Source organism: Manis javanica, chromosome 8, assembly GCF_040802235.1.
Source record: "Manis javanica isolate MJ-LG chromosome 8, MJ_LKY, whole genome shotgun sequence".
NCBI classification, from domain to species: domain Eukaryota; kingdom Metazoa; phylum Chordata; class Mammalia; order Pholidota; family Manidae; genus Manis; species Manis javanica.
The window spans coordinates 55,023,815-55,167,993 of NC_133163.1; the positions used below are offsets into that span (position 1 = coordinate 55,023,815).

Sequence of the window (144,179 nt, forward strand, 5' to 3'; positions counted from 1 at the left end):
AACTGAAGAAAAATTAAACTCTCTAGATCTTGAGATGAGCAGTCTTACACCTGTGCCTTTGACTTTGTTTATGGAGATTCAGACTTGGTTGTGGTTGACCACATTTTTCAGTCTCAGTATTCCAGAGATTTTAGTGTGGTCTGTGTTATAAAATTAGAAGAAATTGGATTTTAGACCTTTATGTTGACCCACTCTTTAAGTGCTAATGAAATCATTTTCCTTCATATTTGGATTCCCCTGTAACCTTATCATTTACTATGTGGAGGTGAGATTACTCAATCATGTTCTTCATGACTTCCTGCAGGTTTCCTGGCCTGTCACCTTTAGATCATCTTCTTGGTAAATGGGAATTATATGAGATCATAGGCTCCCAGCATGTAATGAAAGTTAATGAGGAGGAGGATGTCTCTAAACTAATTTGAACTCCTTTGGGGGAATTTTTTTTCTCTATCTTGTCCCTTATAATAGCACTTTTTTTTTATTTAGAGAATTGAAGCTTTATGCTACTTCTGGAAAAAAATTTGTCTTTGAAGTATTATAGTATAATGGTGAAATATTTGTCTCTATTTAAGTGTGAAAAAACAAAAAATACCCCAACAAAACTAAAATGTCAGAAGTATTACAAATGACAAGAGAAGATCTGAAAGTGAGTTAGAAATAAAACAGCACATAATACTTGAAATATCTATGAGGAGGAAGGAGCCAGGCAAAAATAAGTGACACTGTTAAAGGGCAAAAGGACAAGTTAATGAAGAAAAGCTTGATATTGCCAAGGGCATGAATGGTTATTTAACCTCAGTATTCACTGGAGAAACTAAAAGGTCATGCAGTACTTACAGACTGTACAATATATTTGTCTGTAGACAGGCAAATAAAAAAATGCAGTATATTTCAGCAGAGAGAGATTTTTAAGAGCTCATTTAAAAAACACCGGATAAAATATATCTTTGCATATTTCAAAGTAAATTCTTTGTATTTTTCTCCTCAAATTTTTATTGGCTTTCTAATTTTGGACTAAGATATTTTTCCTTACCGTATGTGTGATTAAAAACTGAGAGGGCATTTTTAAAGTAATGCTAGGAAACAGAAGTAGTCCATGACCTTATGTTCCAGAACAGAAATTCAGTATTTCGCACAAAACTCCCTTAGTATGTAAAAAATAAAAGCTGTGTGACATACTTGAGAAAGTAAGAAAGCAAAGACTGTAACTTCTTCTGGTAAGGTGCCCAAGCCTGCCACATATTCAAATTATCCACAAACATTTTACGCCAACTGAGTGAACATTGCTAAGTGAAATAATTTACACTTAAAGCCAGTCTGTAGCATGGTCTACCAAGTTTATTTATGGAATAAACATGTGAAGAAACATATCTAGTGTACATATATATGTTTTAATGGAAAGAGCAATACAAATTCATGAAGACAAACTGCAAAATATCTGTAAGTTATAGACTATAGTTATTTATAGTTTATTTATCCATCTATATATCTAGTTTTATAATCTACAGTTACTTTTAACATTCATTTTGCATAATTGAGGGATTTTTCTCTTCCTCCCTCTCTACTTCTTCCTTCTTTTTTCTTTCATTATATATATATAAGCATAATATAAAGAGAAGTATCTGTGTCTGCATATATGTTCATGTTTATGATGAAGTACATTACGACATTAATATATTTATAAGTAGTGGGAACATAGGGAAAGTAGTTCAATTACAAACACATACACACACACATGAGAAACTGAAGGACCTTCCTAGTGTTCTCTTGCTACTTATGTGTACATTAGCACTTTTATTGTGCTTCACCATAAACAGAGACATAAAAGTTGTTTCAAATGTTTAAATGAATAATGCCTTGTGAACATACTTGTGTAAACAACTTTGAGCAGCTCTTTATTTCATAGCCTATATCCACAGCCTATAATTATGACATTATACAATTTATAATTATTCACTTTAGAACTAATGCTCTATAATTTTATTCATTTATTACATATTAATTAAATACATAAATACATTCCATGTATTGTTCTAGATGCAAAGATATAATAATGAAAAAAAGAAAAAAGAAAAAACTTCACTGCCTTCATGGATCTTATATTCCAGAGAAGGAGATAGACAAAAATATAAATTAAAATATATAGTATATTAGATGTTCAGTTTTCTATGTAGGAAAATAAAGTAGAAAAGACTAGGAGGATGGCAGTTTACCACTGAGAAGCTAGTATTTAAATAGAGACATAAAGAATACAAGAAAATGTGTCATGCAGTTACCTGAGAAAAGGAAATTTCAGCAACAGGGACCAAGTGCAAGGCTATGAACCAGGAATAAATGACAGTAGGAAGAACAGTGTGATAGGAATGGGAATGATGGGGGAGTGTTAGAAGGTAACTTAGTGAGGTAGCCGGGATTGCAGATCATACAGGGTCTTGTAGGCTATTTAAAAATTTGTATTTTATTCTGAGTGATACTAGAATCCTTGGAGGATATCAAGTAGAGTGGTAAAATATGATTTACTTTTTAACTGGCTATCTCTGGCAGCTGAGTTAAAAAAAATCAACTGAAGAGAACCAAGAGTTACATCAGGCAGTAAGAAGAGGAAAGATTCTAGTTTTGTTTTAAATGTTGAGCCAATAAAATATTCTTGAAAGGTTGGAAGTTAAATAGAAAGAAGGAAGATGTTTTAGATGCTTCCCAAATTTGACTTGAGCAATCAGAAAGATGGAGTAATCATGAATTATATGCAGAGATTTTGAAAGACCCAAGCATGGAGCCAGTATTAAAGCTCATTATTAGAAACAGTGAATTTGAGATGGATAGTCTCAAATTGAGTCATCGTTAAATATGAGCCTAACATTCATGGGTGAGGTCAAGAGAGGAGATGTACATTTGGGATTTGCAAATGCATGATAGATGGTATTTAATGCCATGAGACTGGATGAGATAATTAAGAGATTAAATGACATAGAAAAGTAAAGATATGCAATATAGGGGAAATCCAGAGACACCAGTACTAAGTTTTGGGAGATGAGGAAGAACAAACAAAAGTAATTAGACAAATAGGTAGCGAGAGTTATCATCTTCAAATTCTAACTCATAGAGATTAGAAACATAGTTGAGTACAAACATTCAACAATTATTTGCCTAAAATTTACATCAAACATTCATGAAGGCTATGTTTAAAGGAAGAATGCATTTCTCAGTATAGAATTACTTTAAAGATGTAAAATTTATGGACATGGTTTAACATGTAAAAAAGAAAGAAAACGTAGGTTATTTTTTAAATTATAGGTAAAATTCAATATCTTGTTTGCTGTAACGTAAAATACAAAAATATATTTCATCTTGGTTCTTAGTAATAACGTCCAATAAAATAGTATTATTTTAAACAAATGTTAACAGAACAGTTTTAAAACTTGGTATCACAGATGTAATTGAGTTATGTGGATTTACAAATTATTTGCTATGACTCATTCTGTGAAATATGGAAGCTGAATTAACCCAATAAATTAATGTATGAATGAAATTCCCAACCTACTAAAGCAAAACCTGACATTATCCTGTTTAATCAATTCATTTCCAATTTGAAATAAAGTTGACCATTGTTCTGATTATGAAAGGACTGTAGCTACTTTATTTACTTCACACTCTGGCCCTAATCCACGTCTCCAGCTACATCCCACTTCATCTCTTTCCTTCCATCTATATTTTCCATTAAACTTGTCTTCTGAGCATAAAACCTTTTATAAATCCACTTTTTAAAGACTTCATTTTTGTAATATGATCCCAGCCAGCATTAAGAAAAATGCTCCCTATTCATCAACCTCTCCCATTTGCTTAAAAAATTCTAGAACACACTTTTATTTATCTCTGACTCAGATTCCTACTCCTGTATCAAGTCTTTTCACTTCATCACTGTGAACTCAATTCCTTGTTGACATAACCCAGGCTCTTTGCTTTTGTCCTCAATAATGTTAGGTTTCATTGTTTTGTGTGTATGTGTGTGTGTTTTGTCCTTATTCCATTGGTTGAGAATGTGTCCCCTGCCCTCTGCCATGCAGAACCACATTTTCTGTACAGGGCATGGAGGGATTGGGTGCTAGGTTTGAAGTTCATGTTTTCTGTCAGATATGCATGAAATCTTGGTGTACTATACTGGTTTTGTTGAGGGCCTCAAAGACCTCTTGTTGTCTCTTCTTAGATTAGTGCCTACTTTATGGATTTCCCTTACCATGATATATGGTTGGATTGCCCCTTAAAGGGCTTATGAATGAAAGCAAGCATTAAGCAAGATTATCAAATAAAAGATCAAATTAAACACATGTAAAGTAATGTTTCCCCCAGTTCTCTGCTCGTGGGCCAGAACACTCATCCTCAAGTTGCTTTGAGTGCGGTTGTTCATAGCTAATAGCTGCCCTTCTGTGACGGACTGCTCACTGGACTTGGCTGACTGGAGTTGCTTCCCCAGGAAGGTTGCATCCTCCCTCCCCAATGACTGACCGGCACTGAAATACAAAGTTTTCATTTTGGTTCCTTGCTTCAATGAAGGACAGCAATCCTCACTCATTCATGCTCCCAAGCACCCACCCTTTACTTCACAATATGCACATATATGGAATAGTAAATACATAATAGTGAAAAAAAGAAGGCCCAGAATAGTGTGTATTTTATGGGACCACTTTTGAAAAAGATAATATAAACATTATCTTTCTGTAAATATAGAATATCTCTAGAAGTATAGACAGGAAGAAAATGTAAGCTGCCTCTACTATAGTGTTTGAGATGTTGAGGGGGAAAAAAAAATCTAAGAAAGAAACTTTATTCTCATTTAATTGTTGTACCATGTATATGCATTACTTATTCAAAAGTTTCGTTTTGCTCATTTTTTAAAGTGACTTTTTTCAGTAGCTGCTTCCAGTGTATATGGAAGTCTAGCTACTAGACATCAGAGAAATGTCACAAAAAAGCACATCATGATCTCCTTTGGTTTAGGACAAATAAGAGAAAAAATGCTAGCAACAAATAAATCTAATAGGATGGAAGGTATCACAAGTTCAGATGATGGTTTTGGAGAGGTTGGGTGTGTGTCTGCTTATACAACTGCATACTAAATGCCTAGACGCTACCTCTTTTATGAATCTGGGATATTAGAGCTTATCTACACAGTGGAACAAGCTTCAGTATTTAGGCAGGTAGTCAGAGCAGAGCTATTAGTTTGGCAAGTGGTTGATGGAATTATATATATTTTATAAATTATGGTATTCTTATTGAACACTTCACAGTTATGCTTATACAATGTCAAAAACAACTTGCAAATGAAGGAAACATATAGGAAAGCTTTTTTGTGGGTGGTCAGAGAGATACATCAGATGAATAGGAAGATAACACATTTGCAAGAAAATTCATGTATTGGAATATAAGCAAAATTATATTTAACCAAAATATATTGAAAATAAAGATTGTGTATATGATCCAATAAGTATCTATTAAGATTTCCAAGATAGTTACTGAATCCCAAATGTAGTTATTTGGAAAACCAATGAAGTTTGTCATAAATATATATATTATTCATTTTGCTTTGTTTTTGTTTTAAAAGTACTGTCCAAGCCCTGATGTCCACTGTGTCATTGAATAACAGAGGCTATGATTAATAGATGTGAGAAATGTTACTTAAGACAGGGATTTGGAAAATAACTTTTAGGCATGTGAGATTAAACACTATGAAAATACAATTCTTAAACATCCCTGAGAATAATGATTAGGTTTAGGCACTTTATATGATAAACATCATACGTATCCATTCCTATTAATTTCATAGACTGGTGCTTTTAATGTATAAATACCCTCCATCTCAAATATTTTGTTAAAATGGTTTTTAGCTTGAACATTCAACTATGTAGCTTTAATTTACAAGTATGTTTTACAAGTCAAATATGTGCCTAGCTCTCTAAGTCATATAAATGTATAAAATATTTTATAACAAGAGTTCCATAATCTAGAAGGAGAATGAAACATACTAATACAAAAAAGCATTACAAAATCATTTTTTTAATAAAGTATGCAAGAATTTTGTATCATGTTACTTTGAAATTATAGACGACATAACAAGAAACCCTGGTTACCAGTATTTATAAAGAATCTTAAAATTAGTATTTCAAGCAGGTTTTAAGAAATGGTTTCTTGCCTAGTTAGCTAAAAGAACTCACATAATAAAACAAATGTGTTTTGAAACCACTGTTTTTGAATCATGATTTGATAGCACTTTTTGTTCCATATTCCATGCAATTATAAACAGAGAAATGTTATTTTGTACAGGAGATTAAAAACTGCAAGTACCATCTTCAACAAAAATGAAGAAAACTAAAAACCATAAAACACAAATTAGGTAGTGGAGCTGCCAAAACAGAGAAGAAAATGCTAGACAAATGGAGGTGGAAGCAGAGAGAGGATTTCTGGACTAGAATATCAGAAAGAGCTGGAATAATACCATTCTCAAAAGTGAGGGGCATATCCTACGTTTGCAACAGATGTGCACATTGTGTGTAGGAGATTTTCTGAACGCTATTTTGGCCCAACATGCAGCAGAAATGGATCTAAATGAAAAATACTGTAGGCAGGCCATTTAGTGTCTAGGACAAATTTGTTTCCACAGTCAGGAGGAAAAAAGAGACTGAATTTGAATCATTCCACAGCTATATAATTGGGCAGGGTTGAGGGAATGAAGGCTAAATGCTCTCAATGGACTTACACACACAACTCCTGGGCATAGGAAAAATGCTTGTTATCTAACACAAAAAAGAGCCTTCCTCCTTTTCTCAAGCAGCACATACACACATGCAAACACACATCTCCCCTTAAATATAAATACTCTTCTCCCTTACAAACAGCTAGTCCTGGAAAATACTCCTGTGGGCAGATGGGAATAGGAAAAACACTCTCCAGAAAAGAATACTTAGCAGAAAAATATTACCAAGAAGAAAAGCCTGAAAAAAAAGACATTACTAAAATTTTAAACTAAAGAGCAATAGCATATTGGCCTCTACAGGGTCTGAGTACAAAGTAGAAATATTTGACAAGGAAGATATATTGACTTTAACAGAAAAAGATGCATATCAAAGCAGTGGAAAAAATTAAACGCACAAAGCAGTTGTGACACTTATCTAACACTGGAAAGAAAATCTAGCAAACAAGAAAAAAAATAAAATTATATGAGAAAAAGTATGTATTAAAATGATTAATGAGATAATTATAGGGCAAGCAAATAAGGTTTAGTGTACACATAATTGGCCTCTGTAGAGAAAATGAAAGCTCCTACAATCAGGATTCTCACCTGATACTGGTCGGCTAGCTCACTGCACACGAGTGGGCAGTATGTTATTACTGACTCTATATACAGAACTCTGCCCAATACGCTGGGCTGCACAGCTGCAGGAGAGCAGAGGCTTGAGTGGTGGCAGTGCTGACAGAGGCTGAGATGGCTGAGAGGACAGAGAGGCCCAGAGGCAGAGACTGGCTTGCTGCATGCAAACTCACTCTGAGGCAGATGGGATTCTAGAACTAGACCTGCCACCGTGGGAATAAAATTGGGTATAAACCCTTTCACCCCCAAGAACATTCCATTGTCATTTTTTGGTCTCACCGAATCAAGAGTGAACTTGCCCAGGGCTGAAACCCACTGGCAAGACAGCCTCTCAAGCATACTAAGATCAATTATTGAAAAATACAATTTAGTAAAACTTTCTAGATATGAGGTATCTTCAGAAGGAAGTATAAGCTATGTCCCAGGAAAAACTACTGAAGTACATTCAATATCAAAATACATGTTAATAAATTATTGGGCTTCAAAGATTTAAAAAAATGTTTTAGTCATATTCTATGATACAGAACTTAGAGGCTTGAATAACCCCCGAAATCTTTCTAAGGAATATTTTAGACATTTTCATCAGCATTACTAGAGCCTATATCCATACCAATTTGGGGTGCTCATCATTAAGAAAGCAACCTGAAAGCATCTTGTTTTTCATTGTAGGTACCACAGGCAGGCTGCTCCAAGCTATGCCACAATGGTCCATTATTGCTCTGAATCATAGTGAGTGTAGAAGCAGCCTATGTGGGAGGGATACTGTGACCCCACCCACCACGTGAAAGGCACACGCCATGCACCTGAGGGTAGATAGCTGTTCATCACCAGAGACAGGCTCCACAAAAAAATTCTGCTACTTTTTTACTAATTTATTACCCCATCCCACATGCTGTTTAGAATTCTTTACTAATTTTATTTCTCAAACATAAGTTTTTCATTTGTCCTATCAATTCCTCATAAATTTATTGTCTCTGTCTAAAATGTATAAAAACTGCCTGCCTTGGTAATTTCTTTGGGTCTCATTTTCATTACTGAGACTCCATGTGCATGTAATTAAACATTTTTTCTTGTTAATCTGCCTCCTGTCAATTGTATTCTTAGACCTGCTAGAAGAACCTTGAAGGATAGAAGAAAGTTTTTCCTCCCCACACCATTTTACTCAAATACTTTTGATTAGTCATTTGACAAACATTTTCTAAGGTAATGATTCAACTGACAAATAATTTGGTTAATTAATTTCCTATAAAATAAATTGTATTATTTTAGCCCTACTCTTATCTGGCAATTGTCAAAGCATATATAACTGCCCTTGATCTGTAACATAGAATTTCTGCAATTGAATGAATTGTTAGATAATATTCCCTGGAACTCTACCATTCCATCTAATTAAAACACCATTTTAAATAAATACTTTACAGATTTTACTTAAAAAATAAATACGAAATACATTTTAATTTATAATCTTAGATTTAATTTTTAATTTGATAAAGTAATTTGATTGATTGCCTTACACTGATACTGTTTGGCCCCTTGTAGTTCTTATGGGCATTTATTTAGATACTGATGTTACCAGTAATTAGTTAAGAATATTTTAAGAAAGGGTCCTATATTTGATATTAAAATCATAATGTTCATTGCTTAGGAAAGAACAGGGAAAATTTTCTTCAATCTTATAGTAGGAAAAAAAGAGATATTATCCTTTTAATTTGTAGACTAAAGTGCCAAAGAAACTAGAGAAGGTTTAAATATAGTTTGGTACTAACAGTCTTCCAAAGAAAGTAGAATTTGAACTAAGTCTTGAGGAACAAAATATAAATCAGTAAATACACCTATCAGGACAACACATTTTTATGCATAACTTCTAAAAGTGAGGAGTTTCCATCTCTTCTTATATTAGGTTGTTTGTCTAATTTGGAGCAGCAACTGAGATGTCTGGACATTAAAGTCTGTGAGCTTGAGTTCCTACTAAGGTCCCTGGTAACTCTTCTAAAAAAAGCAATCCTGCTTCTCTTATCAGTGCTGTTGACAGTACAACTTTGACCAGGCTGACATTTTCATTGACATGCACAAAAGACAACTCCCACAATGTACCATTTGCATCTTTTGAATTTTAGTTATGCTGAGCATATGTCATAAACAATCTCTTTTAATTTATTTTCTAGTTTTTTCTCATTTTCTGTGTCTCTTTCCCTCCCCCCACCTATATACAACATCCTTCTTCCACTGGAGCTAGTAGATGTAAACATTATATAATTTAATCTTAAATGTTTTTTAAGTTTTGTTGGTTTGAGAATTAACCATCTTTTTACAGTAAAATGCCAATCACAATAGCTTAATGTTGTGTGATTTTGCAGAATGTTGGGATTTCTGCTGAGTAGATCAACTCCCACCAGGCAAACACAACATTGTGTAAGGCTTGCAAGACTTTGAAAATGATGGGGGTTGTTAGAGAATAGCACTCTCAGGGCTGAGAGATAAGGACACCAATTGATAGAGAAGGCAATGATTTACTCATATGTAACCAGGCCTGAAGGAGTCAAAAGCAGGTCTCTAGGTCCTTGCTTGCCACCAGGAGCAAGAGAGGGATAACTATGGATTAAAGATGGCAGCGTGAGAGGAGAGACAGAGGCTTCCTCCTAAAACTGGATACAATTAGAAAATTTAATTGGTGCAACTAATCCTGAGAGAACAACAGGAAAGAGGTAGGCATCAGACTGCACACACCTAGAGAAAAGAGCAGACCTCAACGAACAGGGTAACATACCAGAGCTATGGCTCTGCTGGACCCAAGCCTCACCCCCACCCCAGCTCACCGGCGGGAGGAAGACAAATGGAGCAGGGAGGGAGTGGAAGGCTTGGGACTGCTGAATACCTAGCTCGGGAGATCTGCTCTGGGAGCACAAACCTGCATTTCATGGTGCTTTCATGAGACTCGCATGACTACAGGGTTGGAAAGTTAATACAGGCAGAGTTCCTGGGGAGACTGGGATTCCAGCTGCTTGTGGAAAGCAGGGATCCATATCTGGCTGCTCTGGGACAAAAACTTATATCTGTGTGACCGGCCCACTGGTGCAGGCAGTGGAGACAGGCACAGCAGCCTGAAGGCAGGGAACAGCTCTTTCCTTCCCCCAGGCACCAGTAACACTGCTCTGTGACCCCCGACATTGCTTCAGGGGCTGAGCAGCTCCAGACTAGAGCTTATGGACACTAGAGGGCACCATATACAAACATGAAACACCAAAGGAACCTTGTCCAGAGTAAAATTGTTAATACAACTCCTGAGAAAGATTTAAATGATATGGACCTCGTGACTCTTCCTGAAAGGGAGTTCAAAATAAAAATCATCAACATTCTTATGGAGGTACAGAAAGACATCCAAGAACTCAGGAATGAATTCAGGTTGGAGATCCAATCATTGAAGAGCACAATGGAGGGTATTAAAAGCAGGTTGAATATGGTGGAGGAGACAATCAATGAAACAGAAGCTAGAGAAGAGGAATACAAAGTAGCTGAGGCACAGAGAGAAAAAAGGATCTCTAAAAATGAAAGAATATTGAGAGAACTGTGTGACCAATACAAGCAGAACAATATTCGCATTATAGGGATACCAGAAGAAGAAGAGAGAGAGAAAGGGATAGAAAGTATCTTTGAGGAGGTAGTTGCTGAAAACTTCCCCAGTCTGGGGAAGGACATAGTCTGTCAGGCCATGGAGATCCACAGATCTCCCAACACAAGGGACCCTGGAGGACAACAGCAAGACACATAGTAATTAAAATGGGAAAGATCAAGGATAAGGACAGACTGTTAAAAGCAGCCAGAGGCAGAAATAAGATCACATACAAAGGAAAGCCCATCAGACTAACATCAGACTTCTCAGTAGAAACTTTACAGGCCAGAAGGGAGTGGCATGATATATTAAATGCCATGAAGCAGAAGGGCCTGGAACCAAGATTACTTTATCCAGCAAGATTATCATTTAAATTTGAAGGAGGGATTAAACAATTTCCAGATAAGCAAAAGCTGAAAGAGTTTACCTTCCACAAACCATATCTGCAGTCTATTTTGGAGGGACTGCTATAGATGGAAGCTGTCACCAGAGGTAGTAAAATCACAGTAGGGAGGGTGGAGCAGCTGATTGAGAGGCAAGTGCAAAATTAAATTGACTATCCCCAAAGTAAATCAAGGGATAGACAAAAAGTACAGAAATTGATAACTAATATATAAAGAATGAAGGAGGGAGAAAAAGGAGGAGAAATAGAAAAGAACTTTTACAATGTCTTTGTAACAGCATACTAAGCGAGTTAAGTTAGACACTTAGATAGTAAGGAAAGTAATCTGGAACCTTTGGTAACCACGAATCTAAAGCCTGAAATGGCAATAAGTACATACCTATCAATAATCACCCTAAATGTAAATGGGCTGAATGCACCAATCAAAAGACATAGAGTCACTGAATGGATACAAAAGCAAGACCCATCTATATGCTGCTTACAAGAGACTAACCTCAAAGACATGCACAGACTAAAAGTCAAGGGATGGAAAAAGATATTTCATGCAAACAACAGGGAGAAAAAAGCAGATGTTGCAGTACTAGAATCAGACAAAATAGACTTCAAAACAAAGAAAGTAACAAGAGATAATGAAGGACATTACATAATGATAAAGGGCTCAGTCCAACAAGAGGATATAACCATTATAAATATATATGCACCCAACACAGGAGCACCAGCATATGTGAAACAAATACCAACAGAACTAAAGGAGGAAACAGACTGCAATGCATTCATTTTAGGAGACTTCAACACACCATTCACTCGAAAGGACAGATCCACCAGACAGAAAATAAGTAAAGACACAGAGGCACTGAACAACATACTAGAACAGATGGATGTAATAGACATCTATAGAACTCTACACCCAAAAGCAACAGGACACACATTTTTCTCAGGTGCACATGGAACATTCTCCAGAAGAGACCACATACTAGGCCACAAAAAGAGCCTCAGTAAATTCAAAAAGGTTTAAAACCTACCAACCAAATTTTCAGACCACAAAGGTATAAAACTAGAAATGAATTGTACCAAGAAAGCAAAATGGCTCACAAACACATGGAGGCTTAACAACACACTTCTAAATAGTCAATGGATCAACGACCAAATTAAAATGGAGATCCAGCAATATATGGAAATAAATGACAACAGCAACACAAAACCCCAACTTATGTGGGACGCAGGGAAAGCAGTCTTAAGAGGAAAGTATATAGCGATCCAAGCATATTTAAAGAAGGAAGAACAAACCCAAATGAATAGTCTAATGTGACAATTATCGAAATTGGTAAAAGAAGAACAAATGAGGCCTAAGGTCAGCAGAAGAAGGGACATAATAAAGATCAGAGAAGAAATAAACAAAATTGAGAAGAATAAAACAATAGAAAAAAATCAATGAAACCAAGAGCTGGTTCTTTGAGAAAATAAACAAAATAGATAAGCCTCTAGCCAGACTTATTAAGAGAAAAAGAGAATCAACACACATCAACAGAATCAGAAATGAGAAAGAAAACATCATGACGGACCCAACAGAAATACAAAGAATTATTGGAGACTACTATGAAAACCTATATGCTAAGAAGCTGGAAAACCTAGAAGAAATGGACAACTTCCTAGAAAAATACAACGTTCCAAGACTGACCAAGGAAGAAAGACAAAATCTAAACAAACCAGTTACCAGCAAAGAAATTGAAACAGTAATCAAAAAACTACCCAAGAACAAAACCCCTGGGCCAGATGAATTTATCTTGGAATTTTATCAGACACACAGAGAAGACATAATACCCATTCTCCTTAAAGTTTTCCAAAAAATAGAAGAGGAGGGAATACTCCCAAACTCATTCTATGAAGCCACCATCACCCTAATACCAAAACCAGGCAAAGACACCACCAAAAAAGAAAATTACAGACCAATATCCCTGATGAACGTAGGTGCAAAAATACTCAATAAAATATTAGCAAACCGAGTTCAAAAATATATCAAAAGGATCATACACCACTACCAAGTGGGATTCATCCCAGTGATGCAAGGATGGTACAACATTCGAAAATCCATCAACATCATCCACCACATAAACAAAAAGAAGGACAAAAACCACATGATCATCACCATAGATACTGAAAAAGCATTTGACAAAATTCAACATACATTCATGATAAAAACTCTCAACAAAATGGGAATAGAGGGCAAGTACCTCAACATAATAAAGGCCGTATATGATAAACCCATAGCCAACATCATACTGAACAGCAAGAAGCTGAAAGCTTTTCCTCTGAGATTGGGAACAAGACAGGGATGCCCACTCTCCCCACTGTTATTTAACACAGTACTGGAGGTCCTAGCCACAGCAATTAGACAAAACAAAGAAATACAAGGCATCCAGATTGGTAAAGAAGTAGTTAAACTGTCACTATTTGCAGATGACATCATATTGTACATAAAAAACCCTAAAGACTGCACTCCAAAACTACTAGAACTGATATCGGAATAGAGTAAAGTTGCACGATACAAAATTAACACACAGAAATCTGTGGCTTTCCTATACACTAACAATAAACTAATAGAAAGAGAAATCAGGGAAACAATTCCATTCACAATTGCATCAAAAATAATAAAATACCTAGGAATAAACCTAACCAAAGAAGTGAAAGACCTATACCCTGAAAACTATAAGACACTCTTAAGAGAAATTAAAGAGGATACTAACAAATGGAAACTCATCCCATGCTCGTGGCTAGGAAGAATTAATATCGTCAAAATGGCCATCCTGCCCAAAGCAATATACAGATTTGATGCAATCCCTATCAAATTACCAACAACATTCTTCAATGAACTGGAACAAATAACTCAAAAATTCATATGGAAACACCAAAGACCCGAAATAGCCAAAGCAATCCTGAGAAGGAAGAATAAAGTAGGGTTGATATCACTCCCCAACTTCAAGCTCTACTACAAAGCCACAGTAATAAAGACAGTTTGGTACTGGCACAAGAACAGAGCCACAGACCAGTGGAACAGATTAGAGACTCCAGACATTAACCCAAACATATATGGCCAATTAATATACGATAAAGGAGCCATGGACATACAATGGGGAAATGACAGTCTCTTCAACAGATGGTGCTGCCAAAACTGGACAGCTACATCTAAGAGTATGAAACTGGATCACTGTCTAACCCCATACACAAAAGTAAATTCAAAATGGATCAAAGACCTGAATATAAGTCATGAAACCATAAAACTCTTAGAAAAAAACATAGGCAAAAATCTCTTGGACATAAACATGAGTGACTTCTTCATGAATATATCTCCCCGGGCAAGGAAAACAAAAGCAAAAATGAACAAGTGGGACTATATCAAGCTGAAAAGCTTCTGTACAGCAACAGACACCATCAATAGAACAAAAAGGTAACCTACAGTATGGGAGAAAATATTCGTAAATGACAGATCTTATAAAGGCTTGACATCCAACATATATAAAGAGCTCACACTCCTCAACAAACAAAAGCAAATAATCCAATTAAAAAATGGGCAGATGAGCTGAACAGACAGTTCTCCAAGGAAGAAAGTCAGATGGCCAACAGACACATGAAAAGATGCTCCACATTGCTAGTTATCAGAGGAATGCAAATTAAAACCACAGTGAGATATCACCTCACACAAGTAAGGATGGCTACCATCCAAAAGACAAACAACAACAAATGTTGGAGAGGTTGTGGAGAAAGGGGAACCCTCCTACACTGCTGGTGGGAATGTAAATTAGTTCAACCATTTGGAAAGCAATGTGGAGGTTCCTCAAAATGCTCAAAATAGAAATACCATTTGACTGAGGAATTCCACTTCTAGGAATTTACCCTAAGAATGCAGCACTCCAGTTTGAAAAGGACAGATGCACCCCTATGTTTATCGCTGCACTATTTACAATAGCCAAGATATGGAAGCAACCTAAATGTTCATCAGTAGATGAATGGATAAAGAAGATGTGGTACATATACACAATGGAATATTATTCAGCCATAAGAAGAAAACAAATCCTACCATTTGCAACAACATGGATGGAGCTAGAGGGTATTATGCTCAGTGAAATAAGCCAAGCAGAAAAAGACAAATACCAAATGATTTCACTCATCTGTGGAGTATAAGAACAAAAGGAAAACTGATGGAACAAAACAGCAGCAGAATCACAGAACCCAAGAATGGACTAACAGTTACCAAAGGGAAAGAGACTGGGGAGAATGGGAGGGTAGGGAGGGATAAGGGCAGGGAAGAAGAAAGGGGATATTATGATTATTATGTATAATGTGGGAGGTGGGGAAAAGGGAGGGCTTTGCAACACAGAGAAGACAAGTAGTGATTCTACAAAATCTTACTTTGCTGATTGTCAGTGATTATAATGGGGTTTCTTGGGGGGACTTGTGGTAGGGGAGAGCCTAGTAAACATAATGTTCTTCATGTAATTGTAGATGAATGATAACAAAACGAAAAAAAATTTAAAAAAAAAAGAGAGTGATAACTAGATGGATAGGGTAACATTGTCTATTTTGTTCCTGGAGGTTAGAGGTAGAAATAGTCCAAAGACAAACCAAAGAAAGGAAACGAACTAAAGTTACAAGACCCTTAGTCAACACTCCCTTTTAGATTTGCGAAAACAACTGTAACTCTGCACATAGGCTTGTTAATAATTTTGCTTAGCGCCTGATAGATTAGACAGTAATTTTCCTATCAAGAGTTTGAACATCATGACCAGACTGGTGCTGATGGGAGTCAACCAACCAAGGACAGGAGTTTCTCAACTCTGCTCAGACCTTCTGCTGACATCCCAGTGCCTGCAGTTATCTGTCACCTCCTCCTGCCCCTCTTAGTTTCCCCTTCACTAGCAAAAAGGGAGCTTAAGGTTAACCCTGTGTTAAGCTGGGCCTTTAGGACAATAGTCCTCCTATCTTTCAACGTGCTGGCTTGTTGAATAAGGTGTGTCTCTACACTCTGTCTCTCGGTGTGTTGGCTGAATCAGGCAGCAGCAGAACTGAATGTTCATGATGATGGGTATATATTATAATGATATTGCTTGAACCTTTATGGGTTCCTTTAATAAACAGTACAGTACATCTAGTACAAATATTTCCAAATGTTTAATTATATGATCACCTGACAGCCATTTAGACCTCACAGGGGAAATCATACATATGTATTAATGATTTCTGAATTCTTTCTTTTTAATTAAAAAAATCCCAAAGAGTTAAATAATAAGGCTGTAGAAATGTAGAAACACGAACTGAAAAGGCCTTAAGAGTCAGTGCTGACATTGTGTTTCAATCTTTTGCAAACAGAAAAATAACAAGATCAAAGAGTAAATTATCTTAATAATTCTTTGAATTACAGCCTGATAGAACTTTAAAGCCCTAAACTTGACACTATGTTAATATGTTAGTAAAACAAGAGTGACAATGATTGCATGCCACACTGACAAACAGGAATGAAGGAAGAAATGAGAACAAGAATGGAAGACAAGGAAGAACTCTTTAGTTGGAATTTATATACTCTAAAAAGAAAAAGAAAAGGAAAAGGCTCAGGCATTAAGACAAGCAAAGGAGGACTGGAAATTACGGGTGATTTCAGTATTTTAAGTAGAAAGAGTTAGTTAACTATGAAGGTTGCAGAAGGAAAAATAGGGTTAATAAATATAAGAAGTTAAACTGGAGCAGAGTATGAAGGGCTGCATCAGCTACGGAAAAGTGCTTCATTGTATTTGCTGAATAAAAGTAACACTAAATGAATTTAAACAGAGGCGATATTTACTGTTTATTTTCAAAAACATCAATAGTGTATTCCTATTTACTTAAATGAATATATTAATGACACTTTATATAGAACATAGAGTAAATCATTATAATCATTAAATTTTATTAAATATAGTGATGTACTACCAAATGCCTCCTGTTGTCCTTTCCTTATATAACCACCAGCATCTCTAGTCTCTCAGTTGGGTTCCCTGCTTCCATTCTTGAGCCTTTCAAATTCATCCTCCAGAATTCAGTTACAAACCTCCAGAATTCAGTTACAAAAATCTCCTAAACAAAAATATTTAGTCCTATCTTTACAAAACTTCAGGGGTCTCCCTTTGTTTCCATAAAGAAGTACTACTTTTAAAATGTAGATTACATAAACTCCATCTGCTACTTCACTCCACATTGGTACCCTTGGGGTCTAAACTCCTATTATAACTATTTCTCAGTATTTTTAACTCACTGATTCATTTTCCTGATTCTTCTTTTCTAAGTGTAGAATAAATCACACACTTTTTACTCTGCTATATGCAATCATCATAAAAATATTTTTGACCCCCCTTATACAGAGGAGAAAACTGAGGAAGACAGAATAACTCACCAGAAGCACAAGAGTAAGTGAGGATCAGGATCTGAGCCTGAGGGATTTAGCTCCATGGCCTATACCAGGACCATAAAAGGAGGTTTCCAGAAAATTTTCAGAGGAGGTATCCTAGCTAAATCAATGTAATACGGAAACACTCCGCTTGCAGTCGGAAATAGGAACGCACTTACAAAATTTAACTCTACCCAGTATTTGTATTTGCCACTTATATATTTTTTTTGTATGTGTGTGAAATTTATCTCAGCGGTCTCCTATACACGTTTCATTTTAGGGCGTTCTAACACCTGTGGTTTTATCCCTGTGCTTCACTCTTTCCATACACTGTGTCTTTGGGCTAACAGTTTCGCTATAATAACAGATAGGTCATAATAATTGATAAGACTTGCAAGTGACAGTGTTGGATTTGTTGCAAATAAATAAAAGGTGTCGTGCTTGGTATTAAAGTACCAAGGTTTACAATGGTTTGGAACACCTTCAAGGAAAAGCTCAAGGTAACAATCGTTCCCAGCTAGTAATAAGGTTTGAGGGATGAGCTCTGCTGTCGCTGGAGAGATCATAAACAGGCATTGTAGTGTGGCGGACGGATCAAAAATTACATTAAGATTAGCATGGCCACTAGCTGTGATTTCAGGGGATAAAAAGAAATGAAAAGATTTTTATGTAAAATGTAATCTTTCGTTAATCACAAGAAAAACATTCTTTGAAAGGCTTAAAGTTTTGTTTTTATTTTTTTTCAGTGAGAACCCCTTAATTACTTGAAGTTATTTGTGGCTAACAAAAATGAAGTAACAGAACTTTGAAGCACCTCAAAGCTGAAAGCTGGGACTGCTGATTTCCAGCTAGGAATGTAAGAAACCTGGAAATCATCACTCTGTCCTAACAAGTAAAAAGCTAAACACTTGAAAACCAAAACTCTTCTTAGATCCATAAGACAAATAAGGTTACAGTGCAAAACGCTGCCCTCCCAGTTGAACAGACTGATAAGCCAATAAGGAGAATCACTTACGTAGGCAGATACACACAAGCTGAAACCTCCACGGGAACCAGAGCAGGAGTGGAAGAGCCTCGACTGCAACGGATGCATTTCTGCAGGCTCAGTGTGGGTAACTTGAGAATTAAAAATTCTAGGAGGGCCAAATCATGGAGGGCACCTTTGTGAGTCATGCCTCCCCCGCTTTTTACCAGGTTCTCACAGTGAGCACTGGAGAAAATTCCCTCAGCTTCCAACCTGAGGAGGTGAAAAGGAGCCATTTTGAAATTTGCTAGAGGTTTGCGGTTCTTAACAAGGTATTGCCCCTCAGGGGAAAGTATTTAACTGGAGCCTAACTGCCCTGAGAGAAGAGGAGCAGCCAATTCCGGGTGACTCTAGTCTTCCACATAGAGCAAGGCAATTACTCAAATCCAGCCCACTCTAGCTATCCTGTTCCACGGAGGACGGAGGGTTACTGAGAAGCACACGTGAAGTTCACAGCCCAGAGGCACAGGTTTACCAAAAGACTGAGACCTAATAAAACAACTGTGAAATTCTTCCCTTCCCCTAATACCTCACCACCGCATTACTAAAAGTTTTAGAGCAGTTCATTTCACCCAGTACAAGAAAAACTATTAGAAGACATACTAAATGCAAAAAGTTTGAACAGAGAAAACATTATTTTGTGTGTATATGAGAATGCTTAAGACATACTCTGTTAGCAAATTTCAAGTATACAATACCATATTATTAACTATGGTCACCATGTTGTGCATTATATCCTCAGAATTTCTTTATCCTGTAACTGAAAACTTGTACCCTTTGATCATCTCCCATTCCCCACCCCCACATGCCTGGCAACCACCATTCTCTCTGTTTTTGTGAGCTGGATTTTTTTTAAGATTCCACACATAAGTGATACAATACAGTTCCTGCTTATTTTACTTAGCATAATTCCCTCCAGTTTCAAAGATTTCCTACTTTGATAAGGCTGAATAATAGTCTATTGTGTGTGTGTGTGTGTGTGTGTATTCATTTTTCTTCATCCAATTTATATTCCACTAATAATGGACAAGTGTTCCCCTTTCTCACGCACCTGCTAACACTTGTTATCTCATGCCTTTTTTGACAATCACCATTCTATCAGGTGTGATATAATATCTCATTGTGATTTTGATTTGCATTTCTCTGATAATTAGTGATATTGAGCATATTTTCATGTACCTATTGGCCATTTGTATGTCTTCTCTGGAAAAATGTCTATTCAGGTCTTTTGCCAATTTTTCATTGGGTCGTTTTTGTGTTTGATTTTTGATTTTTGCTATTGAATTGTTTTAATTCTTTATTTTAGATATTGACCCTTTATCAGACGCATGATTTGTCAATATTGTCTCCCATATCATAGGTTGTTTTTCTAATTTGTTGGTTGTTTCCTTTGCTGTGCAGAAACAGTTTCAGCTTAATGTAGTCCCACTTGTTTATTTTTGAATTTTTCAGTTTTCCTCCTGTTATTGATTTCTACTTTCATATCATTGTGGTCAGAAAAGATATTTGGTACGATTTCAATCTTCTTAAATTTGTAAAGGCTTGTTTTGAGTCCTAACATATGATCTATCCTGGAGAGTGTGACGCCTGGGCTTCAGAATACATGTTCTGGTGTTAATGAATGGAATGTGCTTTATACATCTTTTAGGTCCACTTGGTCTACAGTGCTACTCAGATCCACTGTTTCCTTATTAATTTTCTGTCTAGATGATCTATCCAGTGTGAAAGTGGAGTATTGAAGCCCTCTACTAATGTTGTGTTTCTATTTATTCCTTCAGGTCTGTTAATATTTGTTTTAAATATTTTTTTGGTGCTTAGACATTAGGTGCATATATATTTATAATTGTTACATCCCCTTAATAAATTGACTCTTTTATCACAAGGTGACCTTCTTTGTCTCTTGTGATCAATTTTACTAAACTTCCATTTTATCTATATAAGCACAGCCACCCCTATTCTCCTTTGGTCACTTTGCATGGAGTATCTTTTCCCATCTTTTCACTTTCAACCTGTATGTGTCTTTAAAGCTAAATGAGTCTCCTGTAAGCAGTGTTTTGTTAGATCTTGTTTTTTTATATCCATTCATCCATTTTATATCTTTTGATTGGATAACCTACTCCATTTATATCTAAAGTAATTACTGACAGGTACACACTTAAAATTGCCATTTTGTTCATTGTTTTCTGAGCTTAAAAAAATTCCTTTGTTTCTTTCTTCCTCTTGGTCTTCCTTATTTTTTGTAGTAATATGCTTTAATTCCTTTCTCTTAATCCTTTGTTTAGCTATTCTAGATTTGTGTGTGTGTGGTTACCATAAGGCTTACATAAAACATCTTTTGTAAGCTGGTAACAACTTACCTGCCCTTAAATATAAAACTCTATGCTTTTACGTATCTTCCCCCACTTTATGCTATTGATATCATTCTTTACATCTTTTTATATTGTTCATCCATTAACAAATTATTGTAGCTAAATTTATTTTTAATATGATTGACTTAATTTTTATACTATGATAAAAGTGATTTATACACTACCATTACAATATAGGGCATTCTGAATTTGACTACATATATACCTTAAACAATGCGCTTTATTTACACTTTAATAAGTTTTCATGTTGTTTCTTAGTGTCCTCTCATTTCAACTTGAAGAAGTCTTTTTAACATTTCTTGTAAGGCAGTTCTGGTAGTGATGGACCCTCTTAGCTTCTGTTTGGGAATATCTTTATCTCTCCTTCATTTCTGAAGGACAATATTGTTAGATATAGTATTTTTAGTTGGCATTTGTTTTTTCTTTTACCACTTTAAAAAGACCGTCCCACTCATTACTTTTTCACTGTCTCACCAGCACTCAGCACAACATATGGGTCATAGTAGGCATTCAATAAATATTTGTTGAATGCATACTGAACAAGTGACCAATGAGGTTTGGCAGTTTCAGTTATCCATAAGAAAAGCAAGAGCTATCTCTATGAGATTCACATTCAAGTTCCAGGAGTGTCAGAAGAATCTCCTAAGATTCTTTATCCCCCTACTCTCATCTAATTCCCAACCTGAATAAAACTGCAAGAAGAAAAACAAAGGAGACTTAAGACTCAGATTTCAACTTCATTTCAGAAATAGATATGCTTTCACAAAGATCTTTGAGCAACTCTATCCAAACATTTTCATTGGTTTACTCACCAGAAATGGGATAGCACTCACCTGACTTTTAGGATGCTTTCTAGCATAATTTATTGGCTGATGCCTTACCTAATATCTAACTATGATTTTCTTAGGAAAAGAGTAGGCCCATTTAAAGTTATCTTCTCTTAATAAGGAAGCGAAAGAGAAACCTCTTACATAACTGTCAAAAAAGAAAGAGAATATTCAAAGACAAGATAAGAGGTAATGCATATATAGTACTTTCAGTTACTGAGTGCTCCAATCATCTGTCAGGTACTTAGTAAAGTGCTCATTTAATTCTCACAGCAATACCTTAATTAAAAAGCAATACCTTATCACTTATTAATTAAAATAGCACTATTATTATTCCCATTTTTCAGAGATAAGAACTCTGAGTTAAAGAGAAGTAAAGTAACTTTATCAAAGTTACATGGCAGAGATAGGACTGGATCCTTGGCAGGATGACTCCAAAATCCATATTCTGTATTCATTTGCCTATATTGCTTCTGACACAACAAAAGAAAATAAATGATAAGTTAAGAAAATAACTGAAGCATTACAAAAATTATATAATTATATTATATATATATATAAAATATATATTTAAGAACAGCAAGAATTAAACGGAATGTCACTTAACATGTATCCAAGGTCAAAAAGAACAGTTTGATGAAAGTCATACAAAAAGTAAATGTGTTCTACATATGGAAGAGAAACAAAAAAGATCCAGAATACGCATAGAGGTCTTTCTTGAAAAAACCAACTGGAAAATGGACAGAAATCTATTAAAGATACAATAAAAGAAAATTTTACCTAAATAAAGGCATGAATCTGCATAGCGGTACTAAACACCATGTTTCAAGAAAAATTCATGCACAACGGTACACATAGAGATATAACCAGAGACACTGATGGCTTTTTTGCTCTTTTTGTTGTTCTTTTTTAGTTTTTCTTCAGAGAAAATCAACTCTATAACATGAGAAGCTACTAAAAATCAAAGCATAAATATACAAATACAAAGTGTACTCTAAAACAGACATACAGTACTCAGCTATGAAGCAAAAACGACCATATATTCACATACACAGTAGCTTAAGATCTATTGAATCCAGTGGTCTAAAGAAGTTTCTAAAGATGGCAATAATTTGACTTTGGTTATTAATACTGCTATTACCATTGGATACTGAAACATCTAAGCATTGGTATTTGATCATTTAAATGAAAAAAATCATAGGATTTCTATTTCTAAAAATGTTTCAATATATTGAGGAATTTGCAGAAGATTTACTTTCCAGATCATGCCCACTGCAGCCTTAAGATCAAGCTCTAACTAAAACTGTTGATTGGTACAGAAAGTATTCTAAATGTGGCAATTATGATTCATGAGTTTAAAAAGGAGTATAAAAGGTTTGTGTGTGTGTCAGTTTAATGTATTTGACTTCCTAACTTCATTTCTTGATTTACATTATTTTGGGCTCCTTCAAATGCATATCTCTTAATTTCAAGATTTGTCAAATATCCCTTCAAAAGAGATAATTCTTTTAATTGAAAAAAATTTGAGCAGATGCAGAAATAGAAAACATTTGACGATTTAGTTGAGATAAGTGTATGATGTGAAATGTCTATCCTTTGACTTTATAAATGTATAAGCAAGATTTACTCATTATACTTGGATTTAGAATAGATTACAATCCATCAGTGACCTAGCATATGGCAATTATTACAGAGAAAGCTAAATAAAAAGTCAATCCAAAGCCAGAGAAAAGAGATCGGTAAGAACATAACAATGTAAACCATTTTTTAGAGTATACCAGCATTAAATTAGTACTGTTCATATAATACAGATTTACAGTAACACCTGGTGATTCTTTCCAATGTATAAGAGAATCATAGAGGTGTTTTATATTTCAGTTTTTTTTTACATATTTGTTTTATAGCCTTATAGATTTAATGACCACAACAGAAAACTAAATCTCCATCTACACCCTATCCTTTTTTTTTCTTGATCAAGGTGAAGTCTTATTTTCAAGGTAGGGTCCTATGTCTCCATATTTCTAAAGCCACATTCAATAAATTCTTATCTTATTTTTGGATATTTATTGCTTCATTCCTTTACATGAAACTCCAGAAGATAAAGTATGGTATGCACGACTTAGGGAAATCCTTCATATGCTCTTAAAACCAGTCAAGTTTGGAGTTTTCAATGTTTTCTGTGCTCATAGTGTAAGGAATGGAACTGGTAGATTTGATAAAGGTCTATTTTTTTTTTTTACCTTGCTACTGGACTTCTAAATGACTTTTGGATTGGGTTTTAGAAAATGAAGTGGGAAAGTGAGAATATTTTTTGGCTTAAGTCTCTTAACAGTAGGAATGTAGACGCAGAAGAGTAGAGCAAGACCAGGAAGAAACTAGTGGCCTTTGGGATACTGCCACCCCTCTTGGTGGTCTGTGGCTTTGCACCTATGTAGGCAACAGCTGTTGGAGCTGATGTGCAGATTGGATTCCGTGACCCTGTGGGTAGGAGCAGTGCCAGAAGGAGCAGCCACAACCTGAAGGTCATCACACCAGCCACAGAAGCTCTTTGTCTGCTTTCTCCTGCCTCTCTCTGACACCCATCCTACCCTAAACGTCTCCAATGACCCTTACACTGCCTCTGCTGTCATGCAGACCTCCTCCTACCTGCAGACCCTTGGGGACCCAGGACCTTGGCACTGGTAAGGGACAAAAATACTGATTTTAACTGTGGAAAAAGAATTGACCAAGCTTTCAAGCAGAAGAAAACATGTAAACCAACCAATGAAGAGGAAAAAATCAAATTTGGATCTTATGTCTCAATTCCAATTTATAGTAATATAATGACAGCTAAATTCTAAGTGATGCAAAAGGTGAATTAAATGTTAAACACAAGCAAACTGTCATCCATGCAAAATTCAAAAGAAAATCCAAAGAAGAGCTCAGGAAATACAGCACCAATAGACTCCCTGGAAAGGTATGACTTGAAGATGCCCACAGATAGATTCAGTGAAATAAAGAATTCAGGAATATAGAAACCATGTCATGGAATAGCTGCTGTTAAGCAATGAATCCACATGATGTGGAAAAGCACTCTAATTGCAAGAATTATCACACACAAGTGTACAAAAATGTTATAAACCATGACAATACAAGATAATGTTATTATGTAATAACAAAAACATTGAGCTAAAGTGGGAGAGGGAAGGTGGGATGCAGTAGTAATTAAGTAATTGTTATATGGTTTATGTTATAACAATAAACTTAAAAAGAACTAAAAGACATCTGTCTATTTTACAGATGGCAAAACACATCCATATATGTATACAAAACAAAACAAAGAAAACCGATTATATAGCTAAGGAGGAAAAAGAAACATCCAGAAGAGTTTATGCTAACATTTCCTCTACTGTAAAAATTTGTGCATGTATTTTGGATATAAACATAGCATAGGCATGGGCTTGGTATGGTATTGTGAGAAAACATACCAACCCTTCTCCTCTCAAACATTTTCCTGGCTTCCTTTCTGCCAGCATAGATAACTCCCTTTCACCCACATCTTGGCAAAATTCTATAGCTTTCCAGCCACTTTCAGGCATTAAAATATTTTGCACAATCTAAATCAGCCTTTAATTTCACATCTAATTCAATCTTTCTTTACTTTCCCCACGCAGAGGATAGAAGAGCAGGAAGAAGGAGGGGGCTGATTATTTTTAGCTTCTGCTCTCCCTTCTTTCCTTGCTCTGCAGCTCAACTTCAAGGATGAAAATGGGAAGGTAAAAAAGTTCTACAGGGAAAGGTATTTAGTCTATGCTGCTAGTAATTTTATCTCACAATTGAATTCTCTTTTATGCGAGTTATTTATATGCAAGCTTTTCATAGGTTACATTAATGAGTTCTTTGGAAGACTCCATGAACACATAATCTCCAAACTGCATCATTCCCTGAGAGCTGCATCCTCTGTTTGGCCTCTTTGGAATCCCTCTTCATGCTCGCTTTGGTTATTCCCTGCCTGACACCTATTCTTCTTAGCATTTAGAATTTCAAGATGGTATCTACATGAAAATATGCCTTATATACCACTATTGCCCTCTATTCCTTGCATTGGTATTAAAGATTGTTCTCTGTACTTTCCTGCCTTCAGAATTTTCCAGGTGAGAGTCAGCCACCTTATTTCCCAAATCCAAAAGTCAGGAAATCTCTATGCTCCACTCTCATAGCAGTGTGGGGCTGGCCTACTAATTTTTGAGATCAGTATGAATTTGATCTGATATTTTGATGCCTATTTTAAGGGCAAATACAAATTAAAAAGAGGTCTTTCAACTTGTTGAAAAATAACAGGGAGTAAAGAAGTTTCTCTCTTCTCTTTTTTTAGAGCATTTACTTTAGGAAACGCATAATTGTAAGTTCTTCCTCTGTAACTTTAAACTATATGTAAAACTTAACATAAATAAGCTTCTTGCCAGCTTTATGACCTTTGAATATTTTTCTCAAGGGCCTCCCTGGTTCACATCTCTTTGAAATGTAAACATCAAGAAAGATAATGCCCTATTTTCCAGTTTCTGTGGGAATGTAGAAATCTGACTCCCTCAGGGTGTTTATTTCCACATTGCAAAACTATCTCCTATCATAAAAGACTGCCTTTGCAATCTCTTAGTAGATTGCCTGTATTGCCCAACACATTTTGGTTTAATGCATATTCAGTATAGAGTTGTTTTCTTTCTCTTCTGCTAAAGAGGTTTGTTGGATTTGGAAGAGATTTTATTTTTAGATATCCCTAACACTCTCCTCCTCCATGAACCCACTCTTTTAGAACCCTACTACTTACCTTGGGGTATGAAAGCATCGTCCCTTTCCACACAGGAATAAGGAGACATCATGAAAGTGTTCTCAATGAATTTCTTACATAGACTGGATTCTGGTGTTGATGGCAGATATTTGAAGGACTGATTTTAGTTGTCCTCCCTTAGTCATGCAGGCAGATTCACTCTTTGGAATTTAACAATTTCTGTCACTCATTGTCCCTCACATACACACAGATATGCACAGGTGTATTTCAAGAAAATATATCTGTAGTATCATCCAAGAACATGTAACCTCAAAGCAATAGTTACATCAGAGCAATGAAGTTGAACTGGGTTAGAAACAGAGTATTAGGAAGTCTACATATATTTTTACCCCTTTCTTAAATGTAAATATTATTATTTATATTGTGGTAAAATAAACATAACATTTATTAAGTGCATTTACAGTGCTGAGCAATCATCAGCACTGTCCATCTCTAGAACATTTTTTATTATCCCAAACTGAAACTATATACCCGTTAACTGTCCTCTCCCTAAATCCCCTTGTAAAAATCATTCTACTTTCTTTCTCTATGAATTTGCTTCTTATAAATCCCTTTATAAGTGAAATATAATATTTATCCCTTTGCAGTTGGATTATTGCACTGAGCATAATGTTTTAAGATTCATCCATGTTGCAGCATGTCAGAATTTCTTTCATTATTAAGGCTGAATAATATTTCATCATATGCATATACCACATTTTGTTTATCCATTGTTTTAGATAGGTTGTTTCCATCTTTCGTGAATAAGGCTGCTATAAACATGATGTACAAGTACCTGTGTGAGTTTTTGCTTTCAATTTTTGATGTGTGCTCCAGAAGCAGAATTGCTGGACCATATGGTAATTCTATGTTTAATATTTTGAGGAACCATCATACTGTTTTCCAGAGTGCTGCTCCATTTTATAATCCTTTCAGCAATACACAAGGGTTCATCTTTCTCCACATCCTTATCAACTCTTAATGTTTTCCATTTTTTTAATCTAGCCTCCTAATGGACGTGAAGTGGTATCTTACTTCAGTTTTGAGTTTTATTTGCCTAGTGTTTAATGCTGTTGAGCTTCTTCTTGTGCTTATTGGCCATCAATTTTGAACAAATATCTATTCAAGTCCTTTGTAAATTTACTAATTGAGCTATTTGTATTTTTGTTGTTGTGTTTTAGGAGTTCTCTGTATATTCTGGACAATAATCCCTTTTCATATGTATGATTTGTAAATATTTTCTCCCATCTCCATAGTGTCCTTTTGTTGTACAAAAGTTTCCTTCTTTGATGAAGTTTAATTTATCTATTTTTTTCTTTTATTGACTGTGTTTTTGGTATCATAGCTTAGACAGTATTTCCAAACACAATGTCATGAAGCTTCTCTGTTTCTTCTAAGAGTTTTATACTTTTAGCTCTTATGTCTAGATATTTGAATCATTTTTGCTTAATTTTCATATATAGTGTTAGGTATAGTGGTTTCATATAGAATCCACTGCATTCTTTTGCATGTGGATATCCAATTTTCCCAGCACCGTTTTTTGAAAAGACTATACATTCCCCATTTAACAATCTTGACAGTCTTGTCAAAAATCATTTGACCGTATACACAAGCTTTTATTTCTGGGATCTCTATTGTACTCCATTGGTCTAAATGTCTTTATGCTGGTATCACAATGATTTGACTAAAGTCTCTTTGTAAAATGTTCTGAAATCAGAAAGTATGAGCCCTTCAAACTTGTTACTCTCTTTCAAGATTGTTTGCTTATTCAGTTTTTCAGTTTCCATATGAATTTTCAGATGGATTTTTATATTTCTTTAAGAAAACCTCTATTGGAATTTTGGTAGAGATTGAATTGAATCTGTAGATCACTCTATTGATGTCTAAACAATGTAAATCTACCAATGCATGAACATGGGATCTCTTTATTTGTGTGTTCTTCAATTTCTTTCAGCAACATATTATAATTTTCACTGTATGTGTATTTCACCTCCTTGGTTAAGTTTATTCCTAAATATTTTATTCTTCTTGGTACTTTTGGAAATGAATTGTTTTCTTAATTTCCTTTTCAAATTTTTTGTTATAAGTATAGTTTTTCACTTGTGTTCTTTAGGGTATTTATTTAATTTCAATAAACATTCTTATGAAAATCAAAGAGTACTTCATCTGTCAGGCATTCACTTTCCTTCTCCAGGTTATCTATTTCTTAAGCACTTTCCCAAAGATTTTTTTCAATATAAGAGCAATTAATATATCTTTCTACCATTCATACTACCGTGTACTTTTCTTTTGTTCCCTTTCATCATAGCAGTATATAAAGTGCTTCCTAATTCAGAAAGCTGCATTTCTATTAGTTACTTCTTTTTTGGCAGCAGTGTGGTAATATCTGTCATATTTTATTTCTTTCTTCTATTCATTCATGCATTTCAGAAAGGCTTTCCTGAATAGAAGTTTAGTACATTTCTTAATTTTGTCCTTTACCTTCCATGATATATATAAGGCTAGTAACATTTGCAAAATAATTCTCTATTTTACTTTCCCTTTTCTTACTGACTTATACGAGTAACATAACCTTCCAGATTTTGTAACTGTAAATCTGCACAAAATTTTCACTGATGAGAATGAATTTTACATAATTTCAATTTCTTGAGTCGAGAAATTTCAACCAGCATCAAATGCAGATTTGGATTCACTATATTAAAATATTTCCTGATTCTCCCCCATTTGCCTCCTCTTTGTCTTTTCAAGAATTATTTCGGTCCTTTTCCTTAGGAAAAAGGCAATTGCTATATTCATTTAAAATACCTGTATGACCCTAGAACTTCCTGTTCAATTCTTTGAGTTGAATTTCTTTTGACTTTTGAGCATGTAGGTAAGAGACATGCTCAAAAATCTCTCATGGCTTAAATGGAGAATAGATTTTTGGGACAACCAATCTATAAATGTTTATAGATTTATATTAAGGCACATTATTATTAGACATTTATTATTAATGAATGATATTAACCATTTAAAGCTAGGACCTCTTAAGTAGTTTATGGTATTCTCAGAATTTAGGTGCCTTAAAGTTTAAAGCAGCAAATATTTTTTAGCTCCTAATTTATGAAAGGCTTGTATGTGGAAAATGCCATTCCCTATAATTGAAATAGGAAAACCTTTAACTGTATTAATTCATGGTCAAGCACCAGTCGGATGCATCCTGAAGCAATTTTAGACAGCTAAATCCCACCTCTGAGTTGAGGCCTGCCTAGATGGCATTAACTTGCTGAGCCTCTTGTGATTGGCACTTGTTGAGATCGCACTTCCACTTCAAATATGATTGAGCCAATCCCCAGTCACATTCAAATATCCTTCATGTTTCTGTTAAAGCCTACAGGCTTCCTATGATTGCTGAGTCTGATGGCCATTTATATAAGGTCTGGCACATTTATCTGACATATAAAGAAACTGCTGACCCAGAGAAACAGCCACTCAGCTGGGGATAAAGCATCCATAAGCTGCAGTGACCTCCCATGGTAAAATAATAAGAAGCCTAAGGCTTCATACCTCTTGCTAAGGCCAACATGTAGAAGCCAAATTGTAACAACTGTATGTTTGTACATTTGAGAAAAAACAGCTTCGTGGCTCTGTTTAGGAATCCATAAACAGCAGATTCAAAATACCCTGGCCATATATAAAAAGTTCTAGGCACCAAACACGTACCCGATCCCAACAATAATGTTTCTGTAATGTTCATTTTGCTCCTCCATATTCTACCCCCTATATATTTCTCAAAGTTTCCAGCCATACTACCACATGTTGGAATAGAAAGGGGGCTCAATTAATAGCATTATACTCTTGTGCCCAAATGCTAAACTAATTGAAAAATAATAACAAAAATGTATATATTAAAGACAAAGCAGATATCGGTGAGTGGTTTCCCTAGTATTGAGTCCTAGGTTTATGACTTGCATTTCTAGCAGGATTAGGCTGATATAGGCATGTCCTTTTAAGGACAGAGCCTACACCCAGAGGAGAAGGGAAGAATCCTGTTCCATGTGGGTAACTCACTACTGAGAGTGATGAGGAAGTGTGTAGTCAACACATGCCCTCCCATTCCTTTTAAAGTCACTAAGTACATAAGCCATTTCATTCTATCTACTTGTGGGGCAGGTGAATGGATGGCTCTAAGCCAGTATTGCTACATTAACATAGCCTCCTTGACTTCAAAAAGAATATCAGGAGCATGGTAGAAACATTACTCAGATCTTCTTCTATCCCTGGACTTTTCTCCCAGACTCCCAGCAGCACACTGCATTCTAAAATACTTCAAGCTACATCTTTCAGCTGAGTTTGACATTTTCTCTTGATTTATGTCTCTAAAAATTCAATAGATCTGAGTCCATATTCATTTTGAATAAAAATGGTATTGAAGGGGGAAAAAGAGGAAGATGTGTTTGGGTTGAAAGTAATCTTTGGTCCTTTCTATGGCCACAACCCAAGATCTATCTTCCTCTCCTTATAACGGTCATCACTGATGGTATCGGAGGATGTAAATTACCTGACTCGTTGTCGTATCATACTTCTTCAACCAAATAACTTGTGGAAATGGGCATTATTTTTGTTACTGCATTCATCAAGGAAAGTTCTGCAGCATTCTGCAGGCTCTCTTCCCAAACAATAGATAGTTTATTAACATGCGTTGATTGTTTTATTTCTTTAATAAATCATATTATTGAAGAATAAATAGTGTTGAATATTGAGAATAAGAAACCTCTATCCAAGGTTAGAGTACTAGCTTGATGGAGAGAAGTTCCATTTGGCTTTAGTGAGGAATATTTAAAAATGCTATCAACCTCCATTTTGTCTGCTGGATGAATCAAAGATATATCAAGGAATAAACTTGTTTCAAAAAATAAAATTTTAACTCATTTTTAAAAATGAATGCTTGGCCATCATTAGACCTTTTCCCATCCCTTCCCAGTCTCCTCCCAATCACCCTACCACAAAAAATCTATATCCCTTAGTAAACAATCCAATGCTCATTTTGCAAAATTTTCATCTTTACAAGTATCTTCTTATTTGCAATATTTCACAAAGCATAGCATTGCCAAAGAGAAACTTGGGTGATGACATGAATTTATAATATCTTCTAGCATCTAACATAATATTCTATATCCAACATTAGGATATAGAACTGCCCAAATTGTGTGTGTGTGTTTGTATACATATATATGACATGTAAAAAAAACCAGCTTCTATCAAAAGGTCCTTAAACCTCATTAATATAAGAGAATATATGCTTTATCTATTTAGCTTGCAGGATGAATTATTCTACCTTGAGAAAAATTTTGATTTGTTTAATATTCAAATTTATTCTTAGAAAAGAAAAGGAGAATAGAGGGAAGATTTTAAATGTTTTTACCCCTTACTGCAGCTTGTTATGATTCTACTGAATATTTAGTTTCTCCATATGGTTAATATATCTTTCAATCATAGTAATACTTAATATTATTTTAATATTACTTCAATTATCTTTAGAAAAACTGTAAAATTATTTTCAGTGAATTCAGCAGGATGATCTAATAAATGTCTGTACCTGGGCTAGACTCAACATTTCCATGACACCCATGAATCCTCCTCTCCTTTCATCTCAAGATTGAACCCAGTGTTCCCAGGTGTACTGACTTCTCCAGTTCCCTGATCAGAACTTTGTTTTTGCCAGTATATAAGCAGGAATTGAGAAGGACAAAGTAAAGTCACTTTGAGAGTGTATTAGTCAAGGTTCTTCAGAGAAACAGAAACAATAGGATATAGTGCATGAGTAGCACAAGTAGCAAATATATAATGGAAATTGTCTCAGGCAATAATGGAAACCAGTAAGTCTCATAATCTGCTGTCTGCAAATTGGAGAACCAGGAAAGCTGGTGATGTAATTCATGCTGAGTCTAAAGGCCTACAAACCAGGGAAGCCAAAAGTGTAAGTCCAAGACTAAAGGCCCAAGAATGGGATATCAGTGTTAAGTCCTGGTCTGAGTAAGAAGGTTCCAGAACCAGGAGTGCCGATGTCCGAGGGAGGAGAAGATGGAAGTCTCAGCTCAAGGAAAGAAAATGAATTTATGCCTCCTCTGCCTTTCACTTTTATTCAAGCTCTCTTTGGATTGAATAATGCCCACTTATGTAGGTGAAGGCAATCTGTTTTGCTCTGTCTACTGATTTAAATGGTAATATCTTCTGGAGACATCCTCACACACATACCTATCAATAATATTTTAACAGCTATTTGAGCATCTCTTAACCTACTCAACTTGACACAAAAAATTAACCATCACATTCGGGGAAAGAGAGGATGTAAGGATATGATATCTTATTTATTTCTTCTCTAGATCAAGTTTTTTCCAAATGTCAGTTTCTCTTTAACCCCATGTTAGGTAGTTCCCCATACCCTGCACACCACACAATCCCTCACAGACCTCATAAACTGGGTGAATCGACAGAAAGATCTTTTTATATTTTTAAAACATCCCAAACATGTCATTCCTATCATTGACAGAGCCTTTTCCCCCATCTTCAAACTAGTAATGACAAAAGAAGTATAACTTTTTAGCTAAGTGTCTTTCATAAAATTCTTGTACCCTGCCTGTCATGAAAATGGGAAAGGAAGATGAGTATTTTTACGTAGAAAGAAGATGATGAGTGACATGCTGGATAGTCCTCTGTCTGGACTCATGTTGGAGCCTTTCAGAATGAAATTAAGAAAAACGAGTAGCATAAGAGGTGCAAATTTCTTGTTCCTTTGCACGTGGAGTTCAAATGATGCCATACTTGTTCATTTTCTTACACTTACTTTAAGGCTGTAGCACTAACAGACTCAGAGTGGTTGGAAGTCTCTTTTCCATCTTTTGAATATCAAAGTAGAAGCTGCACAAGGGTGGGTGACTAGAAAGCCTAGAAAGAGGCCCATGGAATATTAGCTGTTGAGGAAGAATTTGTGATTAGTGCTGCCCCTTACCCCTTGCAGAAATGGTCCAGGTCTCCACGTTCAGACCTCTGTCCAGGCAAGCAGAGGAGACAAGGTCTTTCCATGGAACATGTTTCTGTGATTCCTCCAGCTCTTCTATACTAACTGTAGGCACTAGGGCTGCTCCTAGCCATGTCTCTTCTTGATGTTTGTAGATAGGGAAAACAAGTTCACCATATACATATGCATACCATAACTTTCTAATAGGCTACAATAAATCCTCAGTAAATTAATGTAGTGACTCAGCTTTTCTTCATATATTGAAACTCAAAATATTTTGTGTACCAAAAATCCTTTATTAATGAGACCAAGTATATTTGGTTTTCTAAGATGTGGGAAGCCATAGTTGCAAAGGCATTATTTGTTACTTTTTCACATAACCATCACTATTGTTAAAATATTTGCTTTCTTCTCAATTTTACTATCAACCTAAAACTGCTCTAAAAATATAATTTATGCCTTTTCACCTATACTTATTTCATGCAAGTTCTCACTGGATGAAAGGAACAAATAATTCCAGTGGATCATTTTCTGTAGCATTCTACATGTTTGTGTTTTTACCCATTGATGAATTTATCATTTAAATTTTAAATAATTGGGTTTTATTTATTCTTGCTCCAAATTTAGCTAAACCTTCCTTAAATTAAAAATATAAATTGAAATGCAATAGTGTCTACCAACACTGAATAATAAAAAAATATACTGAAAAAAATCATTGCTTACACATGTGCATAAAAAGATATTCTAGCCTTTGGTTGTGTCATTAACTAAAGATCAATTTCAGATAAAAAATGTTTTCTTTAATATTGTGAGTTACTTTCTGCAATAGTTCAATGGTGTTGGGCTTTGCAGTATAGTTGTTGATATGTTTTCAGAGGTTTATTGATTTCATGTTTACCTCGTTGCACTAGCAAAAAATGATAACTTATGGACATTTATTCTATTGTATCTTGAAGGCTAACCCTTCCTCATTAAATAATGCATCTCTAAACTGCAATCCCATACTGAGCAATTTCTATCATATATGTTCCTTGTGAATGTGTCAACAAATTTTTCATTCCCTAGTCACCTGAAAGAAAATTTTCAAATAAGAAGAAATTGCCCCCATTGGTACAAAGTAATAACTGTTATGTTGATGAAAGCTTTGATATGAAAAGTACATAGATTGGTGAGCCCCTGGGGTCACTTAGGAAGGCTGCTGAGTTAACAGAGTCTGCAAAGTTAGTCCTTCCTTGTATGTAATTGGAATTGGCCTTCAAGGCCCCAGGTGGACTCATAAATGATATAAAATGAATACCTAAACTTAAACCATTATCTAGTATTCTCTTCAAAGAATAAAGTGTTTGTATTCTTATATGAGGGAGATTAACAGTATTAGTTTTCCCCTGGAGAAGAAAGCTTCTATATCCTCCTTGCAAAAAAAACCATTTCCATGGAGTCTCTTTCTCTATTTTTGAAAAAATAGTTCAAGTCTGTCTGCTGGAAAGGACCAGAAGAGTGAGACCTCTTAACATCAAGTGGCCCTTTGCAGCTCTTAAGGAGGCAATTCAATCAGGCACTGAGTTTGATTAAACTGAAACATAAAATGATTTTTGGTGAGCTAAATTAATTTTTTCATATAATAATGCAATAAGAGGGAAATTGTGTATAGTGTATTACAAATATTCCATCATGTATATGATAGTTTTACATTGCAGTGCCTTTTTATCCTTTCACAGAGAGAAATTTTTTTCTTCTTAAGCATCCATTTATGGGTGAATACACTTAGACCAAAGCAAATATTTCTTACACTTATGGCCCATATTTATAAGATGTGCTATTTGTATATAAAGGAAGATGTGCCAGGATCTGCATGGACTTGACTCACTGTCCATCTGCTGCCCAGTGGCTCTGCTCCAGGTAGAACTTTCTTTATTACTTTTATCCTTCTGCCAATATTAGCACCTGGATGTACTTTAGCTTTAGTCACTGGGCTGTATTTTAGGCAGGAACCTGACAGGAAGGAAAACATTATAGGCAAGTGCAGAGTATTTTACTTTTCTTTTATGCTTAAGAGGGCTGTAACTGAAAGCTTCACTTGCTGAGAATTCGACCTCCAGTATAAACACTGGGTGTCTGTAGCTCTTGTCCATGTAATAGCCACACTCTAGAAAATATTTCCTCATTATATGGTATTTAAAGGATATTGCTCAGTTCTCTGTAGTTGATAGTGGAGCAATAAATAGCAAGGGTTGTTTGCAGGCTTGAATGGCGTCAGGCTTAAGGCTGACCCCAGGGAGCAGTCAGGTGAGCAATCCCTCACACCATTCATTATAAGCGGCCTCAGCTGTGCAAGGTTTGACCTGACTCATCTCCTTTCAGGATACAAATGCACAAAGACTTTTATTTGCTGTAGACAATTTTTCTTGCTTAGATATACACACACATTTAATCTAAATATTTGAATTGAGGGTCCTAAGAAGGTATATTTGTGTGATTTAACATTTAACTGATGCTTTTACATATGGTTGACTCTTTTTGACAGAAATTTATAAAATAGGTGTGTTTGCTGCATAATACATGCAATGTTACTTTCTTACTTTTATTAATCAAATTAAATTTGATGGGAAGACTAGATTTTCAACATTCCCCCTTTTTTTTTGAGGTATTAGTTTTCTATTTCTGCTGTACCAAACTGCCACAAACTTTGTGTTTTAAAACAAATTACCTTTCAGTTCTATAGGTCAGATGCCGAACACAGGCTTCATTGATCTAAAATCAAGGTGTTGACAGGCTGTGTTCCTTTCTGTAAGGGAGAATTGTTCTTTCCTTTTCCAGCTTCTGGAGGCTGCTGGCATTCTTTGGCTGAGAGACTTTCTCCTTCATTTTAAAGTCAATAACAGGTTGAGTTCTTTCCACATCTAATCACCTTGACCACTTCTGCCTCCCTCCTCCACTTTTAAAAAGCCTTGTGACCCACCTGGGTAATTGACTTGCCAATGTATTTCAGCCCCAGGCAAGTTCACTATGGATCCAGTGACACTAAAAAGTGACAATGGAACATTGTTGGATGAAAGGGTTTATACCCAACTTTATTCCCACGGTGGCAGGTCAGTCATTAGAATCCCTTCCGCTTAGAATGAGAGTCTGCATGCAGCAAGCCGGTCTCTGCTTCTGGACCTCTCTACCCCACAGTGGTCTCAGTCTCTGTCCTTGGCGCTGCCACCACTCCAGTCACTGCTCTCTTGCAGCCGTGCGGCCATGCCACCATGTCTCCCAGAGCACTGGGCAGAGCTCTTCATATAGAGTCAATAACAATGTATTGCCTACATGTGTGCAGTGAGCTAGCCAACCATGGCCAGGTGAGAATCCTGATTAATAACTTCTAATTCTACCTATAATCTTAAGTGCCCTGTGCATTTAAAGTGACATTCACAGTTACCAAGAATGTGGGCACAGGGATTTTTGGGAAGGGGAGCGTTTTTCTGCCTATCAAAGGTGTATAGAACTTCACAGCCTTACTCAGACTATATGGGCTTAGTATTTAGGATTAAGTGATTGCTGTTATTACCAGTATTGCTTCTGCCATTTGAGAATGTTTTCCATCAGTGGGCACTGTGCTCTCTGCTTGCTCCTTCAAAAATGTACCCAAGATCACTGGGCTTTACCACCTGCTTCCATGTGCATGCACACCTCCTCTCCCCACGTGAGAGGCCCCTCTTTTGGGGCACTGTGTCTTAGTGTCTCAAGTCGGCCAATGGCAGAGTCATGGGATATCTGCCTCAGTCTTGGAATTGTCTGGTCCTCTAGTGTCCAGTCTAAGGAATTCTCCCCTAGGGACTAACTCCTTCTATCCCATTCAGCCTCTCTGCTCCTTATCTTTATCCTGCTAACAAGGCTTAATTCTTTAATGGAGTTAATGTTAAAATTCAAGGACAAAATGTAGTATGGGGGGATGTCCTCCATGGTCCATTATCCCAGGGTGGTTAGAAGAACTTGATTTTCGAACAATAAGGCTTAGTTATTGCTCTGGAAAAGAAAATGTGTGAAAAGAAATTTTCCAGCATTTCTTTCCTTGAATTTCCTCTTTTCCTGCTCTCCTTCTTTTCCCCGTCTTCTGGTTACTTCGGAATTTCCTGTCCTTGACTGTCTTCTATATAAAGAGGAGAGGGAAAATATCCTAGAGTAGGTGATTTATTCCTATTGCAGTTATTCTTATGTCATATTGATGACATGCATAACTTCTGAAATCAAGTCTCCGCCTGTACACGCTAGTTCTTCTTTCTGGGATCTAGTATTTTATTTATTGCTGAAAATGATGGTGGCATAAAAGATGCCACCTGTAGAAAGGACAGTAAAAAAAAATTAAAGTCATAAATCAGTAGGCATACACATAGAGAAGTTACACAATAACATAGTAGTAGACAAAGTAAGGGCATAAAATCTTTGGAAGCCTGTTATAATAAAATTAACCATAAGTGATATGACAAAAGTCAAATAGAGTGATAGCGATCAATGAAAATGATATGCTGAAAATGCTTATTAAAAAAAGAAAAGAAAAGAGAAGGAAGAAGCCAAGAGGGAAAGAGAGAAGAGGAAATAGGTAGAGAGAGAAGAAAAAAGGAAAGAAAGAAAAAGGTTAAAGGAAAGAAGAAAGTCCTAAAGTCAAATGATATTGTCATAAGAATGTTTTTTTTAAAGGGACACTTTTTTTTTAAAATACTGAAATAAATTTCTTGTGCCATCAAATATTACTGACATGACCACATTGCAAAATAGAGAAGTAATATCAAGCAGGAAACTGACAAAATGAAGGCAAGTGTCAGCATCCACGTGACACTGAGTAGTATGCTATTTAATGTGCAGCCCTGGCAATCACCATACCACACAGCACAAGATCCATTATGCAGTCACTGCACTACGTGTAAATTGAGCCAACATTTGATTTTTAAGATACCAAAGATGCTTTTAGTGGTGATTTGCTTTAGTAGTATTACCTTCGGAAAACACATTTTAAATATGATAAATTACTCTGCTAAAATTTATAGCTATGACCAAATGATTTTTCTTGTCTTTCCTTTTTCCTTTCTTAGTTATCTGTTAATTGTTCTTGCACTGGTTCAATCTGAGATCTTAGGCTATACAATGAAAAAGGTCTTGATATTTTCATTGCTTCCCTGGTTTCAAAGGAGCTTAATGACCTAGCTTCGTATTTCTTGGTTACCTCCAAACCTCTTGAATTACACCATTTTTACAATGTCATTTAAAAAAATCATGACTTTGTTCTCTAATTTTGTTAAAGTATGTGTTACTTGCAAAGAGTAAACATTGTGGAAAGCACTTTTATTGCATATAAGTTGAAAATAAATTTTACAGTCTCTAATTATAGAACATGACAAACAGTATCTCTCAGTTTAAACAAAAAATATAATAGTCTGCCAAATAGCAATCATTTTACTTTCTCTGCAGAAGAGCAACATATCCTTTTCACTGCTATATAGCCAAGCTTCCTAGAAGATTACCTGGTAGATAATATACTGTCAGAAAATTATTTATTGAATGTATAAATATATATCATACTGGTTCCATGCTAATAAATCAATGGTATATATTTCCCTTTATCTGCATGTAAAAATTATGGGGGAAAAATGGGGAGTTCATGCCTTGCTAGTATGATTACATTCACTCTTAGCTTTACTTATTTTTTACTATAAACAAATCTGTTTGTAAGCTCTGGAAGATTACAGATTGAATATTGTTATAATACAATCTCTGAAATTATGAAAAGAGGAAGCCTTCCACACTGATGTGTGGAGTAAACAGATGATTGGTCCAATGGAATAAACAACCCTCAGATCCACTAGTTAACAAGGCACATTTTACAGGCATCCAGGAACAATGATTCTGTATCCAGGAAATCTAACATATGGCTATCACTCTCTGGCAAGGCTCACAGTCCAAGGCAGGAATCTTCAGTTGTAGGATCTAACATGGGATTTCCTTCCTCTTCCACTTATTAATTCTTAGGCTCCAAGAATGTGGTGGTGAATAAAGCACAGTCCTTTATCTCAAGTAGTGAAAGGTATAGTGGGAAATAAACAAAAGAAAACATACAGTAGGGCTGCATTGAGTATGTGTGTCAAACTAGAAACGATTTTGAAGAGCACTGAGAAAGGACATCAAGCTTTTATGGAAGTTGATTTACTAGGCCAATGAAACAGTGATATCACATCTGTTCCACACTGGAAAGCTAAGGCAGGATGCAGTTTTTCTAAAATCAAATGTTACAACTTTATGTGTAAATACTGGAAGGAAATTCATATTTTGTGGCTCCCATCTTCCCATTATTCTGGATGATTGGAAAAGAATAGAGATAGCAAAATACTGTGGATTATTTTTGTCTTTGTGTTTGTCACTTCTAAAATTGTATTTCCTGAAAATTCCCCATGCAATTTAAATCAATTACTCTTATCATAAAATAGAGTTCATTTTTGTATATTTTTAAAATCTGAAAAGCCATGATAATAAAAATCAATTTTCTAAAGTCACATTTTCCTTCTAGTTCCTGTCTTCTCCTTCTACCCAAAAACATTCTTATTTTCTCCTCTAACATTATTTCCTTTATTGTCTGCTCCCAGTGGTAGTGCCATGAACATGTACTTACTTTTTGACATCTACAGCCTGATTTTCCCATGCACCTTGTCTGTCATGCCCTAATTCTCTCTGACGTACATTTCCTGACATTCACATTTTCTGACAGATACTTTATCTTTTTAAATAGCCTGTCTCTTACAGTTCCTCTCTTTTTCATATACCTTCTCTGTCACTACATACCTACCCTTACCTATTACCTGCTTCTCTTACATATTCCCAGGCTAATGTCTAAATCAACAAGGCCAACTATGCTCACATTCAGAGTCAGCTATGCCAATGTACCACACCTCAACTGCATAGCTGTGACACCATGTAGTGACTTAGAAACACTCAGCTTCTACAGCATTGAGAAAGTATTCAGTAAATCTCAATATTGACACTCTGTCTCTATGTAAGCACACATGCATACAAAGTCACACTACATACACAGAGGAACCTGCACATACAGAGATAAATGCTGAAAGATCACAAGTTGAACATTGTTATAATACAAAATTTGAAAGTATGAAAGTCAAGAGCCTTCCACATTTGTGTGTGCTTATGAACAGAGGCTTGGTACAGACCCACATACTCACACCCCTCCCAGTGCTATTGGTCTCTCTTGTTCTGTCTCGGGTCAATCTCCCCCAGGGATTTCAGTTGTTTCTGGTATTGGGTGCACAAAGTACACAGGAAGAAAGGAGCAATGCTGGGGATCCTATTACTTTGTGAGTCAAATATCTTTGGGGAGAAGATGAGTGAATATAAAATCAAATAAAAGGCTAAGGGGAAGTAGACCGGAAACTGGCTATCTATATATTTCATTTCACTGTTTCTTTGGAAAAGACAATAAGGTATCATCAAATGTGTCTGGAATTATTCTTATTTAAGAGAGATTAAAATAATTATTTTACAGAAGTCCAAAGTGAAATCTATAATTTACAAGACATTAACACATATTTTCATACCTGAAGATAAATTTTGAAATTACATTGTCATTGATAATTTTTCTTTGGGGATTAAGGTGTTTTCAATCATGTCTCCTTACAAATGGAAAGTGTGGAAGATAACACATATTTTGCCATATTCTACATGGGCCATGGTATTAGCTATAAGAAAAAATGAGGTACAGATTCAGGGGTACCTTTCTAGAATAGAATAATAAAAGTGAGACCATCTAAGTCTAAAGAAAAAAAAAACTAAATGCAGATAGACATAAATTGAACAAAAATTATCTTTCTGGTCCCCACTTGAAAGCAGAAACTCTCTTATCTGAATAGCAGTTCCAGAAGGGGAGAGTATAAATTAGAAAAAAAGGCACTTTTTAAAAGACTATTGGGTGTTAACTTTTCAGGATTAAAGAATGATAAGAATCCTCATATTGCAAAGCCCACCTCATCCCAAGAAATCTACATCTAGACACTGTAATATGTTTAACTGACACATCATGGAGTGGGAGAAAATATTTGCAATCATGTATCTGATAAGGGATTAACATCAAAATAATAAAGAACTCTACAACTCAACAACAAAAAAGCCAAACAACCCAATTAAAAAAATGAACAAAGGATTTGAATAGACATTTCTTTACAGAAGGTATAAAAACAGCCAATAGGCACATGAGAAAATGCTCAATATCATTAATCATTAAGGAATACAAATCAAAACTACAATGAGATACCTTTTATGATGGCTATCATAATAGAATAAATAACAAATACTGACTAGTATGTGGAGAAATTGGAATCCTTGTATGTTGCTGGTGGGAAGAGTTAAAATTAATGAAGTACAAAATACTCATAAAACAAATACAATTTCAAGAGGACAATCATATCATTATTGACTTTTTTTAGCAGTTATAACATTATTTAAGTTTCAGGTGTACAACATTGTAATTCAGTATTTATATATACTACAAAGAGATCACAACCATCAGTCCAGTTACCATTCATCACTTATGCATATCATGTCATCTTACAGATTTAGGAACATATGGCTACCTTCATATAGAATTCACTTTGTTTTGTTAATTTTAAGGTGTTTGTTAATATCAGGGTTTGTACTATAATGGGGTCTTTTCTTTCAAATATATCTTTTTAAATAGTATATGTGAAAGGTATTGCTTTAACTACTTGATTTCATAAGCAACCCCATTAGTAATTTTTCTTATAAGTAATTTTGTGACACCTGGGAAGCCTTTTGAAAGAATAAATAGCTCTTAGACTGGGATACATATCATATCGATTAAATATTTACAAATGTGAAAACTAAAACAATAAAAGCATTAAGCGAACCTGCAGGAAAATATTTTTAACTCATAAATATTGTAGTGTGTAAAGTCTTTATCATTTTAATGTAATCCCAAATACATTTAAAAAGAAAACTTAAATTTCATGAACACATACATTCTGAAAAGCAAAAGCTATTTCAAGTAAAGGTGAATGACCATAGGAGAAAAGATCTTGCAAGTATGTCACAGAAAAAGGACAATTATTCCAATTCATAAAACATTTATTCAAATAAGGATGAAAAAATCTAACCACCAAATAGAAATATGTCAAAGAATATTAATAAAAGATTCACAGAAGGAAATCCTAAATATATGATAAAGTGCACAATATCACTTTAAGTTCAGAAAATGCATATTGTTTTGAGATAAAATTTTATTGAGATATTATATCTTACCTTATCAGATGGCAGAGACCAAGGAGTGTTTCATAACACTCCTTTTGTTGAGTTTGTAGGGAAAAGTCACTCTCAAATATTATTGTGGGGGTGTATATTAATATGATTTCTTGTAGGGCATTTTGGAAAATCAATTATAATTGTACATTCCTCTAATCAGAACTTCTACTTCTTGGAATTTTCTGTTCCCTACTCATTATGACATTGTTTATAATATTGAAAGATTGAAAAACAATGAATGTTTTCCAATAGGGCTTAAAGAACTTAGAGACCAAAAATACAATCTAATTTTATGCAATATGGAAAAGAGTTTTATGCATTGGTATGACCTTTTCTCAAATAATTTATTATTTAAAAAAATTACAGAATATGGCATACACTATGCTACCACATATGCAAAAAGAGGGGAAACACAGAATGTCTTCAAAATTAGATTTGTGCCATTTTTTTTCCTGCTATATCTTTGAAAACATATATATGAATATTTCTTAGTTAACCACAGTTGTTTAACAGGCTTATAAAATTCAATATGACTCCTTCTCCCATTGTAGCATTGCATTCCCTTTCATTTATGTGCCTTCAAATACCATGACAGTCAACTTATCACTACAAATTTGGTCCCTGTTACAAAGAAATTTATACTGGTATGTTTGTAAATACCATGAGGAATGTTTAGATTCTGTGACAATTTGATGTTTACATCCTTCACCCCTGTCAAACTTCAGACAAAACCTCCAAATCCTATCACTTTTAACATCAACTATAAGGTGAAAGAAATTCATGTAACCTAAAATTGTGAAGACTCGCATTCCATGGCTGAGTGTACAGCATCTGGTAAAATGGTAAGACATTAACCAGTGTAGATTTACCTCTAGACAATTGCCACTTAAGGTAGAGTCCAGAACTCTTCTCCAGTTTTGCTAAATATACTCTTAACACATATTTCTCAAGAGGTTTCATGACATTTTATTTAAACAAATGAATTACAAAAAAGTTTAGCTTCTCTTGCCTTTCCTCCTCCCTTGCTTACAATGATAATGACAATAGTAGGTCCATCCCTTTAATTATGAAAGGCTGAGAAGGAAGTAGAAAGGTGATCATCTTTCCACTGAAATTTGTTGAGCAATTAAACTGGAAGATGATACCAAAATATAGAAATAAGGCAGAAATAGCAAATCTGATAGGAATAGAAGCAGTCAATGCCTTCTCTGTTTGAACTGAAAAGGTTGAGAGGATTATCTGGGTTGTGAAAACCTCAAGAGGGTAGTCAGTGGTAATTGCACTTATGCTATCTTGCTTGCTTGCCCAGTGCTGAGCATATTACATCAAATAAACAAATAACCCGAAGTAGCAAGAGGATATAATATAGACAGACCCTCACTGCTGTGATGAGGGCTATGAAAAGGACATGTCTTGTCAAGACGATTTAATCAAAATGAATTGTGGGAATATATTTCTGGTCACCCAAAGATCACCTAATGTGTCACAGGAAAGTACGAAAGCAAATAACTTCTGAATTTTAAAGAGGAGAGTCATGAACCAAACCCAACCTCTGTGGTTTATACACAATTTCCAAAATTCTAAGAAGCTTTCAAGCCACTTTCAATGGAATGTGGAGTTCTTAATATAGAAATTATAAACTAAACAGTTAGTAACATTTTACTAAATTCTGGTCTATAAAAATTTCTAAATGAGAATGACCAGGACAAAATTAAGATAATTCTTCTAGTGTTAGGCAGACTTAGTGGGATTCAGGGTCATGAAGAAAGTTTATACAGTTTTGAAACTGTGTGATAACTATTTGTACAGCTGATATAATAACATTTCCTAAAATTAGATATTTGTTATTTTTGTTGTTGTTTTAATTAAGGATCTCTATGGCCATGGGATTGGTAATTAGTGAGTAGCTTTGGCAAGTCACATGCTTTCTAGGTTATACAGTGACTCTGCTCTTAAAGAGAATATTTGACTCAATCCTTTCAGAATGGGTAAATGTCTTCTTTTTACCAAAAGATCTTCACCAAAATCAATTTCATATAGTCATAAAACAGCAATTTGTTTATAAATGGCAGATTTAAAAAATCATTTATATTAATAACACAGTGGAAGTGGCAAAGGGGAGTGCCTTTTATGGAGAAGATCTTTATGTACATGTTTATGAAATTAATATCATCACAATCTGTCTTTATGACATTTTTTAAAAATAAAAAATAAAGGAGACTGAAAAGGAGCAAAGATTATTAAAAGAGAAAAGTTATATTGAATTAAAATGACTCAAGTGACAATAATTAATGTTTTCCACATTTGTATAGGCATGATCCTTTATTACAACTTAATTATTATTTTCTGAAGTCTAATCATGCTAGCAAATGTATTCTGATTTTATTTAAATTGACAAAATGAATACTAAAAACTGAAGTGCCAAGTAGAAACAAATAAATGTAATTCCAAAATAAGAAAATCCATTATAATCTGCACACATTAGAATATAGAGGGAATGTGACTTTGTTGGAGTATCTTGGTAGGAAACATGAACTAGCAAAATACAATTAATTGGCTTATGAACATACCCACCACATCCTATTGTCCTGTGGGCATTTCAGTGACACTTGAAATGTCATTATCATGTGGTAGCTAAGAAAGTAACAAGAAATTAAGCAAAGAACAACTTTAGTGTCCTCGAAGTAGTCAAATTTAGTGAGAATAAAGCCAGTTAAGACTGAACAAGTTAAAATTTAAGGCATCAGTGTTCTGGGTTGGTTATTTTTCTGCTTTATTTTTCTTTCATTTCATAGTTCAATGACTTTAGGAAAATTTATTTGGAGTGGAGATGGGGTAAATGCCAGAAAATATAGAGCCATTTTACTAGTTTCACAAATCTTTGCCAATGATTAAGTTTCAGTGGAACCACAGGAACAACCATTACACAATTGAAATAATTTTTGAGCAATTCTCATGTTAATCTTGAGATGTTAAATTATAATAATCATATTTATTTTTGAAACAAAGAAACTAGGGAAGAAAGAGTCTAGTGATTCATACCTAATTATGAGTTATTAGCTTGGATAATGCTAAATTACAACCACTATTTGAATTATGTGGTGACCTCTCATGATTAGAGCAATGCAATAGCAAAGATATATTTGCTCATTTTTATTGAAATATTGGAAATAATTTTATGGTCTGTTCTCTCATTTTAAAATGTGTCATTATTTTAATTCTTAACCTTTCTTTGAAGACCTATTACCATGCATAAATCATACCCATCAATTTTAATTATGGTAGTAGTAAATTCTCTGATAAAGGCCTAGAATGTAACTAACTGCTAACAATGTCCGGAACCTCACAGTTTCACAATGTCACATTAGGATAAGAAAAATACTGAAAGTATGAAACAGAAATTAAATGTATAAATCAGCCTGAAGTTCTTTTTAAAGCTGCTTATGAAAGAAAACAAATTAAATTATTGTAACTGTGGTTATTTAAGAGCTGTAGGTCCTTTTATTTTGGAGTGGAAAATTGTCTATTGCCAAAATTATCATAAAGGAGAGAAATAATATCAGAGTTATAAATGGAATGAAGTGTGATTCCACACTGGGCAGAATGGCTTTATATAACTCAGCAATGTTTTAAATATTTTCTTTGGTATTTTTCCAAAGTTAAAAATGGTTATTTATATCTTTTCTGTTATTTGAACAGTCCATTAATGTCTTTATTTCTCTACAACAAAGAACAATATTCTATCTTAGCGATTGTTGGACAAACATTTCATTGCTTTTGATAGTCCCTTGTGTTACCTATTTTACAGAATTTTCAGCATTTAATGATCCCCAGAGACTCTTAGTTTGTCAGTATTACCATCAATGTGAATAGTTTATATTTTCCCTAAATGACAAAAACAATGGAGACAATAGAACTGATAATAAGGAAAAATAAGAGCAAATATGTTGTAAATTTGAAGTTCAGAAATTTAAAGAAAGCATTCTGTGTGTGTGATAAAACATTAAACGGAGTGTCTAAAGGTGCAGTATTGTAGTCATTCACTTCATGATTGTTCTTCCTTCATGATTAGCCTCTGAATGTAAAAGAGGACATCTATTACTTAATGTAGTGTATTCTAGAAGAATTTTGGAATTGTTTGGAATTGTGTTTGGAATTGTGAAACTCAATGCATGATCAGAGGAGAAGAAGTAATCCTGTGTCACTGGCACCTGGCTGTGGGGGCAAAACTTCAAGAAAAGGCTGGAAGGGATGCCTCACTTCAGTGTATTTTACTGTTTGCAGACTCAGATTTATGGTTTTCCTCAAAAGTATATACCTTCTTAACAAGTTACTCAAACAACATTTGATCATGTTCATTTGTCCATTATATATTTGGACTTACTTGGGTTGTTTTAATTAGAAATCCCATCCTATCATATTTAGTATTACTGAGAGATTATATTTACCTCTTTGTGTTAAAATATTAAGTCCCCTTGGTTTCTTTTTAAAATCTGATTTTTGACCAATAGCTATATGAGGTTGAAACTACTGCCTTTTACTTCACAGTGATTTGTCTTGGTTTTCTTAAATCATTGTACCCACTATTATTCCTTCTATGTCAGAGCAGCTGTTTTCTAAAATATTTTCTTTCAGTTTTATTAGCCCTTGTGAATCAGTCAGTGAGTCTTCTGCCAAACATATGACTCACATTACTCTAGGGATATGATTTTCTATTTCCTTCTCAATAGCTTTTTTTTTTTTCTGGGATCATGAGCAATGACCTGAAGGAAGAGAACCTGGTCTTTTACATCTTCTATAAATACAAGTACTTCCCTGTTCTACAGTCCTTTTTTATCCAAAAAGATAGACTTCAAATAAAAATAAAGATGTAATGATGATATTTTTAAATAAGGCCTTATATTTATATTCTCTACTCTTTTCCCATATAAAACACATTTCTCTTATAGCAATACAGGGGTAATGATCAAAATAACTAGAAATAATAATGGTCTTCCCTAGCTAATACAATGTTCAACATGAACCAAAAATGAATAAAAGTGACAATAATTATATAATAGTTATTACAGTAACAGTGAACTCTTTTCCAAACACTGTTCTAAGCACTTTGTGTTTAATAATTCAAATCTTCAAAATTCCATGTGATGTTGGTAATAACATATTTTGTTTAAATTAGACATCATTAAAGTAGAGAGATCTTTGGGAAAAAATAAGTACATTTTTAATTACCCAATTATGTAACCTAAGTCTGCAGGAGTAATAATTGAACATGAACACAAATTGCCAATGTTTACATGCTCATTAAGCCCTACCATACGTAGGATCTCAGTAATCATTCCCACCATCAGATTGTCCTAGCTGATCTTGGCATCCAAAAACATTTTTAAATGTGTTTGAGAGAACAGCCACTCAGGTTGGGTCTCTAATTGTAGGTGTGCATTGGCAAATTTGTGTCTGATATTTTTGTTATATATTCCCTCAGAACAAACAAATGATGAATAAAGATATTGTTTTTCATTCTACAAGTAAAAATAAAATGAAAATAAGTAAATAATTGGTCTGCCATGCATTACCATGTAATATGGTGGCACTATGAACAGTACTCAGGTCACTTGTCTCTCAATTGTATGTTCTATCCAGTGGTCTGGTCTTCCTAGCAGGGTTATTTCATCGATGCCAGCTAGAATACTAGCACAAAATAGACCTCAATATTTGGTTTTCCTAGGAAAATGACATGTTTCCTCTTTTGTCTGATTTCACGTTTCTAAAATGAAAGAACTAGAAATAAAAAGGCAACTGTTTCAGTGACTATATACATTAATTTCCCATGAAAAACTATTTCTAAACTAAAACTCATCCATATTATTAGATATTTGTTTTATTCTAAACAAATATTATTTCTGAAATAATTTTAATTATGTCTATTTTTAACCATGGAATTTTACATTGTTGTCAAATATGCACACTATTTCCTGGACAGCGTTTGGTGCAGATAAAAATTCCCAATTCAGTCTTTCAGTTTCTTAGCAACCATTGAAAACTATCAGTTAATAATCGATACCCATGGAAATTTACATCAATGACACAATGCAGTATTTCAAAGATAAATGTAAAAATCAGAACGAAATTTAAAGATGAAGACAGTGTTTCTCACATCATTGGAAATGAATAAGTGATTTTTAATTTAATTTGATTTAATCATTCTCAATGAAAATGTAAAGATTTCGGGGGAAATGTAGCTTAACTATTTAGCAACTTAGTTTTGTAATGTTTGGTAAAAGAACAAGAATTCATTGATACAACTGCCATGCCTGTTAATTACTCACTACTGTATTTCCTGGGCTTCTCTTAAATGTACAATCCTTAACAGATTTAATTGTTCAATAAATGAGCAAACACATAAATGAACAGCTGGCACTAATCCTCTTTTAAAATTTTTATTTTCTTTGCATTTTCCATTCCAATATAAACTCCTAGTTTAGGAATTAATATTAGAAAAAATCCATATTAGGAAAAAAAAATACTATTTTTTTCTTTTAATCTCAAATGACTTTTTATCTAGTCAATTCAGGACTATATGTTGTATGATAAATGAAGAAATATAATAATCTTTTAACAGTCATACCAATGTATTTACCATCTCATTTATTTAGTTACCAAATGAATTAAAATGCTTTTCTTTGGTAAGACACTAGTAGAGTCTGAAGCCACTATTAGTGCTTAGTTCTTAATAAATTATTTCTCAGGAAAATGTATTAAATTTGGAAAACTAAAGTAAAGGTAAAGCCATAGTTACTTCTGTTGAATTCTAGTTATTTGAACTTTTTAATTGCAGTATACATATGTTCCTATACTATCCTACTAGTGTAATTAATTTTGGATTTAAATTTTAATTATCCTTGTTCATTACTTATTTCTGTATATGATGTCAATCATATATCTGGTCATCCATTTAATATGCATTTATGTATTCCCTTGTACTGAGCTGATAGTTTATCTTGTACACACAACGTACTTTTTGGGAAAATACTCAAATTTTAAATCAATTGATAGTCTCCACTTAAACCTTTGTTGACAGTTTTTAAGTTTATTGCATATGTGTCTTACCCTGGAAAGTCTAATGCAACCTGAATAATAATAAATATCACCCTAGATATATGAAGTGTTATTTGTATTTATAACTCAATTCTTTAATAATCTTTACTTAATTTGCGCCATGTTTACCTGATAAGAAACAAAGAAAAAATCCAATTTATCGGATTATGATACTCAACACAATACTACAAGGTAGGCACTAATGTCATTTCCATTTTTCAGATGAGGAAATGGATGAAAAGTAAAGGTAAGTTACTTTCTCAGGGTCAGACAGCTAGTTATTTCACTCCCAAACCTGAATGCTTAAACAATGAGCTATTCCTGCCTCCTGTATATAGGCATATAAAAAGTCTGTCTCAATGTCAGTAAAACAACATAGAAAGTGAAAAGAGTATTGCTTTAGTGGCAGACTTTATTCTCTGTGGAGTAAAAACTGTCTGACTTGTTTGTATTGATTGTGTCTGTATCATTTAAACACAGATGTTTCTATGATTCAAGTCACCAAATTTTTGACATGCTAAGAAAGACTTTCCATTTTCCTAAGGGCCCAGATGAAAAAAATCTATATTCTATTGGGATAATCAGGCTACCATAGTTTTATTATTATCAACAACTTCCAGGTTCTAGATACCTAGGGTTAGATAGCCTTCAATACTTACAGAGTTGGGATCCAGGACACATTGCACTTTAGCCCTCATCCTTGAAGTATGCATTCTGACATGACACCTTTTTCCTGAAAGGGTGAAAAGGACAGAAGAATTTTCTCTTCTACAATAATGTATCACCAGAATCCAGAAAAATGCCAAGCACATGGTATCATATTCCCAAATTCATTAATCGTTATATCATATTTACTTAAATCTAACTTCCCACTTTCCCCTCTTGTAACTTGCTACCTTTGTACACATCTCAAGACCATATGCATGTATCTCCATAAAACTTGCCAGGGAACCACAATTAAGTGGTGGATTAAAATAATTATATGAAAAAGTCATCTTGATTTTTTGAAACAACCCAAAAGTTCAGTAAGTAATTAAATTAGTATCACTATTCTTGATCTAATTTATGTAGATAATTTACCCAAGCTGCTTTTTTATCTTAAATAAGGAAATTGATGTTACTCTCAGAATATTAAGGCTATATATTAATCTTTAAAAAGTAATTTCATAGCTTAAATCTCTTTTTATATAGGAAAGTATAAACATGGTTAATGTTTTACTAATGATGTCAATGAAACTAGTAAAATATATAGTAATAATAAATATAATAAATATACTATATATACTAATAAATATATTACTAATATATATACTATATATTATAGAAAGTAATATAAAAAGTAACATATACTATATGAAATAATATATACTACATAAAATAAATTTATATAAATAAATATATAGCATTTATAAATATAAATAGAAAAAAATATATATTTAAATAAATCTTTTATTTAAAACAAAAGATTGTTTTTAATATAATACATTAAACATTCTAAGTTAACCCCATGTAGATTTTGCATATTTTTTAAGAAGTAAATTAGAAAGTTCTATCCTATAGAGAAATTATTATATTATATAAAGCCATAGTCAAATTATCCTTCTTTATTTCAAAAATAATTCCCAAATCTCTCTTTATAATTTTTGGGAAGATAGTTGAATTTGTAGAATTTCATGATGATATTAGCAAAGTATACAAATAGACCAACAGTTTTGAAATGTTGGTAAGCATCAAAATCATCCTAGGACTCCTAAAAATGTATGTATCTAAGTCCTCTAACATTTGTTAAATAACAATATCCAAGGGAAAGGAATGCACATCAATATTTTATGTAACATGGATGCCATGTATTTCTGACACCTAACATAATTGGAAATTAGTACCAGAGAAAATGTATTTATCTTGTATAGAATTTAGGATGACAATAAGCTTCAACTAGCTTGCCAGTAATATTTTACAAATATCTAATATGTACATAAGGTATCTTTTTCCATGATCATTCAGTCTTAGATTTTGTGCTTTGTCTCCCTCTTTAAATTGAGTTGCCTTCAGAACATGTGTACTGTTTGCCCATGTGTTATTCCAGTAGAGTGTGGTAGACAGTGCTATCATCCCCATTTCTTTGCCTCTCCCTGCATCCACAGTGTTGGCCATGTGAGTTCTGTGGTTCCTTTCACAAGGGATAGCGTATATGTCCTTGCCCCACTGATGCTGAGCTTGGCTATGGGATTTGCTTGGGCAGATAGAATGTGGTCACAAGTGACAACAGGCCAAATTCCAGCTTGAGTCTTTAGAGACATTGTGTGTTCTTTCTGTGATGTATGCACCTCTGTCTCCTTGTGACAATAATATAATCAGAATTTTCTGTCTCTCTCTTCATCCAGGTCTTAGAATGACACATATAAGTCAGAGAAACCCTGGTCAACCCATAAAGCCATTAGTGTACATAAAACTTCTTCTTATACACCACTGAGATTTTGTGATTGTTCATTATATAACACCATAAAGGCCAGAAGTCACCAATATATATACCTGGGATGCCATATTTGGAGGCTAATATTCACTACTTTAAACAAGAATCAAATAATTCCAGTAAGACAACTTAATAGGCATATATTTAAACTTTTCTAAGTGTGTTAATATAGACAAATCTATTCAATATAAAAAAGATGAGAGATTTTTATAATTTATAATAAGCCATGTTTACTATTTCATTTTTACCCTTATATCTCTGTCAACTAGCATAGGATTAAAACAGGGTTGGCACTTAAATGTGTAGAATTATGATGTGAAATACAGAACTGTATTTGCCTTTGATTTACAGGAATGAATAGTATTTTATTACTGAAAGATACTGAATGTATATATGTTTTCAATTAAATATGTTTATACCATTTATATAGTCCTTTTAATTCTTATAAATAAATATGTAATAAGGCTACTGAAGGTTCTAATATATTTACCAAATTAACCCTGTAATATAATATAGGACCTACTACTTTCAGAACAAGATAAATAAATGCCTTTTGCAATTAAACTAATCTTCTAGCATGCCAAGTATTATATTAGGATTCATTTATTAACAATCACAGTAATATTTTATTTTTATTATTTTGACAGTCGGTAAACCACAAGTTCCAGACATTTGAAGTTTATGTAACATATGATTACTTTTGTTAATGACTTACATGGACTTGAATATAAATATCTTATAACAAGATATAGATCACTGTGATTCCTGGCAGGTTTAATCCACAAACCTAACAATCATGTATTGTTTTTTCTGGATCCTTGAATTTGAGTGTGTATGAATTTGTACTATGCCTGTGGCAAAGTTCAAATAATTGATACACATTATAAAAAGCATGGTAGAATACTATGTCCTAATTATCTTTGAATGAAAAAATAAATATGTGTTGTGATTCACAGCAAGTTGCTACATTTTAGTGGCTCTTCCTTTGTCTTGATGTACTTTGCTAAATCAAAGTATAAATATAAAGTGCATTAGAAGGAGATTTTTTTTACACTTAAGTTTCAGAATAACTCCGTGATAAGACCTTTATCATGAACAAACTCCCTTATCTACTTATCATTAATTGTAAATTCTTCTAGTCATATCTTTTGAGATCCTTTCCAAAGTAAGTTGCTTTTCCTTCCAATCTCTTTTTAAGAGTCATGACTTTGGCAAAGGAACTAAATATGTTTTGGCTCTTCCTCCCACCAGAACCTCTGTCTCCTAATAACCATTTTCCATGTGACTTGCATCCTGGTACCACTTTCACCATCTTTCTTACTGTGGCCATCTACCAATGTCCAGGACACTTATCCACTTCCTTCAAGGATTTCTGTTCATGGGTCACTATTTTCTTCTTCAATTCATTCTCTGCCAGCATTTCTGAAACCTTAAAAATGCACTCTTCTACAATTCTGGTTTCATTGTTCCTTTAATTTAAATAATTTTGTTCTCAATCACTAGTGAACAGCAGAATTTAAGATCGATTTCAGACAGACAGTATGGTTAAAAGATAAATGAGACAGAGATAATAATGGCAACCCCTTGGTTATTATCTCCTTTTGTTCTATATGTAGCTTATAAATTTCATAGTATCTCTCAAAAACCTCAATCTCCTTAACTGAGAAAATGGTGAAACTAATATAAACGACTTCATGGTGTCTTGGGAAGATAGATGAGTTAACATATAGAACAAGTTTCTAATAGTGCCCATTACCTTTATCACTAAATATTTCCTCAAGATCTTACCTCTGATCTCTACTGACACTGCTTTCCAAACTTCTTAACTAATTAGCTACTAATGACATAATTTTAACCCTTTCTCACTCACTTCATTTTCTGAAGACATCTTGGCTCCCTACCAGCTGATCTTATTTGTGAGGCTTGGGTTTCTGTCGCTACACTGAACTGGTGGGTTTCTGCCTCTCTGATTATTATACTTTGCTGATGCTTGTTCTATATCAGGAATCTGTCCCTAAATTTAGGCTCCATTTATGAGATCTCCTCTATGACTTCAAGACCAGTGGTTCTGTAGGTCTGATTAGATTGTGACAAGCTTTGCTTTGGCCTGGGCAGAGGCAGGCTACAGATTAGTAATCTTTACAGGCAGCTCAACCCAAACCAAAATGTGGTAATGGGCTTTTCTCTAAACCTTCGCTATCTTTTCCCTCAGTTAGATACTCAGCTCAAATACTTGTGCCATGAAGAATTTTCTGTACTCTTACTTCATATAATCTCCTTTACTTCTGAACCTGAAATAGTCCACTTTTCTTTATCTAGACAAATCTTATTAATATCATTTTATCATATTAATTTGAATAGTTGCTGCTTATTTCTCTAGATAGTAGAAATGTACTTTGATAGTAGAAAATGTACTTTATCACTGTATGCCTTGCAGATCCTCTAGCAGAAGGCACACAATGTAGTATGGTTGAATGAACTAAAGAAGGCAAACATACTTCTGACTGAAATCATAGTAATGAAGTTAAGAGGCCTAGGAAGTTCTCTGAGATCCCGTGCCTATTTGTGGCTCTAGGAAGGACTGCAACATGTAAAACCATGTAATTAGAAGACTTCTACACCTTTTTTGCGCATGATGTCTAATTACTAACAGGTGAGGGTTACACATTTTGTCCGCACACCCACTTCTCCAGGGCATGATAAAATCAGGCCATCTTGCTCAGCAGAAAATGATAAACAAGGGACGCATCCTCACTATGTTCCTCTTTCTTGCCAGCTTTTCTTTAACCTTCCTTCCTTCCCTCTCTTTCTTTCTCCTTCCCTCCACACCCTCTTCCATCCTTCCTTTATTCTCCTTTTGTTCTTTTTATATTCTTTATAATAATTCTTGACTCTAAATACATTGAATTTCATTTGTGATATCAAAGTTACACATGCTGTTTTGCCAGTGGGTTTCAGCCCCAGACAAGTTCACTCTTGATTTGGTGAGAGTGAAATATGACAATGGGACGTTCTTGGGGTGAAAGGGTTTACACCCAGCTTTATTCCCATGGTGGCAGGTCAGTCACTAGAATCCCGTTCACTCAGAGCGAGTCTGCATGCAGCAAGCTGGTCTCTGCCTCTGAGCCTCTCTACCCCCACAGCCTCCTTGGTCTCTGTCCTTGGCGCTGCCACCACTGCAGTCTGTGCAGCTGTGCGGCCCAGAGCACTGGGCAAAGCTCTGTACATAGAGTCAATAATAACGTATTGTCCACACGTGTGCAGTGAGCAAGCCAACCAGGGTCAGGTGAGACTCCTGGCCATAGGAACCTTCACTTTCTCCATAATGCACATAATTTAAAGTATCAGTTGGTTTTACATAGTGTGTTATGGGATGAGCTAATGCCCTGCTGTAACTTCTTCAGCTGTCCTCTCTGCTACTTTACCTCTTGGCCACTGAGACAACTTTATTTTCTTATATATTTCCTAATGCATTTAAAAGGAGGTTTGGTTATGTCTGGCATTTCTAGTATTTGGTAACAAATGTTTTTCTTTGGTGTATACTATTCCATACTGCTAACATTTGAATTAAATTGTCTTTCTAGAAATTCCAGGTTTCAATGTGATTTCAATTTTTTTAGAGCTTGCAGTCTAAAAGCTGAGCTACTGTGGATAAAATGAGAGTTCCTGTGGCCAGGATTTTTACCTGGCTGTGGTTGACTCACTGCACACCTGTGGACAATACATGGCTGTTGACTGTATAAAAAGAGTTCCACCCAGTGTTCTGGTCACAACGTGGTGGCAGGGCTGCAAGGCTACAGAAGAGCAGAGCAGAGGTTGGAATGGTGGCAGCACCAAGGACAGAGGCCCAGAGGACGGCTGTGTGGGATGACTGCACAGAGAGGACCGGAGGACAGCTGTGTGAGATGGCTGTGCAGACAGAGGGGCCCAGAGGCAAAGACTGGCTTGCTGCATGCAGACTCGCTCTGAGTGAATGGGATTCTAGTGACTGACCTGCCACCTGGAAATAAAGTTGGGTATAACCCTGTCACCCCAAGAACGTTTTGCTGTCATTTTCTTTGGTCACATTGAATCCATAGCAAACTTGCCCGGGGCTGAAACCCATAGGCAAGACAGCTAGATATTAAGTCTTTTCGCTATAAATATAAATATTCACTTATGAATTAATTTGGCAAATTTATACCAAGTGTCTACCATGTCCCAAGTCTGTTTCTAATTGTGAGATAGTCAATAACATATTTAAAAAAAGATGAACAGCAAAGACAAGAATATCCCATTTAGCCGACATGTTGATAAGAATATCTGTATGGCTATGTAGATCGGAATCTCATATTTGTAATTCATTTGTTTGCTTGTGCACCACTTTTAAAATACATGCCTTTTTATTGAAGTATAGTTAATATACAATGTTATCTTGGTTTCAAAAATATAATATTTTAAGGCTTAATTTTAAAAAATACAGAAAAAAATTTATTATTTCAACTAAAAAAACAAAGTGCTCATATTTGTTCATAGTTTACTTCTAGTTGTTGATAGGTTATTATGTCAAATGATCTATTTAAAGATTTTTCTGCATGTATTGTTTTTTAATATGAAAAGAAATTTTGAATAGATTTTCCTTCAAAAATCAAGTTTACGTAATAAACATGGAAATGGTAAATAAAGACACCACACCATTTTTAACAATTAGAAATAGGTAATTTTTAAAATACTGGCATAATTGTTTGGCTTCCTGTTAACATTATCTAAATATTAGTTTAGCATGGGATATTCACTTTATGAATTTTGGAACAGATCTACCTGACTCTTAAAAAAAAGCTTTTATGACAATTTAATTAATGGTGGATTATTTTTTGAAATTCTGTTTTACTAACTGGCACCATATGAAATTTAGTCCTCAAATGCTGACATCTAATGAATTTGAGTAACATCTTATATAATTTCATATTTAAGTAAGAACAAATGCAGAATATAGATTGTGTTTCTTTTTTTCACAGCTAATACATTATGAACTTTAAGAATGAATACAGTCAAAAGAGAAATATATAGATTAGTCCAGCATATTTCATATACCTTACTGTATTGTTAAGGCAGAAAAATATTTATAGTGATAATTATGTGTTGACACTCAAAAATCCATTGTTATAAACAATATTTAGTATTTGGCATAGATGAATTTGAGAAACCATTTTTTCCTTTTAAATGAACTATATTTTTAGAGCAGCCTTAGTTTCACAGCCCAAAACTGAACAGAAAGTGCTACAGTCCCTCTGCTTCCATATGTGCACAGCCTCCCCACTATCAAACATTTGCACCAATGTGGCACATTTTTTACAACTAATGAACAGTGAAACAATATTATCATCCAAAGTCCATACTTTACATTAAGATTCACTCTTGGTGTTGTACATTCTATGGATTTAGAGAGATGTATAACACGTACTGACCATTACAGTATAACACATAACAGTTTCACTGCTCTATTAATCCTCCGTGTTTTGTCTGTTCATCTCTCCCTCCCTTCCCCTTAACCCTTGGCAACCACTGATATTTTTACTGTATCCATAGTTTTGCCTTTTCCAGAATGTCATGTAGTTGTAATCATACAGTACATAGGCTTTTTTTCAGTTTCACTTCTTTCACTTGGTATTATGTACTTACGGTACTTCCATGTATTTTCATGATTTGGAAGTTCATTTAGTTTTTGTGCTGAATAGTACCTGTTGTCTAAATGTACCACAATGTATCTATTGCCTTACTGAAGGACATCTTGGTTATTTCCAAGTTCTGGCACTTATGAATGAAACTGCTATAAAAATGCAAGTGCAAGGTTTGTATGGATGTAAGTTTTCAACTCATTTAAGTAAGTAAATATCAAAAAGTGTGACTTCTGGATCATATAAAAGAAGAATGTTTAGTTTTGTAAGAAACTACCAGACCCTTCTTCCAAAGTTGCTGTAACATTTTACATTCCCACCAGCATTGAATGAGAGTCCCTATTGTTCCATATCCTCACCAGCTTTTGGTGTGGTCAGTGTTTTGAATATGAGCCATTCTAACAGACATATACTGCATGTTCTGGTGTCTCATTTTGTTTGAATTTGCATTTGCCTAGTAACAGGTGATGTGGAGCATATTTTCATATTCTTATTTACCATGTATATGTCTACTTTGGTGAAGTGTTTATTCATCTTTTGCCTGTTTTTAATTTGGTTTTATTGAGATTGTTTGTTTTCTTATTTTTGAGTTGTAAGAGGGTTATTCTTTATATATATATATTGGATAACAGTCCTGTATTGGATATGTCTCTTGCAAATATTTTCTCTGAGTCTGTGGCTTGTCTTATTCTCTTGACAGTATCTTTTGAAGAACAGAAGTTTTTAATTTTAATGTCCAACTTATCAGTTATTTCTTTCATGAACTGTGTCTTTGCTATTTTACCTAAAAAGGCATTGCCATACCCAAGGTCACCTAGATTTTTTCCATGTTATCTTCTAGGAGTTTTATAGTGTTTTCACACTTATATCTGATCCATTTTGAGTTAATATTTGTAATGGGTGTCAGGACTGTATCTAGATTCATTAACTTGATGTGAATGTCTAGTTGTTCTTGCATTACTTGTTGGAAAGAATATCATTTCCCTATTGTAATTGCCTTTGATACTTTGCCAAAGATCAGTTGACTATGTGAATCTGTGTAAATCATTTTTAACATCTGGTATTTAACACTTTCTATATTTTGTTGTAACCATTATTGGTATTCACACTCCTATCACATTTCCTGACAAAATATATCTTTCTTTTGTATATTATCCTTCCTACTTCAAATGACATTAACATTTTTTGTACTGATATTCTTAGGTAAATTATTAGAATTACTGTTTCAGGCATGCTGTTTCTGTATCTTCATCATATTACATACTACCTTGTGACAGTTTGGGTATTCATCAGAACATGCAGAAAGTTCAAATATTACTAATGATCTATTCATTATGTAAATTTTTGAGTGGTTCTGATTGCTGGCACTAATCTAAGTTGCATAATATCTTTAGGAAGTTAGTGTTATTGAGGTAGATTTATGTATGCATATATACATATAAATAAGTGTATGCATTTGTGTATATATGCATGTATACAGATATATATGTACATATTTATATTTATATTACCAAGATACTTTCTACAATGGAAATATGTTCACAGTACATATTGAAGCAAAGGATAAGCCATTAACTGTTTAGGGGAAAGAAGAGAAGATATGTAACCATTGAAACATTAGTTCAAAATGGCTGCTGCAAGGGTGTAAGGGAAGATAATATTCAGGAAGCCAAAAGTGGTTCAATACTGATCTAATGTAAAATGTAAAATGTCTGTGACAGTAAATGTGTCTGAACAAACATGTGGGGACAATATTGTTAAAAGTCATCTAAGATTAGAAAATGATATTTTTATTGAGATACAAAGAATATGAATAGGTCATGCTATGTTTATATTTTCATGAAATATATATTTGAAATATAAATATTATGAAATGATTCTACTGATAGCAGTGTGGAGAAATGATTTAAAAGATTAAAAATCAGAGAAAGGATATTGATTAAGAGGCTCTGTGTTTCAATTGAGCATGAGATCAACTTGATGGTGAAATGGAAAGGAGGAAGTTCATCTGGGAAATGGTTAAAGGTTTGAATAATAATGTTTCATGAATGTTTGGATATACAATATATAGAAGAAAAGGAGGAATTTAGGATGGAGTTTGTTTTCTAGCTTTGATAAGGTTGACTAGTTTTCAGAGTAGAATAAAGAAGTGAAGCTCAAATATGGAGGGGTGGGAAAATTAGATTTTCTTTTTAAAGTTTTGTTATAGAATAGCCATTTCTGTGGAGAGGTTTATTTGTTTTCAGTATAAATCACTCTAGAATTATTATAAATGCTTAGGAGGTGCCATTAATGATCTCAAGACAAATCATTGATTATTCTTTGTTCTCAACTGAAAATTTTACTTGTAGTTTTTCATTCTTAACATTCTCTTTATATATTCTCTTTTCTGTTCATGGATTTATTTCCCTTTCATTTCTTAAGTGGTTTCTCCGTTGTTTTAGTGAACAAAATAAGACTTTACTAAACTTCAAGGAGAAACACATTAAGTATAAGTAAGTTTCAGTTTGTGATGATTAAAAGAAGTTAAGATTTTCCACTTGAATAGGTCTCATGATAAATAGTAGTCCACTAAATGTTATTTATTATTTATTAGGGACATTTTATTAGGGATAATTAATGACAGTTTTGGGAGAAATTTTATAAGGAAATCATTACTTTTCATCAAGTAGACTCCAGTAACATTGTTTCCCATTTGTATTTGCTGGTAAAAGCACTTACTTGATTTAAAAATTTTGAAATGTCCTGTGCAAAATTCAGAGACTAGAAAAATGAAGAAGTGTTCCTCATATTACACAAGTATTAATACTTTGTTTTCAAGATTTTATAAAAGTTTTGTTTCAATTTACACTAAAACACAATGACCCAAAGTTTGAAGAAAAAAAGAGAAAGAATGCATTTATTATGGTTAAAGAACACAGAACTGCACAGGGACTAACCAGCATTAAATGAATTGTTAATGACTGCTTTTTAGCCTGAAATTTAACATATGTGTTTAAAGTTTACAATTTTCAATATTTTCCCCCCAGAAATCTGAAAGAAGAAATCAAAATAGGCATTTCCCTCTCATAGTGGTCTTAGAGATTGTTTTGACACATTGTGAAATTTTGTAAATGAAGAAATTTATTACCCAAGATGTTAAGTCTATTGGGAATGAGAGGGTTCCACTACACTGACATGAACAATTCTATAATTCTCACCCCCTCCCACATGTCAGGTGTGATTTTCACTGGCTACATGGAAATCTCCAGAGAAAAACCAAGGGCTGGCTATCGTCTGAGGAAGTTGCTTAGTTGAAACATGGCCAGTGAATTCCTTCCCTGGAAAACTGGAATAAAAACTAAAAGAAGATCCTTTCTCCACATAGATGGACATGAGAGCTCTTAAATATCATATTTTCTAAAATGTGAATGATAGAAACAAAGTCTGCAATGACAAGAAGATAAATGAACAAGAGACAAAGAGGAAACAATGAAGTTCTGAGTTTCCTCTACTTGATAGAAGAAATATGCTTTTAAGACATATAGAACTGTGAGTCAATTCCAACCTCCTGATTCCTGGTAACCAAAGACTGATTTTGGTATGATTCCTGCATGGATATTTACAATTCTATAACAAACTCTTTTCTTTCTTCTAAGATTGGAAGGAAAACTTTTCCACATTATTTTTCATATTCTTCACTTATTTTATTGTATAACAGTTTTGTTGAAAAAAATGAATACCTGCTGGAGAGCTTAAAAAATGTTAATTTTAATGGAAATATAAGTTGTATCAAAACCAAAATAAAAACAACAAATGGTAACATGTATAATGTTTTTCTCCCTCTGACCTCTCTTTGCTTTATTCTTCTTTTTATATGAAACTTGAAGCATGATTCTTTCCTTTCTTTTTATATTTGGGAGAAGATGGACATAAACAGTTCCTATTTTTGCTTATTATAGAAACATCTGTCTAGAGAGAGGTTGTCCTCTCTGATTTTCTCCCTCACTCTTCTCTTCCAGTTTCCCAAGTGGATCATATGGGTTTATTGGCCAATAAAAATAACTAGGTAAGAATAATCATGCTGTATAAAAATAACAGCAAAGAATTCCTACTAACAGTTCATATGTTTGGCTGTGAGGTGAGAATAGCAGTGTCTTGAAAATTGCTATTAACTTGGAAGTCAATCATATATTTCTCTATTATACTTGTTTTACCTTCTACTTTTATTGGGATATAAAGTGCCTACCCACGCTAAATGTTCATTTTACCTCCTTTACCCATGACAAATACTGCTAGTTTGCCATGATGCCATTTTTAAAACACTGAGGCATAGTTGATGTACAATATAATATTGGTTTCAGGTGTACAACATAGTGATTCAATAGTTATGTACATTATTAAATGCTAACCCCTATAAGTGTAATTACTGTCAAGATACAAAGATATTAGCCATAATACGTTTTATCATGAAATTCAGATGAAGCCATAAATTCTGCATAGTGGCAGAGCTCGAGGAACCTGCTCCAAATGAAGAGGCATGCAGGATGGATCCAATTTCCCATCTCTCCCACTTTCTTATTATACCTTCTATCCACTCTATCAATGTCACAAAAAGTACCTAACACTGTGTAAGGAATACAAAACTATAGTTCGCTCACAACTAATTTGAGAAGATGTTTTGAAGAAACAAAATGATAAAGAAAATATATAAATACTTTATATTCTTGTGTATTTCCTTGTCTTAAAGAACATTTTAAATATTGCTTACCAGAATTTTGTCTTCTAAAGTTTTCATAATTTCTAGGAAACAAGATATTCTAAGCAAACTCAGGCCTGGATTTTATTTGTAATATCACTAAATTCTCTGAACATTGATAATACATAAATTTACATTCTGCTTCTTTATTTGATTCTCATGTTCAGTGGAGTTTCCCAGTGTCAATTGTATATAGAATATTTTAGTTAAAATAATCAGTGCTATTATGCATTCTAAAAACAAAGTATCATAACTTTAATTGTAACATAATAAAGATTTAAATAATGTAATAATATGTTGGTATATTAACATCATCTTGACAAAGGATTAGTACTAGAAGGTTACATCATTTGCTTCCCGTTTCTTCTGAAATCAATGAAATTATGTTATTTTAAAAAATATTCATCATTTGTATTTCAAAATTGTAAAGAGTAACTCAGTGGTCAGTTTTCCTGAATTCTATTCTGGACCAGACTACTTCCTAAAATTGGTGTGAATACATTTTCATGTTGTTTGCTTACATATTGGGCTTTGGAAAGAAAAGTAGGGGGAGCACTGTAGCCCTCTTTCCTAACTTTCCTACCCTGACTTTATTTTGTACTCACATTCTCCCTCTCTCCTCTTTCTTCTGTCCTTCCTTCTTTCTCCCTCCCTTCCTTCCTTCCTGTCTCCCTTTCTTTCTGTTCTTTCTTCATTCTTTCATTCCTTCCTTCCTCCTTCCTGCCTACCCTCCTTCCTTGTGTTCCCTCATTTGTCCCTTTGTTGGCTCTATCTCTTTGTCTGTCTTTCTATTTTTCTGTCTTTCAGCCTCTATCTTACTTGTAATTATTACTGCTAGCCCCCTCACAATTCTCTACTCATCTGATGATATATCCCCTGCATTCATCTTTTCTGGTCCCAGAGAGGTCAGAGAGAGGCAACGAAATGAAGAACTTGGACTACTGTAGTTCTTGTGGAAGATAAGAAAGTGTTTCGCTCTGTCATTTTTATGTGTGAAATATAGTATACATTTTCATTATGTAAATGAATGCAATGGGGCCAATATATTCATTATGGAACACACTTTCTATTTGATAAAGAAGTATTATTATGATCTGATAGTGATTTGAAAAGAGCAAAACAGAAAAATAAAAAAATTACTAGCAACTCAGTGTATTATTTGGAATAGTTTGTAACTCTCTGTATATCACAATATTATGGAAGATAGGAAGACTCTTCAAGAAATGCTGGGTCAATTGTGAGCATAAAGATAAGATAATCTTATTTTATCCAAAATTGCTAGTAAACATCCTCTGAAATTTTTTAGTAAAGTTTAGAGATTAGAGTTAAAGGTTTCTAGCAAAAAATTTATTTTAATATGCCTTCAGGAAAATAATTATATTTTTCTCAGACTAAATGTTTCTAGCCACCAAATATTTTGCCTATTGTAACAATTGGTTTGATAATGTGAGAATTTTTGGAATATATGTGAAAGCTAGGTTTTGTCATACTTATGCTGTGTAAATTTAACTTTTATGTAATTTTGCCAGTTATACTTGAAAGCAAAACTGCTCCAAAGGTATTTTGAGGACTTTCCTTTCTTCTTCTTTTCTTTATTAACCTATTTTATGTTTCTCATGACATATTTTCATTGTAAGAGGCTTATGTTTCTCAGTTCCAGGGTTTTCTCCACATTGGGAAATAAAGTTACATCACATTCCGTGTTTTTTACTTACATTTCTGCATTAGCAGGTTTCTAAAAATTAACCTTGCTCAGACTGTGAATTTCTGCTGACACACAATGGAACTGCCATAGAAACAGAGCTAAACTAAATAGAAATCTGCTTGCCTATGCACTAATAGTATTTCCTACAGCTTTATAAAAGTGGAACTTTTGTTACAATAAAATGACAAGATTTTCTTCTTTTGTGGGTTTTAAATGTTCTATAAGGTCAGACTTGGCCTTAGAAAAATTTGAAAAAAAATGTCCAGATATTTCTTTTGTACCCTTTCAGCCTTAACATCCTCTTTTTTCATTCTATTTGGACCTCCTTTCCCAGTTGGATTCTATTTCTCTCCCTGTACTCCATTTTAATTTAGTTGTCCGGTTCTTTACCATAAGGGGAAACTCAACTAGTAAGTCCCGATGCCCTCTCTCCTGGTCTTCTGGAATGACCTCAACTTCATCCTTTCACTATGGATGTCTTCTCAGTGGTTTGTCTGAGTTTCAGGGGCACCTAACCTGTTAGGAGAAATCACAGTGGACATATTGGAGATCTTACTTGTAACATAGGGCTTGAAAAACCAAGGTGGAAGTGAAACTATGAAAGATCTTAGAAGGTTTCTGGCAGTCAAAAATAACACAAATGCCACACAAAATTTAATGAAAATTTACTCTTAACAACAACAAAAAAACAATACCTACATTACAGATAATTTCTGGGTAACTTGCCCTAATCCACAGAAAATTGTCAGCATCTACTTCAATCACATTTTTATAAGATACATGGTATTAAGTTTGGTTTGCCTGTAGGAACTAACTTTTTGTGCCTGGTTCTTCATCTAAACAAGTTTTAATATTAGAAGCCAGAATTCTGACTCATGTACCTTCTTGCCTTCCTAACTTTGCAAAGTTTCCATAGTTGTAGTTTAGCATGAGTGTTTGAATCTAAACAAACAGGAAACATTTTAAACAGACTAAAGCTTTGGGGGACACTTCTTTAGGATGCAGGTTTTATGGGCTTATTTCAGTCTAATATAGCTTCATACCAAAGCATATATCCTAAGATGCTCTCACATTCTGTGTCACCTGACTTCCTCCTAGTGCAACCTGAGTGCAATTTTAAGGTCTATATTTATTATTCTAAACCATCCTCTGTGTTTCTCATTCCTGCTTGTTTAGAAAAAACATTGCTCTAATTTACATAATACTGGGCAAAGAAACAAAACTCAAGTTTCTAGGAGTATAGATCTGATTTTGAAGAGGCAGAGTTCATAGCATTGCTCCTAAATTCCTTGTTTAAGCAGGTTTTGAACATAGGCACAAGTATCTGTCTTCTCGCCTCAAAATTCATAGATGCTTGGTATATTCATTATCCCAATTAGGCAGAGAAACAAAGGACAAAATTCAACAGAAGTCTGATACAAAGTACATGGTGAGAGATTGGCAGGAGTACCTCTTTTTTTCATTTTGTTTCTTCAGGATTAAAGAGCATTCAGGCACAAATTATGCTATGCTAACAGCTTGTGGTGGTATAGAAAAACACCATGGGAACACAGGAGATAGCTTTTGTATGAGTTACATTTCAATTAAAATTATACCCCATACCATTCTTGATTTTACCAAATTTGGTTTTAAAAATATCATCTTCTTCCAAACAAGATTTTTATGGACCACATCAAAGGACCCTATCAGTACATAAAAATATGTCAGTGTCTTTTAAAGTTTTATATAGCTTCCAGCAAAACTGAGGCTAGGTTCTGGTAAAGAATAGTAAAAACATATGAACACCTTGGAAATTCTTCAAAAAGTCTCTCTGCCACTCATTAAGCACTGATAGTCAATACAGAACTACATTGAAGAGCAGGCCAGATTAAAGAAGGCAGGAAGAGTCTGGAATGCATCCATAGAATGAGACTAGAGATTGTGTGTGTGTGTGTGTGTGTGTGTGTGTGTGTGTGTGTGTGTGGCATAATTATATTCCACACATGTTACCTCATCAGCTGATGCACATCCTAGTGAGGATTTGGGGAGTACTGAGAATCTGGCATCTCAGATGAGTCACATGCTATGGTTTCTTATTATCTTTTTTTTTACATTATTTATTTAATTTTTGTTTTGTTTTGTTTTGGTGAGTGCTTTTTGGAAGTCTTAAATGGGCAGGGTGGGACACTTAGTCCAGAGGTAGGGAATCTGGGGATCTCTGGGCACTCTAAACCCCTGGACAGCAGGGAGCACTGAGGCCCCTTACGGAGATAAATAGCCTCCCGGCCGCTCCCCCTCCAACGTGGCTCCACCATTTTAGAGCAGCAGCCCGAGCCAGGTCACGCGCACAGCAACAGAGGAGATTAACTCCATGGCAGCCAGGCAGGAAGCAGAAGCCATGTCTGAGACAGCTGCCCAGCACAAGACACTAGAGGTCGCTGTTCTTCCAGAAGAGGAAGGCCACAAACCAACAAGAAGGGAAGTTCTTCCAGCCGTCACTCGTACCAGCTCTGCAAACTATCTCTATCACCATGAAAAGGCAAAATTACAGGCAAACTAAGATCACAGAGACAGCACCAGAGAAGGAGACAGACCTAACCAGTCTTCCTGAAAAAGATTTCAAAATAAAAATCATAAACATGCTGATGGAGAAGCAGAGAAATATGCGAGAGAAATGGGATGAAGTCTGGAGGGAGATCACAGATGCCAGGAAGGAGACTACAGAAGTGAAACAAACTCTGGAAGGATTTATAAGCAGAATGGATAAGATGCAAGAGGCCATTGATGGAATAGAAACCAGAGAACAGGAACGCATAGAAGCTGACACAGAGAGAGATAAAAGGATCTCCAGGAGTGAAACAATATTAAGAGAATTATGTGACCAATCCAAAAGGAACAATATCCGTACTATTGGGGTACCAGAAGAAGAAGAGAGAGAGAAAGGGATACAAAGCGTCTTTGAAGAAATAATTGCTGAAAAGTTCCCCAAACTGGGGGAGGAAGTAATTGAACAGACAATGGAAATACACAGAACTCCCAACATAAAGGACCCAAGGAGGACAACACCAAGGCACATAATAATTAAAATGGCAAAGATCAAGGACAAGGAAAGAGTTTTAAAGGCAGCTAGAGAGAAAAAGGTCACCTATAAGGAAAACCCATCAGGCTATCATCAGACTTCTCAACAGAAACCTTACAGGCCAGAAGAGAATGGCATGATATAATTAATGCAATGAAACAGAAGGGCCTTAAACCAAGGATACTGTATCCAGCACGATTATCATTTAAATATGAGGAGGGATTAAACAATTCCCAGACAAGCAAAAGTTGAGGGAATTTGCTTCCCACAAACTCCTCTACAGGGTATTTTAGACGGACTGTTCTAGGCAGGAGCACTCCTAAGACTAAACAGGTGTCACCAGAGAAAATTAAATCACAGCAAAGAAAGCAGACCAACCAAATACTAACTAAAGGCAAAAAATGAAATCAACTAACCATTAAAAGCAGTTAAAGGAAACACGAAAGAACACACAATAAAAGAACCAACATAAAAATAATGCAGGAGGAGGAATAAGAAGGGAGAGAAGAAAAGAATCTCCATACAGTGTATATAACAGCTCAATAACCGAGCTAAGTTAGGCGGTAAGATACTAAAGAGGCTAACCTTGAACTTTTGGTAACCACAAATCTAAAGCCTGTAATGGCAATAAGTTCATATCTAACCAGTCACCGTAAATGTAAATGGACTGAATGCACCAATCAAAAGACACAGAGTAACAGAATGGATAAAAAAGCAAGACCAATCTATATGCTGCTTACAAAAAACTCACCTCAAACCCAAAGACATGCACAGACTAAAAGTCAAGAAATGGAAAACCATATTTTAGGCAAACAACAGAGAGAAGAAAGCAGGGGTTGCAGTACTAATATCAGACAAAATAGACTTCAAAACAAAGAAAGTAACAAGAGATAAAGAAGGACACTACTTAATGATAAAGGGCTCAGTCCAAAAAGAGGATATAACCATTCTAAATATATTTGCACACAACACAGGAGCACCAGCATATGTGAAACAAATACTAACAGAACTAAAGGGGAAAATAGATTGCAATGCATTCATTTTAGGAGACTTCAACACGACACTCACCCCAAAGGATAGATCCACTGGGCAGAAAATAAGAAAGGATACAGAAGCACTGAACAACACAGTAGAACAGATGGACCTAAAAGACATCTATATAACTCTACATCCAAAAGCAACAGGATATATATTCTTCTCAAGTGCACATGGAACATTCTCCAGAATAGACCACATACTAGGCCACAAAAAGAGCCTCAGTAAATTCCAAAAGATTGAAATTCTACCAACCAAGTTTTCAGAACACAAAGGTATAAAACTAGAAATAGATTCTACAATGAAAACAAAAAGGCTCACAAACACATGGAGGCTTAATACAATACTCCTAAATAATCAATGGATCAATGAACAAATTAAAATAGAGATTAAGGAATATGTGGAAACAAATGACAACAACAACACAAAGCCCCAACTTTTGTAGGACGCAGTGAAAGCAGTCTTAAGAGGAAAGTATATAGCGATCCAGGCACATATGAAGAAGGAAGAACAATCCCAAATGAATAGTCTAACATCACAATTATCAAAACTGGAAAAACAAGAATAAATGAGGCCTAAAGTCAGCAGAAGGAGGGACATAATAAAGATCAGAGAAGAAATAAACAAACTTGAGAAGAATAAAGCAATAGCAAAAATCAACAAAACCAAGAGCTGGTGCTTTGAGAAAATAAACAAAATAGATAAGCCTCTAGCTAAACTTATTAAGAGAAAAAGAGAGTCAACACAAATCAACAGAATCAGAAATGAGAATGGAAAAATCACAACAGACTCCACAGAAAGACAAAGAATTATTAAAGACTACTATTAAAGACTAATTATTAAAGAAAACCTATATGACAACAAGCTGGAAAACCTAGAAGAAATGGACAACTTCCTAGAAAAATACAACCTTCCAAGACTGACCAAGGAAGAAACAAAAAAGTTAAACAAACCAATTAAGAGCAAAGAAATTGAAACAGTAATCAAAAAACTACCCTAGAACAAAACCAGCAGGCCAGACGGATTTGCCTCGGAATTTTATCAGACACACAGAGAAGACATAATACCCATTCTCCTTAAAGTTTTCCAAAAAATAGAAAAGGAGGGAATACTCCCAAACTCATTCTATGAAGCCAACATCAAACTAATATCAAAACCAGCAAAGACCCCACCAAAAAAGAAAATTACAGACGAATATCCCTATAAAATATTAGCAAAGCGAATTCAAAAATATATCAACAGGATCATACACCACGACCAAGTTGGATTCATCCCAGGGATGCAAGGATGGTACAACATTCGAAAATCCATCAACATCATCCACCACATAAACAAAAAGGACAAAAACCACATGATCATCTCCATAGATGCTGAAAAAGCATTTGACAAAATTCAACACCCATTCATGATAAAAACTCTCAACAAAATGGGTATAGAGGGCAAGTACCTCAATGTAATAAAGGCCATATATGACAAACCCACAGCCAACATCATACTGAACAGTAAGAAGCTGAAAGCTTTTCCTCTGAGATCGGGAACAAGACAGGGATGCCCACTCTCCCCACTGTAATTTAACATAGTACTGGAGGTTCTAGCCACAGCAATCAGGCAAAACAAAGAAATACAAGGAATCCAGATCGGTAAAGAAGAAGTTAAACTGTCACTATTTGCAGATGACATGATATTGTACATAAAAAACCTAAAGACTCCACTCCAAAACTACTAGAACTGATAGCGGAATAGAGAAAAGTTGCATTATACAAATTTAACACACAGAAATCTGTGGCTTTCCTATACACTAACAGGAAATCAACTCCATTCACAATTCCATCAAAAAGAATAAAACACCTAGGAATAAACTTAACCAAAGAAGTGAAAGACCTATATGCTGAAAACAAGTCATTCTTAAGAGAAATTAAAGGGGACACTAACAGATGGAAACTCATCCCATGCTCATGGCTAGGAAGAATTAATATCATCAAAATGGCCATCCTGCCCAAAGCAATATACAGATTTGATGCAATCCCTATCCAATTACCAACAACATTCTTCAACGAACTGGAACAAATAGTTCAAAAATTCATATGGAAACACCAAAGACCCTGAATAGCCAAAGCAATACTGAGAAGGAAGAATAAAGTGGGGGGGATATCACTCCCCAACTTCAAGCTCTACTACAAAGCCACAGTAATCAAGACAATTTGGTACTGGCACAAGAACAGAGCCACAGACCAGTGGAACAGACTAGAGACTCCAGACATTAACCCAAACATATATGGTCAATTAATATTTGATAAAGGAGCCATGGACATACAATGGGGAAATGACAGTCTCTTCAACAGATGGTGCTGGCAAAACTGGACAGCTACATGTAGGAGAATGAAACTGGATCACTGTCTAACCCCATACACAAAAGTAAATTCAAAATGGATCAAAGACTTGAATGTAACTCATGAAACCATAAAACTCTTAGAAAAAAACATAGGCAAATATCTCTTAGACATAAACATGAGTGACCTCTTCTTGAACATATCTCCCCGGGCAAGGAAAACAAAAGAGAAAATGAACAAGTGGGACCATATCAAGCTGAATTGCTTCTGTACAGCAAAGGACACCATCAATAGAACAAAAAGGTAACCTACAGTATGGGAGAATATATTCGTAAATGAAAGATCTGATAAAGGCTTGACATCCAAAATATATAAAGAACTCATGCACCTCAACAAACAAAAAGTGAACAATCGAATTAAAAAGTGGGTAGAGAAACTCAGCAGACAGTTCTCCAAAGAAGAAATTCAGATGGCCAACAGACACATGAAAAGATGCTCCACATCGCTAATTATTAGAGAAATGCAAATTAAAACCACAATGACATATCACCTCACACCAGTAAGGATGGCAACCATCCAAGAGACATACAACAACAAATGTCAGTGAGGTTGTGGAGAAAGGGGAACCCTCCTACACTGCTGGTGGGAATGTAAATTAGTTCAACCATGTGGAAAGCAGTATGGAGGTTCCTCAAAATGCTCAAAATAGACTTACCATTTGACCCAGGAATTTCACTCCTAGGAATTTACCCTAAGAACACAGCACTCAAGATTGAAAAAGACAGATGCACCTCTATGTTTATCGCAGCACTATATACAATAGCCAAGAATTGGAAGCAACCTAAGTGTCCATCAGTAGATGAATGGATAAAGAAGATGTGGTACATATACACAAAGGAATATTATTCAGCCATAAGAAGAAAACAAATCCTACCATTTGCAACAACATGGATGGAGGTAGAGGGTATTATGCTCAGTGAAATAAGCCAAGTGGAGAAAGAGAAATACCAAATGATTTCACTCATCTGTGGAGTATGAGAACAAAGGAAAAACTGAAGAAACAAAACAGCAGCGGAATCACAGAACCCAAGAATGGACTAACAGGTACCAAAGGGAAAGGGACTGGGGCAGATGTGGGCAGGGAGGAATAAGGGGGATGAAGGAAAGGGAGCATGCATAATGGGGGGTGGGAGAAAGAGAAGGGCTGTACAACACAGAGAAGACAAGTAATGACTGTACAACATTTTGGTATGCTTGTGGACAGTGACTAAAAAAGGGCTTGTGGGGGGTACCTGATATAGGGGAGAGCCTAGTAAATATAATATTATTCATGTAATTATAGATTAATGATAAGAAAAAAAAGAAAGAAAGAAAAGGGGGATTACTCCCTGATAGGATAAAACTAACTACAAATCACTGATTAATGCATGCTTTAAATATCTTTAATTTTTATCATTTAAAGGGTGTCAGATGATCAGCTATGGAAGTAGATTTTTCTGATAATATTCCTTTCTCTTAAAAAAAAAAACCAGTTCCTGTGTGGTGATCTCCAATAAGTTCTTCACAATGGTATAAAGGGCATATCAAAGTGTGGGCAATGGGTTTGTTTGTGTTTATACAGAGGATCAAAGCCTAATTTGGCTACCCAGAAAACGAATTAAGATATGATATGAAGAAGAACTTCCAACATCAACATTCTCTGGAAGAGTCATTCCAGAATATGATTATCAAAAAACTTCAACAAAAATCCTGGCACTGTTGCAGTTGTAGCTGCATTCATCCCACTAGTTCCTGGACTTGCCATTGGAATGAAGAAGGAGATATCTAAGCTGGCCTCTGCATACAGTAAAACAACAAATTTGACTGAATCTATACTGTGGGACCTCAACCAAGAATTAGGAGAAGTGGAAGTTGCAGTGCTCCGAAATCTTGCGATTACAGACTATCTACTGTTAAAAGAACATATGGGATGTGAACAGTTTCCAGGAATGTGTTGTTTTAATTTGTCTGATTTTTCTCAAACTATTCAAATTTAGTTAGACAATATCCATCATATCATTGATAAGTTTTCACAAATGCCTAGGGTGCCTAACTGGTTTTCTTGGTTTCACTGGATATTGCTGGTAATTGTAGGTCTGCTTTGGCTATGTAGCTGTATTCGTATTATGTTAATGTGTGCACACAACTCAATTAGTAGTTTAAAACCTATACATGCTTATGTTACACTACAAGAAGATATGTCAAAGAAATAATTAATCTTCCCATGTTTTCTTCTGCCTGCTACTTCTATAGCTTTTCTTCTTCCTTCCTAATTACAACCCTTCAGTAGAATTCGTGCCTCATATCGAAATTACCGAGTATCGTAATTCTTCCAAGTTGGTAAAGATACCTCAAGACAAATGCAGGGCATAGAAGCCACAGGGTATAAATCTGTAAAGAAGTAAAAAGCTAACTGTTTCAGACAATATTGCTTCTCTCTCAGTTACCAACTTTACATTTCCCTGTATGGCCCCGGAAGATGACTGGTTAGCCAGAGACGGGTAGGATTCCTCAAGGGAGGAACAACCTAAGATAGGCACAGTTCCAGGGGGGGCCATCAGGTGAGAAATTGGGGATCAACAGAGGTGAGGCTCAGAACCTCACCCCCCCTGTTTTGAGAGAAATCTTCTGCATCCGTGGATGTTTTGTTGCCCTTGTCTAGCTTGGATTAACATTTAGTCTATAGTCACACACCTGATTATCTACATTTGCCCTCTTACAGCACTAAACTATGTTTTCTACCTTTATCTTGCATCCTCCTACCACTTCAGCATTTTATTAAAAATAATAATAATAACAATAATAAGGGAGAAATGTGGGATTCATATATAAATCAAGTATAAAAATCAAATGAATAATCATATTTGACTTGATTGTTTATAATTCATAATGCATGATCAAAACTGAAAGTTTCTGTGATATGACTGCCCTTGCACTGTTCACCATGTAAGAACTTATTCACTATGTAAGAACTTGTTCACCATGTAAGAACTTGTTTGTTATGCTTTAGAAGATTGGAGACTGTTGAGAATTAGGCTTGGGGTTGATTAATGATTGTGCATTGAGTCCCCTATACAGAATTTTATTGCTGTTAACAACCATCTGATCAATAAATATGAGAGATGTCCTCTCAAAAAAAAAATAAAATAAAATATTTGACTGTTATTAGCATACATTAGAAATTATGTAAGAATTTGTTTAACAGATTTGGAATATTTAAATACTTTTCATGTGATTCTTTTTATTTAAAGCTTACCTATAAAGATTAAAGATCACAGAACACATAAATCAATTTTTTGTGTGTTCAATCATGAAGGATAGAATTTTGTGATCATTCATGAAGGATAGAATTTTATAAATATATTATTTTAAATATAAACTGCTTTTTTAACACTAATAATTTTGGATTTTGGTTTGATGGGAAGGTCAGTATTTGCTGATGGATGAAACAGGTAGATTGCAAATTTCCTAAGTATATATGTTTGAGTGTTGTTTATTCTTTAAACTAGGAAATATATCTTCAGAGTCCTATATGCTCAACAATGTTATGAACAGTGAAGTACTATTTCAACTCAATTTAAAGCAAAAATACAACATAATATCAAACATGTTGAGATGATTAATGGATCTGTAATCTACAATCATTTCTCTTTGAGTGGGTTTGGCAGGGTATAAAAGTCATTTAGTCTCTATGATGCTTAAGATCACTTTCTGGGCCAGTTGCATTTCTTTCTCAGAGGGAAGAGACAGATCACCACCTGAGCCTATAGAACTTCTCCTATGCATATAGCTTTTGCTTTGACTAATTAATACACATAAGACACAAAACTCGTGAATTTTAAATTCTCATATGACTAAAATTTCCCATTTCTTTTATCCATAAAAATATAAAAGATTTCCTACCAGTCCTTCATGCTTAAAATAGGAAACAAAGCTCAGAAAACATTGGAGACATATATATTTCACCGTATTTTTTTGCAAAGTTCAACATATTTTGCTACATTTGAGAAATGTTGACTTCTGCCACTTAAGTGAGACTTCTGCTAAAAACTGACCAGTTCCCTCTTTGACCTAAGATGACAGGAATGTCCACACACAAAGAAGTGCTATCTTAGGTAAGAGGGTGAGGCAAAGTACTGTCTGATATATTAACTTGGATAATGTGCATTATTAGGAACAACATAACCAACAATTCAAAGAGGGCCTGATTATCGGTGTGTCAACTCCCACAAACCCAAGTACTAAAAGATTTTGGCTGGTTTGAAAACCTTGTGCAAGAGAGATTGGTGGGGATGCCGGGGTATGGATAGGGCTGGAGATGGCAAACATAAAAAGAGGGTTTTTCTCTTGACAGTAGCATTTCGGTGTTTGGCATAAGATGTTATCTTTTCCCTATATCCTCTCTTGAATAAGGAATGGAGGCATAGACTGGTTCTTCTCCCTGAAGCTGAAGGGAAAAAGACCAAAGAATGTTGGTTTGGGTATGTGCAAGAAGAGAAGACTGTTTTTCTGTGCCTTAGGTTTTTGAGTATTTACCCATCAGACTTGCTATCAGGCTGCTGTAGAAAGTGTTCCAGGGAAATATAGGTACTGGATAGTTTTAATTTGCTCATGTTCTTGGTAGTAAAGAGGTAGGTGAGATGAGCATAAGATATATAACCTTGCTTATGAGATTCGAATGTATAAGAAATTCTATGCTACAGACTTGGAAGGGACAACGGTAAAGTATAAGATAAGAAAATTAAACAAACATGGGGGTGAGGTTGGCCATTAATGGTTGAAAATAGGTATAAAATTAAATTCACAGCAGCCACACATTCTGTTGTTGATGAGGGCAGCAACCTTGCCACTACTTACTAATACTAAGATGTTGTTAATAGTCCAGCCCATAAAAAACTAGGACTGCCAGCTCATAGGGGGCACATGTAGTTATATTTAACTTCTTACTTCTCCCTTCTTCCTTCCCTAATGCCAGAAGCATAAGGCACCAAGGGAAGACAGACAGGAGGAATGTGGGAAAGCATATTATTTGTCAACATTATCTGTATATATAGAGTTTAGTATGTAAAGAGATTTGCATTTAAGGTGGCATGATATGTTTCTTTTCATGTAGATCGAAGTCAGCAAATAAATGAACCCTAGAAACATTTAGAAAACTAAGCAATATTGAGTGGATAAAATACAATCAAAAGGAAGTTGTATGAAATATTGGCAATTATCATTTTATTACAGTATTCTGACTACTGAATCTATAGAAGGGAGAAAAAAGCCAGTCAGGTCTAAGTGAGCTATTCAAAATAAATTTTAGTTCCATAAAAAATCATAAGCAAATTTTTTTCAGAGGCAAAGCTAGATCAATCAGAGATTGATATGAACATTATAAGCAAACAAACCTTTCAAATATATTTGAGGCATGAAAATTTCACTCATGACCCATTCTGCTACCTGAAATTATTTAGAACCACACACAGTCAAAAGGAGAAATGAATTTTGAAATTAAGGATAATTTTTTTTTAATTTCAGAAATGATATATATTAAAAAGAAAAAATATCCAATTGTGTCACTATTCATGGGTAGGTGACACTAACATGGCAACATATTGTACTGTGATAGTTGACAAGAGAATATTTCTATCTCCTTTTATCATAATGCTTCAGAGAGAAATAATCCATCTGGAAGTTATAAACTGAATGGGTCTTAAGAGTTCAGTTGCTGTGTATTCATAGACAGAAAGTGAGGGGCTTAAATAATCTGAATATTTTATTTAAAACAACAGTTTGCATGGAAATTTGTTACTCAAAAGTTTTTTTCTCTGAATTAACTTTGTCCTCTCCATCTATTCAATTAAACAATATTTTTGAAAACATAGTTTAGTATCATGTTTCAACTTTTTTTGTTGTTGTTTTGCTCTTTTTCATAACAAAGGGAGAGAGAGAAGGACAGAGAGAGAGGGACGGAGAGAGACGGACTTTCTGAATGAGGAGAGTGAGGTCAAATGTTAGCAAGTTAGCATTATAGAATATTTCAAGAGATAGAAGGAAAATGGAGCCATAAAAAATAGTATTTGTTACAATGCAAAGTAAGTATTTTCTTGTACTTATGATTATTGTATTGGGAATAATTTATGTTAAAATCCATATGCTATTGGTGAAGCCATGTTATATACATTAACTTATATTTTAATAATAAACTTATGTTAAAGTAGGAAAACAATTGAGTTGAAATAATATTAATATTAATAATTACAATTTTTCAGTTTAAATATTATAAATGTTAAGATTGAAGAAATATGTGACTTAAAATTCATATGGCTGAAATAAATTGTAGATTAATAAAATATAACTTTAAACAGTATAATGAACTAAATGGTTATTAAACATATCAGATTATTTTTAAAAATCAAGAAAATGTTTAAAATATATTTTCAATGATTTTTCACTCTACATTTTTATATCAATTCCTTTCATTTTAATATACCTGCCTAATTCTCTTGTAAGTTTTATACATTTTTTTATAGAGTCCATGTAGCTTTCATGTGTCAATAAGAATTACTTTGGAAATGGGTTTGTTCTACAGATGGACATATTTATATTTTCCCAAACCAACTGTATAATTTTACTGCAAACATATAATAATTTTCCCAAACTGCATATCAAGATTAGTATATAGTCTCAGTTAGCAGTAGAGTACACGTGAATTTGAACACTTTCACACCTTTTTCTACTGAAGCATCCATGATATTGACAGAGTACTTGTAAGAAACTCTGAAAGGCTATGCGTGCATTTTTTAGTTAAGGTACTTACAAAAATCTACCTACAAAAATGCATTGTATATCAAATATATCCTCATGGTGTCTAGTAGTTTTAACATGAACTAGTTTTATAGGAGTTATTTTAACATGAAGAACCAAATCTGAAAAACATATTCATATTTGTATATTTATATAATATATATTTCCACATATTTACAAATCTTATATATATTCACACACATATTAAGTAATGTGATATAATATACATAGCATAAATTATACAGAATTTATATATTCAAATAATGTTCTAAAGGCAAATATATAGAGTTCTAATTTCTTTTCCCCACAACCTTTGGAGTATTATGTTTCCCCTCTCCAGTAACTCTAAAAGCCACTACTGTAGCTCAATAATTCACAGTCTAGAGATATTGAAAGTGGATTTCCTGCTGTGCAGGCAATATGTACTAGAATTTTGGGGTTAATGGTAGGATATATGTTTTAAAATAGATTAAAAAACCACTGGTGTGGAAGAATAAATTGGCAAAGTCCTAATCCTACAGACTTTTTTCCCTCTATTATGTGTCAAAGAATCTTCCTCTGCAATCTCTTTTTAAGGAATGAGAAATTTGCCACAGAAGAAAAGGGATTTAGAGAAGGATCATGTCATTTAGAAAATATGCTACTCCAGATCTCTGATAGTCAAATATGAATCTGATAAGAATAGTCTAGGAATTTTTATATAGTATCTAGGTACTCCTAGAAAAACATAAACCCTAAAATAACTAAAGCCCATTTTCACATTTGTAGTTTCTCATCAGTAAATTTAAAACAACAATTATTCTTCATATTAATTCATTTGTTAGTTGACATTCATGTGAGTGGTGTGGTTTCTTCCCAAACAACACAATGATGTACAAGGAACAGAAGACTTAAGAAATGGACTGTATTGTTGTAAATAACCAAGGAAGAAAACCATTTAACCTGCATTACTGTGATGATGCAGTTACAATATCTAATGCAACTTGAAATTAATTATGTCCACTTTTGCCACTTTTATTCAACATAGTATTGGAAGACCTAGCCACAGCAATTAAGAAAGAAAAAGAAATAAAAATTATCCAAACTGGAAAGGAAGAAGGAAAACTCTTCCTCTTTGTCTATGACACAATAGTAAATATAGAAAACCCTGAAGACTCAACCAAAAAACTATTAAAATGAGTGAATTCTGTAAAGTTGAAGAATGCAAAATTAACATGCAGAAATCAGTTTCATTTCTGTACACTAATAATGAGCTATCAGAAAGAGAAATTAAGAAAATAATCCCATTTACGACTGGATCAAAAGGAATAAAATATCTAGGAATAAATTTAAATAGAGGTGAAAGACCTATATGTTAATAATTATAAAGCATTCATGAAAGAAATTGAAGATGACACAACTAAATGGAAAGATATACCATGATTATAGATGAGAAGAATATTGTTAAAATGCCCACCACACTATTCAAAACAATCCACAGATTCAATATAATCCCCAACAAAATACTAATGACATTTTCCCCAGAACTAGACAAAATCATTCTAAAATTTATATGGAACCACAAAAGATGCTAATAGCTAAAGAAATATTGAAAAAGAAGAACAACAAAGTTGGAGCTACTGCACTCCTGGTTTCAAACTATACTACAAAACTATAGTAATCAGAACAATATGGTATTGGCATGAATACGGACACATAGATCAATGGAATAGGCAGAGCCCAGAAATAAACCCATGTGTATTTGGTCAATTAATCTATGAAAAAAGGAGGCAAAAATAAACAATGGCAAAATGCAGCCTCCTCAGTAAATGGTGTTGGGAAACTGGAAGCACCATGCAAAAGGATGAAACTGGACCACTATCTCATATTATATACAAAAATTAATTCAAAATAGTTTTAAGACTTGAATGTAAGACCCGAGACCATAAAACTCCAAGAAGAAAAAGAACAGTAAGCTCTTTGACATTTCTTTTAACAGTGTTTTTTTGAAGCAGTTTCTTTATATAAGGGCACCAAAAAGTAAAGAAATAGGGTTACATCAAACAAAATAGCTTCTGCATAACAAAGAAACCATCAGCAAAACAAAAAGGCAACATATAGAATGGGAGATGTTTGCATATCATACACCTGATAGAGAGGTTAATGTCCAATATAGATAAGAACTTATGCAATTTAATATAAAAAACAACACAATTGAAAAATAGGCAGAGGAGTTGAAAAGACATTTTTCCAAAGAAGACACAGATGGTCAACAGGAACTTGAAAAGATATTCAACATCATCACATCAAGGAAATGAAAAGCAAAACTACAAGAGCTTTCACTTCACACCATTATCAAAAAGTTAAAAAATAATACATGCTGATAAGGATGTAGAGGGAAGGGAAACTTTGATTGGTGGGGTGTAAATTAGTGCAGCCACTATGGAAAACAATATGGAGTTACCTAAAAAAATTAAAAACAGAATTGCCATACTGTCCAGCAATTGTACTTGGAGGTGCAAATTTTCAATTTCTGAAAAAACTGAAAACACCAATTAGAAGAGGTACACGTACCTTGGTGTTCATTGCAGCACATTATTAACCATAGTCAATATATAAAAACAACCTCAATCCATAAATGGATAAAGAATATATGGTATGTAGAAAGGCACACACACACACACACACACACACACACACACACACACACACACATAATGGAATACTTCTTAGCCATAAAAAATGAATAAAAGCTTGCCATTTAAGACAACATGGATGGATCTAGAGGGTAATATGCTAAGTGAAATGAGTCAGACAGAAAAACACAACATATGAATTCACTTATATGTGGAATCTAAAAATCAAAAGAAACAAAACAAACAAAACAAAAAGAAACAGACTCATAAAGAGAGGAAAGATACTGTTGGCTACCAGAGTGGTAAGGGGTTGATGGGGTTAGCAAAATAGGTAAAGGGAATTAAGAGATTCAAACTTCTAGTTATAGAATAAATAAGTCATAGAAAGGTAATATACAGCATAGAGAATATAGTGAATAATGTTTTCCTAACTTTGTTGACAGATGGCAGCTAGACTTATTTTAGGGATCATTTTCTAATGTATTAAAGTATTCAATCACTGTGTTGCATACCTGAAACTAATAGAATATTGCATATAAATTATACTTCAAATAACAGACACCTAAAATAATTAGAAAAAATTATTTTTCACAGAGGTACAAATACCACCCAAATATTACAGATGTTTTATAAAAAGGAAAGGGTAATGGTGCCTGTCCCTTCAGTACTTAACCTTTTGCCTGTAGCCCTTCTATAATTCTTCACTATAGAACATGTACGTTATTTCTGGAGGTGGAGCAACCACTTTGTGATGAAGATTATGAAGTCCATGAAAACGTTTGTAGAGCAGTAAGACAGAAAGAACCAGGGTGTGGTAATGTTCTTAAGCAGATGTACTAGTCTTGGGTGGCCTACCTACCTATACTTTTATGAGAAAATAAGTAAAGGTACTATTTATCAGGGAAAAAAAATCCATGGTGTTTTTCAACTGTGCATAATTATTTCAAATAACTCCTTAGCATTGAATTGGTTTTACTTTCCAAATGCATGTGCTCTGGACATCTCAACATATAAAATGTAAGTTGGTAAGCCTGATTTCAATGCCCAGATTGGGTGATTAAAACTAATGAATAACTTTAATAATCTTAGCACATAGCTATTAACTCCATTTCTGTCTTGGCTAACTGATCAAATAAGGATTGAAATGAAAAAATGATGTGTGTAAGATAACTGAGGTATATAATTTTTCATCAAAAAGTCAGATTGTCTCTTTATAGAGTGTACACATAACAGAAAATAATTTCTTCAAATAAATCTGTATTTACCAGACTATAGTTCACTCTTTCAGATAAAACATAGATTCACTTAATAACCTACAGTGACACATTTATTTATTTATTTTAATTCAGGCTAGGAGGGTAAATGTTATAATTAACATAAAGGTCTTCTCACCTCCTATTTATATATATCACACCCACTGGGGTCTAAAAAGTGGGTTGCAGTAACTCTTATTTCTTGACTGAGATGAATCACTCATTAATTTTCTAAGCAGTAGAGCTCAAAGCATACTTTCTCTTTTCAAGTTTTGGAAAGTAGGTTTGCAAGTCCTGTGGGGTTTCCTTTACTATTTTAGGTCAAGCATCAGATTCTTCTATATAGAATGAATGTCACTTTTAAAAACTGCTTTTGAAAAAGGACTTCATATCTTTTAGAAATATCACGCTGTAGTATACTAGATAACTCCAACTTTACCCTTTTCCTTGCCCAATAATAATATGCATATCCTACAACTAAATTGTGAACTAACCAAAAGGAACTGAAAGATATTTTTTTCTCTACCAGTAAGTTTCCCTGTGAGACACGGAAAAAGTCTGAACATTTTCACTGGGGAATAGTTTATCTAAATTTCTCCTTAGTTCACTCATAAGCTATTATTTAAGCAAACAGAAGGCTGAAGAGGAAAGAAAAAGTTTTAAACAAGTCCTTGACTTCGTAGTATTATAAATACAGTACAGTGACATAAGGGATCAGCAGTAATAAGCTGTTTCACGCTGGCCACTGATCATTTATTTTATAAATATACACCACTTGCAAATTTGAAAGAAAATTAAATAAAAGTGATCAAAGAACATAAGCTAAATTACATTTATGTTTATGTTCTTTTATTTAAAAGATAATTTGGGAGAGGAAATATAATAATTTTTATACCAATATAATTTTGTATCTAATAGAAACTCTTTATACCCCTAATGGCTTTTATAGCTTCCATATTGCATGAGACCAAGAAAAGATAGTCTCAAATTCCAAATTTTGTGGACTGGCATATTCCAAAGCCTTTCAAGTTTTCTATGAACTTTTAAAGACTTCAACTTTTATGGCTTCCTTTGCTAGCAGTAACCAATATTTATCACTCATAAGACTACTTTGAGAAACAAAACAAAACTCTAATAAATTTCATAATTAGTTTTTCCAGCCAATGTCTTCAGCCATCAGAAAGATTATTTTCCTTTCTGGGAAAGAGTTTTCTATCTGCAGTCACATTGCACTAGATCTAGCCAACTTCAGCTCAGAACTAAAGGAACATGATTTTCCATCCTTGACACCTCCAACATGAGAATCCCTCTTCCCTCAAGTTTGATGTCTCTGTTACTCTACATTGTACTATTTCCCATTCTTTCCAAGGACACCAAACTCTTTTAATTTAGAGGCTGACAAGGAGCCCCACCAATTTTCCTCTTTATTCCTTTATAATGAAGGAATAAAGATTACCAGATTATTAGGTACCACTTGACCTGGCACCCATCATTAAACCTCTCTTCTTTGCCCCCAGCAGATGGATAAAATAAGTAGATGGTATCCCTCTGGCACTTGAACTGATCCATACACCTAGCCCTAGCACTGACCTGCAAATATTAGTATTGTCCCTAGTTCCTCAAAGGCTCTGTTATGGAAATACTTCCTATGACATTCAATGAAAATTTACATTCTGAAAATATTCCACTTTCTAACTGTGGACATTTACACAGGCCAAAGTGAGACTTAAAGATATCATTACATAAATTATTGAAGCATAGAGTATTGATTGTTTTACTTAATCAAAATTGTAAGAATATAAGTGATTCAGTAAGCAGATGTAAACAGTGAAGTGAAAAAGTATAAAACTTGTTTTATAAGTTTAAATGTTCATACAGTAGTGTTTTTAGTAAGTTCTCTAATTGAACCTTCAAAATCCAAAAACTATTGGCAAAATAGGTTGGTATAAATATTCTTCTTCTAAAATTCTAGTTGGCTATTTGGATTTTTCACATTTATTCAATATGTTGTCACACTTTAGCCCTATTGTCAGTCAAAAGTGTTTGCCAAATGGTCTTGAATTTTATGACTTTTGCTGACAGTTAATATTGAATTCCTGTTCAAAACTAAAAATAACCCTAGAAAACATTGAATTTAATGATAGTTTTTATTCTATATATTCACATATCTCACAAATAGAAAAATAAATTCATATTTAGAATAAAATTTGAGTTGTATGAAAATTTTCCAAATAGTTTTACTTTATTTTAAACAACGAGTTTAAAAAATTATTTTCATGATATAATGCAATGACCAAAACTTTAGAATTGATATGAATGTGCTATGATTATGGATTTTTAAATGAGAAAATTTGCAAAGTAAGAATCTATTTATATTAGCCAAAATGTATGATAGGAATGAAATATCTATTCCAATCTGTGTAATGAAAGTAGAATGGGGTTATTCTGTTATTATTCTGAAATTAAAGAATATGTTGAGGGAAGATTCCCTGGGTTTGAAATCTACCTTTAATTCTTATTATTAACTATGTGACCTTAAGCTTATTACTTTATATTTCTGTTTTGACTTCCTTCATGTTTAAGAGGAAGATGAAAATTGTGCTTCTTTGCTTCCTGGGTTGCTGTAAGGAGATATATATATATAACATATATTATATATGATATAATATATAAAACTAACAACTACCCAAACTTTACCTATATATATGTAATGTTTACCCAAACTTTTCCTATGTATTATTATTATACTGTATATATAGGTAAAATTTGAGCATGTGTTATTTTTTTCCTCTATGCTTATTAAATAAGAGATATTTGTGAAATTAGATGTCTCAGAATTAATGGAAGATAAAAATTAGTGGAGTGACATAATGAGACAAATAGAAAAGGACAGAATCTATACGTGGTAGAACATAATAAGGCTGAACATATCTAAATCACTGCCTATAAATGCCCCATGCCACAGATACAGCCAGTTAAGCTGATAAAGTTTCAAGCTAGCCACATCCAAACGGACTGGATCCAACGTTCTCTGAGTATTTTCTCCTTTCTGTCCATTTACTTTCTAACACCAGAGTTGCTCGTGGTGTGCTTCCTCTAATCGTGTAAGAAGCACTTCACTTGTCAGTTTATAGTCCCTTTCACTTCTCTCTCCCTCCCTCCCTCCTTCTTGTTTGTGTTGCCTTTCTACTTCTTTTGCTTCTTTGGGATTAATTATATTAAAGGCTTTGAAATATCATCATAGTGAGAATGTGGTGCATCTTTGAGATAATGCTCTACTCAGAATTATAGAAAGCATATTAATAGGAAACAAATCACCCCCTACCCCTAAAATTTTAGTTTAGAGAAGAAAATGAAACACTAACAAAACCAGCTCAAACTATTTCTCCACCTACTTTACTTTTATAGTAAGATACAGCACACTATAAAAGTTGGATTCCATTAAGGGCAAGAAATTTAGGGAGGTAAAAAAACAATCTCAGTTATAAAAAGTCTGTAAAACATTCTCAAATTGCAAAGAAACTAAAAGAAAGTGTGCAATTGCCTGTAACAATTCAAGTTCTTTTTAAGACATTGTAGCATATTCTACACCAGATACTTCTATTATTTTCAAATCCTAATGAAGAAATTAAACAAATTTTATTATTTCACAAATAAAGCTTATAATTAGTAATAACTAACATTTTCACTTCCTGAAGCTTTTTCTTACAGTCTAATAGGGGCATTTTTATAAATCTTGTATATGTTTCAGTTAAAATGTACATGAAAACATTGTACAGTAAATTTAATTTGTTTTTCAATTTAATGAAAATCTTTACATCAAAACTGTACTTATGCAATAGTACATGTCCTCATAAATAAAATGTCCTCATAAATAAAATGGGAAAGAAAGAAAATGAGATAAAACAGTGGTCACTTTAAGAGTTCATTTTATTTAAAATGCATTTCTATTGTTTTGTAATTGTCTGTTCCCTTAATGACAAATATTATTAAACCAATTCTTTGAAAATTATTTTTCCAACTTACTATTAGTTAAATTGACTTATTTTTGTTAATAGTCACAAAAGGGGGTAAAAAATAACAATAGAAATAGTAATTGAGGATGAAAATGTGTCTGCTACACTAATAATACATATTATTACCAAAATATCTCATTTTAAACTAATTTATACATCAAAAACTGAGATTCCAAAGAAGTTGTGGAATTTCCAAGATCTGAACCTCACAGTAATAGGAGGATACACAAATGTAGGTTTTTAAAAAGTATAAATGACAATTAAAAAGAAAAAGGTTGGAGTTTCTTTAGAAAAATGTGTGTAAGAGAAAAAAACAATCTAAGGGTTTCAAGACTGATAATAATGATTATTCTAACAACCACAAGTATTAGTATTTCTGTAATATTTTATGATTAATAAAGATCTTTTACAGATGATAGAGGATAGCGAGAGCTCAATAACATCACGACTGATTCTTGAACCCAACCACATTGCCTTAAATCCTGGCTATGATTTTTGTTTATTTGGTTGTTTTTTGTTGTTGTTGTTGCTTATAAAATATCAATAGTTTCCACTTCATAATTTCTTTGAGAATTAAGTAAATAGATATACATCATTTAATTATTAATCTATAATTCAATAAATGTGTTAGTTATTTGAGTTGCAATTGCAAAGACTTATATAATATAGGTATGTTAGTGACACACCTCAGGCACTTTTTCTGATGCCCTTGATCACTTCACGGGCACTGCCCACATCCTGGTTGGTTTTGCCATGGCCTTTGCTGGTGCCCAGGCAAACTTCCTCATACTGCCTGGAGTTAGCTCTGAAGTTTCAGTTCTGCATGGTCCTCATATACCACATGTCAAGCCCATCTGTGTCAATTCCCTTTCTATTTCTAGATTGGGATGAAATGTCACACTTCTGCACATAGAATATGAATTCCTAAGCCACCACACAGCCAAATGACAGCTCCTGTAACTTCCATGTAGTAACCCTGACCTATAGTTAGGATTGTCTGGGTTTGCTTGAGGCAATCTTGTTTTGCACTCTTGTCATGTGTAGTTATTAACAGTAATATGCTGTACTCCCAAAACTTTGATAATAAATTTCATGGCTACCCTAACGATAAGTTGAGAAAGAGCTGTTTTGGTATTGGTGAAGTTATAAGCAAATAGATAAATGAAACAGAATGAAGAAGCCAAAAATAGATCCACATAAATATAGTCAATCTAATTTTTGATAAAGGAACAAAGCCAAATAGGAAAGTATAAATGAACAAATAAATGTAAACTTTTTATAAGTGTACCTAAACCCAGATTATTTGTGCAAAATTAATTAAAAATGAACAAGAGACCTAAATAAAAGAGCAAAATATAAAATACTAGAAGGAAATATAGGAGAAAGTCTTCGTGATATTGAAATAGGGCAATATTTTAAGATACAATACCAAAAAGTATGATCCATTAAAAAATGATAAATAGTACTCCATCAAAATTTACAATTGATCTATAAAAGATACTGCTAAGTGAATGAAAAGAGTCCACAGCCTGGGAGAAAAAGTTGCAAATTATGTATCTGGTAAGAGATTTGAATCTAGAATATAAAAAGAATGCATCGACTCAATAAGAAAATAATAGTCCATTTAAAAAGAAGGCAAAAGATCTGAACAAATGCTATATCAAAGAAGAGATACACATCACAACATAGTTCCTAAAGGATACTCAACATGACTTATATCAACCTAAAATACAAAACACAAATACAAGTATGTAAAAATGTTAAGTGATATGGAACTACTTGTTTTAGGCAGAAAGACAGAAGTGAGCCAGATGAAAAGGAGAAAGGGCCCCCCAAAGATGACTCAGGGAGTTGACCAAATAGAGCCAGAAAGCCAGAAATGACTCAAATAGTTAGTTAATCAGATGAAGCCACAGGGTCCAAGAGTGACTCAGGAAATGTCCAGGATCCCCCCAGATAAGAAACATGAGAGGCACAGGCACAGCACAGCCCCTGTCCCCATTTCACCTATCAGAAAAGGCCTAGAGAGTGGAGAGCTGTCAATCAAGGACCTCTCTGCCCTGCCAAAACCACGTAAAAGAAGCCTCAGAATGAGCATCCACACCTGACTGTCTTATCTTAGACAGGCACGCTCTGCTACTTTATGCAGAGTGTGTTAAAACTTTGCTTTCTGGACTTTGGTCTCTTGTCTCACTATATCTACTTCCCTGCGACACTGAGCCGAGTCCTTTCCTTTCTAACACTTGAATTCTCAAACATTACTGATGGGAATCCACTTGGGAGAACAGTATGGTACTTTCTTAAGAAGTTAAACATACACTTACTATTATATGACTCAACAATTCCACTCCTAACCATTCACTCAAGAGAAATGAAAACTTATGCTCATATAAAAATCTATATGCAAGTATTTATTTATAATTACCTAAAGCACTAAAAAATTCCCATGTTTTGTCAACTTTGATTTATCTATATAATGGAATAATACTCAGTAATAAAATGGATCAAACTATGAAACAATGTTTAAATCTCAAGTGCATTTTGCTAAAGGAAAGATGCCAGATTCAGACATCTAAGAAGTTATTCTATTTATATGATATTCTGATAAAGCTAGTCAGAAAACAGGTAAGTAGTGGCCACAGTCTAGGGAGAAGAAATGGCTATATAGGAACACAAAGGAATTTTCTGTGATGATAATCGAACTAATCTTTGTCTTGATTGGAGTTAACACTGACAATGAGAGTAAACTGAAACAGTGGAGAGACCAATACTGCAGAGGGTTAAACTTCATAGTCTGTCAAGCCATAAATATCTAGACAACATTGACTGCTTGTGACAAAGTGGACTTGTTGCCTGGCTAAGAGTTTTAGCAATCGATTATGTATAGCTAAATGTAGGTTCAATAGTTTAGGCATTCGTAATTGTTTCACAACTTCTGTAAAACACCTAAGTTCACCTTTTTGCTTTTAAAAATCCTTAACTCCTTCCACTCTTCAAAGCATACATTTAGGTTTTCTCCCAAATCTATGTTTCCAGATTGCAATCCCTAAGGTCCCAAATAAATGCAATGAATTATTTTATAGCTTTGCCATTTTTTTGGTTGACACAGGCTACATGAGTTTGTCAAAATAAAACCAGGCAAAAAAAGATTCTACTTTATGTGAATTATGTTTCAATCAAAGGAAGTTACAAAAAGAAAACAATGGGGTGAGATCTCAAAGGATTTTTTTTTACTAAGAAAAGGGAATGAAGGCTCCTAGAATTCTGTAAAAACGAAAGAAGAACATTTCAAACATTTCAAAATGTCTTGCTTTAAAATTCTTATTAGGCAAGACTAAATATTCTATTTCTCCAAATTTAGAAAACACTGATTATATTGATTATATTTAAAAATACTGTGCCCATGGGACACAGACCACACTTCTTTGAAGAATTTTTAAGTTGTATTAAGACCAACTATGTTTTTTTTGTGTGTGTGTTTTTTAATGGAGATCACATATGCACATTTAAATATTTATTTTGTCATTCTTTTTGTTATCCTAAAAATAGACTACATGGTCCAAGGTATTTTCTAAGCTAGGTTTAAGTACTAAGACTATACCATCCTAATATGTAATTAGAAGTGATTTATGCAATTTCATTTATCCATTGGTAAAAGAAAAAAATGTCATATTCGATACCCTTTGCATATGATAACATCTGGACTTAAAAATATTTGTTTTCTCAATAATAATGTCATCCCATAGAACAAAGACAAACTTAATCACAGGCTCTGATATTGTTAAATACAAACATAGAAGATAAGAACTTAGTGTATTTAAGGCTAAAGGAAAATATTATTAGCATCACCAAGTTTTAATCCTGTAACTGGCTGTAGAAATGAACTAAAAACTGCCTCATTTTATGAAACAGGGAAAACAAGGCCGGCAAGGCTGATCTACGTTTTCAAGATGGTGTAAGACTCATATGGAATCAAAGGCTGGAATCAAAAGAGACCCCACACTATTAGTTTATTGACCTTTCCATTATAGTGTAATTAAATATTATGCTCAGATTTATTTATTTAAATTGAACAATTATCATTCATATCTACATCTGTTGACAACATGATTATTCAAATTGCATATTACTAACTCCTGAGGTTAATTAGGTTAGTAGTTCCTATCATTTGTACCAGTTTTTTTGGCATCAGATATAGTCTTGATATTGCATCTGTATGAAAAATTATGAAGTCCAAATTACAAGTAATAACACTCATCCAATATTTATATCTAAAAATAGAACAATATATAAATTATTCTTTACATAAAATACAAGAAAATCAGACCCTTTTTGTCTTGAATAAAAAGTCATTAGGAAATATTAAACAGAAAATCAATTTTACTCTCTGAAATCTGCTATGTTGTGTAGACTTTCTTTCTGTTAATGCTCAACTCTTAGGCCTCAAATTAGATTTAGGAAATAAAACATGTCTTTTTTTCTTTTAATGATTTTTTGTAAGTTATAGAGAATGGAATAAGATTTTATTGATATGCTTTCTGAAGTAATTGTATTTTTGTATAGGTATATTTATTCCAATTACTAGATTTATTAAGTAAAAATAATTGAATTGCAATTATTTTCATGCTATATGGTAAATTCCCAAATATTTTCCTCTCAACACCTGTGCTTCTATTTTTTTGTGTGTGTGTTTCAATTATGTGATTTATTTTTAATGAGCTGAAACATATTTTTTCATGAGATGTAAATTGATTCTATCTTTCTGAATTGAAGTTTATTCACAATATTTTTCTAACCTCTTTTACTCAATATTTTAAAAACATTGCTCTACTATTTTCCAACAACATATATAGTGGAGAGGGAATGTATAATCAACATGAATTTTGGTCCTTTGTAAGAATTGCTTTTTTTCTTGCTGACATGTATTTATTGGGTTCTTTCTTTAAAATTCTGATATTTCCCCAAGGAAATATAAGGGTTAGTTCATTTTTTAAAATATTGTCCATCTGCAGGGCCACACTGACAGTGCCATACAGAATTTTCACATCTGCATGTTCATTTTATTCCATTATGTTGATTATATTTTATCAACTTTCATTCCTACACCTGCCCTTTTCTTTTTCCTGGTGAGAAGGCTTCATAACTCCTTTCACGTAACTTACTTCTTTTTCTTGATTAGTCTGCACATTGCAATTTTTAATATTAACCTGAATTTTAGTTTTCTAGTGCATTTTCATTATACTTTCTCCTTTTCTCATCCAGGTTCTGCTCTCATTTGTTCTGTCTCTGAGCCAGATTTTTGAAAATTATCTTTACTTACCATGTAATCTCACCTTTCATGATTCATTACTTTATATTTTCTAGATTTTTATTGCAAAAGTAAAAATGATGCTCTTTTACATTTTATTCTATTTCCTAGAATAAACTGTTTTCAGAGGAATGTTAATTTTTTTTTTATTGAGTATAGCAAACAGTCTTGGGAGATAGTGTCTTGTCTGGAACAAAGGGCAGGAAAGCTTAGTTACCATTTTAAAGTATTCAGGTTTCTTAAACTCATAGTCCCTCTCTTGTAACACAAATGACTGTATGTGTGGGTGTTTCCTGGCCCTCTTTACTTCACCTTCTGGGGACTGAAGCTTGGGGAACCAGCCCAGAAAATGTTTGTACTCTGACTATCGCTATTGCTGTCAGTAATAAATTAGTTTGGTTTTGACCTAGAATTCTTATTTCTTCTACCAGCATCCATGAAACTGTGGCGGACTATCTTAGTTGTTAAGAAGGGGCTTTCTGGAAGAATAAGGATACTAATCCACACAACAGTATTTAAGTGAAGTCCATGTGAATTGGTAGTGAACATATTGACTGAATTGTATGGTTGAGTGGAGGAAGTTTGCTTGGTGAGTTCTAGAAAGTAGATTCAAAGAGTGTCCAATTTGTTGCCATCTTTCCTTTGCTAGGGGAAACTTCCTTGTGAATCTGGTGATCAGCCTCAGGTCCACCTTATTGTTACAACTAGTACTAAAATTCATCCTAAATGGGCAGAAGATTCTTGCCCATAAGCCAATAAATCTTGCTTGGAGAAAATAAATGGTATGTGTGAAGGATCTGCCAACTTGGTCCCAATGGTATCTTGATTATACAAGAGAAAGTAAACAAAGTGACAGCGATCCTTGGGGGAATCCTCATCCCTAATTTGCCACCTGAAGCAAAGCTGGCTGCTCATTGAGATCTTCAAGTCACAAATACCCCATTAATACCTGGTCCTGGTCTACTGATGATTCAACTAAGCTGAAACAAGGTGGTATCCACTGTACTGAAAGGACTATTCAAACCCAGTGCCAGCTTTGCAGAAATAATAATGGATGTAAATGTTCCATTCATTAGGCAAAACTCAAGGGATTATCACTGCTCTGGCCAATATTCCTTGGTGAACCTTATTTAATTTTACTAATTCTTGGATTGTTACCAGTGGCCTAGTCTGCCACTTTGAAAACTACAGACTAGTATGTTAAACGCACTTTTATTTGAATCCACTAACTGGGAAAGCAAGTCATAGCTGTTGATCCAATTATTTGGGCAACTAATGTAGATACCTGCTACAAGCCCATTCTCTGATAAGGTCATCTGGAATCTAGCTGTTGGGCTTGTACACCACAGATTGCAAGCATGCCTGCCTGGATCCGTCATCATACCAGATTTGGCAATATATCGTAGACTGGACACAAAATAAAGGACTGCATGTCTGTGCTTCAGTGGCTATGACTGCATGAAAGTCTTATGACACATGCCAAATTTGACATTTTTGTCTAGGGTGAAAGGAATCACATCATACAGGGCATGGATCCTGCCTGCTCCTGACAGACTGACTATATTGAACCTATAAACCAACCTCAGGGTTATCAATAATGTCATACTTCTGTTGATATTGTTCAAGTTATGGTGTCTATTACAGTCCATTTAGCTACTTTTAGTCACATCCTTTTGGTTCCTGAAACTAATCTGTGTTGTGTTTTCAGTTTTCCAGGCAATTCTTTATCTGTTAATAGTATGATTTTTATAACAAATAACACTGAGCACTAGGTTGACGATTAAGGTGTTTGATAGACTTTCCATGTACTTTCTTCTTACTTTTGATATTGTTGAGATTTGGAATGGCCTCTTGAAAAATTGACTCAGAAAGTTTCCTGACTATATTTCCCTCACCTCCTTCTGGCTCACACATATTAGTAAGGCAGTTTGATCACTCAATGCAGCTGTCCCAGAAAAGAGATTACTTCTCCTTGGCTAATTTCTGGATAATGATCAGGACGGAATGGGTATAGAGTTACAAGGACCTATTTTGAAAATTTGGGATTCCTTTCTTATTATTTCTTGGCATGATGCTTCTTTTATTCTCCTACTTACAACTCAATACCATCTAATTGATACATCTTCTAGGTAACACTCAAGCCAAAAAGGATCCTAGACCAAACCTAATTCTGGAGTGCAGCTACCTCAGTCTGCTTATTGGAATTACATGGCCCTATTTGAGAAGAATAATGACCACTTGGCAGAGTATACTATCTGATGAATCAGCTCACAGTGGCTCATAGGCTCACACAGACAGGACATAATATATTTTTTGTAAGTTTTATAAAAATGACCTTTATCCTCAAACATATAATACTTCTGCGTGAAAAAGAAAAACTCAGTTCAAGTAAAGTAAGACTGGAAGAGTAGTGAATTTCTAGCTACTAGAATGGGAAACTCTGATTTGTAGTGCTGAAAGGAGAGCAATAGCCTAAACATGTGGGAGAGAAGGTACAGTGGGGATATTTATGTGATTTGTATTTTTCAGAAGAGTACAGGAGGTTTTGCACATAGGAAAACATACTGGTGCATGGGGGACACTGTCAACCTGTACCAGACTGATATAAGTCTTGCTTTGGAGGCCCCAATACTTTTACATGATATTTTCTTTCCAGGGGCATGATTTGCACCCCAGACTGTACTGATTGTGTGGCAACTAGGCATTAGTTGACAGTCTGCCATATATAAGACTTGCACTTTAAGAGTGATTGTAAGAAAACTGCAAGTCTTTTAGGAAACCAGTGGTAGATCATAGAACCCTCTGAAGACTGTGGTAATCTCTTCAAACTGAGGCTACTCTTACTTGCATAATTTCTGGGAGGATAAATAATTTAATTATATACAACCTGTGGGCAATTATCCTTATGAAAGGAATCATCCATTTAGAAATTGTAATAAAAATTTGATCCTGACTTTAGCTAAAGTGATCAATGACTCACCTCTGCCCTGAAGGCACTCCCATAAGCCTCAACTCACTGGCCAGGTTTATTATGGGGAATACAACTGCTCTCAACTTCCTCCTTATGGTCAAGGCAGAGCCTACACAATCAATAGGAAGACCAGCTTTACTTGGATTAATGCTTTGGACCCAGAGGAAAAGTCAATATAAAAACCTGAAGAGAAAGTTGCATGGCCTTCTAAGGCAACTCCTGATGGCTTGAGATTTTTTCAGATGGTGGGAGCTATTGCCTTGGGAGCATTGTTGATGTCAATATGCAATGTTGGCCTCGGTCAGATTGAAGATTTCCTTCCAGCTTGATTAGCCAGACTTTTCAGAGTACTGATGAACTGGATCATTTTGGGAAAATAGAGTACAAACCATGATGGTGTATGACCTAGGTGCATGTATTGTTAGGAGATAAATCTCCGTGGATCGTTTGTTTTTCCGCACATCTGGCAAGCAGAGACACTAGCTGTCTTCCTTCTGGATATCTTTTTAAGGATGTTTGTTTAGCATACATACTTTGAGAAGGAGTTAGTGCCTGTCTCTGGGGAAAAAAAAGAAGGCCAGACATACTTACAGACTTGAAAGAGAGATAGTGTCTCTCTCTGGAGCAAAGGAAAGGCATTCTTAATACATCTTATAATTTTTTATTTTTATTTTTCTAAACTCAGGAGTTCTTCTCTTGTAATGAAATGCACTGCATTTTCAGGTGTTACCTGGCCTTCTTTCCATTGTCTTGTGAGAATAGGAGCAAAAGAACCAACATTACGATACCCTGGCTAGTTCTATTGTTATAAGCTAAAAAACTGTTCTTTCTCTGAACCAGGCATCTTATCTTCTGTCAGCATCCATGAAACTATAGCAAGCTAACTTTTTAGTTTGAAGGTACAATAAAATCTCAGATCCTTTACAGTTATTAACAGATTATACCAATAACTACTTGAATAGATATTCTTAAATTCAAAACTCTATCATTACAGGCCTCTTAAGTACTTCTTTTTTTAAATTTCAATCATATTGTGTATATATCTGCCTCTCAAGTCTCATAATAAGACTGCTTCTTGGATTTAGTAAGGGTTTAAATAAAGAAAATGGAAACTCTCAGAGAAAAAAAAAATTTTTTTTTTACCTTGATCACATTTCTTAATGGCATTTTTCCAAAAGGTCTACTTTATTTCTCCATTACCAAAATAGTAAAGAGTGATGATGTTATGTCAGAATCAGGAATTCAAAAAAAATGAGGAGTTGAATCAGACCTTTGATCCAAATGTCAGAGCTGTGGGATGGGGTCATAATGTAACATGAGACTTGGGATCTATTTTTTCATTTAGAGGCAGGAAGACTTATGAGGGAAATCTTGTTAGCATTAAGAAAAGATAAGAATATGTGGCTTGTAAGAGGGACCAAAGAAATAGTAATTATCTGGAAGATCTATGTCTTTTTTTTGCTTGTTGTTTACTATTTACTGGGGTCCAGTCTCCATAGAGTTAGATGTGATATTGCAGTTTTGTCCAGGAGAAAAGATAACCCCAGTGCAATGCTTTGTGATGTTTGGCCTATGATATTTGAACATTTCTCTTCTATAATATCAGAACGTTTCCCCTGTCTCTCCATTCTCTTTTAAAATGCTTCTCATAAGTGGACCAGTGAATTAGGAATGGAAAATCTTGCTTTGCACTGGCCTGAGGGGGAATGATAGCTGGTCACCTATAACTGAGCCTTCTGTGAATCATCTGTGTCTTGAGCCCATGTATTTGTCCCACCTGCACGCTAACACCAGAACAGGCCCTGTTGTTTGGCGTGAAGCCTGCAGCTCTCTAGCTCTTTCGCTATGGCTGAGTGAACTTAAGTATTTTGATTGGGAGTGAGAGAGCAGTAGAAATTACTATTCGCTTTAATAAAGTTAGCTTGTTTAAGATTCTTGAATTTCCTCAATTAGTTCAGAATCTGGAGAGTAGAGAGAGATTACAGAAGGTTATCAAATACTTGGACTTATGGACAAATGATGACTGTGTATTGAATGCCATAGAAGCACTGTAAAAAGCCTACCCAAAGGGATTTTAGTCCTTTAGGTATTATAGCTCTGTTTTACCTGATATTTATATTTATTAAGTCCCAGTCTCCATGAATTTAGAAGCTAATTTGTAGGTTTTTGTCCCGTAGAAAAGATAATCGCAATGTTTATGGTTTAATTTATATTAGCTTGCTTTATACCTAAACCAATTCTAACATTCTTTACCAGCACCAATAAATACTCAGTTTTTCACATACTCACTGAACCAGTTTTACCACTTCAATGATTATCATATTAATGAGTTAGAGAAATCTTTGATATTATTTCATCATTTATTTATTTTATTTTTATCGTCCCTGAAAATTATTCTTTAAATGAAGTGTAATTAATTTGGCTCTGAACTCATAAGACAGCAAGCTCAGCAGAGAGCAAAAAAGCTAAACTGAAGTACAGTAGCATGTACTACACCAGATAAAGTGCAAAACCACCTAATAAGAAAAAGCCGACAAAAAAATAATGAACAGGGAAAACTGAGTATCATTCAAAGATAGGCCAAAATGGTTTGCAAATAGGAAAAAAGATTTAGTAATAAACAGATGAACAAATATCTGAATGAAAAATAAATTCAAAAAGAATGTCTCTAAAATTCAAATACCCATGGTAAAAGACAGTGGATTTTTCTAAAGCAAGACTGAGGAAATTCCTTAGGTATTCTTTATTCTTGAGTAGAAATTTTTTATTATCTCGCTTCAAATTATATCCACTGAATAGGTCTCAAAGGATTGCCATTTTTAAACTGTTGAAGTCAGAACTATATGAAATCAGATTGAACCCCGGCCTACTTAGGGGTTAAAAATAGGGTGGGCAGTTTGTTACTTAAACTTTACTGAATAGGACTCAATTTAGCCATTATATTTAAGTCAAAAAGAACAAAGAAAAAACAACTTGTATTTTTTTTGTTCCAGGAATAATTTATAACATACCTTTGAGGCTAAAAGTAATAAATTTCAATATGAAGTTCTGAAATCATATTATAAAAGCTGTTTAAAAAATGTTCAAATAGAAAACATATTCTGTTGGGAAGAATCAGAAAAAAGGATAATTATTCTTTTAAGTGGAAGAAAAGAAGATGATCTCAAGTGGGAAGCAATAAACCAAAAGTAACTCAAAAAGAAACAAAAGCAAAATGTATTTTATAAACTTACAGAAACAAATATAAGAACAGGGTAAAATTAATGATAAAAAATGAAGATATAAGATATGAAGGGAGAAAAATGTAAAAAGTAGAATTATAGAAATAAAAATACAATAAAATTAAAAGTAAAAATCCAAGAAATGGTGACAATAATAATGATACCAGAAAAGATAAATGGTTATATTTAAACTTTTAAATACTTTTGAGTATTTAATGAGGCAAATTGTAGTTGAAAATAATCTATCAAAAAAAATCTAATATGGTTTTAAAGACGCTGTGCAGGGCTAGTATTCAGATTTAAGCATGCTTTTTCTTTTTTAATCTTCTTTATTTCTTGAAAATATGTTCAGTGTGTTCAAAAATCTTTGAACAGGAAAAGCCAAATGAGGGCAGCCATCATGGAAAGCTGTATGGAGGTTTCTCAAAAAACTAAACATAGAAATACCATATGACCCAGCTATTCTAATTCTGGGAATTTACCTGAAGAAAACAAAATCACTAATCCAAAAAGATATATGCACTCCTATGTTTATTGCAGCATTATTTACAATAGCCAAAATATGGAAACAATTGAAATGTCCATTGATAGATGAATGGATAAAAAGAAGTGGTACATATATACAATGGAATATTGCTCAGCCATAAAAGAGAATGCAATCTTGACATTTGCTACAACATAGATGGACACAGAGGGTATTATAACTGAAATAAGCCAAAGAAAGATAATACTGTATGATTTCACTTGCATGTGGAATTTAAAAAACAAAATGAACATATGAATAAAACTCAAAGAAGATCATAAACACAGAGAACAAACTGGTGGTTATAGTAGGGGAGGGGTGTGGTGGCAATGGGTGAAACGGGTGAAGGGGAAAAATTAGTGAGAATGTTTTGGTATCTTAGTGCAATGGTTACATGAATACACATGTCAAAATTCATCAGTTTGTAGAGTAAGATTGTGCATTTTATTGTATGTACAAAAAATAGTGTATTTTAAAAGACAAAAATCAAACGAACTACAAATATAATCTTCATGACTATAATGGGAGGAAATCTTGCCAACATCCTCTTAAAATATCTATCAGTTAACTAAAACTAAAGCATTTATTTTAAAATTACATGGTTTACACACACATACTGAACCACCATAGTGACACTGACGACAGCAATAGAGAACATTGTAGGGAAAACAATAAGGTGTTAAACTGTCTTGGCTATTCTCATAGTTTTACATGTAAGATAAAGATAAGAGCTGAAAGGAAAAAAAACCTTTTTCTTCATGTGGTTTGGCATATGGTCTAATATTCAAAGTTGATGAAAAATCTGATGATTGTGATTCTTGCACGACTGAAATGTTCATTATCTGTCCTGATTTGCAGAAATTAGCAAGCTTTCTAGATGGATATATTTTGCTCTGGCTTATTGTTTTTCTTGACATCCTCAGATGAAATGTGCTTTGGTTCATTAATTTAGATGATTGACTAGATTGTATGTAATCACAATCATGCTTTCTTCCTAGATGATCTGCATATGTATATATAAATCGAGTCACTGTATTTTAAAGTGGTGCAGTATCCCCTTCATTTCTCCTTCCTTCCTGGGTGGGTCTTGGTATACTTTAGTTTGGGAAGTGATAGTGGTTTATGTATAAACTCTCACAGGGAACATTTTGCATTTTATAGAGTGCCTTCAGGAGAAATAAGTCATGATAAGAATTTCAAGCTCTACAATGAAAGAAAAATAGTGAAGACATTTGTGATAAGTTAGCATTTGAAGACCTTTGAAATAGAATTGATTAACCAAAATAACCTTGCTTAGGATCATTCCTACATTCACAAGGCAAAAAAAAAAATCTCCACATAGCTTAGGAAGCTACTTGAGTGAGTACGTGGTTGAGGCCCTACCTTATAGTTCTTTTGGGGATAGAGTAAATAAATGACTAGAAGTAAGAATCCCTTAGTGCTTAATGAAAGAGGCCCTAGTAGATTTTTCTTCTTCTAGGAGTCCATCTTACAAGTTTTGCAGTATTCAGGTAGGTCAAGAAATAGGTTGGGGCTTAGGGAAGAAGCTGAAACTCTTTTAGACACAAACTAAAGAGGATTTAAAGCATAATGCATGAGAGAGAAAAAGGGAAAGATCTTGTGAGGTACTTGGGGTGGGGAGATAAAGAGAAAGTCAGTAAGAGACAATGAGAAAGAAAGACTGAAATGTGAACTCTGTGGAAATAAGTAATGGAACACTATAGGTCTGGAAGAGACATAAATTTTCTGAGTGGCTCTTTGTCACTAACAGAATGTTCCTAGAAGGCTAAAGATAGTGTTCTTAGACATTAATGAAATGGAGACTATAATATTCTGAATGACTCAGGTAATACTGGCTCCAATGAAAGTTTAGAATTTAAACAAGGTGAATATAAATTTGAAAAACTCCCTTTTAAAATTATGCATTTCTAATGGCTATTTATACTTATATGATATGTGCTGATTAAAAGATCATGTTTTGCAGTGTTAATTAATTTCCATGCACCATATTCCCATTGACTTCAACAATACTACTAGACATAAAAGTATATTTGCTGGAAGATAAATATAACAACTTAGTATTTATGAAGTGAGTATCCAAGGCTTTTAAAAAATAATTTCACATATCTAGAGAGGCTCAGGTGTAGCATAAATACATAAATAATTTAATTAATAGCCTATTTATTTCAGGATAATAATTTGTCATTTCTTCAGGCATTGCTATGTGTATCTCAATTCTCTAGAAAAGCTTACTACTATTACATGTGATGAGGCTATTGTGTAACTTATTAGAATGGAGAGACTGGTTAAAAAAACCTTTCTTAAAGTTTCTATTTTTCTATGAAATCCATCAGCAATTCTTATTGTCTAGTTTGAATAAAGCTTGACAATACTTGACATAAAATGCTCTCTCCTTTATCCTACAAAAGTAGTGAAATGATGGGGGGGAAAATTAGCTTTTGTGAATTACTCATGCATGACTTTTGACAATGCTAAATTTCATTTCACATTTAATCTCCTTTCCACACACACATGTACTTTGCTACATAAGAGAAATGATATAATGTAGGGAGTCAAAAGATGGAGAACATTGGAGTGGAAATTTAAGCTTTCTTCTAATTTTGTAGAGCAAAGACAGATGGGATATAGGTATCTACAAATATGGTTCAAGGTTTAGTCAAGAAATGGAAGTCACTTAGAGTAAGTGGTTATTAGCTATTTGAGTAATGGGTTAATTTGAGTAAATGGGTTAATAGAGAGAAATGATAGCATAATACTTTTTAGAAGACTAGAAAATTTTAAATTAGTAATTCTGCAGGGAAAGTAAGGCAGTGTTTGCATGGAGACATCCATTTATCTCAGTTGCCTGTAATTTCAAAGTGGTTCTAGTAGAATCCTTAGGATTTGGGGTACAACTTCTGATTGACCATTTGCAGAAACCCATGTCCTCGCCTTACATACTTGGGAAAATAATGGCTTCCATTTTCTAATTTTTATACTTCTTATTGATTAAAATGAGTTAGAATTCTACTAGAAATCAAATCTGTGTGATAAACTTTAAATATTGTTTTCCTGTAGAAGATACCAAATATCAACAAATAATATCTGACAACTGAGAAAAAGGTATGCTGCCCTTAACAAATTTGTGATATATTGTGAAGTGTCAGGAAATAATTATAAAAGTTACAAAAATCACTCCTTTTGAAAAGTTTGTTTTTTGAATAGGAAATATAAACACACTCACAGGGCTTAAAATATACTGAGTAACCACTCTCTGTAGTATCTATGAATTTGCTTAATAAAGGGGGTTATGAGAAAGCATACTCAATATTTGCTTTCTTTTAAAAAAAAGTGTATGAAAGAGGTAGAGGAAATTAGAAACAATGGTTATTTGCTTTGCTGAGGTGTGTGTGGGGAAGTGGAAGGATTAAGGGCTGAAGGTTGATGGAGATCAATGTGATGGAGTTTTTCAATATGCAGTTTTTCATAATTTTTAATTTTTTTCAAAGTTTGTGATTGTGAATTTATTTCCTATGCAAACAACAGACATTTTTAAAAGTATGATTTCTTCAGTGTTGTTAATTTTACCTTGCTACAAACACTGTTCACAAGGGCATACCTATAGGATAAATTCTTACAAATAAAATTGAGCCTGAGGCAGTATTACTGAAAAGTGTGGTTTGCAACATTAGGAACACCTAATGTTGAGAGATTGTTAGAAATGAAAATTATTACTCTCCACTGGAGACTCCCTGGATACAAATTTCCAGCAATGGGACTTAGGAATCTGTATTTAATGAGCTCTATAAGCAATGCTTCTGCATGCTGACCTAACAGAAACATTTTCATGCAGTAAGATTGGTACCAATTTACATTTTTTCAGCAATACATTTTCATCTAATGCAAAGTATTAACAAGCTGAGATTTTACCAAGGTGATAGGTGAAAAATAGTATCATAGTGTCAATTTAACTTTTATTTACAGTAGACTATTGAGGATATATATCTTTTCACATCTTTAAAAGACTCATATTTCTATACCCTCACATCAGAGGTTTATATGTATTTCATATAAATGGAATTATACACTATGTGCATGTTTATGTCTGACTTATTTTCCTCAAAATAATGTTTGTGAGAATCACCTATAATGCTATGTGTGGTTCTAGATTTGATTCTCATTTATCTAACCAAGTATTCATTCATATGACTACCAGCAGCTTTCCATTCAAATGATGAATAATTTAAGGTACTTTGAGTCTGGTGCTGTTATAAAGAATGTAGCTGGCACATTCTATTATGTCTTTTGGTAAATACATGAGAACAGATCTATTGAATATACATCTTAGACTAGTACTGTTAAGTCATTCATTGCATTCATCCAACTTTAGTAGATATTGCCAAATAATATTTCAAAGTAGTTCTACAAATTTATTCTTACATGTGTAATGTGTAAGATTTCTTAATTGTTCCACATCCTCTATAACACTTGGTGTGTCAGCCTTTTTAATTTTAGGCATTCTTGTGCTGTGTACTGGTATCTCATTGTAAGTTTAAATGCATTTACCCTATGGCCAATGAAGCTGAACTCCTTTTCATGTTTAATTTTAATATTCTTTTTAATGAAGTATCTTTTCTCCAGGGGAGTCTATATCCAAGGACTGGATAATATGGAGCACACAAACATGTAACTCCATTATCTCAAATTAGGGAGAACTCTGAGGGGATATTCCAGCTCCAGAGCTCTCCATGAAATTGGATAAGGCCTATGTTGCAATAGCTTCCCAGTTCAATTTCTATCTCTGCCTAACCCTGTTTCTCTGTCTCTTGCAGTTATCTTTAAAGGTATTTTCCAATATACTATCTGCATTAAAGTTTTATCTTGGAACCTATTTCCCAGGAATCCCAACCTATTGGGATTGGTGCCATGAATGACCCTTGGAAGCAGACTTAAATTTTATTTTAGATTTTAGAGCAGGATCACCTGTTGGTCAGTTCTCAGTGAAGACCACATAAATGGTGTTGGTAAAGTACTGATTGTGCCAAGGTAATTATAATGGTGCCATTGTTAAAACTTGCACTGGAGGTGGACTAAACTGAGCTATTGATGGATAGAATTGCACTGGCAAAGCTATCTGAGCACTTTTGAGGTAATTTGTAAATAAATATAAGTACTTTTGAATTGGTGACTGATATTTGTTGTAACAATGTGCTGGAGAAAGCCAGTGAAAGGCTGAGGTTGATTACACCAATTTAAGAAGCATGACTGTTAGAGGCTCTCCTTCGAAACATATTTTTAAAAAATCTTTTCTCCTACAGTTAGAACAAAGTAGAAGCTAAGGATCTGTGCCAAGACTTAATTATTATGCTATCAACAACCATAGAAATTTGTATTCTCATTCTGGGAAATTCCCTGGAACAAGGCCTGTCCTGGATTGGAAAGAATGGGATCCTGGGACATGAGATGAAGAAACACAGGTCAAAGAAGTTAATAACTTTGGAACCCCAGATCTCTCTGAACTGTCTGAGCCTGCACAAATCTCCCCTTCTATTTATAGGTTAGCCCTCCACGAAGATGATGCGGAAGCTTCATGAAGGCTAGCTAATGAAGATGAAGATGAAGCACTTGCCTAAGAACTTAGTCTACATTCCCTCCTCCCAACTCCCAAACCTTTAATTAAACCATGTCACAGTACAACACAACTATTGAAGATCTCTGCTTTCTAAGGGAAGAGGAACTGAAAATTTTGAGGTATTGCAGAACCAACTAACATGTTCTGACAGGAGCCTAGAGAGTATATATGGGACTAAGGTGTTAAGTCAAGAGGGTAAAATATAAAGTTGGATCAGTGAACATTTATTACCATAAAAATCCCCCTGTGAAATATGATTTAATACTTTAGCAACATCCTCAGAGAACAGGGTTGTGATGATTGATTTTACGTGTCAAGTTGACTGGGCTATAAGGTGCCAGATAGTTGGTTAAAAATTATTCTGGTCATCTCTGTGAGAATGTTTCTGGATGAGATTAACATCTGAATCAGTAGACTAAGTAAAGCAGATTGCCCTCCACCAGTATGGTTGGGCCTAATCCAACCCATTGAAGACCTGATAGAACAAAAAGTCTGAGGAAGGAAGAATTCATTGTTTACAACTGCCTGTATTTAAGCTAGGACATCAGTCTTCTCCTATCTTTGGACTCAGACTGGAACTTACACCATCAGCTCTATCAGCTGGTAAGGCCTTCAGATTCATACCAGAAACATACTGTCAGCTCCCCTGAATCTCCAACTTGCTGACTACAGAGATCTTCTCAACCCCAGTATGAACAAATTCTTTAAAATAGATAGATAGGTACATAGGTAGGTAGGTAGGTACATATTGGTTCTGTTACTTTGGAGAACCCTATAATAGTCCATGCTAAATGAAGAAGAGTAAGAACAAGATGGGGAAAGAATAAGTGGAGTAAGAAAGGTGGTCCACACTAAAAGATGTAGAAATGCCAGAATTGCAATAGTAGAATTTAGAGGAAGAGATAAAAAGGCTTAGATAATCAAGTATATTAATATGAACACATTACTTAAACCTGGACACCACCACTGAAAAAATTCTGTGGAAGGGCATAGAGGACTCTCTGTTTATCAAAGAGATAAGAAATATGCTAGCGAGGGGGCACCAGAAGCAATATGCATCTCAATGGTAACTTCCTGAGGATAGGCCAGGATTGATGATCAGAGAAGCTATTACTCAACTAGGGCTCCCTTTTAGTAGTTGGGATAAGAGTATCTTGAAATAATAGAGGTCAAAACATGGTGCTCAATCATCAGAAGGTATGAAGGAATAATTATTGTAATGTGTTTCAAGTTCAAAGTGGCAGCCAGAGGAGCCTGACCTGCAGAGAATTATGGAGGTGGTAAATAGACATGATGAATTTAAGAAAAGACCATATTAGCAGCCAACCAAGGCTATTATTTAGCTTAAAAAATAAAAAGAAATCAAGAATTGATGACCAACCAGCTGATGACCACCATTAAAGTTACCATGTCAGAGTTAATTTCTGTGGTTTAGCCAATTTATGGACTTGCAAACATTTGAGCAAAAGAGTGACCTTATTTACCCAATTTAAAAGCTCTTATATGTGGTTATATTCCCTCCAATTCTTTAATCCTGAAATTCTGAGAATTTTTGGAGATGGGATTCAAGTTGACATCAATACCCAGGGATATGAAGTTCCATCATGTCCCTTTCCCCAGTGGTGTAGGAATATATGTTATGGATGCTGTGGGTAAAATTGTAACATTTCCAGAGTATCTCACCTGACTTTGGTTCATTTGCATGTCCTTAGGGGTGTAGAGAATTTCATCTCCATATCAATGAGTGATTACCTGGGCAACTGAGGGCGTCTCTGAACCTGACAGTTTAAAGGGAGGGGCTGGCTCCCTTGCTTGCTTGCTTCTTCTGGAGCAGAGAAGAGAGATGGCCCTGGACTGTAGTTTGTAAGTAATAAACAGGTTTCAAACTTTATTTATCCCTTTGACTGATTTTGGTTTTTAGAGGTATTTTGCCTCAGGATTTCCTCTCCTCAGACTTAGAGATTGAGAGGTAACCGGAGCCTTGGCATAGTTCATAGATCCATGTAGTGATCATTTCCCTGTTCTGAGAATGCAAAATTAGAATTTACATATTTTTTTAGCTGGTAAATGTGGGATAAGAACTACTGTAGTGGAGAAAGTCAAATAGAAAATTCTGATATTAATTTTCATTCTGATGAAGATAGCAAATCAAATAAAATATAACATCCCAGGGATATAACAGAGAACAGTGCTATCTTTAAGGGATACAAGCATGGTAGGCCATTATGACCCAATTTAATTTGCCAGTCCACACCTACTAAAGCAAGTTGGATCTTGCCATATAAAGTTTATAACACAAAATCAATTTAGAAGTATATTTAACTAAATATATTACCATAAGTAGCATATTTGAAAACAGATTAACTGTTTCAGTATACAATATGTATCCATTGATCTGTACATTGAATTATTTTCAATTCCTGTGAAAAAGAGAGATTAGAAACACCTCATATTCATGCAGGACTGTAACAGTCAGAGTTCTATCGGGTGACAGAAATGACACAATAATTTGAAGAGAAAAGTTCAATATAAAGCATTATACTAATTTTCTATTTCTTCTGTAAAATTACCATAAATCAGTGTCATAAACAACAGAAATGTACTCTCTTAAAGTTCTAGAAGCCAGAATTCAGTTTCACTGGGCTAAAATCAAGCTGTTGAAAAGTTAGTACCTTCTGGAGACTGTTCGGTATCCTGTGATTTATGACTGCATCATTCCTATCTCTGTTTCTCTGCTTTCATTGTCTTATCTGTAATCAAACATCCCTTTGCCTACCTCATATAAGGATACTTGTGATTACAGTTGTGTCCCACCTGAATAGACCAGAATAATCTCTCTTCAAGTTTTAACTTAATCATATCTGCTGAGTCCTTTTAGATGTATAAGGCAACATATACACAGGTTTCAGGGATTAAAATGTGGCTATCTGAGTAGGCGGAGCCAACATGGCAGCGTGAGTAGGACAGTGGGAATCTCCTCCCAAAAACACACATATTTTTGAAAATACAACAAATACAAATAATCCTAAAGGAAAGACCAGAAGATACAGGACAACAGCCAGACTACATCCACATGTGCAAGAGCCCACCGCTTGGTGAAAGGGGTAAGATACAAGCCCCGGCATGGTGGGACCTGAGCACACCTCCCCCCAGCTCCCGGCAGGAGGGAGAGGGAGGCCAGGACTGCTAAACACCCAGCCCCAGCCACGCGCACCAGAGCGCAGACACAGTGCATGCGTGGAGGGCTGGAAACTAGGGAAATAGGGCAGCAAGATCTCTGAGTGGGTTCCGAAGCTGATGCCCTTGTGACAAAGAAAAGCGAGTGCTTTTTGAAAGCCTTAAAGGAACAGGGACATAACAGCTGGATGGAAACAACAAAGGTCAAAGCCCAGTGGCTGGAAAGTACAGGGAAAACCGGGTGCACTAACCCCCTGGGCAACAGCTCTGAGACCCCTCACAGAGGTAAACAGCCAAACAACCCCCACCCCCGGCCATTACCCCTCTGGGCACTGAGAAAGCAGAGAAGCAGCCTAAGGCAGGCCCAGCCCTCAGAAAGGGAGTTTTCTCCATATCAGCCGGGCAAAACACAAAGACGCAGTCTACATGCAATTACCCAACACAAGCCACTAGGGGTCGAGGGGTCGCAGTTGTCCCAGTAAAGAAAGGCCAGTAGCAAGTGAAAAGTTTGGCCCTTCCACCTGACAGTCAATAGCACCTGTCAACATGAAAAGGCAAAAAAATATGATCCAGAAAAGACTAACCCAGACAGCTTCGGCATCTGCTACATCTTCCCCTGAGAAGGAACCTGGGGAGATAGATTTAACCAGTCTTCCTGAAAAAGAATTCAAAACAAAAGTCATAACCATGCTGATGGACTTGCAGAGAAATATGCAAGAACTAAGGAAGGAGAATACAGAAGTAAAACAAGCTCAGGAAGGACTTCAAAGCAGAATGGACGACATGCAAGAGACCATTAATGCACTAGAAAACAAAGAACAGGAACACAGAGAAGCTGATGCAGAGAGAGATAAAAGGATCTCCAGGAATGAAAGAATTCTAAGAGGGCTGAGTGACCAATCAAAACAGAACAATATCCGCATTATAGGGGTACCACAAGAAGAAGAGAGAGAAAAAGGGATAGAAAGTGTCTTTGAAGAAATAATTGCTGAAAACTTCCCCAAACTAGGGGAGGAAATGGCCTCTCAGACCACAGAGGTACACAGAACTCCCATGACAAGGGATCCAAGGAGGGCAACACCAAGACACATAATAATTAAAATGGCAAAGATCAAAGACAAGGACAAAGTGTTAAAGGCAGCCAGAGAGAAAAAAAAGGTCACCTACAAAGGAAAACCCATCAGGCTGTCATCAGACATCTCAACAGAAACCCTACAGGCCAGAAGAGAAGGGCATGATATATGTAATGCAATGAAACAGAAGGGCCTCAAACCAAGACTACTGTATCCAGCATGATTATCATTTAAAAATGAAGGAGGGATTAAATAATTCCCAGACAAGCAAAAGTTGAGGGAATTTGCCTCCCAACAAACCACCTCTACAGGGCATCCAACAGGGACTGCTCTAGATGGGAGCACTCCTAAAAAGAGCACAGAACAAAACACCCAACATATGAAGAAGGGAGGAGGAGGAATAAGAAGGGAGAGAAACAAAGAATCATCAGACCGTGTTTATAATAGCACAACAAGTGAGTTAAGTTAGACAGTAAGATAGTAAAGAAGCCAACCCTGAACCTTTGGTAACCACAAACATAAGGCCTGCAATGGCAATAAGTTCATTCCTCTCAATAATCACCCTAAATGTAAATGGACTGAATGCACCAATCAAAAGACACAGAGTAATAGAATGGCTAAAAAAGGAAGATCCATCCATATGCTGCTTACAAGAGACTCACCTCAAACCCAAAGGCATGCACAGACTTCAAGTCAAGGGATAGAAAAAGATATTTCAGGCAAACAACAGAGAGAAGAAAGCAGGTGTTGCAATTCTGAGATCAGACAAAAGAGACTTCAAAATAAAGAAAGTAACAAAAGACAAAGAAGGAGATTACATAATGCTAAAGGGCTCAGTCCAAAAAGAGGATATAACCATTATAAATATATATGCACCCAACACAGGAGCACCAGCATATGTGAAACAAATACTAACAGAACTAAAGGAGGAACTAGAATGCAATGCATTCTTTTTAGGAGACTTCAACACACCATTCACTCCAAAGGACAGATCCACAAGACAGAAAATAAGTAAGGACACAGAGGCACTGAACAACACACTAGAACAGATGGACCTAATAGACATCTACAGAACTCTACATCCAAAAGCAACAGGATACACATTCTTCTCAAGTGCACATGGAACATTCTCCAGAATAGACCACATACTAGGCCACAAAAAGAGCCTCAGTAAATTCCAAAAGATTGAAATCCTACCAACCAACTTTCAGACAACAAAGGCATAAAACTAGAAATAAACTGTACAAAGAAAGTAAAAAGGCTCACAAACACATGGAGGCTTAACAAAACCCTCCTAAATAATCAATGGATCAATGACCAAATCAAAATGGAGATCCAGCAATATATGGAAACAAACGACAACAACAACACTAAGCCCCAATTACTGTGGGACACAGCAAAAGCAGTCTTAAGAAGAAAGTATATAGCAATTCAGGCATATTTAAAAAAGGAAGAACAATCCCAAATAAATGGTCTAATGTCACAATTATCGAAATTGGAAAAAGAAGAACAAATGAGACCTAAGGTCAGCAGAAGGAGGGACATAATAAAGGTCAGAGAAAAAATAAATAAAATTGAGAAGAATAAAACAAAAGCAAAAATCAATGAAACCAAGAGCTAGTTCTTTGAGAAAATAAACAAAATAGATAAGCCTCTAGCCAGACTTATTAAGAGGAAAAGAGAGTCAACACAAATCAACAGTATCAGAAACGAGAAAGGAAAAATCATGATGGACCCCACAGAAATACAAAGAATTATTAGTAAGTACTATGAAAACCTATATGCTAACAAGCTGGGAAACCTAGGAGAAATGGACAACTTCCTAGAAAGATACAACCTTCCAAGACTGACCCAGAAAGAAACAGAAAATCTAAACAGACCAATTACCAGCAACAAAATTGAAGCGGTAATCAAAAAAATACCAAAGAACAAAACCCCAGGCCAGATGGATTTACCTTGGAATTTTATCAGACATACAGGGAAGACATAATACCCATTCTTCTTAAAGTTTTCCAAAAAATAGAAGAGGAGGGGATACTCCCAAACTCATTCTATGAAGCTAACATCATCCTAATACCAAAAGCAGGCAAAGATGCCACCAAAAAAGAAAACTACAGACCAATATACCTGATGAATGTAGATGCAAAAATACTCAACAAAATATTAGCAAACCGAATTCAAAAATACATCAAAAGGATCATACACCATGATCAAGTGGGACTCATCCCAGGGATGTAAGGATGGCACAACATTCGAAAGTCCATCAACATCATCCACCACATCAACAAAAAGAAAGACAAAAACCACATGATCATCTCCATGGATGCTGAAAAAGCATTTGACAAAGTTCAACATCCATTCCTGATAAAAACTCTCAGCAAAATGGGAATAGAGGGCAAGTATCTCAACATAATAAAGGCCATTTATGATAAACCCACAGCCAACATTATACTGAACAGTGAGAAGATGAAAGCTTTTCCTCTGAGATCGGGAACAAGACAGGGATACCCATTGTCCCCACTGTTATTTAACATAGTACTGGAGGTCCTAGCCATGGCAATCCAACAAAACAAAGAAATACAAGGAATCCAGATTGGTAAAGAAGAAATTAAACTATCACTATTTGCAGATGCCATGATACTATACATAAAAAACCCTAAAGACTCCTCCGCAAAACTACTATAACTGATATCAGAATACAGCAAAGTTTCAGGATACAAAATTAACACACAGAAATCTGTGGCTTTCCTATACACTAACAATGAACCAACAGAAAGAGAACTCAGGAAAATAACTCCATTCACAATTGCATCAAAAAAAAAAAAGATACGTAGGAGTAAACCTAACCAAAGAAGTGAAAGACTTATACTCTGAAAACTACAAGTCACTCTTAAGAGAAATTAAAGGGGACACTAACAGATGGAAACGCATCTCATGCTCTTAGCTTGGAAGAATTAATATCGTCAAAATGGCCATCCTGCCCAAAGCAATATACAGATTTGATGCAATCCCTATGAAACTACCAGCAACATTCTTCAATGAACTGGAACAAATAATTCAAAACTTCATATGGAAACACCAAAGACCCCAAATAGCTAAAGCAATCCTGAGAAAGAAGAAGAAAGTAGGGGGATCTCACTCCCCAACTTCAAGCTCTACTATAAGCCATAGTAATCAAGACAATTTGGTACTGACACAAGAACAGAGCCACAGACCAATGGAACAGACTAGAGAATCCAGACATTAACCAAGACATATATGGTCAATTAATATTTGATAAAGAAGCCATGGACATGCAATGGCAAAATGACAGTCTCTTCAACAGATGGTGCTGGCAAAACTGGACATCTACATGTGGGAGAATGAAACTGGACCATTGTCTAACCCCATATACAAAAGTAAACTCAAAATGGATCAAAGACCTGAATGTAAGTCATGAAACCATTAAACTCTTGGAAAAAAACATAGGCAAAAACCTCTTAGACATAAACATGAGTGACCTCTTCTTGAACATATCTCCCTGGGCAAGGAAAACAATGCATAAATGAACAAGTGGGACTATATTAAGCTGAAAAGCTTCTGTACAACAAAAGACACCATCAATAGAAAAAAAAGGAACCCTACAGTATGGGAGAATATATTTGAAAATGACAGATCTGATAAAGGCTGGACGTCCAGAATATATAAAGAGCTCACATGCCTCAACAAACAAAAAGCAAATAACCCAATTAAAAAATGGGCAGAGGAACTGAACAGACAGTTCTCTAAAAAAGAAATACAGATGGCCAACAGACACATGAAAAGATGCTCCACCGCTAATTATCAGAGAAATGCAAATTAAAACTACAATGAAGTATCACCTCACACCAGTAAGGATGGCTGCCACCCAAAAGACAAACAATAACAAATGTTAGTGAGGCTGTGGAGAAAGGGGAACCCTCCTACACTGCTGGTGGGAATGTAAATTAGTTCAACCATTGTGGAAAGCAGTATGGAGGTTCCTCAAAATGCTCAAAATAGACTTACCATTTGACCCAGGAATTCCACTCCTAGGAATTTATCCTAAGAATGCAGCAATCAAGTTTGAGAAAGACAGATACACCCCTATGTTTATCGCAGCACTATTTACAATAGCCAAGAATTGGAAGCAACCTAAATGTCCATTGATAGATGAATGGATAAAGAAGGTGTGGTACATATACACAATGGAATACTACTCAGCCATAAGAAAAGGCCAAATCCTACCATTTGCAGAAACATGGATGGAGCTGGAGGGTATTATGCTCAGCGAAATAAGTCAAGCAGAGAAAGAGAAATACCACATGATTTCACTCATCTGTAGAGTATAAGAACAAAGGAAAAACTGAAGGAACAAAACAGCAGCAGAATCACAGAACTCAAGAATGGACCAACAGGTACCAAAGGGAAAGGGACTGGGGAGAATGGGTGGGTAGGGAGGGATAAGGAGGGGGGAATAAGAATGGAGTATTAAGATTAGCATGCATGGGGGTGTGGGAGAAAGGGGAGGGCTGTACAATGCAGAGAAGACAAGTAGTGATTCTACAACACTTTGCTATGCTGATGGTCAGTGACTGGACAGGGGTTTACAGGAGGGACCTGGTATAGGGGAGAGCCTAGTAAACATAATATTCATCATGTAAGTATAGATTAATGATAACAAAAAAAAAGCAGGTCCTGTGTGGTGACCTCCAATGAGATCTACACAATGGTATAAAGGGCATATAAAAGTGTAGGCAAATGGTTTGTTTTGTGTTTATACAGAGGATCAAAGCCTAATTTGGCTACCCAGAAAATGAACTAAGATACGATATGACAAAGAATTTCTAACATCAGCACTCCATAGTCTACAGGCACACACCTGATCATCTACATTTGTTCTCTTACAACACTAAACTATGTTTTCTACCTTTATCTTGCATCTACCTACCACTTCAGCATTTTATTAAAAATAATAATAATAGAGAGAGAAATGGGGTATCCACATATAAATCAAGTATAAAAATCAAACAAATATGTTTTGACAGAAATCTTCTGCATCCGTGGATGTTTTATTGGCCTTGTCTAGCTTGGATTAACACATAGTCTACAGGCACACACCTGATCATCTACATTTGTTCTCTTACAACACTAAACTATGTTTTCTACCTTTATCTTGCATCTACCTACCACTTCAGCATTTTATTAAAAATAATAATAATAGAGAGAGAAATGGGGTATCCTCATATAAATCAAGTATAAAAATCAAACAAATATTCATATTTGAACTGATTGTTTATAGTTCATAATGCATGATCAAAACCAAAAGTTTCTGTGATGAGTGCCCTTGTACTGTTCACCATGTAACTTATTCACTATGTATGAATTTGTTCACCATGTAAGAACTTGTTCGTTATGCTTCAGAAGATTGGAGACTGACGAAAATTAGGCTTGGGGTGGATTAATGATTGTGCATTGAGCATTGACCCCCCTATACAGAATTTTATTGTTGTTAACAACCATTTGATCAATAAATATGAGAGATGCTCTCTCAAAAACAAACAAACCAACAAAAAAGTACAGACTTCCAATTGTAAAATAAATAAGTAACTGAGATGTAATGTATAGCAAAAGGAATATAGTCAAAATATTGTAAGAACTTTGTATGGTGATAGCTGGTAGCTAGAAATATCATGTATATAAATGTTGAATCACTGTGTTGTACACTTGAAACTAATGTGAAACTGTGTGTCAACTACCCTTCAATAAAAAATAATTATCTAAAAAAAATGTGGCTATCTTTGGAAGACCATTATTGAACCCACCAGAAGTGTTATCAGCTAGAGATCAGAGTAATGTTAGATTGGCTAATATGAGGAAAAGAGAAGTATAAGAATGAGTAGAGCATCCTCTAGGTATATCTACCTCTAGGATTGAGAAAGAGCACAGACACAGACCCTAAGACTGAAATACAGATTTAATTGGAAAGGGCACAACCATAGTTCAATGGATAGCAAAGATATTTCCTGAAGTTCTGGGTTGGTAGGACACACTGGAAATTTTCCCACTGGATTGTTGGGAATAGCTGTCCCAGTCAGGTGTCCTTGAGGTAGCACTTTGCTACAAAGCTGCCTAAAAAAGTACCTGGAGAAGCTGTCCCAGGGAGGTTCCCGCCAGCATACTCTGCTACAAAAAGCCACCAGAATAGGGCACGCTGAGGGGTATCAGTCATGGAGAAGTGCTCTGCCACTCTGCTACTGTGCTGTCTTTCTTAGTGGGTTCAGACGAAAGCTGCCTTTTGAAAGGGGCCACATTCTCCTGGCTGCAAGGTGCTGAAGAGAACAAAACAAACAAACAAAAAACTGCTCACTGCCTGATTCAGAGAGCACACCAAAGCCTGGGAGAGAAATCTCATCCTATGCTACTCAGTTCCCTCTATTTACAAAACTTAACATTGTGCTAGCTATTTAGAGCTCATTTTTTTTCAGAGCAAAGAATGTAAGGTGGATTAGGAGTAAAGAATAATAAATTGAGAAGTGATACTGTCCACCCATTTAGAAAATCAGCTTTGGTATCTACTTTTCTACATATTTTTAAATTTCTGTACATTAATAAAATATATTTATATTTCCACAGTAAGATGCAACTATCCTTCTAACAAGTGAAAATACAACTATCTCACTAACACTATATCTCTCAAATGAGAAAATTCACAATCCTAAATCATTGTAATTATCACTGTATATTAATCACTCATCAAATTCATTATAATCCCACTGAATATTGTGTTATCTAAAGACTAAACCCTCCAATAACTTGTATATTAAATAAGGGAAGAAGGAAAGATAAAAGAGTATTTAGCATAGACAAACACAAACATAACTAAAGATAAAATATGCTGATTGACTACATTCCTGTTTTTGTAATTAGTCACAGGCAATAACTGATATCTAAGGCTTCCTTCTACTATCCATTAAATATTTCTCTACTCTCATCCAAACCTCAAATAAGTCAGTTCTTTCACTTGGTAGAGCAACCAAAGCCACTTAGTCCTCAATTGTTGTTGTTGTTTTTAAACTGTAGTTTTCCTTTAACACTTGGCTATGGAAGTACTGAGAGTTATCTTATAGAGAAATAGTCCTCCATGCACTCATTGTGTAGGAGTAACCCAATTACCCTTGATAGCTGAAATCAATCACGTGAACCTATAGAATAATTTCTATTTTTGCTTGTTGGTTTAGTGGCATAAGAAATGCAAAAGGCCAGGGGGTAGTCTCATCTTCCAATTAAAATGAAATTGATGCTGTGTACCCCTGTTAAATCATTACAGTCTTGGAGATTAAGAACTCTACACCATAAAGAGTTTAATTTTGCTAGAACGGGACATAAAAATTCTGTGAGTAATTTAGTTTAATTAGTGAGAGGAGCCACTTCTACTTCTATTTCTTGATTCCTGGACCCATGTATTCTGGCCATGGGGGAGATATCACTGCAATAATGGCCTCTGATTCACAGCACATATTCTATCCTGTAAAATGGATCCCCATCTTTTAAGGGTGTTTTCTCCTAACTGGCAATATACCAAAATCTTCAGTAAGCCATTTTTAATTAGGTGAGGGGATAATAGTTTCAAACACTTTGTTGTAAATGAGCCCATTGTTAGATGGTATTAGTATGGCAGATACTATGATGAGGGTCAGTGTTGGTAGAACCAATATAAACAGAAAGATAAATCGATATACAGGATGTGTTTAACCACATTAGGAAGAAGGTTAGTCCCGTCTATGAGGAAATAGGCCTGGTTAAGTCCCAGTAGAGGTGCTTGCCTCTCAAGTCAGTGGTGCCAGATTGGGGCTAAGTGTTGATCTCTCCTTTTGAGACCAAAGCCACTTAGCAGTAACATTAGCAAGGTCAAAATTGGTAAAAGGAAGTTCAAGTTGTTGAAGCATGTGTAGCCTTTTATTTTTCTACTGAAGTATAATTGATATATAATCTTATATTTGTTTCAAGTATACAGTGGTTCAACAGTTACATTATTAAATCCTCACTCCAACTAGTGTAGTAACTATCTGTCAACATACTAAGATGTTACAGAATCATTGTATATATTACCCATGCTGTACTATCACCCCATGATCAACTTATATAATGATTGAGTTTTTGTGTCCCTTTGTCACCCTTACCTGCCCCACCCACCCACCACAAACTCCTCCTCCATGATAACGATCAGTCACTTATATAAATCTATCTTGGTCATGATAGATCATCTTTCTGATGTATTTTTTAATTTAGTTTGCTAATATTTTGATGAGAATTTTTGCATCTATATTCATCAGGGATACTGGTCTATAATTTTCTTTTTGGTAGTATCTTTGTCTGGTTTTGGTATTAGAGTCTACTGCTGTTTTATTAATTTTGTTATGTTTTTAGATTCCACAAATAAGTAAAGTCATATAGTATTTGTCTTTCTCCACCTGGCTTGTTTCACTGAGTATAATACCCTTTATGTTGCAAGTGGCAGGATTTCTTTAATTTGTTATGGCTGAATAATATTCCATTATGTACAGGTACCACTTCTATATCCTTTCCTCTATTGATGGACACTTTAGTTGCTTTCACAACTTGTCTATTGTTAATAATACAGCAATAAACATAAGGGTTTTTTTGAATCAGGGATTTTATCTTCAGGTAAATTCCTAGAAGTAGAATTACTGGACCAAATGGTATTTCCATTTTTTTAGTTTTATAAGAAACCTCCATACTGCTATCCACAGCTGTTGCACCAGTTTATATTCTCATCAAAAGTGAAGCAGGGTTCCCTTTGCTCCACATCCTCGCCAACACTTATTTCTTATCCTCTGGTTGGTAGCCACTCTAACTAAAGTGAGATGATATCTCATTGCGTTTTTTATTTGCATTTCCTTGATGATTAGTGAAGTGGAACAACTTTTCATATGCCTATTGGCTATCTGTATTCCTTCTTTGGAAAAATGTTCAGGTGCTCCACCCATTTTTCCAAATATATTGACCATAAATCATTTACAAATATATTGTAAATCATTTTTCCAAATATGTTGACCATAAATCATTTACAAATATATTCTTCCATACTGTAGGATGCCTTTTTGTTCTGTTGGTGGTTTCCTTTGCTGTATAGAAACTTTTTAGTTTGATGTAGTCCAATTTGTTCATTGTTACTTTTGTTTCCCTTGCCTGAGGAAATGTATCTAGGACCAAAATGCACGTACTTATGTTCAAGAGATTTTTTTCTAAGTTTTCTTCTAAGAGTGTTATGGTTTCATGTCTTACATTTAGGTCTTTGATCCATTTTGAGTTTACTTTTGTGTATGGAGTTAAAGAGTAATCCGGTTTTATTCTCTAGCAAGTAACTGTCTAGTTTTCCTAACACCATTTATTGAAGAGGGAGTCTTTTCCCCATTGTATAGTCATGGCTCCTTTATCATATATGAATTGACTGTATATATAGAGGGGTTTATATCTGGATTCTCTTTTCTGTTCCATTATCTTATGGGTCTGTTCTTGGGCCAGTACCAAATTGTTTTGATTAATGTGGCTTTGTAGAGGAACTTGAAGTTAGGGAGCATAATCACCCCAGCTTTGTTCTTCTTTCTCAGGAGTGCTTCGGCTATTTGGGGTCTCTTGTGGTTCTATATGAATTTTAGGATTATTTTCTATAGTTCATTGAAAATGCTGTATTTATTTTGATATGGATTCATTGAATTTAATTGCTTTGGGCAGGATGGCCATTTTGACCATATCAACATTAATTTTTCCTATCCACAAGTATGGAATAGATTTCCATTTATTTGTGCCTTCTTTAATTTCTCTCATCAGTGTCTTTCACCCCCCTTGACTAGGTTTATTCCTAGGTATTTTATTCTTTTTGATGCAATTGTGAATGGAGTTGTTTTCCTGATTTCTCTTTCTGCTAGTTTGTTGTTAATATATAGGAATGCAACAGATTTCTGTATGCTGATTTTTTATCCTGCAACTTTACTAAATCCAGTTATTACTTCTTTTGTGTTTTCATGGAGTCTTTAGGGTTTTCTGTATAGAGTATCATGTCATCTGCAAATAGTGACAGTTTTACTTCTTCCTTACCTATTTGGAAGCCTTTTCTCTCTTTACCTTATCTGATTGTTGTGGCCAGGACTTCCAATACTATGTTGAGTAAAAGTGGTGAGAGTGGACATCCTTCTCTTGTTCCTGATCTTAGAGGGAAAGCTTTCAGCTTTTCAATGATAAGTATGATGTTGGCTGTTGGTTTGTGATTATATGGCCTTTATTATGTTGAGGTATGTTCACTGTATCCCAATTTTCTTGAGATCTTTTATCATGAATGGATGTTGAGTTTCGTCAAATGCTTTTTCAGCATTTATTGAGACAGTCATGTAGTTTTTATCCTTCTTTTTGGTAATGTGATGTATCACACTGATTAATTTTTAAATATTGTACCATCCTTGCATCCAGAGAATAAATCTATCTTGGTCATGATAGATCATCTTTCTGATGTATTTTTTAATTTAGTTTGCTAATATTTTGATGAGAATTTTTGCATCTATATTCATCAGGGATACTGGTCTATAATTTTCTTTTTGGTAGTATCTTTGTCTGGTTTTGGTATTAGAGTGAGGTTGGCTTCATAAAATGAGTTTGGAAGTAATTCCCTCTTCTACTTTTGGAATACTTTAAGAAGGATGCTGTTCTTTAAATGTTTGGTAGAACTCATCTGTAAAGTCATCTGGTTCAGGACTTGTGTGTTTTGGGATTTTTTTTGATTACCAATTCAATTTCATTACTGGTATTAGTCTTTTCAGATATTCTGCTTCTTCCTGGGTCTGTTTTGGAAGGTTGTACTTTTCTGGGAATTTTTCCATTTCTTCAAAATTGTCCAGTTTATTGGCATATAATTTTTCATAGTGTTCTCTAATCATTTTTTGTCTTTCTGCAGTATCTGTTATGATTATTCTTCATTTCTGATTCTGTTTATGCATGTATACTCTCTTTTTTCCCTTGATGAGTCTGGCTAGGGGTTTATCTATTTTGTTTATTTTCTCAAAGAACTAGCACCTGGTTTCATTGATTCTTTTTCTTGTTTTAGTCTTCTCTATTTTATTTATTTCTGCTCTGGCCCTTATTATGTCCCTCCTTCTACTGCCTTGGGGCCTCACTTTTCTTCCTTTTCTAGTTTCCTTAGTTGTGATTTTAGACTTTTTATTTGGGACTGTTCTTGTTTCTTGAGGTAGGCTTGTATTGCAATGTGTTTTCCTCTTAGAACTGCCTTTGCCACATCCCACAGATATTGTGTTGATGTGTTCTTGTTTTCATCTGTCTCCTGCATTGCATGATTTCTGTTTTAATTTGGTCATTGATCCATTGATTATTTAGAAGCATGTTGTTTAACCTCTATGTTTTTGTTAATCTTTCTGTTCTCTTTGTGTAATTTCTTTCTTGTTTCATACCACTGTGATCTGAGAAGCTGCTTGATATAATTTCAATCTCTTTTCATTTATTGAAGTTCTTCTCTGGACTAGTATGTGATGTATTCTGGAGAACATTCCATGTATACTTGAGAAAAATGTGTATCCTACTGCTTTTCGTTTGAGTGTTCTGTAGACATCTGTTATCCATCTGATCTAATGTGTTGTTGTTCAATGCATGTTTCCTTATTTATTTTCTGTCTGGTTGATCTGTCTATTGATGTTCGTGGTGTGTTAAAGTCTCCTAAAAATAACACATTGCAGTTTATTTCCCCCTTTAATTCTGTTAGTATTTGTTTTACAGACTAGGTGCTTGTATGTTGGGTACATAGATATTTATAATGGTTATGTCTTCATGTTGGACTGATCCCTTCATGTTAGACTGATTCATGATTTCCTGATTAATATCTAATGTCCTTCTTTGTCTCTTGTTACATTCTTTGTTTTGAAATCAATTTTGTTTAGATAAGTACTATTACTTCTTTCCATATGTTGCTCAATTCAGTTTCCTAGAATTTTATTCAGGATTTTTATAAATATTTTTGCATAGGACATTTGACTGTAGTTTTCATTTCTTGTGGTATCTGTCTGGATTTTGTATCTGGATGATACTAGTCTCATAGAATGAATTGAGAAGAATTATCTCCTCTTCTGTGTTTTGCATTAGTTTGTGAAAAATAAGTGTTAATCTTTAAACATTTATTAGAACTCAAAAATGAACCCATCTGAGTCTGGATTTTTTTTATGGGAAAGTTTTTGATTACTAATTTATTTTGATAATTAAAAATAATTTTTTTACAATGTTACTTTTATAAATAAACTAATTTGGGAAGTTTTATATCACCATTCTGGAAGTATATATTTTTGGATGTTATTTTGAAAGCCAAGTGTCTCATAAGAAATCTTTACTTTTAATGGACACTGGTACTTTCAATATATATCCTTTTCTAGATTTAGGATCCTGCTAGGTTATTTTAGGATTAGCCTTTAATATAACTCACATATACACAGTATAAATACTGCATAAGATTTCAAGATAATGGTGAAATGCAAATTGAACACATCAATTTCACATTCTTTGAAAGGGTTAGAGCATTTAATACATATATTAGCATTGCACTCAAATACATTTAAAGGGATGCCATAGTCTTCATTACCTACCTCATTCTTGTTCAAATCTTTCAAAAGATAACATTTTTGGTTTGATTTCAGACATCTTTGTTTTGTGAACAGAGTATTTGAAAAAAAGTACAAAAATGCATCACAGGATATGAATCTATTCCTAATAGATTCTAAAAAAATTACTTATTTTCTTGTTTCACATAAATACATGGGGATATGCCCCTACTTATTTGGGGGTCCCACATATTGGTGTTGGTCATTGTCATGTAGCTGTACTATAGATCATGTAAAGTGAGAATTGTTAGGGGTAATGATATCATTGTTTCTCAAGGATATTTTTTAAATTATATGGAACTATTTTCTACAAGATTAATTTAGAATATTATACATATAAATAGATGCCTAGCGGATTTATATGTCATATCTCTTAATCATGATTTCATGGAAGACTAATGTTTTCATGGTGGGTGGATCTCAAAATGTACTTCCAGGAATTTTTTGAGGGACAATTGTGGCAAGTTAACAGAGCTAATGAAGTAGAAGTTAATCAGATAGAATCCTATGTGAAGGTGAGAATAGAAAGTACAAGTCAAAATGTATGTAGAAAATATATAGCTATAGAATAAGATAAAGAAAAAATACTGATGCTATTATTTTTACAACTAGTTATTTAGGATAACTATATAAAATTTTTAATGAGTATCATATTTATATTGTAATCAAACAAATTGTTTATATCATTTCCTATTTTTAACACCTAGTACTCATATTTATAAACTATAGTGTTGTGATAAGCAATTTTTCTTCCATTTTTGATGTTTAGATTTTTCACTTTGTATTTCCATGTTTCTTTCCTTTAACTTTTGAACCATTAAGGAAAATCTGAACAAGATGTGAGTGACTCAGCTCCCTTCTCCCAACAAAGTGGCTCAAGTGAAATAATCACGGACATCTGACCTTTAAAATGTAATACTCCAGTGATTGCCAAAAGGCCAGTTCGATGCTTTACTGCGCTGCTGCACTTTCACAAGTAATACTCAGGAGCTGACATTATAAAACTACTGGTGCACTCTGGAGACATCCTGATAGCTGAGATGTTATATGAATCTATCTTCATCAAGATAATATATATGTAAATGTGTTAGAGAATAACACTGAGATCTTTTGAAAGAACCAAAACACTTCAGTATTTAGTTAGTAGGATACATTTAGAATAAATATAATTCATAGTTATCTGCTGTGACTATACAAATTCATAATCATTTTATTCAAAGTAACCATTTAAATAAATCAGTCAGAAAAATGTTGTACAAAAAAGTTAAAGGCAAATGTAAATAGTTTTTAATAATGCACATCTGTTGCCACTTTTTTCACTTTCCTTATATAATGTCACTGATATAATATTTATTTGGCAATAATTGTCCTCAGAAAGCAAATAGGAGATATTCCATGTGTAGCTGAAACAAACAAAACCTTACTAAAATGATTTCTGTGGGCTTCACTGAGACTAATTAATTCTAACATGTTTCTCTATTTTAATAAATTCAAGTGAGAAAATAAATGAATATCATTTAAAAATATAACTAATGTTTTTAGCTATGATATCCAACTATGAAACATTTTAAGTAGTCAAATACATATGCTGTGCATAGCCTTAACCAACCTGATGAATTTTTTCAAGATTACAATTACACAGAATTTAACTTTGGGATATGCAATTTTATCTATTATTTATATCTATATTTCATTGTGTTCTTTACAAATTGTATTATCTGTATTCAAATATTTACATTATAAATAGCACTATATTTCTTATGCCTAAACTTTGACATAATTAATGTCATATTTTTAGTTAGAAGATTCTTCCTGAATTCAGCTATATATTTATATATTTATATTTATAATTACATTTATTTTAAAATAAATACAGTTTCAGAAGCATGCAAGATCACATTTCATCAAATTTAAAATTCAGTCAAATTTACTGATACTGCCATAGAAAACATTTGTAAAAATTCTGGTTTATTCATTATTTGTACAACAAACTGACTAATGACATAATTCTGAATAGACACCCATATAAATACTTACATATAAATATATTTAAAAATTAATTTAAATTGTAATGAACTAAAGTTAAGAGTTAAAACTATAAAAATTCCTAGAAGAAAATATGGGAAAATTTTCATGACATTAGTTTATTTGAAGCATAATCCATAAAACATAAAGTCGGTAAAATGGACTTCACTGAAATCAAAACTTTAAAGAAAATGCAAATTTTAGCACAAACTAGGAGAAAATATTTATAAATGAACTATCTTAGAAAAATCATGTATATACATAATACATAAAAACACTAAAAACTCAATAGTAAGTAAACAACTTACCCAATTATAAAAAATTGATCAAACTTTACCATAGCAGAAATATGCATGGCAAGTAACCATATTAAAAGATACTCATATCATTATTCATTAGTAAACTAAAACACCCCTATTAGAATATCTTTAAAAATACAGGCAATACTAAGTACTGGTAAAGGATATAGGACTCTCATATTGTTAGGGAAATGCAAAATTGTACATCCCATCAGAACAAGTTCAGTTGCTACTGATAAACTTAAACATATGGTCATTATATTACCCAGTAATCACACTTCCAGAAATTTGACCATGAAATGTGAAAACCTATGATAATACAAACCTATACATGAATGTACCTAGAAGCTTTATTAATAATTACTAATAATTAATAATAATTAATAATTACACATGCTGCCCCTCAACTGTGAAATGAATAAACAAACTATGATATATCCAAATCCCAACAATAGAACACTATTCTTCCACAATAAGGATTGGAGTATGGCTATATGTGACAATATATATGAATCATAAACACACATTTTGCTAAGTGAAAGTATGTAGTCTCAAAAAGCTACATATAATATAATTTCATTTATATGGTATTCTTTCCAGTTCAGGAACAGATAGCAGATCAATGGTTGTCAGGATTTAGAGGAAAGTGGAGGGATTTATCACAAAAGGACATGAGAAATTTTTTGGAATGCAGTATTTCTCATACCCTAATTTTAGTGGTAGCTGTAAGACTGTACACTTTTGTAAAGATTCACAGAACTAGGCATGTGTCAAGTGCTCAGTCAGTACAACCTAATATAATTGCCATGGGTTGCACAAAAACTAAAAATAAATAAAGATGTAAATATTAAAAAATAGATAAACATCAATCAATTCTGATAAAAGTTGCTTTGTTCTCCTTTACTCTTTCTTCAAAAACCTCCTTTGTAGAGTCAATATCTAAAATTGAAGAACAGTATTTCTCTAGTATGCATTTTAATTCACCTTTGAATAAAACACATTATATTCTGCATCAGGCATGTAATCTGTTATTAGCATAAAACTGATTTAAGATATATTAAAATAGAATGTGAACACTAGTGTTCAATGCATTGTACATACAGCTTTATTTTTCCTTCTCAGTATTCTTATAATATCTTAATTGTTAAGTCAAAATAGCCCTAGAAGAATTAACTTGGTGGGTTACATCTAAAAGTAATTGAATATTCTTTAAAACATCTCCCTTAAACGATATTAGTATCTTTTAGTCTTTAAATAAAAACCGAAGTGATTATAAGGTAGTGAGATTTTTAAAAGTACAGCACAAATCCTAAAAGTGATATTGACTATTTTCATTCAAAGTTTTCAAATTTCTTAAAAAATGTACAAAGCCTCAAGAGAAATGTCCAGTAGCAGTTAGTTACATAAATTTGTTATGTAATTATAGTTCCTGAATGGGCAATGTATAGCAATAATAGAGGAATTTTTATTGTAATATGAAGCTTTAAAGTAAATATTAAATACATACTGAATAGGAAGGTACTTAAGTGTTTTTTTAATTAATTCATATTATCATGGTATATCATTCTCTGGCTTTTTACTTTTATCAATGTCTTTATATTTAAGGTGGGCTTCTTATTTGTAACATACAGTTGGTTCTTATATTATTTATTCACTTTGGCATCTGTTCTTTTGTTGGTGTATTTAGAACATGTCTATTTGAAGAGATTATTCACTTGGTTGGATTAATACCTATTATATCTGTGTTCTACTCAATGCATTTTTTACTGTTTTCCCTCTCCCCTTTATTCTGCCCCCTCTGGTTTTAACTGAGTATCAAATATCCCATTTCTTTCCTCCCTTAGCATATATATCTTTTATATTTATTTTAAAAAGTATTAAGTGGTTGCTCTAGAGTTTACAATGTATAATTTGAAACTATGTATAAATTCACCTTCCAGTAACACTATACTGTTACTCATACTGCTACTGTATTGCTACACAGGTAATGCAAGTATCTTATAATAGAGTATTCCTATCTTTCTCTCCCATGCTTTGTAGTATTGCTTTCATTCATTTCATTATCCATATGCCCTAATTGCCCAATGAATGTGTACTATTATTTTAATAAAAAGTTATCTTTTAGAACATTTAAAAATAAGAAAAATAAAATATTTTGTTTTACCTTTATTCCCTCTCTGGTGTCCTTCCTTTATTTGGATCCAGTGTCAGATCAATAAAATTTTCTTTTCCCTAAAGAATTTCTTTTAGCATATCATACAGGGCAGGTCTGAAGGGAATTCTGTTCCTATTCATATGAGTTAGTCTTTATTTTTTCACTTCTGAAGGATAATTTCCTGGAGACAGATTTCTAGTTTTGTTTTATTTTTCTTTCAACACTTTAAATACTTAACTCCTTCAATGCTTGCATACTTTGTGCAAGAATTTCACTGCAATTCCTATTCTCGTACCTCTAAAGTAACGTGTCACATATCCTACCCCTGGCTTCTTTTAAGACTATCTCTGTGTATTTGGTTTTCTGCATTGAAAATAGCATACCCAGGCATAGATTTCTGGCATTTTTAATATTTTTAAACATTTTAAATATTTGACTATTTAATATTCTCTAATCGTCCTTGATAGATGGTTTGTTTTCTGTCATTAATTTTGGAAAGCTCTTGGCCACTGTATCTTTAAATATTTCTTTTTCTCCATTCCTTCTTTATATATCTTGTATTCTACTTACGTGTATATCTTGTGATATTGTTAAGCAGTTCTCAGATGCCTTTTTTTCTTTTGTTTTTGTTTTTTAAATCAATGTTTTGTCTTTGTATTTCAGTCTATAAAATTTATTTTGATTTTTCTTATTCTTCACTGATTCTTTCTGTCCATGTTGAGTCTACCAATAAATCCACTGAAGTCATTCTTCATTTCTATTAGTATTTATTTGATTCCTACCATTGCCTTTTAAAAATTATTTGTGTGAGCCTTGCCTTTTGAGTCTTTCAAAGCTTTCCATCTTTCTGTTCTTGCACATTGTGTTCTCTCTTTATTAGAGCTTTTATAATATTAATCAGTTATTTATTTATTTATTTATTTATTTATTTATTTATTTCCCACGCAAGAGATTTTAATATCTGAAATAGAAAATGGCTGCTCCCAAAGGGAGGGAGCAGCCAAAGTTATTTTTAATTCCTTGTCTTACAACCTTAATATCTACTTTATATTCAAATATGGCTCTGATGCTTATTTCATCTGTAAAGACTATGTGTTTCCTTGCCTTTTGGAATATTTCTTAATTTTTTGATGAAAGCTGGACCAGTTATAGACCTTAGGTACATGAATCTTTACTAAGAAGTTGTGCTAATTTGGCTAGTACTTAGGTTGTGTTATTTAATGGTTAATATGTCTAGTGTTTACTTTAGCTTCAGGTACAAGAAGCTTCAACTTATTCTCCTGGTATATTTTGTTTTTGTCTCCTTTCTTAGCTCTGGGGCTTTCTTGTATGCTGCTCTAGGAAAGCATCTGTTTTGTAACTCCTTAAGCTGTAATCTGCTGTAACTAAACTGGAGCTCTGTTGGAATGGTGCTACGGTATTAATTAGCAGAAGCATTCTATAAACTTCAGATTTAATATCCGTCTTTTAATGGCTCTGTGTCTCAGGGCCGTGACCTTCTCTTCATGCCCTACTTCTTTCTCTAACTGTAGAATTCCCAATCTATTTCCTCAAAGTCCTGTTCTTTGATTAGAATGTTGGTACTGTTTTGTTTTGTTTTTGTTTGTTTGTTTTCCCTCCAGGAAGACTAGAGGGTCTGGAGCAAGGAGAAATTCTCTTCCCATAGGTTGGACATGGTTTCAGAATTGCATTCTGATGAAGTTCTTTCCCTTGGAGTATAGGCCTCTGTCATTGCTGAGGTCCTGCTTATATTTCACAATAGCTGCTTTTCCCCTCCTCCAGTACCATGAAGAGATCTTTCTCAAATATTCTCTATGAGAATCTGCTGGGATTCTCAAGGGCAAAAAATTCACAAACAATTGTGGTCCCCATAAAATAGGGCACCCCCCCACCCCAAGACTAAAGCCTCCTGCAGTTTTTCATTCTCACATTGTACCCTTCATTGAATAATCTCTCATGTTCCCAAGTCATCCACTTGGTGGCACCAGATGAGTTCTAGTGAATATTAGAAATATTTCTCCAAGAAAGGACTCATCAATAGTATAGACAAATTGGTTACAATTTCAAATAGTATGAACAATGTCTCATCAACAATGATGGAGACATTTTAAAAAATAGCTGAGATTGTTTTTGTGTAATGTGTCACCTATCAATAACGTGATCCTGGAAAACCTGAAAAAGTGGGACACAGCCATGAAACAAATCCTCAAAGTTTGTTTGAGCAACTTGAAATGGATTTAACACAATTTTCCCTCTCCGTGGAATTTGAATATGTTTTACTTTATTTATATCTGTTTTCAGAATCAATTGAAAAATTATTTTGCTAAAAAGTCACTAAAAAGTGCTTGATTTTATGCTCCAACCTGGGGCATTCCAATGTTTATAGCATGTGATCAAGGCACATACTTTATGGAAGTCAGTATATTATAAAAGGATTCTGTAGGCTGTTACACTTTACTCAAAAATCACACTGTCCTTACTACCTGCAATCTCCTGGAAAGATTGAAAAACCCCTTGCATCCCCAAATTAAAATGAGTAAAACTTTCAGAAATTATCGAATTCCTTTGACCAAGGGTATTCCAGTTAATCCTAATAGCCATACAATCCACTCACTCACAGACACATCCATTATCCTGTAGGAAATGGTAACCATAATGTCTATGCATTTAGAGATTTTTATCTTTTATTCTAGTCTATGTTCTGCTATGCATATGTGGCAAAATATTGCAAAGAACTCATGTATTATACCCTGTCCTATCACCAACAAATTAATGTTACCTTCCCTCTTCATGATCTTAAGCAAGGATATTTCATTTATTGGAAGAGACATTAGAGAAAAACTGCTCTTGAACCTTCTTGGAAGCACCTTCATCAGGTCCTATTAACAACAGGTATAGCACATTTCAGTCAATCCTTAGGTTTATATTTCACAACTAATAAAGCAATTCAAAATTGTACAGAATTGGAAGGAAACTCCAACAGAAGACCTCAAAGTGAGGATTCTCAGATGTGCTAAAGAAGCAGCAGTTCATCATCTTAAGAACACAGCTGACCCAAGACCTTCAGAATAAGCAGATGTCAGGTAGTGTACTTCCACTTAAGACATCAAACCTAGACCTTTATTTAAAGCCTGTTTTGTTCATTGTTAGTTATGATCATTTTTTCTCTTTTTGTATAGGCCTCTGGTTATTGTGTATATGTAATGACCCTTTCTCTCCTTCATTTCATCTTTATTATATTTTTAGAACAAAACACACACACACACACACAATTTTTAAATTATTACAAACACAGTTACTGCTCTTAATTTTACAGACTATTAAATGTGTCATCCATCACCAGATCCCCATGATAAACATTTTTGGCCAGTTCTGCTCTCATTAAATAGTACTTTAGGGAATTACAACTGGATTACCATTTGCAACTATATGGACAAATGACCATAAACAAATAACCTGTGACTTTGCTAGGGCCATTCCCTCCCAGAAAAAGGAAAAATTTATTGCAAATCTATTGATCAGATAACTGGTAATTTTAAATTTGAATTTAACAACCTTCATGGGCAAAGGCCAACTATATGCCACCTGAAAGAAACTAAGAGAGATTGAAATATATAACCAAGTTAATGTAAGGTTTTGATTCAGACTTTGTGCTGTGAACAACTCCTATATTTTTGTCTTGTGAATAAACCCTGCATCTCTAAGTGCCACTAGCAGATACTGCTTCATTTGTAGCCAGTTCTTGGTCTTGTTTGCCACAGAAAAATACCTCATGAAATTTAGGATTAATATTTGAAGGTTTGTTGGTACACAGACACCCCTTATTCTACAAATAACCATGTCTGGAAATTCTGACCCAGGCACAATATCCAAACTAAGGACACTGTTGATTATTCAAACATTCTACTCACTCAAATCACTGATTCATTTTTTAAAATAGGAAAAATCAGAGCAATACCATTGGTGTTAATCATACAAAGAGAAAAGATTGAAAGAAATTTATCAGTAACTCTGACAGAAGTTATTAAAGATATCAGCTCTGCTCTAGATAGAATATGTCAGTCTCGATTCATTGACATGAGATGACATGGACAGTTGTATGGAATTGAATTAATTGTTGACAAATCAAAATGATGTCTGTGCCACTGCAATACTTGTTGCTGTGTTTGGATGAAAGCAAGGTAGAATGGGGTACATATTGTTTTCAGGAAGAAATTACTTGGAATCTAAGTTTGAACTTTATGGCTTATTAAATTTGTTCTTTTACCTAGAATGAGAAGATTGGGTTCCTGGTTCCAAAGAAGCTTACATGGACTATAATGTACTGTTTTTATTATAGTCATCATTATGCTGTTCAATTACATTCTACACAAAATTTTAAATACTTCTGTGTAGCTGCTCTTTTGTGAGATAATTACCACAACGATACAATAAAAAAGCCAAGAAGAGTTTGTCATGCAGTTACATAGACACAAGTAAACAATCTTCAAGTAGTAAAGCTCTGAATCTAGCCTTTCTTCAATTGGTCAACTTCTTGCAAACGACGGCATGATCAAAAAGTGGACTGAGAGGCTGAATATATATGTGAACAATGGCCAGGTCAGATATGACAACTAGAACTCTGACCCACAACTTCGAAGGAACTAGCCCAGGAAGACAAAACATTAGTTGTGCAGAAATGGACCCAGAGCAGTCAAAGACTGCAGGCTTCCCAGTTGCTTTTCCTTGCTTCCAACTAAGGACCAAATAGTGAAAGCCAAGTCAACAAGTCAACCCATACGTAATACATGATTTTACAGCAAGCATGAAGGAGAGGAATCTCTTTCTTAGTATATAAGAACGAAAATCCGGGTAGCAGGAAGTAGATGACTTAGTGTATTTTATTAAGTAAATAGCTAACATATTGCTTTTTATTCATTTCAAATTGCTGTTGGTACTACCTGAATTAGCAGCCATGGCTAATCTTCCTGTATACATCTCAACAATGTCTTTCTAGTCTAGTTATTTTTTGTTTTGTTTTGCTTTGCTTTTGTTTTGGCATGCTTTCTTTATCATTTAAAGAAAATTAACTTTTTCAAGACAGGTCATTCAGCATTAAGTGTCAGCCTTCATTCTCTCCTCCAGCTGGGAAAAAGGCAGAACCCTGCATGGTAAGGTCTTCTTTTTCCCTCTAGTGAAAGCTTTTCACTATTGGTCTGTAAGGTAGATGTTTGTTTTCTCCTGTTCCAGTCACCAGAATAGGAGAGGTAGAGAGCTGGGAGGTGGCTTTCTTCATGAAGTTGTGCTGTCTGTATCATTGTCTATATCCACCAAAATGTAGCCAGGCCATCTTTGCTTGCTGCATATGAATGGGCTTCACCCAGGCAGCACTTTTACTTTCTTTCTGGTCTACAGAAGGCTTTTTTTTGTTATTTTTGTTATTTGGAACTCTCACTGTGTAGCATTAAGCTCCATCGCTGACTTTGCTACCCCAGTTACAAGTGCTTACTTACATATATGGTAAAAATATTTTAAAGAGATAACTTATAATGATATCTATGGCAATCATCTCACAAATGTTAAAATGTAGGGGTATGCTGATGATAAAGTACTTTCTTTTGAAGAAATACTAACAAAGTTAGAATCAGTAAAGTTTCTCTCTTACTTTCTCCTTTCACATTTATCCCAGTATATTATTGAGTATATAGAAAAGATGCTGCCAAGTGGTTCTGAAAACCTAGAATTGGTGTCATGAAATATTGAAACTTTGGTTCTTACTAAATGTAGTAGATCATATATCCATTACTGCTTTGAGAGCTGACAGTGCTGTGCAGGTGAGGTTCCCATCCCTAGCTGAGTGGGCATCAGGAGGATGAGGGTGCGAAGGAATGCTGGGTCTGTATCTTGGCTTTGGTACTGGTCTTGGTCTTGGTAAAGTTCTGCTAATGAGCTGCATAGGGTCAAGGTTACTGAGAGCTTGTGTCTAAGAAGATAGAAGTTCAGGATTGTTCTCTTTGGGTGGAATAAATGGGGCACAGAACTCCAGCGAGAAGTATGGGATGGCCACTCCAGCACATGCTCACTGGGTAATGCAATGGTATTGGGAGGGTCCTGGATACCCAATATGGTATATATTACAGGCTTTTCCAGGTTAAGGCTGTGTCAGCAATTGTGAGTTTGCACAGGGAACAGGTTGTTGGAGTACCTCCATGGCACAGAGAGCGGGAAGGTAGCGGAGGACTGGCCTTGAACCTGTCCTGTGTGCTGAGTGTGAGGACGTCTGGTGAATGTCTGGTGAGCAAGTAGATGAATGCTAAGATATTCTCGGACAACTGTGGCTTCCAGGAGGGCCAGAAGGTGTTTTTCCTGGTTTCAGGGGTGCTGAACCAGGATTTTTAATAGTTTAGAGCAATGTATGAATACTAAGAACAGAGAAATTGTGAGCTGGGCCAGAAGAAAGTTGATGGGAGCCAATAGCTGCCTTAGCCTGATTTTAGCCAATAGTTGTCTGACTCCAGTTTCTTCTGGGTGTAGGTACAGCTACAGATATTGTCCCTTGGGATTTGGAAGACTGCTATAGCCCAGGCTCAGTTCCTGCTCTGGTGTGTCCACAGAGTTGGGGACAGTCCTATTCCTTACACTACTTTCAGCCTTAGTGCTCTGGGAGTGTGCTCTGGGCCCACGGAAGCCAAAGTGCTGTGATCTGTAGGGAGTGACAGCAGGAAAGTAGGAGATATATGTTCTTAAGAGTGCCACCCTAGAAGTCCTCAAACTTCACATCTGAAACTCTTCTTCTTAATCAAGTTCATTTCCATTACTACCATATTGGCAGGTCACTTCTTCTCCAGGGTCCCCTGGTTAAAGTCATTCCCAGTGTGCGATGAGTGATTCAATTTTGGTGGTGAGAGGTACAAATGTTTCTGATACATTACATTTTACCTTTTTTCAGGAAAGAATCACTTCATGCTGGATGAATTCAACCATTTTAACCATGTGCATGGATGTGGATAGAGACATCTCAGCAAGTATTCTTTCATTGGCACCAAGTTAGGTATTAAAATGATCACAGTGTTGCCAGGAGCATCTTACTAATGCTGCTGGCATGAGTAAGCTCTGCAAGGAACTTAAGTGCCTAACGTTAACAAACTTTTGTGGTGGCAACTTCTGGCATGCTTTCTCTAAATCTAAGTGCCTTCTATTTTAAAGCTGCACAATTTCAATTTGTGTTCATTATTCATACAGATTAAAAGTCGTCAAAATTTCAGGTAATTTCTGTAATTAAGACTTTAAAGCAACTGCTACAGCATGGAAGCCTGAGTAGAACTCATCTAGCTAAGAAGCAGAATAATCTAAGGTAGCTTTCAGTTTCTTGGCCCCAGCCCCAATTTAAAAGATGTTCTTTTCCTACCTAGGAACTCCACTCCTAGGAATTTACCCAAAGAAAACAAGATCCCAGATTCAAAAAGTCATATGCACCCTTATGTTTATCACAGCACAATTTACAATATCCAAGATATGGAAGTAACCTGAGTATCCATCAGTAGATGAATGGATAAAGAAGAGGTGGTATATAAACATGGAATATTATTCAGCCATAAGAAGAAAACAAATCCTACCATTTACAGCAACATGGATGGAGCTAGAGGGTATTATGTTCAGTGAAACAAGTCAGGCAGAGAAAGACAAGTACCAAATGATTTCCCTCATTCGTGGAGTATAACAATGAAGCAAAACTGAAGGAACAAAACAGCAGCAGACTCACAGACTTCAAGAAGAAACTAGCAGTTATCAGAGGGAAGTGAGTGGGAGGGAGGGAGAAGGGGATTAAGGGGTATTATGATTAACACACATAGTATATGGGGGTCACAGGGAAGATAGTATAGCACAGTTAAGGCAAGTAATGACTCTATGACTCTATAGCATCTTACTATGCTGATGGACAGTGACTGCAGTGGGGTGTGGGGGGGGGACTTGATAATATGGGTGAATGTAGTAACCACAATGCTGCTCATGTGAAACCTTCACAAGATTGTATATCAATGACACCTTAATAAAAAAAATGTTATTTTCCTTCATGTTGGTCTCCAGGAGCAGCATGACACAGGCTAAAGACTTACCTAAAATATTCTTTCAAAAGATTCTCAAAGCTGGTTTTTCCACCAACTTACCTTAATCAGCTCACTTTTCAGGGAGGGCCATTCCTGAGACTGGTAATGTTTATCTATAGTAATCTGCTTGGGTTTATGAAACAAAGAATGTGCTATACAGCCCTTCTTTAGCCATATAATAGCACATGTCTGCTACAAATTGATACCTGCACTCTTCTAGCTCTATCCATTTTGTTCTTTAAGGTATCTATTTTTGTTGAAAGCCCTGGAAAATTGATTCCTGAATATTTGTGAGTTTAGGTCCATCTGGCTCTGACAGAATCCCAGTCTAACACCTATTTAGCAAGCTGTTTCCTCTGCTTCTGGATGTTTAGAGATCTCTCTCTGCTATGCCATATAAAAGTCCACAATCTTTTCCTGAACAAAGACTTGATGCCAAGAGATTTCTAGAGTCAGTTGATTTTTTTATATCATTAATGTACAATTACTTGAAAATTATGGTTACCAGACTCCCCTTATTATGAAGTACCCCCCACATACCCCATTACAGTCACTGTCCATCAGCGTAATAAGATTCTATAGGATCAATACTTATCTTCTTGGTGCTATACTGCCTTTCCTGTGTCCCCCCCATTACATTACGTGTGCTAATCGTAATGCCCATTTTTCCCCCTTATCCCTCCCTTCCCACCCATCCTCCCCAGTCCCTTTCCCTTTGGTAACTGTTAGTCCATTCTTGGCTTCTTTGAATCTGCTGCTGTTTTGTTCCTTCAGTTTTTTCTTTGTTCTTATACTTCACAGATGAGTGAAATCATTGGATACTTGTCTTTCTCCACCTGGCTAGAGTCAGTTGATTCATATCATTCTCTACATATGTGCAGAACTTCCCCAAGAGAAAGTCTTCTAGTTCAGCTGATGCTTCTTGCACATTCCTGGTGAGATATATTAACGTTCTTTTTCTTTGCCTCCTCTGGCACCATAGTCATGCTGGCCCTGGAAGCACTATGAGGTGCTTGTGGGAACAGTGGCACATTGACTGCCCCAGTCCATGTGAAGCTTGAGCTATAACAGATGTTTACGGAAGACTTGTTTTCTCAGTCTCGTCCACTGGTTGGCTGGCTGCTTCATGCAGCTGACCTTCACTGCAGCAGTGGTGGCTTGGACTTAGGGACTTGGACCCAACAGCAGTGGCTCCCCTTGCCAGCTCATTTGTCACTTCCAGTGGCCAGATCATTTGTCACTTCCAGTGATACAGCTCTACTTCCTTCTTGATGTTTCCATTTTTGCTCTCTTACTTAAAATCGCTCTCTGGCAGGATCTACAAGTTGAATTTGGCTTCATCATTATGTCAGCTGCATGCATTTTGTGGAGGCATGGTCTTTACATCAAGTGAAATGTGGAAGTGTGGAAACACATGGAATATATATACATATATATATATTACTTGGTTTTGAAATTGATTGAATTCAAACATAAATATGTCATATTCATATGGTTTGAATCTTTGTAGGAAAAATTCTTTTTAGAATGCACTGTTTTTTCTTGCAAGAAATACTCATACAGCCATTTTATTGCCATTTCTAAAAGAATATTTTAATTTTAACTTGGTTATCACTGAAGTGTAACTTTGAAAGTAACTTGTCTTTTTAGGAAGGGAAATAGTGAAATATGTATTACCTAAATACAAATGTATTTATTATTTAAAGTCCCTTTTGAAACCATTCCATACATACTCTCCATATACAGTATAAAAGTAAAACATCAATACTACAATAGAAGTTAAAGGGCTTTGTATCTGAAATGTAACTAATGTCTATGCACTCTATCCAATATTAACCAGTTTTCAGCTAATCCTGTTTTTAGTAATTATTCTGTTATCGCCACCAATGTTATATTTTCTGCATAAAACAAAGGGAACTTAATAGTTTTAGTTTTTCTCTCATTATGTTACAAGGAGTTTGAATAGTCAGTATGTAGCAGCATAGTAAATGTGCTTCATACAACCTGAATTTATATAGCAGGCAATGATATAGGTACAAATTTGAAAAATATTTAGAGTTTGTTTATATTTTGCCAATTCAGCATTGCTGAGGAATCAAGGTTACTGGAAAATAATTTATCAGTCAGAATCCTTCAAGAATGAGAAATGAACAGTTAAATTGAGAAAGTCTGTATAGAAAAAGAATAAATTATTAATTCACATCAAAGAAGAGAGGCATCCTGGAAAATATTTTCTAGGCAGCATTTTTTACTGGTTCTCTCACCAATCATGCTAATTGTGAATTCATATACCACATGCTAACATCATCAATTTTTATTGAAAAATAACATGATACTTTCATTATTTGAGACTTTTACCTACAAATCTGGCATAGTTTTGTAGAGTATTTTCTTTAAATTAAATATCTTGAACAAATTTTTGTAACAATTTTGATACAGGTAAATCACGTCAAAAGTTTAACATCATTTTTTTTCAAATCACAGGCAACTTTGATGGATTTTATCACAGACAGGATGAACAATTACATCCTTACATCAGTTACTCAGTGCAAAAAAAAAATATTACAGTTGTGTAAATAATGATCTTTGATTATCAAAAAGCATGAATCAGTTGGTATCCTATGAAGAAATTACATAGTTATCTTTGATAAAAATAACCTATTATTTGAGAACAAAGAATAGATCTAGTTTTTGAATTTGTTCACATCTCCAATAACAGATGCATGAGAAAAATTTCAAAGGTAAAAGGAGATAACCAAGTATGCTTAACTTTTATAAAATTAAACAGAATCAGGTAGTTGAATCTCAACACATTGATTCACTATAGAACGTTTAGACTTAGCTCTGCTTGGATATGGTGTGAATACTTTAGACGATTATTTTGTAATATATTACTATAATTTTGTAATATAAGAGCATTTATCATATAAGCTTATCTTACAGTACTATTTTCTTTTTTAGATGTCACTAGGTTTTGTAATGCTTTTCAGGGTTGTCTAAAAATATCCTGGTTTGTGCTTTATCTTACAAGTTCACTGACCTGTATAATTGTGTGGCTCTTAGCTGCTATATAAAAACTTTGACTGAAAGTGGGCCTCTTCCAGCAAAAGCACAGAACCTTAGCTCATGCACAATGTGTACTAACCTTACTCAACTTATTTTACTTTTTCTTCTTTTTCTCCCAATTTAGATTCATTTCAACTTGAAATGTGTGTAATAAATTACTAATTTGATATGAGGCATCAATAAATGAAAAAAACAGAATAAAAAACAATAGATTGATATGTCTGGGAGTTTACATAATCATAGAGTAAAATTATAAGAATGGTCTAAGCAGTTTTCATTGCAGACTCAAGTTTTACATTGATGATTTAAAATGTCAGTTATTATTATTTTAGACATCTTGTATTAAAGGTAGCTTGGATCTTGCAGCTACTTTCCCACTAGGACAATGTATTTTATTTTTAAGTAGTTATTTATTCCTTATTGGGTTCAGTAGTTCTCCTTTTATTAGTCTACCATGGGTATTAAACACAATTCTGTTTTATTTGATCACCATCATCTTCATGATCATAATTATACCTTCCTCATCTGAAACATTACCACCAGAGCAATTACAAAGAAATTAAATGTTGCTATGTACCAGTGGATGAATTGAGGATTTACATATATTCTTTTTTCATTTATTTATCGTACAACTCTAAGTATTATATTTTGTGTAGTAAGAAAATGAGCAGTTATGCAAAGAATGTAAGTAGCCATCTGATTCTAAAACATGAAATCAGGAATACAGACCTTGGTTGGGGAGATGAGATAGAAGCCAGTTTTATGGCTATGTGTCTGTTTTCCATACTGGATGTAAACACATACTCAGGAGAAGATTCAGTGTTCCATGGTAGCTATTCTTTATCTTACTATCTGTACTATTTTCAGCTACTCACCCTTACAGTCTTATGTCACCCTATGTGTTCTTGTTTAGCCAAGATATTTGAATATGTTTTAGAATTCAGAAATATAATATGCAAAATAAAATACTATAAATGAGTCTGAAGCAAACTAAGGATAGTCGGTAACTTTCTCATCCTATAAGCTCATTATGTAAATTCTATAATTAACAGTTGATGCTCTTGTTAGTGAAAACATGAAGCTTTTCCCATAAGGTTGAAAATTAGGCAGAGATTTTCAACTTCACTCTTTCTTATTCAACATGATGTTTGATTTAGCAAGTTCAACAATGGGAAAAAATGAAATAAAATGTATACAATTCACAAAAAAAGGAATAAAGCAGTTTTATTCACAGGAAAGACAATACGCTACATATGAAAGCCTGGGAATATAAAAATATACTGCTAGAATTAATTTGGAAGTTTCATTTTTTATAATACCACAACTAAAAAATCAATTGTACATCTATATAGTATCAACAAACAACTATGAAATGATACTAAAATGAAAATATCATTTATGAGAGCACTGAAGAATATAAAACATGTATGGATAAATGTAACAAAATATGTGTAAGACCTCTACAGTAATATCAACAAAGCTTTGGTGATGGAAGTCAAAGAAAACTTAAGTAAACTAGATTTATATAATGATTATAGATTCAAAGACTAAATATTGTTACAATATCAATTATCCCAGAAATTATATTTAGAATTAATACAAATCCTAACAGATTTATGCAAAACTGTTTTTTAGAAGTTGCAACATGATTCTAAAATTCATTTAGAAATTCAGAGGATTTAAAATAGCCAAAATAATTTCGAAGAAATGTTTTACACATTATGAGAAACTGTACCACTTTATTTTGTAATCAAAATATATTGAGTCTTCTTGGACACTACTAGGGAAAATGGAAGCAGGGTGAGCAGTGTTGTTTATGTTCCTCCTAGACACTGCTAATGAGGATGGGAGCAGGCTGAGCACCATTGTTTACAGTCCCCACACAAGCTGACAGTGCACACACCAGCTTCAGACTTGATGGAGGTGGCTTTCTGGCCCCTGACACACCCAAACACAGTGAAATACATCCAGCAGTCCCACAGAGGTGGTACTAGGAGCACTCTTAGATGGATTCAACCTTTTGTCCCTGGCTACCCCATCTGTATGGTCCCAGCCAGGTACCAACCCAGAAAACTCCTGAACTGCACCCATCCACCCCTAGAAATCCACTTAGCATGACCTTGGACAGCACCCACCCAGGAGATCCCTGGACAGTGCCTCTCCACTCCTAATCACTCTGTCACAGAGGGCCCAGCACATTGCCCATCTGGGAACCCCCTAGACTATGTATCCTTGACACTGGCTATTCTGCCAGCATGGACCTGGCTGGCAACCACACAAGAGACTGCCAGCCCATGTCCTGGGAGCCCCAACACCAGGACATGCCCAAATCATGCTCACTGGGCCTCCAACTAGCCAAAACCGCCAGATACATGCAGTCTACATAGGAGAACTTCCTACACAACAAGACCAATACTTGAAGACTGGGAAAGTAGCCCATTTGATTAATTCATAGACTCAAACACAGAAAGTCAAAAAAAATGTGGGGACAGAGGAGTATGCTCCAAATGACAGAATAAGACAAAAGTTCACACACACACACACACACACACACAAACCTAAGTGAAACAGAGTTAACAATCTGCCTGATAAAGGGTTGAAAACAGTGGTTGTAAAGATGCTCACTAGACTTGAGAGAAGAATGGATGAGCTAAGGGAGGACTTCAACAAATAGATAGAAAATCCAAAAAAGGATCAGAAATGGAAAAATACAATAAATGAAATAAAAAAATAAATTAGAGGGAATTGTCAGCAGAGTAGAGGAGGCAGAAGAATGGATCAGTGACTTGGAAGGCACAGTAATGGAAAGCACTCCAGTTGAACAGCAGAGAGAAAGAAAGAATAGAGAGAAATGAAAATAGCTTAAGGGAACTCTGGAACAGCATCAGACATCCTAATATTTGCATCATAGGGTTCCAGAAGGAGAGGAGAGAAAGGGGTGGGAAAATTATTTAAAGAAATAATAGCTGAAAACTTCCACGACCTGGGGAAGAAAATAGACATACAGATCCAGAAATCACAGAGAGTTCCAAATAAGATGAATCCAAGGAGGTCTACACCAAGACATGTAATAATTAAAATGTCAAAGATCAAAGACATAAAAAGAATATTCAGAGTAGCAAGAGAAAAGCATCAAGTTACCCATAAGGGAAACCCCTAAGGCTATCAGCTGATATTTCAACAGAAACTCTATAGGCCAGAAGGGAGTGGTATGATATATTCAAATTTCTGGAAGAGAAATATGTACAACCAAGAATACCCATCAAGGTCATTCAGAATTGAAGGAGAGATAAAGAGTTTCTCAGATAAACATAGCTTAAAGGATTTCACCACCACTAAACTAGCCTTACCAGACCTAAAATAAAAACTGTTAAAAAAATCCTATACATTGAACATGGAGGAGGGGGAGTTAAAAATGTAGTACTGTTAGAATGAATTCACAGGGGAGGGGTGGTGGGGTGGATGGGTGAGAAGTGAAGGGGAAAAATAGTGAGAAAGTTTGGTATTTTGATCAAAGCAATGGTTATATGAGTGTATACATGCAAAACTTATTAAGGTATGCACGAAGCTTTGTGCATTTTATTGTATATGACTAAAAAAATCTAATGCAAAAAGAAAAAGATATATTGTGATATTGACATAGTGGTAGATTAGTAGATCAATTGGAACTAAATAAAGTGTCCAGAAATAAATATACATTTATATGCCTAAAGGATTTTTTTCAATGCACCAAGTCAATTTAATAGAGAAAGGAAGTCTTCTCACCACATTTTCTATTACAATTGTTTATTCATGTGTATTTCACAAGACATACAACTTGAGATTGATCTGAAAGCTAAAACTCGACATTTTCTACAAGAATTCATAATAAAATATCTTTGCAAGCCTGACATAGTCAAGATTTCTTAGAGAAGACCCAGGAAGCATCAACAATAGAGACCCTTATTAAAAAATAAAGTTAAACAAATACACAGGTATGGAAATGAAAAGGCAAGGCACAGAGCTGGAGAAAATAAATGCCCCCCCGCCCCTACAATATATATGTTTGGCAAAGCTTGTTTCCATAATATATGAAGTCTTCCCACAAATCATAATTGTGGAAAATATTTTAATAAAGACTTTGAAAAGGAAGTTATACATTTTGTCAATAAGTATATAAAGAAGTATTATGTATTATTAGTTATTAGGGGAATACAAATGCAAACACAGCACTGGTGGAAATACATTCCTGGCCAAAAACCTATGTATAATTTTTTAGGACCAACCATAGGCCATTAGAAAGGCTTTACCTGTCTGGCCTTTTGGGGGAGAGCTGCCATCCCCACACCAGAATTGGAGCATAGCCAGTGCACTGCAATCTCTGAAGGGGCTGTCAGTCAAGGATTTAGGCTCCCTCTGGCTGTCCATGCTCTTATGTGCATCAGAGACGTATGTTCCAAAGATTATATAAATGGGTAGAATCATTAAAAGGATTGTTCCTTGTTTCAAATGACATAATAGACTTAATTCACCTAAAAAATTTACTACTATTTTCGGTAATACAGTCATTTATTCAACAGGTAATTATTAAATACATCCTACTGCCAGTATTATATAATGCTGGATTATAAGAATGAACAAGATCTGTCCTCATGGATGGTCTCCTGAAGAATATAGTCATTAAAAAAGGTTTTTCAAATGTGCTGAGTTTTATGATGACAGGGCAAAAGGATTCATTTGAAAGAATATTTCTTAAGAAAAACATATATGAATACTTTCTGAATGGGTCTTTATTTTTGAATAAATAACAGTTCACAGAATAATAAAAATAATTTTTTCATGTTCTTTTGTGCTATGTCATAATAGTCTGTACTCTCTTTAAGCAAATAGATCTCAAATGCAATACTATTATGGTTATAGTTGTTATAACAATTATGGCAAATATTTAAAGAGCACTTATGATGTAGCTGACATTGTTTAAGTTGTTTACATGGGATGAACTCTATTCTCTCTAAAAAATTATTCTGAGGAGGGTGTTGATGCTCTCCCTATTGTAGCAATTCTAGTTTATCTATAAACTATCGAGTTTTCAGGATTGAAATATAAATGTTGACTCTTAATAATATTATAATGAAAGTTATGAATTATTAATCAATGACTTTAATGACTGTAGGCAGATATGATGAGATTTTGAGAAATGATCATTTGACCAATTTTTCAAGAAATTTGAATAATATTAGATATAATTAGATTGTGAAATAATAAAAACAAATTTCATTATGGTGAATCATGTGATACCTTACTGGGATTTTTATTTTGTTAAAGAGAAAAAAGTGACTTGGGAACCAAAATTTTTGAGGAATTGCCATTTTCCTATCCCTGGTTATCAAATAAGGTACTTTCTAAGCACAGTTATGATACCTTTCAGCTTCTTATTCATTTCACAGTAAAATGACACATGTAGTTGTTAAATTACTACACTTATTCTTCAGGGATGCTTCTTTATCTTTTCCATATCTTATCCAGCATTGAGAGGTCTGTCCTTCTAGTGCTGCCTATAACTGTGCAGGCAAATCAGCATATTTCTAGAGTTTGGTATTAAAACTGCTACTTTATCTAACCTAACATTTAGTATAAACAACATTGAATATGTTGATCTCCTACCATTGCTTTGTATTGTTTTTACTTATTTTTGACCCTGGGGAAAAGAGATGCTATCCATTGAGTCTCATTGAAGAACCTAATATACATATTATTTTAATGCATTTATCTCCTTTTGAAATCCATTTACTAAATAAATATTAAATTATTATTAATATTGTACCTCTGATGCAGTTTGAGCTAACTAACTATCAAGATTATCTTAGTACAGACCAGTGTTCACTCCTATCATGTTATTTCAGAATGTTGCTTTGGTGTCAGTTGATTTTATGGTATGAGAACATGAAGGATAAATAAAGAACAAAATTTTTAAAATTTAACTGAAATCTTCATACTTGAATGGTAAATAAATTAACATCCAAGCTTTCAGATCAAAGTATTTGAATTCAAGCACAAACACAAACCAAATGGGTAAATCCCACTACCTTACAAATTACAATAACCATTTGAAGCTTTCATCAGTAGGCTAGAAAGATAAATTATTCACTGACTGGATTCCACAGGAAGCTCTTATAAATTAGATCCTGACTAAAGTTTTTTTTCTCCTAAAATGGATTAAAAAGCAGTTTCTATAAAGAATTCAATTAGCATTTCTATTTTATGATGCTAGTACATATGTCATTTATGACATATTCTTTGGGAATATTCTTATCTTAAATTAGATAAAATTCTGTCTTAATAAGATCTCAATCAAGATTTCTTAGAAATTTCTTATGATGGGGCAAATTAAGGATTTGTTGATATAAGCAAATGATTTATATATTGATTTGCTTTGCATGGGACATCTTGCTTTTAGCAGAAGGGATGGTTATTTAAGGAACTAAATTGCTCTGGAGGGTGTAGATGGAGCCAGGCAATGAATGGCTCCAATCAAGCCACCCACATTCTGGTGGAATGTCAGTGACTATGGATGGCATTATAGATGCCATTACCCAAATGTACTGCTAATTGTTATCTCTATGCTGAATCAAGGAGAATTTAAATGCCTTTTGACTGGTGCAGACTTATAGCAGTGTTGAATTTCTATAATTTAACCACATCAAGGCATCTCTTTATTTACATTTAAAGACCATCATAAGACAGCTGACTATACTATACTCAAATGCACATACACAAGCAGTCACATATCACACATATTCAGACATATTTTTTAGTTATCTGAGAGACTTAAGACCCAGGCCCTTTTATAGGAAGATTGAACATATAAATCATCCTGAGGGAAGGATCCAGGCATCAGAAGCTTAACCTAATGTGAACCCTTACTCATTACTGGAAGTAATAATTTGTCATAGAAAATACTGTCTGTCACAGCAATTGTCTCCAGGGTCAGAGCCTCATGTGGGTCCCAGGGCAAAAGAATGATATGAGTAATTCATGAAGAATGGGGGCACATGTTGCCCTTCATTAAGAGTCCTCTAATAAAGCCCAAGCTGAAGATAAAGGGAAATTCATCCCATCCCCTCATACCGGTCTTTAATGCAAAGTCAGCAGCAGTCAAAGTGGGAAGTGAATAACAGAGCAGGCGAATGATCATGCAAAACAGAAAACAGTGGAGACCATCAGGTCCTGTCAAGCCCAGGTGAGTCTGGCAGCACTGAGGTAACAGTGAAGAGATGACACTGGCTTTGCTTTTTGCTACAGAGCTGTAACCACACTCAATAGGAAAAGCTGTAATAATGGTAATTAAGGTCCATTCATATGGATACACTTGTAAAGCACTCCCCAGAAAGTCCCAGATAAGCTTTGAGCAAATTTCTTATAGATCCACAATCCAGCATTCTATAGGTGGAGGCTCAAACCAGCAGAAATTTCCTAACATTTCTTTCCAGTAAGGTAAGGTCAAAGGAACTTTGAGATATGCATATAAATGCTATGCAGTTTATTAACAATTAATGGAAATGAAGAAAGGTAAACCAGAAAATATGTAAACCTTATTTTTATTTCTCATGACTAGTACTATTACTATGTTTACATATGACTTTATATATGCAAATAAGTTATTTTTGAGAAATCAATAATCATGTTCCTGTTTAGCCCTTATTTACTTCTCTTTCTTATTTTTCCTTTTTTTTTTAGGTACATGCACTTTTCCAGTTACATGAGGCTGCCTGTGTTAGGAATGTTAGATAGAAAGATAGACGTGAGCAGCCAGAAAAGAGAAGATAAGGTTCAAAGAGTGTCGGAGTCCAGCTCCAGCGAGTCCAGGAGTCCCTGAAGGATGAATGGCGTCAGCGACTGAATGAATGAGTGAGGACACAGACACTAGCAAAAGCTGAGCCTGGCCTTTAATGAAAAGTAGCAGCTTGATTATATACTCTTTGATTACATAAAGTACAGATATTAATCATTTAATTGACACATAGTATGGTTACATGAGTTTGGAGAATGAGATTAAGTCATTTGGCAG

The 144,179-nt window shown here is 34.5% G+C and overlaps 1 pseudogene; it reads right to left on the bottom strand.

The window, feature by feature from the left end:
* Positions 1–131,498: 131,498 nt before the first annotated feature.
* LOC118973743 (rho GTPase-activating protein 17-like) lies at positions 131,499–134,300 on the bottom strand (annotated as a pseudogene).
* Between the last annotated feature and the right edge of the window lie 9,879 nt (positions 134,301–144,179).